Genomic DNA, 103206 nt, shown 5'->3' on the forward strand with positions numbered 1-103206 from the left:
GTCAGAACGTTTGGTTCTGAGTAGTACAGAAACTGAGTGAGCAATTTGACAGACTGTATTGTTATTGTTGTGAACTGTGCCTCTCCTACTTTCAGTAAAAGTGATGTGTTCAAGTCCTAACTGTTAGCACCTTGGAATGTCGCCCTATTTGAAGACAGGGTCTTCCCTGAGGTAATCAAGTTAAAATAAGGCCTTTAGGGTGGGCTCTGCTCCAGTAGGACCGATGTTCTTACACAAGAGGGAAATCTGGACACAGCCATCCACAGAGGGAACATGATGGGAAGGGATACAGGGAAAAGATGGCATCTACAAACCAAGGAAGGTTGGAAGCTACCAGAAACTGAGACAGAGAACAGAGCAGATCCTTCCCTACAGGCTTTGCGGGGAGCATGGCCCAGCTGACACTCAGCTTTCAGACTTTTGGCCCTCACCACTGTGAGAGGACACATCTCCATGGTCCTAACCTACAGTTTGTAGTACAGTTACAGCAGCCCCGAGAAACTAATAAACTATATGAAAGTATGTCTCTCCAAACATGCTAATTACTAAACATGGCTGTCCTATACTTTTTCCTGCCTACTGCCAACAGGTCATCAAAGCTCAGGACCTCCCCTTTGAAGTTGGTAGAAATTCTATGTAGAAGAAGCCCACACCACATCATGAAGATACAAGGGAGATAAACTGACAAGAATGCCATTTTAGTATTCTCAACTTTTTAAAAAGTTTATTTATTTTTGGGAAAGAGAGAGACAGAGAGAGAGACAGAGCATGAGCAAGGGAAGGGCAGAGAGAGAGGGAGACACAGAGTTTGAAGTAGGCTTCAAGCTCCGAGCTGTCAGCACAGAGCCTGACACGGGGCATGAACCCAGCAACTATGAGATCTTGACCTGAGCCAAAGTTTGGATGCTTAACCAACTGAGCCACCCAGGTGCCCCTCGATTTTTATTTCAAATGGTTAAGAGAGTATCTCTTTTACTGAAGGGGTCACAGGTATATTCTTCTGAGGTTGCCACATTTAAAAAGAAAACATTATTGTTAGAAACCAGCCATGTTACATGAAGAATACAGGCAAGCCTCAGAGTACTACAGGTTTGGTTCCAGACCACTGAAATAAAGCATGTATCACAAAAAAGAGAGTCAAATGCATTTTTGGTTTCCCAGTGCATATAAAAGTTATGTTTACACTATATCATAGTTTATTAAGTGTGCAAAGCATTATGTCTAAAAAGCAATGTACATACTATCAATTAGAAATTACTTTATTGCTGAAAAAAGCACACCATCATCTAAACTTTCAACCAGTCATAATCGCTAATCACAAATCATGATAACAAATACAATAATAATGAAAATTTTTTGAAATATTGCCAGAGATACCAAGATATGACACATAGACACGAAGCAAACAAATGCTGCTTTTAAAAAATGGCATTGATACACTTGCCCATCACAGAGTTGTCACAAACCTTCAATTTAAAAAAAAAAAAAGCAGTATCTGTGAAGCACAATAAAGTGGCACACAAAAAGACAAGGTGTGTCTCTAAATTTTGATTACAATGAATAAATCCAGGGATCCAAGCAGTGATAGCAAACCTGCAGCCTTTACTGGGTCTGATCCATTCCCGGTAACAAACAGGTGGAGAGCTGAGCCAGCTCAGCCCTGTGCATGCCAGCCCTCTGAGCCACCCTGGTGCCCTCACTACCAGGCTGAACTAGAGCAAAGCAGAGGGAAGAAGTAAGCTGCTTTCACAGGCTACCTGCCTCTGCATGACCTGACCCCTGGCTATCTGCTGAAAATGTCCTCCTAATAAAAAAGAAATGGCTGAAATTTTTGGTGGCTTAATTGTTGTAAGATTCCTGGTAAAGCACTTTCCTCAAAGCATACCTCAGAAAATTCTCACAGGGGTTCAAAACATTTTCCCTTTTTTTTCTATTGTTCTCTTCTCTTCGATCTTCCTGCAAAACATCCTACAGAGATCTTTACTTCTCAGGCCTGTAATCGGAGTAGGGGCGCATGTCAAGTCCAAAGTCTCCAGATAGAAAGATTAGACCAAAGAAAATAGGGCTGTAAATTTCATGGGATCTGACACTGGCAACAGTAGCTCTGGAGCTTTGCATGAGGACCTTCTCCATCTGGTTACAGAACCTCAGTTTCCTATGCATGAAAGGAGGAAATTGTACTGTATGGCTTCAAATGACCCTTGCACCTTGAAAATCTTATGACTTTGATTCTTTACTCACACAAAAAAGTAGGGTATGAAGTGCCCAGGTGGCTCAGTCCAGTAAGTGTTCCACTCGTGATTTCAGCTTGGGTCATGATCTCACGGTTGGTGAGCTAGAGCCTGCAATCAGGCTCCATGTTGACAGTGCAGAGCCTTTGGGATTCTCTGTCTCCCTCTCTCTGCCCCTCCCCACTCATGCTCTTGCTCTCTCTCTCTCTCTCTCTCTCTCTCTCAAAATAAATAAACTTTAAAAAAAAGTGTAAGATACGGATGCTGCAATGATCTCACACTTTAGGTTAATTTTAGAGAGAACAAAAAGAAGCAGCATCACTAAAAAGATGGAGACATTACCAAAGGAGAGTCGAGGGCTTTTGTGGTAGATTCCTGAGGAAAGTGTTACAATATTAAATGATCTTGTATGAAAATAGAGAAGTAAGACTTGCAAGTGCAAGAGACTAAGCCATTCCCAGGTAGTGGGTCCCACTGGACAAGCAGAGGCCTTGGTGTCTCTCGCTCTTTCTGGCTCACTTTCTGCACTTCATATTCCATCAGATTTGAGTCCACAGTCCTTCTATAATTAGTGGACTATCTCTCTGTCTCTCTCTCTCTCTCTCTCTCATTCTCAGATGAAACAAAACTCTTACTTCACCCTGAAGATACCCCTTATATTCTTGCATTAGATCAGATGAGGTATCAGGCTCCCAGGAGGAAAGAGATGGGTTGCCAAAATTACAGTAATTCAAAGGGGCTTAATAAAGATGGATAAAAAGGATAGTGCAGTAGCCCGAAATTGGTAACAGAGCTTGTATCTGTGTTCCAAAGGAAGCGGACGGGGAGAATTGTGAACCGGAAGGAAGAGTGGTTCAGCCTGGAGGCTGCCAGCCTGAAGCAACAGTGAAGACAGGGAGCCAAAGGAATAAATACGCTTGAAGCTAATACAGGCATGTTGGAAACACTTCAATCCTTGCCAGTTGAAGTACTTCCTGAAATAATTCTCTTAATGTCCCCAATCTGGTAAAAATGTATCCTTACTGAGGAAAAAGCCAGAGGTAGAAAATTTTTGTGCCAGAGCACACTCAAAGCAATGCAGAATTTTTGGTGTGGGATAGATATAAGTAGGAGAATCTGAAATGATTCCTTACTCCCAGAATAAGCTCCTCTACCTGAGATAAAAATTAGGGGTATATAGCATTCCTTCTCTGTCTTATGCTTTAAGATACATCAGATGAAATCCTGAAATACCTATGTTGGAGCTGGGGAGCTGAGGGCAGGGAGAAGCTTTCCTGATGTTGAAGATACAGGTAATTTTTAAGGTAATGTAAGATGCTTAAAAAACTTGTTATATACAATAAGTAGGTAACAAATATAAACCAAGATTAGCTTCAAGGGGGTGTAAACAATTACATGATGATTTACTTTATGGTCCATTCAATTGTTCAATAATTGTTAATCATTACCAAGCCAAACATTTGCCAGGCACTGCTATTGGCATTGTGTAGAGGCTCTTCCTAAACTTTAGAAGTTTCCAGAAGGACAACTACCAGATAACTTCACATACTACCTCTAGATCAGTCTGAAACAGGTGGGATAGGGATTAGCGTGGATAGATCATAGATCCAGCCCAATTTGACTTTTCCTATAATTTTGCAGCATTTTTATTGTAGATATTGATTTACTCAAACATATAACAATAATACTACCCAATCCAAACCCTTTGATCTGAGTGATGCTAAAGAATATGTATAAACAGACAAAAATAAACATTCCAACTGAAGTCCTGTCTGTTCATCTGATTAAAATTCTGTTTTTTGAAAGATGGATGCTTTGGTCAAATAGTTGACTTTTCACCCTGTGTAAAGGGCTAAATCGGTTTCTCTAATATCAAAGTTTCCTTTTCCACCAATTTTATTCACTATCCTGCTGCCCAAAGTCCCGTGTCTAAAGATACCAGTCTAATACCACGCAGTCCGATGATAACAATGCTGAGTGCTTGCCAACAAGAAAGAATGCTCATGGAATATGATGCCTACTGACTAAACTATTTTAAAATGCTACTGGTTTGCTTTGTTTCTAGAGGATAAACACCCAGGAACAATAATAAAAGTTCAAAAAAGCCAAATTACTTCTTCCCTCTTTGACCACATAAATTACCTCCTTCTTTATAAACAAGTGGTTATTACAAAGTGGGTTAAAAGGAGTTTAAATTTAGGTTTCATTTAGAATTTCTCGGCCACATATTTTGTTTTTCTGCTATTATTTAAACATTATTTTGTTGCACACATCATTCCAAGTACTTACACATTGTTGTGATTTTTTAAAATGTAGGTAGAAAGCAACGGCGGGGAAACATAGCACGGGTTACGAAAACGGTCACTGAAACCAAATTTATCTCAGGAAGAAAAGGAAACCAACAGTGCAGCTTAAGCAAAAAGATTTTTCTAATATTGTACTTGCTGACTCTGGGGTGACTGACAATTAGGAGAGTAAACACATCCACCCTTTTCTACTTTTGGAAATACCTTCCCTTTAAACTCATCATACAGAATCTTACCTTAGAGGGGACGATCACAGGCTACTATATCACTGCTCCTTTATTCAAACTAAAAACCATACCTTGGTGTTTATAAAAAGTTAAATCAAATCCAGAAAGCCAAATAAGAGACAAATAGCGGAAAAAGAAGGAAACCAGATGTATCTGAAGGCTTTTTTTTTTTTTTTTTTTAATCTCTTTGGCTTCAGCTAAGGTTGAGGTTAGCCTGAGCATTGCGTGCCATTCTTGAAGGGCCCTAAGGGCTGACTCATTTGCTTTATCATTTCTTGTGAAAACGAGAGGTGGCAACCATCACTGGAGAGCAAAGGGTGACTTGGTGACTGATCTCTTTACTAAAATGAGGAAAGCAATCACACGCGATGCTCAGAATCTCCCCGCTTCCAGAGAAACCCAGCAGCTTTATAGAAAGGAAGTTATTTCTATCTAAGAAGACAGGTGGCAACTGAAAATACAAATGAAGAAAAGAAAAATAAACATCTTTTTCAGATATGTATCAGCAGTCACAAATAATGAATATTATTCCACTTTTCTTAACTGCATATTGCAAATCAAAATAGACTGGATCGTTGTGTTTTTAAAGTTCTGTCTTTTTAAAGTTCCCTTTCTAAATACACCACTTCACTCTTAACTGTCCAAAGAACCCGTTAGAGTTTACTTCCTCTAAAACAGGTGCAACTTTAATAGAACAGTGGGGGCAAAGGCAACCCACTCACCCGAAGTGTTGAGGAATGAGCATGGGTGCAGTGAGCAGAGGAGGTAGGAAGTGATAAATGCCCTAAGAGAAGTCATGGGAAGGTCAAAGTTCCTTCTCTCCTGAGGCAGTGGGGCTGGACCTTTGATTGAGCTGAGCTGCAGAGACAGACACTGATGTCCTTCCCTGTGGATTTGGGAAGGAAACAGCAAGAACAACAACCTTGGTTGAGCACTTAACTGAAGTGGGAGAGACAGACACTGGTTGTTGTTTTTTTTTTTAAGTTTATTTATTTTGAAAGAAAGAGAGAGAGAGAGAGCACAAGCTGGAGAGGTCAGAGAGAAAGACAGGTTCCCAAGCAGGGTCTGCACCATCAGCACAGAGCCCAATGTGGGGCTTGAACTCATGAATGGTGAGATCATGACCCGAGCTGAGATCAAGAGTAGGACATTTAACTGGACTTTGCCACCCTGGCACCCCTGAGACAGACACTTTTCCAAACAACTTACAAGCATATCTATTTTAATCCTTAAAACAACCTGGAGAAGTAAATATTATTATCCCAGGTCTAGAAATGAGGAAGTTGAGACACCAAGCTGAAGGAGAGTAAAACTAATGATATCCAGGAAGACTCATCCCATTGCCATTCTGCAGTCCCCACGTTTCAAAAGCACACCTGTGTTCTATGTTCCTAATCAACATTTTTGTATTACTTCAACTAGTAAAACACATTCTCTTCTATTATCTCAATTTATCTTCATTAACACATTGATAGGGTGCTCTTGTTAGTAAGCTTGTTACTCAGGTGAGAAAAATGAGTCTCGAGATTGCTCATCCAGGAAATGGTAGAGCCTCAACCAGAACAAATTCTGTGCCCTCAATTCTTCTGTTCTTTCAGTTTGGCCTCTTGCCTTTCATCTCTGCTCCCCTCCTCTCCTTATGATTCATGGGAAGGCTGTGATGTCTGTAAATTCTCACATCCACCTGCAGCCCAAATTGAAGCTTTAGTCCATCAGCTTTCCAGCTTTGATTCCTGTTAACACATAGAGGCCCTTAGGAGAAAGGGCACTTTAACCTTTCATCGGCCATTTGCACTTCGGTGAGACCAAGGGTCTGAGATCAGGCTTTTTTTTTTTTTTTTTTAATTTTAACATTTATTAATTTTTGAGAGAAAGAGATAGCAGAAGCAGAGGGGCAGAGAGATAGGGAGACACAGAATCAGAAGCAGACTCCAGGCTCTAAGCCATCAGCACAGAGTTCAACGTGGGGCTCAAACTCACGATTCTTGAAACCATGACCTGAGCTGAAGTCAGCCGCTTAACCAATTGAGCCACCCAGGCATCCCTGAGATGGGGCTTTCTTAAACTCTACTTCTTAGAGCAGTCTTCGGTTCACAGCAAAACTGAAGGGAAGGTACAGAGATTTCCCATACACCCTTTGCCCCTACACAGGCACAGCCTCCCCCAGCAGCAATATCCGCCGCTAAAGCAGAACATTCGTTAGAATTGATGGATGTACAGAAACAGTTCATTATCACGCCAGATCCATAGTTCGTATCAGGAATCACTTTTGGTGTTGCGTATTTTATGGGTTGGATGAATGCATAATGACGTGTATCCACTACTACATTATCACACAGAGGAGTCTCACTGCCCTAAAAAACATTTGTCTTCTGCCTATTCATCCCTTCCTGCACCCTAACTCCTGGAAACCATTGATCTTATCTTATCTATCTCTCTAAAATCAGTTTTTCATTGGAGTAGATGAGCATAAAAACAACAAAGAAACGAAAAACATAAAAACGAGGGCATTTAATACTTAAGGTATATAGGGTGATGTGGGTTGGGAAATTAAAGATCTAAAGATAAACCCTAGCAACCTTATAAGTCAGGTAGAGACACACCTCTCTCTGCCTCACCCATGCCCACGTCTTTCTGAGACTCAGCTCATTCAAACCTTTTTAGCTCTGAAAACCTATGTTGAAACAAAATCTTACATTTATATACATAAAATATTAACTAAAAATGTGATTGAAAGAAGTTTCTTAGAATGGAAGTTTAACTATTTTAATGAAAGTTATATTTTTACATGCACTTCAGGATCAACGTCTGCTGGGAGGATCCGATCTATTCTTTTTAAATTTTTATTTATTGTATGGCATTAAAAAAAATCCGATATCTGCAAATGGTTCTTTGAGCATGAGCATGAGCAAGGGAGGGGCAGATAGAGCAGGACACACCGAATCCAAAGCAGACTCCAGGTTCGGGGCTGCATCAAACAGCTGATGCAGGGCCCCACCATGAGATCATGACCTGAGCTGAAGGCAATGCTTAACCAAGTGAGCCACCCAGGTGCCCCTGCCAGTGGCCCTTTAAAAGAACTCGCCTTGCAGTCTCGGACTATTTCCATTAAGCTGAATCAGAACTTTCGAAGGGCACTAATTTCTTGCATTCTTTAGTATAAATACAAAAGTCTGACACATATCTAAAATGTACAGTTGGCATTAACGCCATCTGTATAAAAATATCAAAATATGACCAACTTTTGTGCTCAATTGCTTCTATCTGGGTGCTGATGTATGAGAAAAACATTCACCAAAAGGCATTCCTGGGTCTTGCCAGGAACACAATCATGTAAGCATTATCATGGTGTACTTTTAGTGGCATGCATTTATGGGCTTAACTCTTACAAATGTGAAGCTATAAACCTTTTAAAATAAATCTCATATCTGCAAGAGTAATATATGAACAGAGCCAGGGTAAACTCCTGCAGAGAAGACCACTGAAGAGGACTAGCCTTGCCAGTTATTAGAAGATATTATAAAGCCCTAGTAATTAAACTGTGTGTTGGAATTGATAGACAATGAACAAGAACAGGGTACAGAAATAGACCCAAATATATATGAGACATGAATATGATAAAGTTGAGCACTTCAGTGTAAAAAAGATGACTTTACCATTTCTGGGGGAAAAAAGCCATATGGAAAACAACAAAAAAAGAACCTGGATCTCTCTCATCCCTTATGTCAAAATACATTTCTGGTGCAGGGATGTGCTAGACCTGGCATACGCTGGCAGGAGCCCATCGTGCACATCTCTTCCTAGCCAACTCTGTGTTCCGTTCACACTGATAGCTGATAATTGGGCGGGATGGGAGTGTTTACACTTCGGTAATTGGCAAATACTACAGATCAGGCCTTTGGTTGTTTTTTGAGACCCAATTTTCCAGTCACCACTGCTCTTGGAAACAAATCATACAAGACACGAACCAGAAGATAGCATGAAGATTTTTCTTTCAATAATCTTAGAGGTGGTAGAGAAAGGTTTTTATACAATCCAAAATATTTTTTAAAAGATACACTTAAAAAAAGTAAAAATCTTCTACTCTGAAAAAATTCTATAAGTAATATGAAAACTAAAATGTCAAAATAGGGAAAAATAAATATACATATAAAAAAGGGCTCATTTTCTTATACAAGGAGCTCTAACAAATTAATGGGGGAAAGCTGAGCAATTTAATATAAAGATGAAAGACAGCAATTGACAGTTTACAGAAACAAATATAAATGGCTAATAAATATATGAAAAACATGCTCAACCTCATGCATAACTAGGAAATGATATATATATACATATATATTTTTTTAAATCTATAAAGTGGTAAAAATCTAGTGTGGGCTGTGATGTTGAGGGTGGATGTGGGAGAGTCCATTCATTCAGTGTGCGACTTTGTTAAATTAAGCTTAACATTATTAAGTAAAATTTACAATTCACAGTCTTTCTAACTCAGTAATTTTACATCAGGAATTTGTTTTATAGACTTTCAGAGTCTCATAAAAATGAGGAGACATGGATGATTGTAACAATACTGTGTTTGTAGTAGTTACCTATTACTACATAAGAAATTACCCCAAGACTGAAAAAGCTTGAAGTCATATTAAACATTATTATCTTATACAATTTCTGTGTCTCAGGAGTTGGAAAGCCACTTAGCTGGGCAGGTATTTTTCAGGAGACTGTAGTCAAGGTGTGAGCGGAGGCACCTGAAGGTCTGACTGGGGCAGGAAAATCCAGTTCCAGTGTGACTCACTCATATGGCTGACAAGTTGAAGGAAGTCTCAGTTCCTCATCCCAAAGACCTCTCAGTCGGATTGATGGAGCGTCCCCATGACACGGTAACTGGCTTCCACCAGACTGAGTGACCCTTGAGAGAGCAAGGCCGAAGTCCCAATACATTTTATGATCTACTCCTGGAAGTAATCCATCACCATATCCATAATATCTTCTTGTTACACAAGTTAGCTCAATCCAGTGAGGGATGGGAATACACCAAGGGCATGAATACCAGTGGGGGAGACTCACTGGAGGCCATCTTTTGAGACTGATCGCAACATCCACTAGTCATGTGCAGGCTACATACAGTTCTTAACTTAATGAAATGTCGTAGAACCTTTGAAAAGAAGGAAGCGGGAGCAACCTAAATGTGCTGCTATGGGAAAAATGCCCTAATGTGAAGCACTCATTTATGTCTTTATAATAAGAATCTCTGAGTATTCTTATAAATAAAGGCCTATATGCATGGCTGCATAATTATATACATAAGGGTACACAATTTCTGCAACAGTTCATAAGGCGTTTTATTAGTGGGCAGTGGAGAGGTGGTAGTGGTAACTTTGTTTTATGCACTGGTAATGTTTGAAAAAAATGTTACTATGCACATATAGTACATTCATAATTTTAAAAGCTAGCTTAAACATATGCTTCACAGATATTTACAGGACAGATAAACAAAGGGGGATATCATTTTAGCCAAGCTCAGACAGGCTTCCTTCTTACTCTAGCTCCTGCTCAGAGGTGCTAAGAGATAAGCAGGAAAAACACAAGAGGGTTTTCTGAATTGAGGATTGAGTGCTATGAAGTCTCCCTAATCTCCAGGTCTCCAGACTCTGCAAAAAATGAGACAGGAATTATCCCAGAGTAAAACTCTGCTGTGGTAGATTTCTCCCTATTCTGAGGTCACAGAGTCCTATGGCAGTGAGAACATGCAGGAATGGCAAGGTTCGCAGTGGGTAGCAGTTACACAGGGTCACTCCACCATGAAAAGCCGCTCAGCACCTCTGTGTTAGTGAAACTCCGCTCCCATGGATTCCCAGAGCATCTGCTGCCGGGAAAGCAGGGCATGTGAACCTCTATCCTGGAAGATCCTCAGGGACCACAGCTCCAAGAGTGATCACTCTTGATGGATTATCACGATGGGAATGTGGATGCAGGAAAGCCTGTGCTGTTTATTACAAGGTCAAGCTTGTATTACAAACTTGTATTATAAGATCAAGAAGAGTTCTGCTGGGTTGAGGGAGAGGGCAGCTGAGAAGCGTCTGTAGCGAGCATGAGCAAGATAGAGTTACGGATTTTTAAGGAATCTTCCTAATAACTTGTATCAAAATGCCAAAACCACAGTGATAATAATTATAACAATGCAGTTGATGTTTATTGAATGCTGATTATTCATTTACTAATTGTGTCTATTTTACAGTTTAAAATGCTGAGAATAGGAAAAGACCAGCAATCTTCCCAGGGGTATTACATAACTTTTTTTTGAATTTCAGTTTTAACAAATAATTAAACACTTTTTTGAATCAAACATTTTAAAGTTTTTAAATTTATTTTGGGAGAGAGAGAGCAGGCACAGGGGGTAGAGTGGCTGGTGGAGGGGAGAGACGATTACAAGCAGGCTCCGCACTGTCAGTACAGACACCGACGAGGGCCTCAAACTCCCAAACCATGAGATCATGACCTGAGCAGAGATCAAGAGTCAGATGCTTAACCAACTGAGCCACCCAGTCTCCCCTGAATCAAACATTTTAAAGGTACTTCTGCTCAAGAAATCAGAAAACTACTGTTTTGCTGGTCTAACACTGAACCAGTGAGCAGAACTTACAGAAGGGCAAATTTCTGTTCAGTATAAAGTATAAACTTATTCATAATTGAAGTGTCAATTACGGAAGGACATTTCCTGAGACAGAAAGCTCCCCATCACTGGAAGTGTTCAGGCAGAATCGCAACTGCCACCTGTTAAGTATATTCTAGACAAATATGAGTAGCACCCCGTTGGTTCCTTTCATATCTAAGCTCTGATGTTGGCTTCACGTCTGTTACCCTTCAGGTTGAACTGAGCTGAGTCTGCCGATTACAGAAGACGTGATTAGATTTCCCAAGATTGAGGGGTTTTAGTAATAATAGTAAATATATACATAGCACTTAATTATGTGCCTGGCACTGTTTTAAGTGTATTACGTATATTAACATACACGATCCTTTCTATCACCCTAATGAGGTGTGTATTATTTATACAGAATTATCTAAGATCCTAACCTCAAAATCTGACTCCCAAATCCATGCTCTTCAACACTGTGATATTGCAGTGAGATAGCTGCAATTTATCCCTACAAGGGGAGAAGAGTTTAGCTCAAACACTGCAGATAAATGAATAAACAGACACAGGAAGTGGTTTTTTATGTAATAGGGAGTTTCTGTCCATGTTTCCAGTTCTGTCTCCAAATCACAGGTTGATAACTTTGAAAAAATCAGTGCCAGAAAAGTCTCGATATTATTAACATTCCTTATTTCTGAATTCAGTACAAGTCAGTTTAACCTAAACATTTTAACTTAATGGAGAAAAAAAGAGATAAGGAGAAAATCTTAAAAACAGGTTAGTAGAGTGTAAGTTCCCTAGCCTTTTTTTTTCTTTATTTTTTGCATAACAATAGGATTTGTTTTCACAGATCAACAACCTTGCACATTTACAGGTTCCTTACTGAATGCAAACCATGGTCAAGTGCTAAAGGTGGCCAACTGTATGTAAGGCAAAGTCACTCTGACTCAGGAGCTTTCCCACCTCAGTGATTCAGAGTCAGACTACTTGTGGCTCTACACTTGGCTCCCTCCTGTACGGCAAATACACCTACCGCACCCCACCCCACTACACCCACTACCCCCACCCCGCCACACCTCAGTTTTTCTCATACATGCAATGGGGATAATAGTACCTGTCTCATAGGAATATTTGTTTCTTCTTTTTTTTTTTTTTTAACGTTTATTCATTTTTGAGATACAGAGAAAGACAGAGTGTCATCAGGGGAGGTACGGAGAGAGGGAGACACAGAATCTGAAGCAGGTTCCAGGCTCTGAGCTAGCTGTCAGCCCAGAGCCCAACACAGGGCTCAAACCCACAAACTGTGAGATCATGACCTGAGCTGAAGTCAGACGCCCAAACAACTGAGCCACCCAGGTGCCCCCCTCATAGGAATACTTATAATACTGAGTAAGTTAACTCATATAATTTTAGAACAGTGCCTGATACCCAGTAAATCACCAATTAGGTTAGCTATTAATGTTAGCTAGTATGAGGAGAAATAGTGCATTTATTATTATTTTTAAATGTTTATTTTTTTATTTTTTAAGAGATTGTGAGCAGAGAAGGGGCAGAGAGAGAGGGAGACACAGAATCTGAAGCAGACTTCAGGCCTCTAAGCTGTCAGCACAGAGCACGACGCTGGGCTTAAACTCATAAACAATGAGGTTATGACCTGAGCCGAAGTTGGATGCTTAACTGACTGAGCCACCCAGGTGTCCCAGAAATAGAGCATTTAAATGGAAATCTAAACTTACAAAGACATAAATGATACTGCTGAGCAGTATGTGAGAATCACATGAATTACAGATACTAACTATGCTTGGGGTCAATGTGTGGTGAGATGGATAGAGAGAGAGCACTGGGGCTGACTGTCAGGGTGGGGAGGTTTCTGCACGTCCAGGAAACAAATTCTTTTGCCCACCTTTGATGTGGCATACTTTCGAATGCTGTCATGAGTCTGTGCTGTACACTTGACCATAAGGGAAAAAACAAAAAACAAAGAAGAGCATTGAAAAGTTAAACAATAGATGGGAAACAGTGCTAAATAAAAGAACTAAAACACACAGAGGGTAACATGTTATTTCCTTCTGTAGTAAATAAATACATATATGTGTATGTGTGTATATATTTGTATATATATGTGTGTGTGTGTGTGTGTATACATATACAAGAAAACCTTGGTTTGTGAGCATAATTCATTCAGAAAACATGCTTGTAATTCAGAGCACTTGTATTTTTTTAATAATTCTTTTTTTTACATTTTTTAAATGTTTTTTATTTATTTTTGAGAGAGAGAGAGAGAGAGAGACAGCGTGAACAGGGGAGGGTCAGAGAGAGAGGAAGACACAGAATCTGAAACAGGCTCCAGGCTCTGAGCTAGCTGTCAGCACAGAGCCTGACGCGGGGCTCAAACCCACAAACCGTGAGATCAAGACCTGAGCCAAAATTGGACACTTAACCGACTGAGCCACCCAGGTGTCCCTTAAAAAGGCTTTTAAACAAGCACTTCACGAAAGAGTCACACGGATGTTGACTACATTACAGTAATGAAAAACTCTTGTCCTATACTGTATTTAATTGAACTGGCAATAAGGCAGCAGAGGAAAGGGTCTCCATTCACTGGCAGCCTGACCTAGAATGAATCAAAGCATTCCAAAGCTTACTCTTGTAGGGAAAAGCAAAGGACTGTCCGTAGGTGCTTTCAAGTGACAAAAAATACACTAGTGCCAGTTGTGAGCCCCTTCCAACATTCTGAAAAATCACTGATTTCTACCAAACACCATGGATTGGGACTGAGCATCGAGCGTGGAAGATGATCACCCACAATCCCGCAGCGAGTGAGTGACAGAGAGAGAGAGAGAGAGAGAGAAAACCATTGGGTCAGTTGTGATCATGTGATGTTTGGCATCACGTACTACTCACTGCAAGACATCGCTCATTTTTTGCCAAGTTAAAATTTATTAGAAATGTTTGCTTGTCTTACAGAATACTTGCAGAACAAGTTACCCGGAAACCAAGGTTTTACTGTATATGTGTTTAATATTTCGATATATGTGTAAATATTTATTACTGAATTGTTTTCCACTTTTCCAGCTAAATTTCTCCTTCAGATGACTCAAATTTCTTAGCTTTAAAAATAAAGATTATTTTTGACATTGACCAGAAAAAGTGAAAAGCAATTTACTGCATCATCGCTGTGTAAGGTAAACACGTGTGGGCATTTACAGTTCCAGCTGGAAGGGAAACAAGTGTATGTTCTTCCAGACGAATCTCAACTACTCCTTCAAGTGTGAACTACTCATTTGTCTACTTTTCTATCGCATGACTTGTTTTAATGTGTTTGGTATGGTTTTCACTGATTTACTAGGTACCCAATGTTTGGACAACAACCAGGTTACTAAGCTCTTTCCCCCACATTATGTCACAGTAATGTCGAGAGGTGCACATTACTCATTCTGGTCTACAGAGGAGGTAACTTGAGAAGACAGTCTGTGTGACTTTCCCTAGATCACTAAGGGGTAACCGGTCTGTCTGGGGCTGGATAGTACAGGAATATTATGCAAGGTTTCAGAAATGATCAGTATGCATTTAAGGGTTCCCTGGCGTCTGGTTAAAAAAGGAAAAGTGGGGGGGAATAATACAGAGTCTCTGCTTATAATTTTTTTGGTGTTGCCATTTATTGGTCTTACTCTGATTTCATTTTTGTTCTTGTTTTCCTTCTGAAAGGAAGCTAAAGGGTTATTTTTTCCTCACAAGCTTCAGAACCCTGCCAGAGAGAGCAACTAATTCCCACAACCCCCTAACTGTGGTCTGGGGTCTCTATTCAGGGGAGTAGGAGGGGGGGTGATGGAACAAGAACCCCCTGCCAGCAGCAGGGGCACACGGGACTGCTGGGTCCTGGAGAACTTTTCCCAGAACTGCCCCATTGTCTCATCCTCATTAGGGATTAAAGTAAATTGTTAAAGCCAAACTGCTGCATTAGCACCTAGAAAATATGGCCTAGGTTAGCAGAACTACTTCCTACTATGAAGCACGTTAGCAGAAGTGGTGGTTCAAGACGGGCCTGTAACAACGTGAGGGATTTTTACAAGAGCCTGGAGGTTGAGGGGAGGGACGTTGGAGGAGAGGTTGGCTGGAAGCCCAAGGTACCCTCAGGGGCCTATTCATAAACAGTCCTTGGCCACCAAAAAGGTGAGGAGCTTCACCCAATCCTGGAAATATGAACTGTGGCCTGATGCACTCTTGGAATTCTGAGTCTCTTTAGTGTAAAATGGAAGACAATAAAGATTAAGAGAAGCTTTAAGGATTAGGGAAAGTGGAAAGGGGGCATGTACTGAGGAAAAGAAAGGCAGGTGGAGGATAAGGGCAAGGAGAAGGCGTTAGTGGTATGATGGTTAATTTTATGTGTCGACTTGGATGTGCCACAGTGCTCACATAGATGGCCAAAAATTATCCTGGATGTTTCTGTGAGGGTGTTTTCAGTGAGATTAACATTTAAATCAGTAAATTTTGAGCAAAGCAGATTATCCTCCATAATGTGGGTGGGCCTCCTACAATCCTCTTGATAATGGAGCATAAGGGAAACTGAGGGCAAAGCACAAGCTAGCACAACCCCCCACCCCAGGTGGGATATGTGTGCTATTCCTCAGGCGCCCCTGGCTGCCCAAGAACAAAGGAAAGGAAAGAAAACAAATGGTTAACTGATAGAGATCACAGTCATCCAGGACAGGAGTCTCCATCAGTTTACAAATGTCTTAGTAAATTACAAGAAAAAGACAATCTTATCAATAGCCTAATCTCCAGAAGCCTATAGACTCAGTTTCCTGGAGCCCCTAATATCACCTCCCCCTCCACCCCAAGAGTGATGTGGGGAACAAAGGCAAGAAGGAAATGACAGGTAAAATTAACTTTCTTTATAATTTAACAATAATTTATAATATAACAGTGCAGCCCATTGAGGCAAATACACAGTATAACATTTCTCCAGGAACCCCCTGCTATCATATCGTTAATGTCTTACAAGAGGGAAAACAACCTTAGCTTGGCAATAGCAAAGCCCCTGACATTTTAGGAGTCCTCTTTAGCATCTGAAAGTCCTTCTGGGGGCCTTCCTTTATCTTTACCTCCCCCAACTCCATAGTATACAATCAGTCACTCCTCACAATCCCAGTGCAGCTTTTTCTGCCCACGGGTCCTGTGCCTGTGCCTTAATAAAATCACCTATTTGCACCAAAGATGTCTCAAGAATTCTTTCTTGGCCGTTGGCTCCAGACCCCCACCACTCCAAAACCTCATCGCTCTGAAGGCCTGAAAAGAACAAAAGACCCAACCAGCTAACCCTGAGCAAGAAGAAATTCTGCAATACTTGGCCTTCATTTGGACTTGAACTGAGACAATCTGTCCTTTCTTAGGTCTCCAGTCTGTAGGCCTTAAGATGTGAACTACAGATTTTGGACTTGCCAGCCTCCATAATTGCATAATGTGATTGCTTAAAATAGATCTCTTTAATACATACATACATCTATGTATGTGTGTGTGTGTGTGTGTGTGTGTGTGTGTTTACCCATACCCATAGATATCCTACTAGTTTGATTACTCTGGAGAACCCTGATTAATACGAGTTGTCATCTTCAGGCTGGTGAAAATTGCAGCTGGTGAACAAAAACCAGGGATACAGCACCAAGAAGCCCAACTGTGGCTCTGTTTGGCAAGCATATGGGTATGGCTATACTCTTGGCTTCTTAATTTCTCAACATCAGTTTCTCTTTGTTAACCTTTCTTACTTTTAATTGAATTGATTCCATCATATCTTATGTGTTATTATAAATCACCTTAATTCTTTTTAGGATAAGTTAGAAGTATAAATAAATAAATAGATTCTTATCATTTGAAGCAATTTTATATGGCTAGATTTAGATTTCTACATATAAGGAAAGAACATATAAACTATTCAAATTGAAGGAAAAAATGATGAGGAGATATAACTGACAAATTCCCAGAATTTAAAAAGATATCCAATGAAGTCCAAGTGTGCATGCAAGGGAAAATATGTTAGTAACAGAAAATATTTTTTTAGGCTTATTTATTTTTGAGAGAGGGGGAGAGAGAGGGAAAGAGAGAGGGGCAGAGAGAGAGAAAAATAGAGAGAGAGAATCCCAAACAGACTCCGCTCTGTCAGCAGCAGAGCCCAACACGAGGCTCGAACTCACAAACCGTGACATCATGACCTGACCCAAAATCAGGAGTTGGATGATTAACTGACTGAGTCACCCAGGTGCTCCCAAAAAAGAAAGTACTGAAATTAATCCAGAGGACAAAACATCAAGCCACAGAGATGTGATAAAGAACCAAAAACCTCTACATTAAAAAAAATAAAGGACACTTTACAAAAGGGGGAAAATGAGTTTTTGTTAGTTTATCTGCCTAAAGTTTTATGAGATTTATGGAATTAAAAATATTTTATGGTGGGAGAAAATTAAAAGGTTCAAGGAAAAGACATATGACTAATGAAAACATTGTGCTATATTCTCTGTACATATGTTTTTCAAATGTGTATACTTCTAACTCTAAAATATTTTTCTTAACTAATAATAATTCAGGTACAATTTCATGCTATGCCAATAAGAGGAGTCTGAGGCATTCACGACTTTATGTAAGATTATAGCAGGGCACTGAAAAATTCTGAAGAACAAGCAACAGTGAGAGAATGTCCCACGACAAAAGTGTAATAAAAATAAGAGTGAGGACTCCACTCCACCTACCCACATAAGAACTTGGCCAGGGTGCAAACCCAACCCTGGAAAAACATTGCAGGGAAGCCCAAAGGTTTCAGAAAGAAGCATTCTTCAGATTGTAACTCATTCTTCCTAAACAGAAAGTAGCCTTCAATCTCATCTCTTTGCTCACTTGCATTGTATCTCATACCAATCCGATCATAAAGTGCTGATGTTTATGGTGGCTGCACACAGATTGTGTAACAGTCCAGAGAAGAGGCCAGATATTTTCTCTAAGACCTGGGTTGGCTCATTCCCTCCATACAGCTTCCTCTAATTTGGTGGGAATCAAGGGGGAGCATGAGGGCTTGTGGGTTTTTGGTCTTTAATTGGGTAACTTTCCTTTCATATCCCCATTCTAGTGATGGCCAAGGAAACCATGCTGATGTTTTTTAGACATTGGTAGCAGGCCCCTCAAGGATCATTAAAATATAATCTGAAGAAAACATAAATTAAAGCTATAAAAACTGAGTACGTGAGGTTTTTTAGGTTTCTTTCTTTACAAACACAAATATGCTCAAGTTCCTCTACAACCCATGACATGTCTTTGTGGTTAAGCCAGAAGGCTACTGCATTAAGAAAACATAACCCAGAAGCTATGGTCAAGTTGTTAGATGGTCATTGATTTCAATGTAACTTCTAAGCTCTCAAGCAAAAACTTTAAAGAGTTCACATATCTGGGGCATTGTCCAGCACTCACCCTCTGAAATACCACATATACCTTGATGTGTATGAAATCTGTGACTATACCATTTGAATTTTATGAACAATAATTTTACTTAAAATGTATTAGTATATATAGAAAAGATACTTGAGTGCCGCAAAGAAAGTTCTCTGAATCTCGAAGAATTATTAGAACCTGTTAAATAATTTTTTTCTAACCATATCTGATCTCTTAAAGTTAGAGCTAGTTAGAACATAACATGCATTTAATTAATCTTAACAGTGAGGTTAAAAACAGGAAGAGGTCTTTTGAAACACTGATAAAGTAATGGCAAAAAAATTAATGTATCACAATGGAAAGTTCTTTCTGATAAGAAAAACGTACATGATGGAAAAATCTACATAAATAAAATGTTGTTTTGAGACCTTAAAAAAATCCACGGCTTTTACTTTTTAATACTTGTATTAAACTAATAAACAAATGTCTGCAATTAAAAATATTAAATATAAATAAAGACCTATAATGAAAAACAGCCATTTTCTATTCCATTTCTATCCACCCCTGATCTTGCTCTCAAAAGCAACCACTTTTATTTTTATTTTTTTATTTAAAAAAATTGTTTTAATGTTTATTCAATCTTGAGAGACAAAGCATGAGGGGGACGGTGGGGTGGGGGGGGTAGACACAGACACTGAAGTAGGCTCCAGGCTCTGAGCTGTCAGCATAGAGCCCGACACAGGGCTCCAACCCATGAACCGTGAGATCATGACCCAAGCCAAAGTTGGATGCTTAACCGACTGAGCCACCCAGATGCCCCCCCAAAGCAACCACTTTTAAATCTTTTATGTCTATCTTCTGTTTGCCTCTACATTTCTAAATCATAAATTTAAGCTCTTATCTATCTGAGGGTATTAGTGCTACCGGTCTGTTTGTTGTCTCTGCTTATTTCTCTCTCTCTCTCTCTCTCTTTCTCGTATTTGGAGATTTCTCCCCAAATATCTGATGACCCATTCCTTTCAAGAGGCACTAAAAACTGGATTGGAAGCTCTGGGAGTAGAGGGTTGCAGGGGCGAGGTGGGGGGCACAAAGAGTAGAGATAATCATTTTGTGATGAAAATGCCAATGTTCCCAGTGGTAAAGTATTAGTTTTTTTTAGAACTGTACTAGGAAGTAGTTTTCTATAAAACAGTCCTTGAATCTTCTGCTGAGCTGGAAGCCAAATTCTCTTGGGGAAAGAAGGTGAGCATTGGCTTTGAGCCCCCTGCAAGTAACTCACTTTCAAGAAACCCATTTTCATTCCAGACTATCCCCTATCTTTGAAAGTCTAAAATAACAGGGAGAAATACTTAAGACATAAAGTCAAAGGGAAAATTCAGGATACAAAATGATATACACAGTATGATTTAACTATATTCAAATGTGCATGGGATAGCTACCAAGAAACACACCAGAATATTGAGTGGTTATGATTATTTCTGAGTAATGCTATATAAAATGTGATGGTCGTTCCCTCCTTGATATTTTTGCTTATTTTATAAAATTTCTACAAAGTATAGGGATTCATTTAAATGTTATTTGGTTTTTAAAGCAACACATATCAAGATGTCAACAATAAAACCCACAGAGGTGTATGTTGATACCAGAGTAAAAAAAAAGTTTCCTGTCTCCTAGCTTAAAAGATTTACAAGTAAATATTTAATATATATTAACGTTTAGAAATATGAGTAGGATGCTAAGAAATTTCCTATTGATATGCTGAAATATTGAAATGGCCACTTGAGAACTTGGAAGCCCTCCATAAACCCTGACTCAATCTTTCACCTGAATTTGTGTTTATCACCGGTTTTTCATTAGTTTTATCATCTAAAAACAGTCTATGTGAAAATTATAGCCTGGGGAATATAGTCCATAGTATTGTAATAATGTTATATGGTGGCAGATGGTGACTACACATACTGCAGTGAACAATGAGTAATGTATAAAACTGTTCAATCGAATCGCTATATTGTACACTTGAAACAAACACTGTATGTCAACTAAACTTCAATAATAAGAAAAAAGTCTATGATCTAGCTTTGTATCTTTTGAGTTTTATACAAATGAAATCATACTGTATGTCTTACTCTACAGGTTTTTTTTCACTCCAAGTTTGTGAGTTTTGTGGATAATTGTGGTATTTATATTTCTATTCTAGTGAATACCTCCATTATCACATTCTTATGGAACATCTTAGCTCTCCATTTCTTTATTTTTATTTCTTTATTTATTCTGAGAGAGAGAGAGAGTGAAGAGAGAGAGAGAATCTGCACTGCCAGCACAGACCCCCTGTGGGGGCTCGAACTCACCAACCCAAGGACCATGAAATCCTGACCTGAGCTGAAATTCAGAGTCAGCCGCTTAACTGACTGCCCCACCCAGGCGCCTCTCCATTTCTTTAGACAGTATCCATTAGTTCCTTCTAAAAATGAATAAGCAATTAGCATATTTACATTTCCTCCCCTGTAACTCCAGCCAGAAGTCAAGATGCATTGTTATTGTTTTCTTTCTTTGATTTTCAATATGTTCTGTTGATTTCTCCACTTTCACGTTTAGTGCTTAAAAGCGTAAAAATGTACACCATTTATATAGATAAGTGAATTTTGAAATTTTTTGATTCTGTGCCACTAATTTTATACCCCTAAAATCTTCTTGCTTATTTGTAAATTAAATATATGCATTAATGTACTAACTTATTATGGGCAAATCATTAAATCACACACAAAAATAGAACTTTTGAAGGGATAAAAAGCATGTTTTCTTACCTCTCTTCACTGAATTATGATGCACATCCCCTGGGGTATAGGCACTCTTCTGATTTAGATGAACCATCCTCAGTCATTTCAGGATCATGTATCCTTTTGAGGATCAAATTAACATTATGGACTCTAAGAAAAATGCACACATTTCACATGGTTCCAGGCAAATGACAGCTCAGGAGCTCCCTAGAAATTCAACATTGTTGGGATTATAGACACTGCCAACTCCAGAATCTCTCTGTAATAAAAAGAAAAATGAAACATAATGGAGCCATTTGACAAGATTCAAGCATCGTGGTCAAACTAACCCTGTGTGATTAAATATATAACACAACTTGTTTAAGATCATCTCTCCAACAGTTGCATGGTTGAATGGAGAGATCTCACAATTCTTATATTTATCTTCTCTACTGTCTCCCTCTCCTTTTCGGTCCTGTTCTCCCTCTCTCACCTTCTTCCTCTTCCTCTCTCCTTCTCTCTTTCTCCTTGTTCACTTCCCTTTACTTTGTCTTCCTTCTCCTCTCACCCCAAAATAAACTCTCCAAAACCCAGGATTAGATTCACTTCAACAAATGTGCTCCACCTACTGGTACTTTAAAGAATTTCATATTTGAATACAATTTGGGAAACTGGAAACACTATCAGATACCTTAATAGAAATTATTTTATCACCTAAATTTTAGTACCTCAGAAGATCTTGGTAATTTAGGGACTAAGATCATTTTTAAAAATCTAAACTTAATATGTGATTTATCAAACATATTTACATAGAACATGTATTATTTTAATGTCTTCTCATATGTAGAAACACAGTTCCTATACAATATTTTAAATCTTATTACAATCATATCCAACATGTCCCTTTTGATTTCCTTCTTCCCTGTTCCATTTGCCTCAGGAGCCGCTTCTCGCCATCCTTCCCTGACTCCTCTTCCCAAGCTCATTTCTCTGTCCCCAGATCAGTCTCTGACTTTCCTTTCTTATTACATACACTGTATGCACTTCCTTGGATGACTCCCCTTCTTTAACATTTTCAATTATCGCCTTTACACAAATAATTGGTAACTATTCGTTTCTAGACTGGACTTTCCTCCTGAACCTTAGACCGGCATCTCTAAAAACTGGCTTGCAGGCACGTCAAGATCATCAAAACTGCTCTCCTCTTTTGTTAATGGCATCTAACCTGTTCCAGTTATTCAACGTGTTTGAAGAACCCACCTCAAGTTTAATGACATAAAACAGCAACCATTTTACTATGTTCCCAGATTCTGTGAGTCAAGAGTTCTGACACAGCATGGTGGGCTTGTGTCTGCTCCACACGCTGGGGCGGCCTCTGAGAAGACCGTCTTGCCATTACAAGGAAGATACGTATTTCCTTCACATTTCTACAAAGGAGTGGGAGGTAAAGATGAAAAGTAGGCCCTTATTCTTTGTTTCTTAGAAATATTCACTTTCTTTTTAAATACTACACTCATGTTAAATAACAAAGAAGATCAAGTTCATAATAAGGAATAAAAACTACTTCCAGCAGAAGTTAATTTGTATTGATATAACTTAAAACATTCTTTGAGACTCTCTACTGAAATTTTTAAATAAAATGCAACTTTAACTACAAGAAAATGATAAGTGAGGTTGAAATTTTGCATATTAAACTTCTTAGAAAGATGTTGAACAGCAGGCATGGGACATTCTGAAAGCCTCAGGCTGCCTCAGCAAATCAGAAAAGGGAAGCAACTTTGATCCGACCTGCATTTTATCTACAGAGGTATTATTCCCTTGCTGTTAAATAGAGTCATCCAACAGGTGCAAATTTATTTATAAACTTGAATTCAATACCTCCCTAATCATTTCATAAGCAAACGCAGCCATGACGGAAGAGTCGATTTTGCAACTCTAAACAACTAGCAAAGCCTAAATGACTTTCCTAAATGACTCTATTTGTGTCAGCTCATTGAAACCATGGCGGATTGAACTGTGCCAACGTCTGTTCAAGCGTGTTTTGAAGTATGAACTGAATTAATAGGTGACACATTCTTTATAATACTGATTACTGATGAATGAGTTTAACTTCTAGAATCAAAACCAAGTACATTGACTGGAAGGTTGAGGGGCAGTTTACTCTGCTGGTAAGCTAATGTGTATCTGGTATGAAACGACCTATAGAAACAGGTCTGTGAGGTTTTGCATGTACAGCATATGACTTGGTTTCAGGCAACAATCCTAAATTTAGTCAGCTATTTGTAAATGTCCAAGCTCTATTTAAATGTGCTAATTTAGGTTAATTATGAGATTGGAATTTTACAGTACATGTGTGTTTCTTTAGGAAGAAGGATCACTTTTTTTAAGTGTGGGATTTCAAATACATAGTACTTGTGGCAAGAATAATAGAATACATCCCTGAGAAATATTTCTAAATGGGTTTTGAGAGATGCATACAGGAAAGTTCTGTTTTCAAAGACTAGGAGTAATTTATATAGAAAGCCAAGTGATACTAAGCCTGCAATATGTTGCAAAATAGTGTTGGATGGGTTAACAAGTCACTCACAAGGTAGCAGGCAGGCGTTATGAATTAAGGGATGAGCCACCTTAAATATTTTGTAGTAAGTGTAGTATACATTAAATGATTATGTGAATACAGACTGAGGTGAAAGCAATACTAAAGATAAAATGTGCTGAAGGGGTAGAGATGGATTCCAAGGAAAGTTCTTGGAAGTCTCAACTGGTTATGGAAGAATGGACAGAAGCATAAGAGATTCCAAGCAGGGGTTGCAGCAGCCTGACTAAAGGCCGGATGGGAGATTTAGGAAATGTTCAGAAAAATAATGAGTGGTGGGCATGAAGTCTGAGGCTAAAGGGCAGGGGAGGAATGTAGAAGAAAAGGTAGAAAGGAGGGGCTTGGGGTCAAATGGTGGATAGCTTTGAATGTCAGGTTGAGTTTAGCATCTTTTCTGTAGAACTGGGGGGGTGGTTAGAATATTTGAGAAAGGCAGTAGTCATAGAATTTGGGGAAGTTATTGTGAAGGGAGAGAGTGGAGGTCCAAGTGTCCAGAGACAGGGCACTGGAAAAAGTTCAAGTAAAAGGGAACAGGGCCCAAAGTAGAGTGCTGGCAGGGGAACGAAGATTGGAAAACCAAGAAATATGTCAAAGGGATACTCAACAGGATTTGATTAGATTAGTGCAATGATGGAGGGAAAGAGCCAAATCTACTTGGTGGTTTGGGGATCTAATTCCCTTCCCCTTGAATCTGGAGCTGGCCTTAGTGATACACTGGTAACCAATGCACTTTAAGGAAGTGACACCACCTAACCTCTGGGGCTAGATCAGAAACTGCCTCTGCCTTGTTCAGTGGAATGTGTTCTGAACCTGCGGTAGGTTACAAACCAAACCAACCTAGTCGTTGAGTTGGCCCAGCCTAGGCACAGACGTGTCAGAGGATTCCTGTCTGGATGAACTGTAACAGCAAAAGACACGTGGAAGGAGAGATTGTAAAGGAACATTGTTTGGCCTTCTAATATGATGCTCTTTAGCATGCAGAAGTTTTTCTCTCATTAAACATTCAGTTGAATAGGTGGGTAAGCAGAGTATAGTGATGGATGTAAAATAGTGGTTAGAAATTTGCTCCAAGGCATTTACATGCCATTCCTCAAATTTCCATCCCTTATGACCACTGATATGCATGTATATAAGACACCAGCAGTTAGGTGTTCACACCATTTGGAGGTACACTTTGGGCCTCTAGTAGACTCAGAATAAACAACAATATGGATTTAAAAGAGAAGTTCATTTTGAATAACAGCAGAATGATCTATTTTCCAATAGTTATGCAATTCTGTTTTTTTCCCATAGTCTCATCTGTAAGAGGAATACAAGGTAATTGAAGAGTATGAAAAACTGATACCCTGAAATTTTGAAATTTCATCTTAGTCAAATGCACAGACCCTGACAGCTCTAAATACAACTAAATAGGCTAGCAGATCTATATGATAAGGGTATTTTTATTGTACAAGGTGAACTGAGGTTTATTTGAACATTTGTTCCTATATGCCTATATATTTTTTTCATTTAATCAGCTTTATTGAAGTATAAAACACATACACAACAAAATTCCATGTTGTTCAGTGCCAAGGTCAATGAGTTTTGATAAACGTAAACAGTCTGGTAACCACTGCCACAATCAATATATAGAATGTTTCCATCCTCTCAAAATACTCCTTGGTTCCCTTTCACAGTCAATTGCCCAGCCCTAGCCCCGGCCACCACTGATGCGCTTTCTCTTGTACAAGTTTTGGCTTTTCTAGGTTTTCACATACTGTAGTCATATAATGAGTCTTCTTTTGTGTCTGGCTTCATCCCCTTGGCATAATGCTGTTTTGCTATTCACCCGAGCGGTTGTTCCTTTTCACCGATGAGTAGTATTTTCATATACTGATAAATCATCCTTTGTTTATCCAGTCGTCTGATGATGGGTATCTGTGTTGTTTCTAACTTTGGGCTATTGCGAATAAAGCTGCTACAGAAATCTGAATGCAAAACTTCTATTTTTCTTGGGTAAAATACCTAGGAATGAGGAATGATGGTTTTAGTACTAAAAAATATTTATCTTCCCTGTATCAATTACCCCTAAAAAATGAAAAATAGAAACATTTTAGTCATATTTCATAAAATTTATCAGCAGATCTGTTGGAAGACAGCTGAAGAGTCCACACATTTCCCAGCTCTAAAATCATACACAATCACGTACATTTAACATCTTCCAAGATAATTATTAATAATATGTAGGAAGACACTATTCCTTACAAACTTCAATATGAGTAAAATAAAATGCACTCATATTATATGAACAAAGAAGACACACCAAGAATTCTGTTGTGATTTTCTCGTAAGAACAAAGAGCTGCAAAATCTCTAATTTAAAAAGAGGACAACTTTAATCAGTCCCTCTTACAAAGAAATATGTTTATAAAATGCCTGCATGCTTCTCACACTAGTTACGTTGACTTTACTTAAGGAAGGAAAATATTTCTCACTTTCCAAATGAGAAACATTTCCTAACTAACAACATTCCCGGGGTTGTTTTTAGTCTAAATTTGCATATAGGAATGTCTGGAATAGAAAATTTTAAATATCAGACTCCAGGATTATAAGCTTTCACATTCAAAAGTGCAGAGAATTCAACATTAACAAAACAGTTCTACAAAAATCAGAGTTACATCTTAGATGTCCCTTATTTAAATAACAGTGACGTCACTTTAGAGTTAACAATTATAGGGAATTATTGAATTGTAACACATGCAGAGATTTAGAAAATTTCAAGTGTTCCTAAATATCATTATAAAAATAAACATTTTACAATATTATGATCTCCAGAGAAAGACATATAAAGGTTATGATCAATGAAACTTCAGTCATGACAAAGTAAACGTTTTACTTTCATCTCAAGTTGCTTTTCTAAAATTGTTATGAAGTCTCAACTCACTGAATTAATGAAAATAAAAGTTATCCCACCACAGATTTTTGGCGGCAGAAACTAAAACTTTAAAAAATACATAAAACAAAAATAGCATGAGAAGTTTCCTGACACACATTATATTTAGATTCCCTTAACTCAACACTTGGAAACTCAATTTTGTATTTTGTAAACTAGTCATACAAAATGATTCTAAGAGCATAAATGAGGTTTTTATCAACCCGTTGACTCTGACAAGCTGCCGTACCACCACCTGTCGCTGGCAGCATCCACGACAAACTTGTAGTACTTAACACACTTCAGCGCCTGCCAAGGAAGCCAACTGCAGAGAGGAGGCTGGAGCTTAACCCACAGGTTATTCACTGCCACACAGTGGCAATGGTGCGGGCCTATGGGATGGGGCACACTTTCTGTCCTAAGCTCCAGGCCGGGCACTCCACCTGCATTAATGCACCCAGTCTCTCGGATGGCGCAGGACTTCCAGAATTTCCGCTTCTTTGGAGTTCTCTGCGGGTGAATGCATGTACTCCCATCTGTACAGGTCCAAAACAAAAGCAAAACATGTGATAATAATAACAATAATAAACAACACACATACCTTTTTAAATAAGTGAACGCTAAAATTCTAAGAGTAAAACATTTCTTGCACCTCCTTGTCTCCAATGTACCAAACAGGCCTTTTACACACTAGGCTTTTTAAAAATATTTGCTGCTAGGGGTGCCTGGGTGGCTGAGTTGGTTAAGTGTCCGACTTCATCTCAGGTCATGATCTTGCTGTTTGTGAGTTCAAGCCCCGCGTCAGGCTCTGTGCTGACAGCTCGGAGCCTGAAGCCTGCTTCGGATTCTGTGCCTGCCTCTCTTTCTGCCCTTCCCTTGCTTGTGCTCTGATCTCTCTCTCAAAAATAAATAAATATTTTTAAAAATGTCTTAAAGAATATTTGTTGCTAAAAAATGAAATATTAATAATTCCTGAGCATTCTTTGGCTAATATTAACACCTCAAAATACACTTTTACTAGAAACCAAGTTTCATAAAATACAGAACCACAGATGATCCATGGGCAAACTTTTTTTAGCTTACTATTTATTCACTTATTTTAATGTGTTACTTTCTATTTATGGCAATAACATCGGTTTGCTTTTTTAAATAAATTCTCAGAAAAAATAAGAGTATAAAATGTAAGTGAATAATACCTCAGATAATATACAAGTATAGTCAAAATGGCTAAGTTGTCGTATCAAGTCTGGCAAACACTGGTTTAGACCAGGGGTTAGCAAATCTTTCCTACAAAAGGTCACATATTAAATACTCTATTTTTATTTTTTAAATTAAAAATAATTTTTAATTATTTTAAAATAATTTTTTTTAATGTTTATTTTTGAGAGACAGAAGACAAGCAGGGGAGGGGCAGAGGGAGAAGGAGACAGGATCCAAAGCAGGCTCCAGGCTCTGAGCTGTCAGCACAGAGCCTGATGAGGGGCTTGAACTCACGAATTACGAGATCATGACCTGAGCTGAAGGTGGATGCTTAGATGCCCCACATAAATACTTTAATTTAGGCTTTGTGGGGCCAGGTACAATTAAAAAAAAAAAAAAGAATACAATATTCTTCTTTGTTTTTAATAATCCTTTAAAAATGTGAAATTCATTCTTAGCTCAAGAGCTGTACAAAAACACATCACAAGTGGCCTTGGATTCACCTTGCCCTCAAGTTTGCACACCCTTGGTATAGACTAGAAGCTAAAAGTGACCTGTCAACTATTCAAATAGTGATTTATAATCTACCCAGATTGCACCTTAAGATGTACCTTATAATTAGGGGCCAGCAGTAATCAGGAGGACTACCTGAGGCCTTAAGAACTTATCTCTAGTTTTGGGGCACCTGGGTGGTTCAGTCAGTTCAGCTCCTGACTCTTGATTTTGGCTCAGGTCATGATCTCACCATTCGTGAGATCGAGCCCCGCACCAGGCTCCACACTGACAGCGCAGAGCCTGTTTGAGGTTCTCTCTCTCTCTGCCCCTCCCCTACTCATGCACATGCATGCATAGGCTCTCTCAAAAATAAACATTTAAAAAAAATAAAAAGAACTTATCTCTACTTTTTATTCACATCTCATGTCTAGGGTGGCAGGAACACCTAACAGTGATATGCATGAGCTTTCAGCTAAGGACATGAGATCCTAAGAGCAGTTACACAAGGACAGAGCCAATGTCACTGAAGACAGTGACAACTATACCGGGTACTAATCTCACCAGGCTGGATCTGGATGGCAGAATGCGGCAAGGCAGACCTTTAGTGCCATCCAGGAACCCATTCTTTTTGGACATTTATACCCATAGAGAAAAGATTCTAGTTCCTATAAAACAAGCAATGGTAATTTTCTTTTTATCTTTTCTATTTAGTCTAGACACACATCATTCTTACTTTCTCATACACAAAATGTCAACTGTAGATCTTTATTAACCTAATAGCACCAACATAAATATATGTCTTTACTTATTTATTTTTTGATGTATCTGTCTTTAACCCCCCCACCCCCACTCACATTCTCAAGTAACCTTTCTGGAAGCTCACCACAGCAGCATGTAAAGCACAGAGAGAACACAGAGCACTTGCAACAATCCCTCATACTTTCACACAAGCTTGTTACTTCATAGTGGAGAGTAAGACTCCTCACGGGTGTAATAACTTCTGACAAAATTAAGTTGAAAAACATGACATACTCAAATAAATTTGCTTTGCCCATAGCTCTTCCTAGAAAATTACCAAGTGGGTAAGGTTATTCTGGGCCCCTAGATACCATCATTGACCTTATCTTCTCACTCCTTCTATACTTTCCCAGCCCTCACCCACAGAACCGTATCATTCATCTTGCCATTCATTCTTTAAAAAAAAAAAATTTTTTTTCTTGGTGCCTGTTTGGCTTAGTTGGTTAAGTGTCCAACTCTTTATCTCAGCTCAGGTCATGAACTTATGGTTTGTGAGATAGAGCCCCTCGTCAGGCTCTGTGATGGCAGCACAGAGCCTGCTTGGGATTCTCTCTTTCCCTTTCTCTCTCTGCCACTCCCCAGCTCTCTCGCTCTCTCTCAAAATACATAAACAAACATGAAAAAAATTTTTAATAAAATTAATCTTCCTTAATTATTTGACTGTGATATAATTATAAAATCAGCAATATCAAAACAAATGAAGTCTTTAGGTAAGACGCTTGCAGTATTAATGTTTGTGTTTTGTAGGGGTTAGCAGATTGGGAGTGGAGGAATACTTATTATGATGAGGCATTCTTACCGAGCTGTTAGAGGTAAAGACATCAAGATGCTTTCGATCCTGGATCCTGGAGTGAAGAGGCCAAACTTCGTACCTCGATCATACACAAGGTTAAATTCTACATACCTGACATAAAGACAACAAATAACATTAAGGGCCAGTTGAGTAAAATCTTTCTTAAGATTACCCTATAACAAATACCTCAAGGGGACCGGGGGCGGGGGTAGGTGTGACTTCTTCCTGCCCCTCCCCCTCCTAATTGGCTGAACTGGCACAGGGACCACCAGTCTACAGCCAGTTGAGTCTTCTCCATCTGGCCAGGCATAAATAAAAGCGCATTCTATCCAACAAACAATAGGATATAGATTTGGCCCTAACATGACACAGTTACAAAACAAGAAGGTTATGTTTTCCAATAAATAAACAGAACAGAACAAAGCTGACAGCTTTTAAGGCACAAAAACAATTAAGAAAAAGAAACAGCACCCTTTATTAGAATAGAACAGCTCTTTCTGGCCTTCCCCCATGATCTGAGATGTTTCAGAAGACCTCATTTTACCACCTATAGCTTCTATATACTAAGATGGTGCAAAACTTTCATAACTTAAAGGCCAAGCACAGCCAACAATCTATTAGTAATTACTAATATATTCTAGATATTCCCTTTTCTTAAAGTAATTGATAGAACAGATAAGTAGTCATATGATTCAGTCTTCCTGCAGATTAATGGCAATCAAAATAAAAAGCAATGGTTGGGTTGCAGGGCTCAATTTTATTTTTCTTTATTTTTAGAAAAAAAATTTTTTAATGTTTTATTCATTTCTGAGAGAGGGAGAGACAGAGAAAGCATGAGCAGGGGAGGGTCAGAGAGAGAGAGACACAGAATCTGAAACAGGCTCCAGGCTCTGAGCTAGCTGTCAGCACAGAGCCCAACCCAGGGCTCGAAGCCACAAACTGAGAGATCATGACCTGAGCCGAACTCGGACGCTTAACCGACTGAGCCACCCAGGCGCCCCTCAATTTTATTTTATTTATTTTATTTTTTATTTTTCTAAGATGTTCCTTAACATCAACTAAAACTTGGTTTGGTAAATTTGTTTTCCATTAACTGCCAAGGTGTCAGATCTAAACTCTGTCTAGCTGAAAAAAATCTGTGATTGGCTTTAACATCATGGGATCTCTTGTAAAAGGTCATTTAAACTTCAAAGAGAATTTTTACTACTCATAAGAATTTAGAATGATCCATACAACTGAAAATTCAGTGAATAGACCCCTTTTCAGATCATTTTTCAATTCATTCAGAAACCATTTTCTTGGTCTAAACTTCCCTCAGGGGGCACCTAGGGGGCTCAGTCAGTTAAGCGTCTGACTTGGCTCTTGACAGCTCAGGTCATGACCTCGAGGTCTATGAGTTCAAGGTCCCCATTGGGCTCTTTGCTGACAGTTCAGAGCCTGGAGCCTGCTCATTTGTTTACCCACTGGTTAGTCTTTAATCACACCTGTAGGAAGATATTCTCTAGAATTCCACAGCACTTAAATTTTTAGAAAACACTCTTCTGTGTGCAAACTTGCCAAAGGCCTTGAGAAAATTTAAATGCATTTTATCAATGGACCCCTTTTTATTCCTCAGCATTTATTTATCATGGATTGAACTGTGTGCATTTATAACTGTTTAATACCTTCTTATATATCTGTTTCAAAAGATAATTTAAGTGAAACTTCTTAATTTCCTCCTTGCTAAGAACATGGAAAAGAACTGGTCTCTCAGACACCTTTTTCATCCCAATGCTGACTTTCTGAAACATGATCTTTAATGGGTGGCTGGGATTCTCTAGTTTGTACTGATGTCTCTTTCAAAGATTCCTGTATGGAACTCCCGAAATGAATTTTCTGTAAGGATCCTTGAACTGCTTTCCTTTTTTGAGTGAAGGATGCCCCTTTCCTGACATTAGCTTCTCTGACTCCTACCAGGTTTCACGTAGTTCAGATCTTGTTGATCCTTCCCATACATTTATCCTCCCTGAGGTGCCTGTAAACCATTCCCTTTAACTTAACAAATGCCTAAACTTTATCTTGTTTCCCTTTCCTAAAATACAACAAAACAACAGTAAGTTAAAGATTTTTTTGTTTCCTGGGTACCTAGCTGGCTCAGTCGGAAGAGCACTGACCTTGGGGTTGTGAGTCTGTTGGTGAGTCCGTTGGGTATAGAGATTATATACATACACTTTTTAAAAATAATTAAAATTTAAAAAAAGACCTTTAGTTTCTGTTCTCTCATGAAAAAGAAGGCTTTAAGAGTCAAGTTCAATGTCTGGGGAGAGAACAGTATAAGTGGGGAAGAGACTAAAGGAAACTGCCAGTAAGTGGTTAAAGTCAAAAAGGAAGCAGCCTGACCAGAGCAAGGGGAACTCCTCCTTGCAGTGGAAGGAAGAGGAGCAGGTATAACGTGTGAAGGATGCAGATAGGGCTCTGAGTGCAGTGTGTAAGAAGAGGAACACAATGCTGACAACTGCAGTGAGGGGTTGGGCTTATCTGAAGACCCAGAGTTTACTGCCATCTTAAGGCCCAGAGATACGGGGGTGGAAGGAGGTTCTCAGTGAGAAACACTCACATGCCGCATCACACAGAAAATTCATCTAACACCCCACACTCAGAGCTAACTCAAAAAATACCCGATGCGCAAGGATTCGCACAAATGAAACTCTCAAAATGTCCTGTCATTACATAATGAAGAAACAAAAAACAAAAGAACACAAAACATTATTCCTATGTCTAAGAAGTTGTAAGTCTTCACCTCATTAGTATTCACAAAACCTGCCAGCTTTGCACATCAAATCCTAAGCAAAAGTAGAATATTGTACTTTCTGGGGGGGTGGGGGTTGCAAATTTTCATTAGCTATTTATTTATTTAATATATAATTAACAGTGCTATATTGGTTTCGGGTGTGCAACATGATTTAACAATTCTATACTTTACTCAGTACTCACTACCACGAGTCTACTCTTAATCCCCTTTCCCTATTTCAGCCATCCCCCCCATGACCTCCCTGATGGTAACTACAGAGACTTGTCACTCTCTGTACGTGAGTCTGTTTTTCTTGTTTGTTCCTTTTTGACTTTGTTCATGTGTTTTGTTCCTTAAATTGCACATATTATTCAGTCATAAAAAAAGAATGATTAGCTTAGAGCCACATGCAACAACATGGAGAGAGTTGGCGTGTATCATACTAAGTGAATTAAGTCAGTCGGAGAAGTGCAAATACCATAGGATTTCACTCATATGTGGAAGTTAAGAAATCAAATGGCATAGAGTTTTAAATTATCCACTTAGGTATGCCTTTCCCACTAAACCGTGAACTTTTCTTTTCACAGCTGTTCTTTTCACTATATTCACATTTGTAGCTAGAATAGTGCCTAGCCATAAGAGTTGCATAATAAATATCAAGGAAATGAAAACAGGAAGGAATAGTAAAAGTATATTTGAGAAATCATGGGATCAAAAAAAGAGTCCCAAAACAGACACATTAAGAAACTTATAAAAGAAAACTTAATTAACTTCCATTTCCCCAAATTTCTAAATAAGGACCAGATAATACAGGTCTATAAGAAAAAATAAACACAAATATTTCTCTTTAAACTTGAAACATTATTTAGTTGATCTTTTCAGGGACTAGCTTTACCTCCTCAAGCACTGAAAGTTTTATTTGCCTGAGACAGAATTAACATAAACGAGAAAATCCATGATACAGCCACAGACCAGTACTATACATGCAGTTAAGATGGCAGTCAGAAATTGATGTGAGTGGGCAGGGTGGATCATTTGGAGTTGATCCGAAGTATACCTCAGGTGAAGATGACCTCAGTGTGGTCACCCAATTAAGCTCACCACATTCGATGCACAGAACAGAGTGGCTGAGGTTGAGTATCTAGTAAGAAATACAAACCTGCTTCAACTACTTAACTTCCTTCACGTATGAGAAAGGTTACCAGTCTTGAGGTCATGATGACCTGCTTCCACGTCTGGGATCTTTTATTTACTAGCTGTGTAATCTTGGGCAAGAGACTTACATTTCAGGGAGTAAGTTTTATCATCTATAAAATGAGGATTATTACACCAGTCTCACAGGTTTGTAAAGAAAATCAGATGCAATCTGTCTAACCTATTGGCTGGCACACAGTAAGAACTCCATAATTAATAAATATTACCATTAAGTATAAAAACTTTCTGAAATGGTTATTTCCATTATAACAACTTCCATGAAACCTTAAAATGGATGGAAAAGTGTGGGGTTCCAAATCTACAAAGCAGCAAAAACATTAAATGATGCCCATATCTTGGCATAAGGCTGGAAGGCACTGCCAGAAGACTAAAAGAAACCAGCTGGGGGCGCCTGGGTGGCTCAGTCGGTTAATGTTCGACTTCGGCTCAGATCATGATCTCATGGTTCGCAGGTTTGAGCCCTCCATCAGGCTCTGCTGACAGCTAGCTCAGAGCCTAGAACCTGTTTTGCATTCTGTGTCTTCCTCTCTCTCTGACCTTCCCCTGTTCATGCTGTCTCTTGCTCAGAAATAAATAAAACATTAAAAAAGAAAATCAGCTGGATTAAATTCAACAGGTACCAATACATGGCTCCTGTGAATCTAACGTACAGACGAATGAAATAAACCTTGCTGTTTTTATAATACTATTTCACACAAGTCTTAATATTCATTTAATATTCACCTAGTTATAAAAAGAAGTTCGAGTTAGTGTTACTACAACTCTTAACAAAGGAACTGCCCAAGACAACACACCACCGCCCATTCATTCACCCACCACGGCTACTCTACCCTCCTCCACCCCACGTCATGCAATAAGACAGTCTACTCTCCTGTAGACTGTCACTCACCGTCCTCTCCGCAGCTGCTGCCACAGCTTCTCCTGGGGGGTGAATGAGTCATCACAGTGTTTCTTCACAAGAGGAATATATGAAGGAACCACAGCCTGGGCGCAGCTCTGCACGAAGCGAAACACTTCTTCTTTGGATGGTGAGTCAAGGTCATCAAAAAAGATGCCCCCGATGCCTCTCCGCTCCCCACGATGGACAATAAAAAAGTAATCATCACACCTGGAAAACACAGCAAGGCTATGTCAGGGATCAAAGGGAGGAAAAAGAGGCACAAAAATCAATGTGAGGATTTCAGCTTATCCTTGTCTAATGCCAAAGCAGCATCCTTACTTTTATGCCCAACTGTGAAAATGAAACTAGGGCTTCAGACAGAAGAAACATTTGTAGAAAATGCTTACGCTTTCATCTGCAAAGCGAGGACTATAACACATATCTAAAGGAGGTGGAACTCTAAGAACTTCAATGAAAAAGAAACAAGAGTCCAGTATTAATAGTGTATTTTTTATTTACTTACTTTGAGAGAGAGTGCATGCATGCTCTCTTGAGCACGAGCAGGGGAGGGGCAGAGAGAGAGGGAGAAAGAGAATCTTAAGCAGGCTCCATGCTCACCATGGAGCTGGATGCAAGGCTCGACCCCATGGCCCTGGGATCATGACCTGAGCTAGAATCAAGAGTTGGACGCTTAACTGACTGAGCCACCCAGGCGCCCCAATAGTGTATTTCTTAAAACAAATGATGCTGGGGCGCCTGGGTGGCTTAGTCGGTTAAGTGTCCGACTTTCGCTTAGGTCATGATCTCGCGGTTCGTAGGTTCGAGCCCCACATCGGGCTCTGTGCTGACTGCCAGCTCAGAGCCTGGAGCCTGTTTCAGTCTGTGACTCCCTCTCTCTCTGACCCTCCCCTGCTCACGTTGTCTCTCTCTCTCTCTCTCTCTCCTAGAAATAAATAAAACATTAAAAAAAAATTAAAAAAAAAACAAAAAACAAATGATGCTGCTGCCTTCAGCAGCACTGGAGCCTTTGCAAGAGGCAGGACAGGAATCCTCTACCAATACCAGCAACCAGGTCTGACTGGGCGCCAACCCTTCAGCTCTCAAGTCGGGTCCTTATTCGCCAAAGGAAGCACAGCAAATAATCTCTAAGGTTCCTTTCAGCAACACAGTGTGGAGGCTTCATAGTCTGCACGACTGAGGGAGGGGCCAGTGAAAGGAGACGTTCAGAGAACGATCACGGACATGTGAAAGGTGCCCCTGGGAGCCTGCACATGCAACTATCAATCTGTCCCGAGTCTTTCGCTCTTCTGTGCCCACTAAAGCAGGTGTCCCAAATGTCATTTCCTAAATGCTCAATTTGTAGAACAGTTTACTTTGTGGAAACAGCTTTCTAGATGAGCTCTATAAATAGAAAAACCTGTACAAAAACTAAATGCTATTTAAAAGGTTCCATTAAAAATAGACTTAATAGCTTAAACCAACAAAACTAAACAAAACAAAACAGACAAAAAACAAAATCGGCAGCAGATGCAAATCGCTAGAACAGATGCAGTGGTATAATTCACCTTGACTGTTATTTGTTGACTTCCTTCACAAGCACATTTTATTAACATAGTTGAAGCCCATCTTGGCAAGGCTGTGAAGTCAGCTTTAACCACTCACACTATTTCAAAATCATCAAGAAATTAAGAAATTTGCTAAATACTTATATTAAAAACTTCTTTCTTTTTAATTAGCTGCATCCTAGATGTCTTAGTAACTAATTTCACTCAGATAAAGTTATCTCAATAATGGCAATAAAAGAAAACCAAAAAAAGAGAATGTCATCCAAACCAGTCCTCTTCCCGGAAGGATGCTGATTTGTGAGAGAAAAAAAAATCCCTCCATCTTAATTTCATGCTTCCATGGTGTGCAATTTTCATTGGTAATATCAATCAAAAGGAGAATATATCTTTTCTGAGGATTTTGAAGCTGAACTCCCTACTCTTCATAAATAATATCAAGATTTCACAATTATTAGCTCTAAAAGGAATGCAAACAACAACAGAAAACAAAAAACACCAAAATATCTTCTGTTCTTCCTTTTTCAAGAATGTCAATTAGCTGTAGGCAGAGCTTTTATTCCAAACAGTTAATGCCTAGACTCCATTTCAAATCTGCTAAATATCCTGGATCTCCTCACAACTTACTTGTTTCCCTTTTCTTTATAGTTAGAGTTTCCTTAACAAAGTTTCCAATCCCAGTCTTCTCCTTGTCCAAATCTCTGGTATATCTGCATCTTTCCCTAGTCATTCTCCGACCCTTCCCATGTCCTAGTATTTCCATAGCAACAACAGTTCTCATCTAGGATGAGACATTAAAAGTCTATCCCAGGATTAAAAAGACTCTAATTTATATTCTAAATCATTTGGGATCAAACAATATGCTGCTACCCAATTATTCAAACATTCCTAAGTAAATAACATAATAAAACCACTTCAAATTGGTATCCTACTTCTGGTGGACAAAGAAAACAGATCAACCTTCATAAGCTGAAAAACGTATTCAGTGACATAATATTGCCTTCAGGATCCACAGAAGGAAGGAACAGAATATATTTTAGGTGTTATGATACCCTTACCTACCATTTTTTAAATTTAGGGTAGAGATCAGGACCATGCTGGTCACAAGCCTCCTTTAGAGTTCTGTGAAAATGGACAGCATCCTCATGGTTCAAGTACGTTGGAGTAAGGTCACATCCACCACCAAACCACCACAGCTTGTTACCTACAAAATCAAGACATGTGATTATCATGCAGACTTTGGACTTTGAGATGTTGCACACTACTCAATGTATTAGAAAACTTAATTTATCAGCTTAGTTTATTAAATATAAAGTGGGTGACAATCAAAACATATTTAGGGGCACCTGGGTGGCTCAGTAGGTTAAGCATCCAACTTTGGCTCTGGTCATGATCTTACGGTTCATGGGTTCAAGCCCTGCATCAGGCTCCATGCAGACAGTTCAGAGCCTGGAGCCTGCTTCAGATTCTGTGTCTCCCTCTCTCTCTCTGTCCCTCTCCTACTCATACTCTGTCTCTCTCAAAAATAAACAAACAATAAAATATATACATAAATATATATATCTAAATTTATCTCTGAATGGCCAATAAAGCCTAAGAGGAAGAAAAGGGAAAAGAGGTAGGAAATCAAAAAGTGAGAGAGTAGATCCAGGCAGGAAAATGTTAGGCACAGCAGTGATGATGAAACACCACATGGGTGGACCAGGAATGGCTGCATATTAAATCACATAAGGAGCATAAAATGCCTCTGCTGGGTCACAATTTAAACAACAATAACAACAATAAAAAACAAAAACAAACCACAAGCAAATCTCTGGCCCAGGTATCTGCGTTTACAAAAATTCCCCAGGAGATTCTGATGTCCCCTGTATTAAAAACCACTGCCCACACTGCCTTAACCCCAGCAAAGGGCAAAAACACTTACAGAGGGACACAACTAACCATTTGAGAATAACTATTACATGTGTTTAGTTGGGTCTATAGGTTGTCAGTACCAGTTACCAACTTCTAACATTGAAAGGTTGAACCAAACTAAATGTCTTCAAAATCAAAGTTAAATACATCAACTTTAAATACCACCAGCTGCAGAGAAACCACCACCTGTAGAGCGGCCCTGCACAGACACTCCGCCAGGTGGTAACAGTACATCCGGCTAATTTGGAGACATGGGCTGGAACTACATGTCCTTAATGAGGCATGATCAACTCCACTGTATCTTAAACCCACTGATAACACATGCTGGTGACTAGCAGAGCAATACACGTGGAAGATGTTTTCACATTTTCACAAAAGCAAGTTCTCCATTTCCATTTAACCTTGTATATGAGGTTTTCCTTTGCATTTCCTTTCCTGTGCAAAGAACCCGGTATGCACTTTGAAGCTGAGGTTCATTAAATCATTTCTTCTGCATTGGAAGGAATATGGGGAACTTAGTTCAGAGCCCAGCCAATGCTATTTTCACTTTACCCTCTCGTGCATAATAAATTGCAGCTGCCAAGGAATAAGGCTTCATATGCCTCCTGAAAAACTCGTTAAGATTTATATATCCTTTCTCACATTTAGATTATGCCCCCTGGCTTTTTTTAAAATACACAGTATTTGCACAATAATATTTTGCACAGCTCCAGGGATGCTTACCATCAGCTTCTTCTACCTCAAAGTATCTGTAGTTGAAATGGATAGTAGGAGCATGAGGATTCTTGGGGTGAATGACAGAGCTCACACCCATAGCAGAAAATGGCAATTTACCTGGAAAGCAAAACATGTAGTGAGCTCCACTCAGTCACCGGGCTTGAATAACTCCAACATGGTTTCAGGACCAATTTTGAAAAGCTGTTTTTTGTCTCTTAAAATAGAATTTTTACAAAGTAAATGTGAACATGCTTCTCTGACATGTGCACCAAATGATATATGTGTTTGTTTGTTTTTACAGAAGCAATATTTGTTGTACAAATAGAACTCATGGGGGAAAACAGTTTGCGGGACTTTTAAATGCTGTTGAGACTGCCCGATTTACCATCTTTCGTCTTCAGAATTTTCCCTCTGCTTCTCATTTGTTTCGCTGCTTCCTCAGAAAGATTTCCATGAACAACAGAAACGCTCACCCCAGCCTTTTCAAAAACACGCCCATCCTGAAGTACGCAGCTGATGCCACCACCTCCTGTTTATAGAGATACAAAACAAAGAGAGAAGGTAAGGGTACATGCAAAATAAAAAACAACCCTTGTGTGAAGGTGGTGGGATTAGGAGTGATTTTCCTCCTCTAAACTGAGTATTTCTTCTACATCTAAAATAAATCACTGGAGAGGAGCCTGGGTGGCTCAGTCAGTTAAGTGCCTGACTCTTGATTTCTGCTCAGGTCATGATCTCAAAGTTTGTGAGATCAAGCTCCCACCCACAGGGCTCCAAGCTAGCTCCAAAACCTGCTTGGGACGCTCTCTCTCTCTCCCTCTTTCTCTGCTCCTCTACCAGGCAAACTCACCCTGTCTCTCTCTCAAAATAAATAAACTTTAAAAATAAAATAAAAATCACTGGAATATTTCCCCTTTAAATACTACTGTTCACAATGGCATCCATTGGTTATGATATAGGAAAGAAGTCCGAAGTTAAACACAGGTATGGGTATGTTTTAGGAATATTCTATCATTACCAAGTTTAAGAGCTCCATATTATTTCAGTTGTTTCTTCTCAGTGTGTTGTGTACCATTTAATTTTGTTTAAAGGCAATTAAAAAACAGTAGACATTCGAACTCTTCAGGGATTTGGGACCTTAAGCAGAATAAGATACACATTAATATTTAGGTATATGAGATTTACTATTAATAGTTTGTCTTTAAGACATTACAGTTACCACAAAGGCAGCTGTTCATGGAGGTACTTGTTTGTCTTTGTTTTATTTCTAAGAATTTTTAGAGCTGGATGGGACATAAGATTATCCAGTGCAACCCATGTACATTTCAAATGAGAAAATGAAGCCCAGGAAGACAAAACACGTTGTCCAACATCACACAGCTGGCAAGCGGTCCAATTTGCCTCAGTGCTTTCTATGTATCAGACAATACTTTAAGCACTTCTTATGTAACCATTCCTACATCCCCTCACATATTATCTAATCTCATTTCATAAATGAGGACACAGAGGCACATAAAAAACTAACTTCTGAAGACCACACAGCTACTCTAGTACTTGTGGTGGAGTCCTGGTTCAACGGTCTTCACGTGAAAACATTATAAGACGGAAAACTACAAAAGACCTGCTACAAAAGACCAGTTTTAACGTCACTTAATAGAGATGTGACAGCATCACAGCTCAAAATCTGCTGAGAAGGATGCTGAAGTATTCCTAGCTAAGAAGTCAGGAATTTTTCAAGTTTATGACCAAAATGTGGGGTTTCCCTACACAGGCAATAACATGGTCATAAATATATGATTCTATAAACACTGGATTATTCTCTGTTGAAGTATAATTGACATATAACATGATATTAGTTTCGGGTATACAACACAATGATTCAATATTTGTATACATTGCAAAATAAGTCTAGTTACCATCCATCACCACAGAGTTACAAATTTTTTTTCGTATGATGAGAACTGTCAAGATCAACTCTCTCAGCAGTATATGCAATACAATACTTTTGACTGTAATCACCATGCTGTACATTACATCATTATGACTTATTTATTTTATAACTGGAAGTTTGTACCTTCACCCATTTTGTCCATTCCCTTAGTCCCCTCCTAACTGCCAACTACCAATCTGAAGACGTGGGTTTTGCCATTGGAAGGAAAGACTGTCCTGGCAGGAAATCTGAGGGGTGCGTTTGGTAGAACTACTGACAAGCAGCAGTTGTGCAAACATTTCTTGTGCAACCTGGGGAAAAGATCTACTGACACAATGACACCCCCAACTGGAGGAGTCTGGCCAACACTTAGCAAATAGGAGGCAAGTTAATCTTTCCATCTCTAAAGGAGAATGGGAAACGCACCCAGAGAAGCGGATGAAATGTGAGGAAAATCGATGCTCAATTACAACTTTGGACATCCACGCCTGTTGCCTAAAAATAACCCTAAAACTATTATGAAAAATGCCATTAAAAAATCGCCTGGACTCTGTAACCTACAGTATTAGAGTGACAGCAGATCTGGATCCAGAGGTCTGCAAGCAGAGGTCTAATGACCCGTACAGGGTCAATCTCCCTAAAGGTGTCACTTCTAACCTAGCAGCTGCTCTGTGGGTACCCATTTCCTAGTCCCAGCCCCTATTCTCCGTCATCTGCTGCCAGCAGCCTAAATCCCGACCTCTAACCTCCGTCTCCACCTCCTGCTAAGCGCCGGTCTCCTCACCTTCCTTCCTCTCCCACCGGTCCACGGAGAAGCTGGCGCCCCCGTCTACCTGTGCCAGAGCCTGGCACACCTGGGCCTGGGTCTCCAGGATCAGCAGCTCCATCTTGGTCTTCATGTCGCTCGGTCTCCCCCGCAGCTCGCGCAGGTCGGTCACAGGCAAGGCCATGAAGCAGCTGCAGCGGCGGGCCAGATCGTCCTCTTCCTCAGGCTTCCCCGACGCAGAGGTCCGCGCCCCCGAGCTCTTGGGCACCATCTCAGCCCGCCGTACGTGCCCGAAGGCGGCGGCGGCTAGCCCCGCCAGCCCGGCCAGCCCCGCCAGCGCCGTGGTCAGCCCGGTCCCGAGCCGGGGGGCTGCTCCCGGCGTCCGGCTGTGTCCCAGCCCGCGGCACTGCTCTGTGCCCGCGGAGCCCGGGCGCCGGCAGGTGCGTCCGGCGGCGCAGCGCCCCGGCCAGGCGCACAGCTCTCCGCGGCCGCCGCGCGCAGCTCGCCAGCAGGAGCCCGCGCTCAGCCTGCCCAAGTGCAAGGCCATATTCCCGCGCTGTCACCCCTAGCAATGCCCACGTCCCGGAGATCGGTCCCTGAGCTCCTTGGAGGCCCCAAGCTGGGGAGCCGCTCTGGGAGTGGAAACCTTGGCAGAGAAGAGCTACTACCGGGTCGGTCCCCGGGCGGCCGGCGGGATTGCGGGGGATTCTGGGAGCTGTAGTCCAGCTCCTATCGTCGCCTGCAGGGGCGCGCCAGGGAGATAAAGAATCCACAGTCTCCAGAAGGGCGGGTCCAAAGACAAGGGAGCTCAATGCCGGAGGTGCGAGAGGGCTGTGTAAGTGAAGGCAGAGATAAGAGGCTTTCTAGTCACGTACAACCTCTGGTCGGCTGTCCAATCAGCTACAGTGTGTAGACAAAGTAGGGCTGGACCCTGAGACCCAGTAGGGCAGAAATATGGCCGGGGTCTCTCCTCAATTTACATTCACATTTTACATTTACAGTTTACAAATTACATTTTCAAACTGTTGCAAATCCTGTCTCTGAGTCTATACAGAACGCCCCTTCGTGTCCCGTTCCAGTCCAGGAGACCTTCTAGAACCTGCAGGATTGCCTGGGGGCAGAACCTGAGAGACTCCTTTTGTAACAGCTATTTTTAAAGGGAGTTGGTAAGGTAGTGAAGGGCTGCTAAGAAAATCCTAGTAAAAGACTTTAAGGGAGTTCATCATTACAATCTTTCCAGGTATTGATCCTGCACTAACCACTTGATTATTTTAGAAATAGGAAAAGCAAAGTGATCGTTTTACTAAACAAGCATAAAACTGGTGTGTTTGGGTGATCAAGAAATTAGATTAGACTTAAAAATACATATCACCCTACAGTTGCGGGGTGCTGCCAAGCATTTCTCACCTTTAGTACTTTCGACACTTGTGTAAGCTAGGTGTGGCAAACAAACATCTGCCCTGCTTCTTCCCTGCTACCACCATCAACACACACACACACACACACACACACACACTTTTCAAAAAAGATGAAAGAAGCTAACATAGATTTGACAGATTTTTGTTCTTATTGTTCCTGTAATATACCACAGTTCTATGTTGTCTGGACATAAAAGTGTTAGAAAGACTGTCATGGAATGATTTTAATTTCTAGTAGTAGATAATAATTTAAGCCACTTATAGTGGTCTCTAAAATTTTTTAGTGGCCAGATGCAGTGATGGAACTTCATCGCTATGGGTCAGACCAGTTGTTCAAACCAGTGTATCTTATTCATCCACAATTGCGTCTGGCAACTCTCCCACTGGGAAACAATGTCAGCTGGGTAGGCATGCTTGACTCCCTATCAGATTCAATAAAAGGTAAAGGTTTGGATTGAGAAGTGAATAGACTACGTCAGAGGAAGAAAACCATAGGATTTTAGCTATAGTGTAACTTGGTGGGAGACTGAGTTGCAGGAGGAAAGGGAAGATAAGAACTATCACTGCAGGAAGAGTTGTTTGCCTCTCCTAGGCGCCTGTGATAGGGTTTGGCTGGGCCTGGGGATAGCAACTGAAGCTCATTAATGGAATGTCTTTCTTAGTGCATTTTTCTATAAGAACCCCCCGTTCATTATCGCTCTGATTCTGAGAATACTCATAAAGCTAGGAAAAGATAAGCAGGCACAGGCTGGTTTGAACATATGCCCAGTCAGATAGTCTGGTCTTGAGCCAACTGTATACTAGTTTGCAGGTTTCCATCCCTCCCCACTCTTACCTCTCTATGCAAAGAGCTTGCTCTCCTTTCCTCTGGTTTCCAGAGCCCTCCCTACCCTTACCTTATTATTCTATGCTAAAGAAAGGCCTTTATAACTCTCAACCTTAAAAATAAAACAGCTAGCTATTTAATCAGCAAAAATGAGTTTATCTGGGCATAGCAGAGGAATTGCACTCCAGACATGCAAACTCCAGCACACCATAGGCAAGAACAATACAGAAGAACAAAAGAGAGGAGTTTCCGTATATAGAGGAAAGGAAAGGGGTTGTTTGGAAGGAAATTTCATAGGAGGAGAAAGAGAGTTCAGAGTTGTGGTGGCTTCTCATTGTTGCTGGGTGGGGAGAAAATCCTTCCTAAAGTGGTATGCAAAGTAAGCTGTAACTGATACTGAGTGAGAACATCCCTTAATTATTTCCTGACCTTATTTTGAATAGGGGTTCCTTTATTCATTTTCACACAGTCTGGTTAATGTGAATTTAAACTACCTTCCTGTGGGTGCAAATTGTCTCCAAGGGATTTAAGCCCTATTTTTCAGCATTGAATAAAAAAATGTCCCCTATTCAAGCAATTCCAAGAATCTGAAAGCTAGTGAGGACAAATAATAAGTTTATAATAAGTTATAAAACATAAGATGTAAGGTAGGGCTTCTCATCCTTTTTTGAGCCAGTTTCCTGCACTGCTTTATGATCCTACAAAGCAAAAAGATTTTGAATAGCCTTGTACAAAATCATGAGCCATATATATATATGTATGTATACATATATATATAGAATAAGATATGGACTTTTTGAAGAAGTGGACTTTTTGATATTTTTACTCTATTTTTTGGAATTTATCTTTTAACTGTTTAGGTCTTTATATATATTGTTTTATTTTAGAGAGAGAGAGAGAGAGAGAGAGAGAGAGAGAGAGTCTGTGAGTCAGGGAGAGGGGCAGAGGTAGAGAAAGAAAGAGAATCTTAAGCAGGCTTTATGCTCAGTGTGGAGCCCAATGCAGGGCTCAATCTCACAAACCATGAGATCATGACCTGAGCTGAATTCAAGAGTTGAATGCTTAACCAACCGAGCCACCCAGATGCCCAAAAATGTCTAGGTCTTTAGATACAAGTATTTACATATTTCATTAAAATAATAGGTTCTTAAGGTTAAATTGCTAACTTGCTTTTTCTTTAACTGAAGTAATTTTAAAATTAGTTTCTCATAGAGGTGTAGATCCCACCCAAAAATTCAAGAAAAGTTTTATGAAAGGGAGGAATTGTGGTGCCTGATCCTTAGTCCTTCACCTTTTGCCTTTTGCCCCTATATATTTTTTCTCTATAGTAATATGCATGTGGTATCTGGAGTTGCAGCAACCATTTTTTAAAATGTTTTTTTAAATTTATTTCTGAGCGAGAGAGTGAGAGGCAGCATGAGCAGGGGAGGGTCAGAGAGAGAGGGAGACCAAGAATCTGAAGCAGGCTTCAGGCTCTGAGCTAGCTGTCAGCACAGAGCTCGACGCGGGGCCCAAACCCATGACCATGAGATCATGACCTGAGCTGAAGTCGGACACTTAACCGACTGAGCCACCCAAGAGCCCCTTGCAGCAACCATTTGTAACAAATATTATAAAAATCACGTGAAAAATTTTGCAGAGCAGTAAGATAGAAGGAGCCTGGATCCTGATAACTTCCTTGAGTAGATGTAGTAGCCTTGGACTGGAGTTATTGTTATATGAGGAAAAATAAATAAATTAAGGTACTGTTTGTCAGATTTTCAGCACCTTCAGCTTAAGTCTTTCTAACATCCTAATTATTGCATCTCGATTCAATGTCTACACTGGAGCCAACCAAGAATGGCCAGAGGTATAGAGGATGGAATCATGTCAGAACATGATGACCTCCAGGGGTGTATGGTGGCTCAGTTGGTTGCTTAAGTGTCCAACTCTTCATTACTGCTCCAGTCATGATTTCATTGTTCATGGGTTTGAGCCCAGCATGGAGCTTCATACGGCAATGTGGAACCTGCTTGGGATTCTCTGTCTCTCTTTCTCTCTCTCTCTCTCTCTCTCAAAATAAATAAACAAACATTTAAAAAAAAAAAGTACATGATGACCTCCCACTATAATTGAGGGTAATGGTAAGTCTGGGATATCATTTTCGGAAAATAAGGGAAATATGGTAAGCAGACAATACCATTGATGCCCAATATAGAGACAGATTTTTGAAGATAATTCTGGGGTATTGAGCTTATGAATCTAAGATGAACAAAAATATGGAATTCAGAAAGAACTAGCACATTTAGGTGTGACAGAAGGTAATAGGTTTAATCTAGACAGTTATTAACAGTTATTTCTACCAGTCCAGCCAAAGCTATCCAGCTGTTCCATTTGCCTTAGGTACAGAAGCTTCCTGACCACCCCACCCTTTCACCATACAATGCTCTTAACAACCATTCTAGGAGGCTTAAGAACACTATGGGTCAACTGAAAGTGAGAGTTGTTTGGGAATATGTTGGGGACAACATGTTTGGGTATATGAAAGTATCTCTTCTGTTTAGGCAAGCTAGGGACAATGGGCATGGGGCAATAGGACATCAGACAGCAATAAGAAAGACATTTAACCGATGTCATGTGGCACTTTCAACTAATGTTATTTGCTCAAGAGATGCAGAGCTGCTTTCACTCACGTCATGGCAAATTCATCTCATCTGGTGAACTAGAAGCTTTTCTTGGAAAACACACATCAAGATTTTTAACTTAAGCCCATATCAACATCTTTTTAAACTTAGGTATCAAGAATCAGTTCCCTTTGTTCTCTGCATCTATCTAAACACTTTCTTCCATGTCTAACAGTTTAGCGAAGGCCGGAACCTGCTTCTAGAGATTGAATGAATACAGAGGGAGAAAAAGGCACATTTGAAATATTTTCTTTTGCTGCAAGACATGCTGAGATGCTGGTGGGTTACAAATGGAAATATGAATTCTGAGGAGTGAGGGCTGGAAGAGTAAAGATTTGTGAGATACCCATGGTGCTGGAATGATGGAAAGTTCATGGAGGAACTTTTAGAAGAAAAGGATAAAGGGTTCAAAGTCAGAACACAGGGAATAAGAGACATTTAGGGACAAGGGAAACAAGAAATCATAGGGTCTTTGGTGCCATGTCACAAAAGTATGAAGGGGAGAAGGCATCAAGGAGGAGAGTGGGGTCTGTGGGCAGAATCTGCACCCTCTGCTCAGAGAACACCTACACCTTACCAGGAACCAGGGTCCATAAAGAAGTTACTGCCCTTCTCCTGTCCTCCTAGAAACGGATATTCCATTTGAGCCACCAGACAGATAATCTCTCCCAGTGAAATACTATATAGAGGCAGTCCCCACTTTGCCTTGTACTTCAGGACCATAAAAATCACCATACTCACAGAAGCCAAACAGATCAATCTTAATGATCAATGTGAAAAAATTACGATTGTTCTGTGACCTTTAAAACTTTCTGCCAAAACACTAAGAACTCAGTTACTGTAGGTTAAAAATGAAAAAATATCAAAATTAATATTTATTTGGTACACTACAATTTAAAGGCTTAGAAACATTCAGAATTAAAGTGCCTTATTTCTCTGTGCTTATCAAGAATAGGTTGAAAAGTGCTGGTCTTCTTTTCTTATTCTATAACTTCTGACATGGAGTGACCATCTTTTCTATACCTTATTAGTGAACTGTCCGCTTTTCCTAAGTTTAAATCAGCTTCCAACATTTTGTCCTTTGTGCCTTGAAAGTTGTGGAATATCCCAAGACTTCCTTTCAGTTTTTATTTATTTAAGTAATGTCTACAGCCAACGTGGGGCTTGAGCTAATGACCTTGAGATCAAGAGTCACATGCTCTTCTGACTGAGCCAGCCAGGTGCCCTTCCCGCACCCCCAAGAGTTCCTTTAATGTGAAATTGTAGTTGTTTTATCAGCATCACTTCTGGCTTGCCATAACCACTTTATTCCTTTATTTTAACATGTTTTCATTCACCAAGTTCCTCTGATACTTAATTTTATGTCTGAACTTGGTTGTGGGCACGGTGCCCAGATGTTTGGTCAACATCAGCTTTTCCCTGGGTTTCCAGGCTGCTGGCTCACTGTGCAGATTTTTGACTTGCCAGCCTCCATAATCATGTGAGCCAGTTCCTTAAAATAAATCTCTTTACACACACACACACACATACACACACACACACACACACACACACACACCTTATTGACTATTTCTCTGGAGAACCCTCACTAATACAGTTCCTATGGCTGAATATCCAATTGTCTCAAAAGGTGGCAGTAACGAAATTTCCATGGCCAGCTGTTTCTTCTATAATTTCATGTACATTCAATTAGGATTTCACTTCCAGTGTTACCACTTTTTATTTCTTTACTACACTTTCATCTTTGATGGCCAATTACTGCTTTCCTTAATCCATTTTTGTTAACTGTCTTGTGGGCTTATCACTGAGAGACAAGGAAGCAACATAGCTACACACTTTGCTCTCTGTGCATAAACTGAATAATATATTCAGTGACCAATCACTAACAGACTTTCAGAAAAATAATATGATTGGTCAGCGAACATTGTGTGCCCCTGTTATTTATTATTTATTATTTATTATTATTGTTATTTGTGGACTGAAGAGCTAGCACAAATTTTGTACTTCGTGCAATTACCCATAGTTACATAATATGGTAACTGAAATTTGAACTTGTTTTGTTGGAAAACTGGTGGTATTTTACTAAGCCACAGTAACTAACTGTAATTTGTGCATATTGAAACCATGCAATGCAAGGACTGTCTGTATTTACCTTTAAACCAGTTGTCTAGATCTATAATTTAGAAACCTCTACCATGAAGGACCATAAAGCAAGGAAAGAAAGGTTCCCAACTGAATCAGCAGCATCTCTATAAAAATGCTATCATTTTATTAACTGGCATTCTTGAAATACCTGATACTTATTTTCTTGACTATTTTTCTGTGAGTAAGTGGGCTGCTTAGAGAATCACATAAGAAATGTCCAAATATAGGAAGTGGTTTGCCATAGAGACAACTACTAGGAATCCATTTTCCCTTTCTTCCTTTAATGATGGTACTTCAGGTTTAGTGGGGCATGTAGCTGCCTCACTAAGGACCGCATTCCTATCTTTTCTTATAGCTTTTAACCAGATTCTGGCCAGTGGGTTATGAGCAAAGCTGTTGTATGCCACTTCTGGGTTTGTCCTTTAAGGGAATGTATGTTCTCTTCCCTGGCCTTTTCTTCACTGGCTGGTATACAGAGGCAAGAGCAGGAAGTGGAACAGACCCTTTGAACCCAGAAATGGAATCTGTGTGTGGAGTGTGGGGTGTCAGAACTCCACTATGTAAATTACTATCTCTGGACAGTTATATCAGAGAGAATAAATGTCAGTCTTGTTTTGGCCATTACAGTTTAGGGTCTTTTGTTACAAATATTTAACTCTAACCTAAAAAACTACATGGATGGCTTCCTGTTTGGGAATAAGCAATAGCCTATCACAGAAATACAGGGGATTTACACACATCATACTAAACAGTTAATGGATTATCCTCCCATCTAACTTTAAGGAGGACAAGAGAAAACAGATGGGCCTTAGTCTAATCCCCTTCTGACATAACAAATTGAGTGGGACTTACTGAGGACAATTAATGATGTGATGAAGCCACCACAGATAAGATGAATAAAATCAGCCTCTTGCACAGAGAGGTTTTGGTTTTCCATTTAGCACTTACTGTGTGCACTAAGGATATGAGCCTAACAACCAGACTTGTTGGATTGGAGCCTTCCAATATTTAAATTGAATTCCCAGGAGCTATTGAGGTATGATGAGAGAGACAGTTATCTGACAATATTTATATAATACTTTTGTGACAAAAATCAGTTTAAGATAGCATTAATAAGACTCTGACATGTAAGTTATTTATCCTAATACAGCCCTTAAAATTTGTACATGATGAAATTTGGCTATTTTGTACAAAATGATAAAAGATCAGATTCAACACCAATAAATGTGTAATGCTCAGATGAATACACTAGAGGGCACTCATCTACTATTTTCTATTTGAACAAAATTTACAGTAATGGTTTTCAAATCAGTGCGTTAAGAAGAATCTTAGATTCTTGCTTAAAATGTATACCTTTGGGCTGTGGAGAGGCCTGTGAATCTGCATTTTTAATGAGAAGCTATAGGAGAGCATGGTAAAGAGGATGACTTGTGGAGCCTGCCAGGGTTTGAAACCTGGTTATGATACTTGTGAATGTGAATAATTAGTAAACAAACCTCTGCGCTCAGTTTCCCATCCATCAGATGAAGTTAGAAATAGCACTTATCTCTTAGGGTTGTTGTAATGATTAAATGAGCCAACTTAAAACATACAACCTAGTGCCTGGCCATCAATATTCATTCTATTTTACAAGCATTATTTTTAATAAAGACGTTCACTGATTTTGTTGTGGGAAGATTTGAAAAATATGTGACTACATCTAAAAGGAAAAAAGATATACTCTTGATACTCTATGCCGCTAGGCTAAGACTTCAGGTTCTGCCCCTCGCTGAGTGATAATGGAATGGCAGGAACCAAAGGTGCAGGATGAATGAGGCAAAAGAAAGCTCACCTTTGCATGTTCTGCCAAAGAACTGATACTGTATTCAGAAGTCAGTGGAAATCCTTTGCAGGCACTGAGGCAGAAGGTGGCATGATCAGATTTATGTTTGAGATAAATCATTCTGTAAGCAGAGTAGGGGGTAGAACATGAGGGGTGAGGCTGGATAGAAGAAGCTCAGGAAGATGTAATGCTGTTCCCTTTTCTTCCCAAAGAAGAGTCTCTATAAAGCATTGGGATTATTCACATTAGTGACTCTAATAATAACAATTTGAACCTTATAAATCCTTTCTTTTTAGGATTCTCCCCACTCCCCCGATGACTTACATGCACAATATAGTATACAGTACCCGGTAGGCATGCTGTCTAGGTTTTGAGGCAGCAGATCCTGCAAATAGGACTATAGAAGCTGCTGTCACCAAGGAAAAACCAGACTACTCACCACAGCACCAGAAGCTCAGAAGAGAGGTACTTCTGCATCTCACTTGGCGATCCTATAGATGGGGGCGGGGAGGGGGGTAGATTTCCAGGAACCATGGCAACTTTGAAGTGTTTGACTTAACAGGAATAAACTTCAGTTCTGAACTCTCATATTCCCTGCCAATGTGGGAGGAGCCGCTGGAGGAGTGGGAGAGGCAGGGGAGGATTGGAGAGCTAAGGTCACAGTCTCCTCCTTGGCTCTGCCTGGAATTCACCAGCAAAGTTCTGCTACCAGTCAAATTACAAGGGTCAACTGTGCCAGGGAAAATAGCTACCTGAGGAGTGGCTGTATGACTTCATGAGAAAGGAATTTATCCCTGGGGGCTGCTCTGCTGTATCAGTTCCTGCTTGTGCACTCACCCAAGCATTGTATCTAGTCTCTGAGTCTCTTAGAAACATATCTGTTTTTAAGTCTCTGAAAACATGCAAAATGTAAATAGATAAAAGAGCTCTTCCCTCTGTTACAGTTTTTAAGACTGCAGAATCATAAGCTATTATCTTAGATTGAGATAGAACCTAATCCAATGGCTTTCAAATTTGTTTTGGTATCAGATCCCTTGAAATGAAATCCTATGAAAAAGTCTAATTAATATGTGAACAAAAAGAGTTGCTTCTATTGAAGGTCGTTTCTGGCTGGCAGTGCCTCTCCTGGTTGTCATACTTCCAACAGCCTATCATGTGACTTCATTCTTTAAATCCTTAGAACCTAGGGAAGCAAAGGTTATGATTAAACAATTCTTCCATTTTACAAAGGACAAAAATGAGTCCCAGCGAGGTACTGATTATTTGGGTAGAGTGTAAAGGTAATGAGGGCATGCATAGAAATAAAACTGAAGTTACTATTCAAATTCATGGTGGAGAATAGAATTTGGAAAGGATTTTCTTCATGGTTTCTTTGGAGTTGGATCAGTGCATCAAGAAGAACAAGACAAATTGGAATGTGTGAGGAGTGAGGACAAGATTTGACTTAGACCCAGAGAAGGATTTCCAATAGGAAGAGATATAAACTTTGGAAGTTTGGTGTCTCCTGCCTGGAATTTGTTTAATGTAGCAAAGCTGTTTATCTGTCTAGACAGAATCAAAGCAAGCGAGCTTTGAATTATAGTCCTGCATTGAAGTGGAGACCTTCAGCCCTGCCATTAGCCACCATCATCCTTGGCATTATCAAACATGCATTAAAGGTCCTTACCAGTTAAATACAGAGGCACTTTTCCCATTGGACACTGTTTGTGAAGGTCAGTAGTTTAGACAGAAGACAACGGGGCAATTTCCTAATAATTCATGGGAGAAACTTCACCTAGTTCCAACCTGTAGAGGCTGCTTTAAGGCAGCAGGCTTGAGCAATGGAAACCTGAGCAAGGCATAAGGGCCCATGACAACCACTTGCTGAGTACAAACAGGCTCCTTAAGAGACACACCTCGAAATAGCCATAGGCCCTAACTGACCGATGACAACCAGGCACAGTTCCTAAAATTAACAAAAAAAGGAAAATTCCATACATCCCCATACTCCTTCACTCCATCTTTTAACTATAGCCGCTCTTCACCGCCTCGGGATAGACAGTCTCTCCTTTGCTGTTCTGTCCACCATTCCCTTACAGTGTATTCAATAAACTTCTCTCTCTTTTGTTCTGCCTTGGGTGAATTCTATCACTGGCCCATGCCACTGCCCCCCACCCAGCTGGGACGCTCCACATTTGGTGCCCCCCCCCATGCAAGTGGAGCACTCCACACAATCTTTCTCACTTTCTTTTCTATGTTCAAAATCAGACTCAAAACTTACCTGGTCCAGGAAATGTGTACCCACCTGATTCAGTTCATTATTGTGTTGAGCAACTTATATTCTTTTTTTATTTTTTTATTCCAGGGTGCTATTTTATTATTTATTTATTTATTTATTTATTCTCAAGTTAGTTAACGTACAATGTTGTCTTGGCTTCAGGAGTAGAATCCAGTGATTCATCACACACATATAACACCCATTGCTCATCCCAACAAGTGCCCTCCTTAATGCCCATCACCCATTTATCCCTCCTCTACCCCCCTCCATCAACCCTCAATTTGTTCTCTGTATGTAAGAGTCTCTTATGGTTTGCCTCCCTCTCTGTTTTTATCTTATTTTTCCTTCCCTTCCCCTATGTTCATCTGTTGTTTCTCAAATTCCACATAGTGAGTAAAATCATATGATATCTGTCTTTCTCTGACTGACTTAGTTTGGTTAGCATAATACTCTCCAGTTCTATCCACGTTGTTGAAAAAGGCAAGATTTCATTCTTTTTTATTGCCAAGCAACTTCTATTCTTAACTTACCTCACTGAGGTAATCTTTCAATAAGAAAGATTTCTCAGTGTTTTTATATGAATAAAAGGAAGTAAGACATGCTAGCTGTTTAGCACAGTGCCTGATAGAAGTTATTTAAAAATGATTAGTTTCTTCTCTGGGATGAGTCTCTGATAGACCAACTTAATAAAAATTTGAAAGAGGTTACATTTTTCCATAGGTATCTTCCCATCTTTTCTTTTAGAATCCACTCTAATTCTGGGCTGTCTTAGTCTTTATTTCTTCCCTTCTCCTCTGCCTTTCTTTTTATTCTGGAATAACTATGATAAATTTTCATTAATGTGGAAATTAACTGATTTGTTAAGGACAAAGTGGAGAATGAATCAGACACCAATATTCAGTACTCTAATTTGCCTTTAGTTACAAAATTTTTAGAATTGCTTTCCCTTAGACATTCACAGCAGAAGTGTTTGTTTCTCATGACTGTTACACCTCTAGATGATTAAATAACATTTTTTATCTGTAAATAATTAATTCTATAGCCCTGACCAAGGCTAAGTGTCTCTGTAGATCAACATTTGGTCAATCCAGACCAGCTTAAATTAACCCAGGTTAGTGAAGTGGAAATGCTAGAACTGGAAATTTTAACACCTGAAATGAAAAATTCAATGAATGGGCTTCACAACTGATTGCAGACTTTATAGAAAAGAAATTGATAACTCAAAGACAAATAGAAATTATCATTCAAATTCAATAGAACTGAACAACAGGACAAAAACGAAATAAGGATGAACAGAGCCTCAGTGAGACTCAGTTTTGTGAGACAATATCAAGAAGTTTATATATCTTTGTAGTCAGAGGAAGAGAAAGTAGGGGTGTGGGGGAGAAGGGAGGAAATGGGCAGAAAAAATATTTGAGGAAATAATGGACCCCAAATTCCCCAAATTTGGTGAAAACATCAGTTCACATATATAAGAAACTCAGCAAACATTAAGTAGGATACATACAAAGAAAACCACACCCGGAACATTGTAGTCAAACTAATGATCACCAAATAAAGAGAAAATCTCCAATGAAACTAAAGATAAAAGGCATATTTCATACAAAAATAAAAATAATATGAAACAATGGCTGAGTTCTAATGGAGACTATAAAACAATGAAATTACATACTAGAGTTCCAATAGAAAAATATCAGTCAATCCCAAAGTTTACATCCAGTGAAAATCTTCCTCAAAAATGAATATAAAATACATTTGCAACTAAATAAGAGCTGAAAAAAATTAATCACTATTAGCCAATCAAAGACTACTTTTTTTAATACTTTTTTTTGAGGTGGGGGGAGACGGAGAAAGGAGACAGAGGATGCAAAGCATGGGCTCTGTACTGACATCTGGACTGATGTGGGGCTGAAGTAAGGAACCGTGAGATCATGACCTAAGCTGGTCAGACACTTAACAGACTGAGACACCCAGGGGCCCCTTAAAGACTGCTTTTATTTCTTTTTTTTAATGTTTTATTTATTTCTGAGAAAGAGACAGGCAGCGTGAGCAGGGGAGGGTCAGAGAGAGAGGGAGACACAGAATCGGAAGCAGGCTCCAGGCTCTGAGCTAGCTGTCAGCACAGAGCCCGATGTGGGGCTCAAACCCACGAACCGTGAGATCATGACCTGAGCCGAAGTAGGACACTTAACTGACTGAGCCACCCAGGTGCCCCTACTTTTATTTCTTAATTTAAAAAAGAAACTACCTGTTTAAAGCAAAAATAACATTGTATTATTGGTTTATATATATATATGTTTATATATATAAAACATATGATAACATTAGCATAAAAGGTGAGGGAGGGAATATATTGGATTATTCTATTGCAATGTTCTTAACTTTACCTGAAGTGTTATAATATTAATTCAGTGTAGATTGTGATAATTGAAGGATGAATAATGTGATTTCTAGAATACCACTTAAAAAAACAAAGAGAGCTGCAAATAATAGTAGAGAAATAGATAAGATAGAATGCCAGTTTTTGTTTATTAATTCAAGAGAAGGGAACAAAGGAGGAACAGAGAAACAAAAACAAATGAGAGAAATATAAAATGAACTACAAGATGGATTTACCTGTTCATCTCGGATAGAAAAGAAATGCTCCATTTTGTGAACATCCTAATCATTCTCACAGAATTTGTTCATATACCTTGCACCATAGTTATTTGTATACAATTTGTTCCCTCTTACTAGACCACAAGCTCTTTGAGAATGAGAACCATGGCCAAATGGAAGAAGAGAATAAAAACTATGCAGACCTTCAAGTTCACTAAAGATTCCGTTGAAGTGTCTTCCATGTGACTAACTTGCTTCCATGTGAATTAAACAAAAACCCAAATGAGTAGCAAAGGGTAAGTTTGAGCTATCTTTACATACACACTTGTCATATTTCAAATGAACTTTTTGCCCCACTGGCCAATTGACTTAATGATTTCTACATGGTGCCAACTGATCAAAAGTTCACAAAAACTACCTCCAAACAAGATGGTAAAGAAGCTTCTTGTTGATTAAGGCCAATTCCAACTAACTGGTTGTGTGGCCACATCACACTCAACAGTGAAGAACATCACAATTGCCTCTTGTCAGCCATGCGTACAGACGGGAGAAGTAACAGCACACCTGGTATGTAGCATGATCCTGACTTAGTGTCATAACGCTAATGTTTGCTGTGACTACAGTCCCTGGATTTTCCAGAACTGTTGCATAAATACACTCTAATTTATCAGATAATGTGTTCAAGTTTAAGGTTTAGAGAATATGATCATCATATTTATCACAATATTATTCACGAGAATTGACATGGAGTTTCCTAAGACGCTCTTTAAAAGCTCATCAATTCTTATTGTTCCCATAGTCACCCTGCAAAAGATGAGATAAACTGGCTAATTTTGGTCCAAGAGTAAATGAACTCACTTTGTTATTACTAGTGTTCTTTTGAGGGCTCCCCAGAGTAGTAGTTTGCAAATAAACACCTTTGGATAAAGTGTTTTTATATGTGAACCTTGATGATCTAGGTATAGGTGTGCTGAATGCGCCTTCAACATTTGCTAGTGGACATTCCTTTTTAGACCCTTAATTTTCACATCGTATTTGAAAAGACGAAGTGTATTTGCCATTAACTACATGACCTTTTTTTTGAAATGAATTGATTTTCCGTAAAACTTACTAAAGGAAAAGCTAACCCTAAAGTCATAACCACATGTTTTACAGTATGAGAAAGCAGAATACTAAAAAACAAACCCAGGAAACAAGCATTTATTCAAATACTCTTTAACTTGGTGTCTAGTCCCATTACATATTTTTAAATTATTCCACAGAAGCAGCCAGTAACTTTATTATCGTTCATCAGTAGACTTCTGGTCAGAAAAGTGTCAAGGAGTCATTTGGCTAACATTTCATAAGCAAAATTTACAGCAAATATCTTTCCTTGAAATTTAATTTTCTCTTGAGGGGGAGTCTATTCATGGACATTTTTTTTTTTACAAATAGTTTATTGTCAAATTAGTTTCCACATAACACCCAGTGCTCATCCCCAAAAGTGCCCTCCTCCATGCCCATCCCCCCTCCCTCCCACATCCATCAGTCCTCAGTTTTTGTCAGCATTCAAGAGTCTCTCATGGTTTGCCTCTCTCCCTTTCCCCCACCATTTCCCCCCTTCTTCTCCCCCTTGTTCCTCGGTTAAGTTCCTCCTAATCCTCCTATATGTGCAAACATATGATATTTGTCCTTCTCTGCCTGACTTATTTCGCTCAGCATAACACCCTCAAGGTCCATCCATGTTGCTACACATGGCCAGATTTCATTGTTTCTCATTGCCATGTAGTATTCCATGGTATAGATAAACCACATCTTTTTAATTATTCATGGACATTTTCAAATGATATTTAAAATCTTACAAACAAATGTGTCAGTGTTAAAATCTGAAATCATCCAAATCACTTTACCCATAAAGTATAAAATAGATGGATACCCATATGAAAAACAACTCATTTTCACCAAAAGAAGAGAGATTATTGAATGCAGCATGGATTTTAACTTTGTTTTTTCTTTTAACACCACAGATCTCATACTTTCTGAATTTGGAGTCAATAGCACATTTTATAACTTATTTGTGTTTTTTATATATAACAAATGTACTGAGATATAATTCACATACTATATAATTCACCCATATAAAGGGTAAATTTTTTTGTTTCAATATATTCAGAATTGTACAATCATTATTATAATTAATTTTAGAATATTTTCATGATCCTAAGGAGAAACTCTACCTCAATCCCCTCAGACCTAGGTAACCAATAATCTCATTTCTGTTTCTAAAGATTTTTCTTGGCCTGACCATTTCAGATAAATGGAATCATAAAATTTTGTGGTCCCTTATGACTAGTTTTTTTCACTCAGTGTAATATTTTCCAGATTCATCCATGTTGTAGTATGTATCAGTACTTTATTGTATTTTATCATTGAATAATATTCTCTTGTGTAGATATACCACATTTTATGTATTCATTCATCAGTTGATGGATATTTGTGTTGTTTCCACTGTTAGGCCATTACCTAAATAATACAATTTTGAACATCCATGTATAAGGTTTTTTATGGACATAAATTTTCATTTATCTTAGGTATATAGCTAGGATTAGAATTGCTGGGTCCTATGGTAGCCCTGTATTTAACCTTTTAAGGAATTGCCAGACTCTTTTGGCTGCATTCCCACGGGCAGTGTATAAGGATTTCAATTTCTCCACATCCTTGTTGACACACTATTATTTGTCTTTTTTATTATATAGATCCTAATGGGATGATGCAATACCTGTATAGAAATTACTTTTTGTTCCCTGTTTCTTAGACACTTAGCAACATAAAATTAGTTTTATACTTCTCTTATTTCCAATAAGGCATAGCCTAGATGACACATATAGTAAGTGACCAATGAATTCTTGTTTAAAATTGGATTAACAATGATTTAATGTTTGTTAAAACATCTAAGGATCCAACACACTTTCTGGGAACTGATTTAAGAACGAGTAGCCAACAATAGGAACCATGGTTAACTGAAAGACAGCTAGAGAGGGATATGTTTCTTACAATCCATAATGAACTTTCAACTTCTGGTAATGGCTGACAGAATAATTTTGACCAATTGCTCCCACAGAGAATGATCAGAACGCCTAGACAAGCTTTTTTCACTTGATCTTAGCCAAAAGGCCAAGAAGCGATTGGACAAGCTGTTTTCAAACAACAACAATGACAACAACAACAACAACAAAAACAAAAAACAAACACACTTCCTTGTAGGTATTGAAGAACTAACAAGGCAGTGAAGATCATTAGGACCAAGATTGAGGAAAGGAAGGAAAAGAATAAGGGTGGAATAATAGAGATGAACCTGCCAGTTTCTTTTGTCCTAAAGGTATATATACCAACTATGGGAGAGATGAGTAAAAACTTGACCAGAGTTTTTGATACCCTTATCTGGATGGGGACAAAAATTGGATAACAAGGCTAATCAAAGAGTGGGGTGGCAGCAAAGGGGGCCCTAGTAAATACCCTGAAGTCTAAACCATACGAATTTAGAGATTAAGATTTAATCTGGTTTTATAATATCTCCATTCATGATACCATATCAAATGAACTTGTATTGCTAGTAGTTCTAGAAACTCCCAGATAAATGTAAACCCACTTAAGAAAATTCAAAAGCCCTAAGAGACCTCCATAGGTTTTAAAAAAAGAATCTAAGCACAACATAATAAATTGATGAAAAGGAAAGAGAATATCTTAAAAAAGAGCAAGAACATGTGAGATTATCTTTAAAAAAGCAATAATTCAACTGAAAGCTGGCTTCGTAACATAATAGATGGCATCCAAAGCACATTGGAATGATTTACAGAGTTCTGAAAAAAAATATTGCCAATCTAAAAATCTTCACCCAGCAAAATATCCTTCAAGGAGAATGCATTCATTTCTATATTGCTATAAATTGTCACAAATTTGATGGCTTAAAATGACACCATTTATTTTATGGTTTCTATAGGTCAAAAATCTGGGTGTAGCTTAACTACTAGAACATTAAATGGAATAGTAGTGATGATGTTAAAATCAATCCAAGAGAAGGCAAGAAAGGGAGAAAAGAAACAGGTATGACAAATAAAAAATGAATACTAACATAGGATATATAAACTCAAATATATTGGTACTCACATTAAATATAAATGCCACAAAGAAAAAATTATTTTCAGACTGGGTTTTAAAAATAAAACAAAACAACTATAGCCTGCTTAAAGTGAGGAGATCTCGGGGTGCCTGGGTGGCTTAGTCGGGTAAGCGTCCGACTTTGGCTCAGGTCATGATCTCAAGCTCATGGGTTCAAGCCCTGAAATGGGCTCTGTGCTGTCAGCCAGCTTAGAGCCTGAAGCTTGCTTCAGATTCTGTGTCTTCCTCTTTCTCTATCCCTCCCCTGCTCATACTGTCTCTCTCTCTCTCAGAAATAAATAAAGGCATTAAAAAAATTTTTTTTAAGTAAGGAGGTCTTAATTATAAACATATAGAAAAGTTAAAAGATGGACAAAATCATAATGTACAAATACTTACGTAGCTAAATTGATATTAGACAAAATGATTTTAAGCAAAGAGTATTGTTAGAGATAAAAAGGGATACTTCATAATGAAACAATTTACCATGAAGATATAGCAGTATGAACATACTAATATATCATCATATCTGATGAAACAAAAATAGACCCTCAAAAGAAAATAACGTATCTATAGAAAGGGAGCAATTGATATACCTCTCCCGGTTACTGATAGAACAAACATAAAAATTAGTAAAGTTAAAGAATATTTGAACAATCCAACTAATACACGAGAATTAATTCACACATAAAAAACATGGCGGTTAATAACAGAAAAGCAAGTGGACAGTTACTATTTATAAAAATTGACCTTTTGCTGGGTCATAAAAGCAAGTCTCAACAAGCTTTTAAATGATACAGAGAACACCGCCCAAAGAAATTGATCTGGAGATCCATAATAAGCAACGACTAGAAAATCCTCACAGATTTGAAAACTATGTAATTCATTTTTAAATAACCCAATGATTAAATATAAGGCAGTCAGGAATAGATTGAATTAAAAGAACATGAAAATATGTTATTTCAAAATCTGTGGGATTCACGAAAAGGATGCTTAGAGTGAACTTTTTTTAATGTTTTACTTATGTTTGAGAGAGAGAGAGAGAGAGACAGAGTGAGCAGGTGAGGGTTGGAGAGAGAAGGAGATACAGAATCTGAAGCAGGCTCCAGGCTCTGAGCTAGCTGTCAGCACAGAGCCCAATGCGAGGCTCGAACCCACAAACTGTGAGATCATGACCTGAGCCGAAGTCAGACACTTAACCAACTGCGCCACCCAGGCACCCTAAGTGTGAACTTTTTATCCTTGGATGCAAGTATGAGAAAAAGGAAAACAGCCTGAAAATTAATGATCTAAGCATTCTTCTCTACAAGCGAAAAAAAAGCAACTTATTCCTAAAGAAAACAGAAGGAATGAAATCATAATGAGCATAGAAAATTATGAAATAGAGAAAAACAAAATTCAACTGAAAAGATTTACAAAGCCAAAGTTGTTTCTCTGAAAAAATAATTTGAAAATTAATTTCCACTCTCCAGTTGACATTATAGCATTTAAAAGACTTGTTATGTTTCAAAATAACTCTTTTTACTTTTCTTAAAAATATTTTCTATTCTTCTTAAATGTAATTTTTATTTTGCTTCCAGTTCCTTTTGAATCATAGCTAATGGGTATATTAGTACTGTGACACTAGGTTTTAAAATTAATATTATAGTTATTGCACCCCTGAGAACAATATTTTCAAATTATTTGGAGTGTTCTATGACATAGTTAATTTGCTGGATTTTGTTTGGTTTTACATGTATACTAGACCAATTTTTATATTTTTCCCATGTGTCTGTTATGGTAAGACTGATAAGAAAAAATAGGAGAGAAAGCACAAAGAGATAATAAAAGGAATAAAAAATGGATAAACTAAACAGACAATAAAGATAGGGTTCTATGAAATTTTGAACACTTTTATGCCAATGGATTTGAACATTTACATGGAATTGATAATGTCAAAATCAACGCAACTTTCCAAATATGACAAAAGAATAAAAAGTATGAGTAAATCTATAATTACTTAATCTAAAATATAAAACTTTTCCATAAAATATTCTGGGCCCAGTAGACTTCAGCAGTGAATATTATCAAATAGTTGAAAAGAAGTAACACCGATCTCACACAAATTCACTCATACAGCATTTTAAAAAGTGGAACTATTTCCTAACTCATTCTGTGGAGCAACATAACCCTAATACTTACTAAAAGGACCTCATGAGAAAGAAAAGTTTCAAGACAATTGCACTAATCAACACAGGGAAAAAATTCTGGGCAACACATTAACAAAGTCCAAAAATATATAGAAAGGATGATCCATCCTGAACAAGATGGATCATCTTGTTCAACATTTAGCTGAGAATGTAAAGTTCTTTTAAATTCAAAGATCAAGCAACATAATTCAGCACAGTAACAGAATAAAGGAGAAAAATCTTAAGAACATCTAAACAAGAGAAGATAAAAGCACTTGACAAACTTCAGCATTTATTCCTGATTAAAAAATAATAAAACAAAACCAACAGGGGTGCCTGGTGGCTCAGTCAGTTAAGCTTCCGACTCTTGATTTTGGTTCAGGTCATGATCTCACTGTTAGTGAGTTCCAGCCCCGTGTTAGGCTCTGTCTGTACTGACAGCTCAGGGCCTGGAGCCTGCTTCAGATACTGTGTCTTCCTCTTTCTGTGGTCCTCCCCTGCTTGCACTCTATATCTTCTGTCTCTCAAAAATAAATAAACATTAAAAAAATAAATAAAAACAAAAAATACCTCTTTGGTACTGCTACACTGGAAAATATTTTGGTAGTTTCTTATAAAACTAAATATAAAGGCACCATATGACCCAGCGATTGCACTCATGGCCATTTATCCCAGAGATATGAAAACTTAGGTTTGCACAAAAATCTATACATAAATGTTCATAGCAGTTTTACTTATGGTAATCAAAAACAGAAACAATCCAGATCTCCTTCAACGTGTGAATGTCAAACAAAATGTGATGTATCTGGACTATGGAATACTACTCAGCAATAAAAAGAAATGAACTACCATATTTATATATGAAACAACTTGGATGAATCTCCAAGGAATTACTCTGAATGAAAAAAGCCAGTCCCCAAAGGGTACATACTGTATGACTTATTTGATTTATACAAAAAATTTTTAATGCTTATTTATTTTATTTTTGAAAGGGAGAGAGTGTGAGCAGGGGAGAGGCAGAGAGAGAGGGAGACAGAAAATCCCAAGCAGGCTCCAAACAGTGCAAAGCCTGATGCAGGGCTCAAACACACAAATCATGATCTGAAACAAAAATCAAGAGTTGGAAGCTTAACCAATTGAGCCAACCAGGTACCCCTGATTTACATAAAAATTTTAAAACTAACAATTTTAGAAATAGGGAACAGATTAGTGCTTACTAGAAGTTAGTGACAGTAAGCAGATGGAGAATGGAAGTGAAAAAATTTTGCGCATAAAAGGGGACAAGAAGCAATCTTCGTGGTGATGCTGCTGTTCCGTATTTTGAGTATAGTGGTAGATACAGGAACTACATATGAGATAAAATTATATAGAACTAAATACACTTAAGTACAAGTAAAACTGGGGAAATGTGAATAAGATGGGTAACTGAAGTGTCAACTGACTGGAATATTATGATATAGCTCTGCAAGATGTTACCATTGAAAGGAACTCGGTAAACGGTATATAATCTCTCTGTGTTATTTTCTACAACTGCAGGCTAATCTACAAATTACCGCAAAATTAAAAGTGTCATTAAGAAATAACTCGTAACAAACTAGTAATAGATGAGAATTTCCAAAACTAATCAAAAGTAGTTCTAAAAAACATATAACAAACATCATATTCCTTGGGGAAATATTGAACTTTTCTTTAATATCAAGAACAAAACAAATACCTGCTCTCCTCACTTTTATGCATCACTGTATTAGAGATTTTAGCTTTGGAATAAAGCAAACAAAAAATAAAAGTTATAAGGACAGGAAGAGAAAACTGGCAATTCACAGATCATGTGGTTGTATATGTAAATTCCAAAAGGATATACAGATAAATTTTAATTTTAGTAAATGTTTTATTAGCAAAGATACTGGAAAAGTCCATATATGAAAACTATATATAGTATACAAAAATAAATTATATACATTAGCAAAAAATAGAAAAAGTTTAAAATGTTTACAATAAAATAAGATTAAACACTTTAGAATAAATCTAACAAAAATTGTGCAAGTCCTCTACATAGAGCACTACAAGCATTATTAAGAAAAATTAAGGTAGATCAAATAATGAAATGTGCTATAATTGGATTTTTCAAAACCAGTATTTTGAAGACATCAACTTCTCAAATTGATCTATGGAGCAAATGCAATACCAATCAAAATCCTGGTAAGTTTTTGTTACTGTTGTTGAGATTGACAAGGCAGTTATATCACTTATATTGAAATATAAAGAGGTAAGGAGAGCCAAATCACTGTTTAAAGACCACCATGGGAAACTTTACCCTACTGGGAATTGGTTAGGGGAATTATTAAATGCTTGTTAAAATCTTTTTTATTTATTTTTTTTAAATGTTTTATTTATTTCTAGGAGAGAGAGAGACAGCGTGAGCAGGGGAGGGTCAGAGAGAGAGGGAGTGACAGACTCTGAAACAGTCTCCAGGTTCTGAGCTGGCAGTCAGCACAGAGCCCGACGTGGGGCTCGAACCCACGAACCGCGAGATCATGACCTGAGCGAAAATCGGACGCTTAACCGACTAAGCCATCCGGGCGCCCCTTAAAATCTTTTTTAATATTTTATTTATTTTTGAGAGAGAGAGAGAGAGAGAGAGCACAAGCAGGGGAGGGACAGAGAGAGAGTGGGAGACAGAGAACCAAAAGCAGGCTCCAAGCTCTGAGATGTCAGAGCAGCTGCGTGTTCAAACTGTGAGATCATGACCTGAGCCAAAGTCGGTCACCCAACCAACTGAGCCACCCTGAAAATAGCCTTTAAATCTCAGAAGAAATACAAACACACACACACACACATACACACACCCACCACATATATAGGTTACCAATTATGCTTAAGCTAGGAAAAGCCGTGCAGTTTCTGTTCAAGAAAAGGGAATTTAAGAAGAAATTTATTTATTTATTTATACCAGCAGCTTCTCTGGGTGAAGCTCTAATAACTGAATCCTCTGGTGAGTAAGGCCTAGAAATATCAAATAAACTTGCAACTACAGCTCCCCCCAAAAAATTAGGAAGTCTTGGGTAGAAGATCAAGAAGATAACATACCTTAAAGACTTTTGAGAATATTTTTTGTTTGTTTATTTTTGAGAGAGAGACAGAGTGTAAGCAGGGAAGGGCAGAGAGAGAGGGAGACACAGAATCCGAAGCAGGTTCCAGCCTCTGAGCTGATAGCAGGGCTCGAACTCACAAACTACGAGATCATGACCTGAGCCAAAGTCAGTCACCTAAATGAGTCAGTCACCCATGTGAGCCACTCAGGCAACCCTTAAATTATTCTTAAAATATTAAAAAGCTATCCAAGGTAAAGGAGTGCAGTACTGACACAAAAATGAACAAAAAGACAACTGGAACATAATAAAAAATTCAGAAATAGGTAAAGCTTAAATGGATACACAATTATGACAAAAGTAGTGCTGTGGAAAAGTAGGTAAAAGATGATCTTTTCAATAAATAGTGCTGGGTCAATGCATTAATCTCCTGTAGCTATCATAACAATCACAAACTTATCTTAAAACAACACAAATTTATTTTCTCATGGCTCTTTATGTCAGATGTCCAACACAGGTCACAATGAGATAAAGTATTGACAAGGCTATGTTATTCTCTGGAGATTCTAAAGGAAAATCCATTCCCTTTCCATGCCCTGTTTCTAGAAGCCACCTGTGTTTCCCAATCATTGCTCCACATTGATTCGTGGCCCGTTTCCTCCATCTTCAAAGCCAGCCATGTTGCATTTCTCTGATAATTCTTCGCTAGTTACATCTCTTTCTGACCACAGCCTGGAAAGGTTCTCTTGTTTTAGGGACTCATTTGATTAAATAGGGCCCACTGATAAAACCCAAGGTAATCTCCCCATCTCAAACTCACATCTGCAAAATCCCCTTTGACATGGAAATTTCCATGATTGGGACACAGATGTCTTTGCGAGGCCATCACTCTGCCTACACCAGTCAACTAGGGGCATCCCTATGTAAAAAATAAGAAACTTCTTTTACCTCTTACCATGCATAAAATTAATTCCAGATGGGCTGTAACTAAAAATAAATAAATTTTTGGAGGAAAATATAGAACATCTTTATGATATTAGGGTAGTAAAGGATTTCATAACTAGGACACAAAAAAACATTTAATATAAGATTGAGAAATTGGTGTCCATTAAAATTAAGGACTTCTTTTCATTAAAAGACCCTATTTTAAAAGAAGTGAAATGCATGCGACAGAGTAGGAGAAAATATGGGGAACCACACACCATCAGTGAAGGGTTGTATCAATGTTTGGGCTCTCCTGAAAGCAGAGCCTGAGAAGAGGACCAGGATATAAGAGCTTGTATGACACTTTATGAAGTACAAGTTAACAACAATATCCCCCTTAAAAAGGTCTTAAATGTTAATAGATTACGTCTATTAAGTGCTTTCTGCGTGCTAAACTCTGGTCTAAGCATTTTGTGTATATTAACTCAGCTAAGGCTTAAAACATACCCAAGAAGTAGGTTCCTTTATAGATCCCATTGAGGAGGAAGCTGAGTTACAGAGTAGTTCATGTCCTAAAGCTACTAAATATTGTTTGTGAGAGTGAGGATTTTTGTCTCTTGTTTACTGCCACATTCCCAATGTCTACAAAAGTGTCTCTTAATTGACTCAAGTGGCAAAGACAGGATTCAAACTCACAATGTCTCTGGTAAAGACTGCATTATTAACCATGGCATGATACAACTCATGATGTTTCTCATTAATTTAAAATCCCCTATTCAGGTCCAGCCTATGAGAATTATAATAAAAGTACAGGAAAATGAAAATTAATTTAAAAATTTCATCCATTAATCTTGATGTCTTAGAGAAAAGGCAGATGAGAGAAATGAAAGACATAAAGAATGCTGTTAGAACACTTCTCTTCCCCACTTGGTTTAAGATTGTGTTCCTGCCATTGCTAGTCACCATGTTAGTCCTTACCAATGAACTTCACGAATTATAGAAACTTACCTTCATAACCCTTGTCTCAACATCCCAGCCTAATCCTTCATGACCCTCTCTCAGCTGAAAGACATGTTGGTGTTGGCTGTTGGTTCAGCAGTTGTGCTATAGCCACTAAGTCATAGTTAGCTGACATCAAAACCAAGTACACGTTCCTCTAAGAAACAGACAGCTGGAGCTTTGACACTAAATACTGAGCATTTTCCTCCATAGTCCAGGAGCCCTAGCAGTTCAGGAATGTTGATCGAGAAATGCATTGTTCAGACTACAGATCACTGTTTAGAATTTATTATTGCTGTTTGATGGTGGGGTGTTGGTGTTGGTGATAGTGTGTGTGTGCGTGTGTACATGTGCATGCATGTGAAACCTATGTGGAAAAGTTCATTCAATAGTGTGCTCTCATTTTAAGAAAAGTGATTACAGTACAATTTCATATAATAAAGACATTAAACCAAACTCCACACCTGAAAAACAAACAACCCAGTGAAGAAATGGGCAGAAGATATGAACAGACACTTCTCCAAAGAGGACATCCAGATGGCCAACAGACACATGAAACGATGCTCAGCATCCCTCCTCATCAGGGAAATACAAATCAAAACCACACTGAGATACCACCTCACGCCAGTCAGAGTGGCTAAAATGAGCAAATCAGAGAACTCTAGATGCTGACAAGGATGTGGAGAAACAGGCACCCTCCTACACTGTTGGTGGGAATGTAAACTGGTGCAGCCCCTCTGGAGAACAGTGTGGAGGTTTCTCAAAAAATTAACAATAGAACTTCCTTATGACCCAGCAATAGTACTGCTAGGAATTTACCCAAGGGATATAGGAGTGCTGATGCATAGAAGCACATGTACCCCAATGTTAATAGCAGCACTCTCAACAATAGCCAAAACATGGAAAGAGCCTAAGTGTCCATCAACGGACGAATGGATCAAGAAGATGTGGTTTATCTATACCATGGAATACTACATGGCAATGAGAAAGAATGAAATCTGGCCATGTGTAGCAACATGGATGGACCTTGAGGGTGTTATGCTGAGTGAAATAAGTCAGGCAGAAAAGGACAAATAAAATATGTTTGAACGTATAGGAGGATTAGGAGGAACTTAACGGTGGACTGTGGGGGAGAAGAAGGGGGGAAACAGTGGGGGAGGGGGAGAGAGACAAACCATGAGAGACTCTTGAATGCTGAGAACAAACTGAGGACTCATGGGTGTGGGGGGGAGATGGGCATGGAGGAGGGCACTTGTGGGGATGAGCACTGGGTGTTGTATGGAAACCAACTTGACAAACTATTTGTAAAAAAAAAAAAAAGACATTAAAGTCTTTTCTGAGAGATCACAATTTTGAGGACAAATAAATATGATGAAAAATATGCAACAGAAGTGTCATGTTAGTAAACTATTAAAGAAAATAATTCTCTTAAATACAGGTTCTTCTGTCATCACTTTAATTATTCACACAGTAGAGTACTTGACATTTGATTTAATCAAAATGTGTGAAATTATACTCTTATTATATCTAAGTACTTTAGAAACCAATGCTACCAAAAACTTCGTGGATTCTTTAGACAATTCCATCATTATTTAGTAGTCCTATACATTTACATGTTTTTCATCTTTGTTATGATGCTCAGAACTTCATATATGAAATCTTTTCTAACTTCTTGAGGTGTACTTGTAAGAAACTTTTATTCGTAATCAACTACCTTGGGTACCTTGTTGAAAATAAACTGACCATAGCAGTATAGACTTATTTCTAAACTCTCTGTTCTGTTCTCTTGATCTGTATGTCCATCTTCACACCATTTTAATTACGTTAGCTTTAAAGTAGGTCTTGAAATCGGATTGTTTTCCTCTGCAAAACTATTTTGACTATGCTAGTGTAAAGGAACTAGCATATAAATGTTTTTATTTGTTTGTTTTTTTGTTTATTACCTTTAACCCCTTCTTCCATTTCTCCCATCCTCCACCCCCTACCTTCGGCAACCACCACTCTGTTCTCTTTATCTATGGGTTTGATTTATTTTTTAAGGTTCCATGTATAAGAGAGATCCTATGCTATTTGTCTTTCTCTGACATTTTTCACTTAGCATTCACTCCCTCAAGGTTCATCCATGTTGTCACAAACAGCAAAATTTTCTTCTTTTTTTAATGGCTCAATAGTATTTCAATGTATGTATATACCACAATTTCTTTATTCAATCATCTCTTGGTGGACACTTAGGTTGTTTCCATATCTTGGCTATTGTAAATTGTGCTGAAATGAAGATAAAGGGTGCATGTATCTTTTCAAATTAGTGTTTTCACTTTCTTTAAATAAATGCCCCAAAATGGAATTGCTGGATCATATGGGAGCTCTATTTTTAAGTTTTTGAGGAACCTCCATTCTCTTCTCCACAGTGGCTGCACCAATTTACATTCCCACCAACAGTGCACACAAGTTCCATTTTCTCCACATCCTTGCCAACATTTCTTATTTCTTATCTCTCTGATAATAGCCATTCTGACAGGTGTGAAATGGTATCTCATTGTTGTTTTGAATTGCATTTTCCTGACAATTAGTGATGCTGAGTATCTTTTCATGTACCTGTTGACAATCTGTATGTCTTCTTTAGAAAACTATTCAGATCCTCTGCCCATTTTTTCATCAATTTTTATTTTGCTATTGAGTTATATGCATTCTTTATATATTTTGGATATCAACCCTTTATCAAATATATGATTTGCAAATATTTTCTTACATTTGGTACTTGCCTTTTTATTTTGCTGATGGTTTTCTTTGCTGTGCAAGAGCTCTTTAGTTAATGTAGTTCCGTTTGTCTTTTTTTTTGCTTTTGTTACTATTAATTTTGCTGTCAGATTAAAAACTCATCATTAAGACCATTGTCAAGGAACTTCCTGACTGTTTTTATTTAAGAGTTTTATGGTTTCAGATCTGATGTTCAAGTCTCTAATCCATTTTTAGTTAATTACTGTGTATGGTGTCAGAGAGGAGTCTAGCTTTACTTTTTTTCATGTAGCTGTTCAGTTTTCCCAACAGAGTTTGTTGAAGAGACTATCCTTTTCCCATTGTATATTCATGGCTCCTTTGTTGTAAATTAATTGACCATATATTTATTTCTAGTTCTAGGTTTGTAAGTCTTTTCATATTCTTACATTAATAAACTAGAAAAAGAAAGCATATGTTTGAATACAATGAGATGAATAGCACATTAGGAAAAAGCTGGATTTTTGGAGTCAGAGATGAGGTCAAACCCAGAATCTGCTACTAGTTAACTAGGTGGGTTACTTGACCTCTCTGTTTTTCACTTTCATAAGAAGGAATAAAACACCCGCTTAGCAGGTTTGTTGTCAAGAATTTTTATCCATCAATTTCATCAACATTTAAACATTTATAAATCCTACTATTGTATAAAGCAAATATTGAAATAAATAAACTCTCTTACATCTAGTTATGCTATAGTTCATCAATATCTCAAAACTGTGGCACCAGAATTAAACACAAATATGATAAAATGTTAGGCAAAATGCTCAAGTCCTTGATTATCTTTATTACTATGCAGCACTGACCAACTAGCCACTTCTGGGAGGTGCTAGGTAAGTGTGTGTTGGGTGGGTAGACACTGCAACCATTACATTAATCACTAAGTCATTACATAGTGAGAGCAGGACTGGTCATCATCTGTGATTTGTTTACTAGAATTGCGTATTGAAAACTGAACAGCAACCATGAGGATTCAGAAAAGGCTCATCTCTAGTATGCTTCACTGTGGCAAAAAGAAGTTCTTGTTAGAGCCCAGTGGGACAAATGAAATTGCCAATGCCAACTCCTATAGTGGATGTGGAAGCTAATCAAGTTGGACTGATCACTCAGAGCCTGTGACTGCCCATTCCCATGCTCGGTGCTATAGAAACACCTGCCTTGCTGTGAAGGCAACTATATTGGGCACAGGTATACAAAGGGAACTGTCAAATGCCTGAGAATGCAATTGGATAAGTATTCAGAGCTGGCCGCTCAGAAGATTCAGTGAATATCAGAAGACTGACCACTGCACATATCATAGCCTATACCTGATGGAGAAGGGGAGTGTGTTTAAAAACAAGCTGATTCTTCTCTTTTTTAAAATGTTTATTTATTTATTTGGAAAGAGAGATAGAGAGCGAGCAGGGGAGGGGCAGAGAGAGAAGGAGACAAAATCCCAAGCAGGTTCCATGCTGTCAGTGCAGAGCCTGATGCAGGGCTTGAACCCATGAACTGTGAGATCATGACCCGAGGCAAAATGAAGACTCAGATGCTTAACCTACTAAGCCACCCAGGTGCCCCAAAAACCTGCTTAAGGAACACATCCACAAGCTGAAGGCTGACCAGGCTGAGGCTCACAGGAAGAACCTAAGTGCTACGAGGAACAATTCGAGGCCAAGAGATCAAGACTGAGACAAGAATCGAAGCCCTCCTCTTTTGTCTGTACACAGTGGCCTCAGCAATTCTATAGCTTCATTATTAGCTAATAAAATAAGCCTTTATCTGTCTGAGGGGTCAAAGTGAACTGCATTTGTTTTTCTGCCAACTCTGGTCATGGTGAGGATTCAACTAATTAAAAATCCAAGTCTTACAATAAGCTCTCCCTCTTCCTGATTATGAATTATTAAATTACTGAACTGAAATACAGGATTTTACATTCATCTTTAGTTATATTTTATCATATTAACTTCAGCCAATTTGATTTTACCTGTTGACTTCTGTTGGCCTTTAATCTGTCATTATGCATGCTAATTGATTAAAGTGTCAAACTCTATTCATCCAAAATGTTGACTTAAGAAAAATAAAAGGAAAAGAAGATGGAGTATTAATGCCTTGTAATATGTCACCAGAGCCTTATGCTAAGTGGTTCCCAACCCAATAAACAGCTGTCTTTCATTTTTAGATGCTGATGGGGGTAATCATATCATATCTAGTGCAAATTCTTGCATCTTTCCACCAAGATATAAAAGCCTTTAGTTGTATTTTGGCATTTCTCTCCATTATTCTTTAAATACTACCAATAGTGGTTTTCTTAAGTCAGTTCCAGAAATCATTATTTCACCCAAAGAGTAAAGGTCACCTAGAATTGGACATGTGCCCTGATTGAAATTATCTAGGTGCTCTTTTATTCCCTCCTACACTACTTAGACTTTCCTTCTACTTCTTACGTCCCTACAGTGACACTTGTATTTCTCTATTAATATATGAGATTTGTTGGTGTTAGCTTTAAAAATATATATATTCCTAAGCCCTAACACACATGAATGTTTATATTTCCTAATACTTCTCTTACATTTTCATTCCCCTCATATATTTGTCTTCCATCTTTTTGTGTTTCCCCTTTAAACATTTGACCCATTTACTTACTGTTTCATAGTGAATGGATATCTATCAACAATCTGCTATGTCCTAGTCTTTGCTAGATGATGGCAATACCAAGTCATGACACGAGCAACTACTTTGAAGGAGCTCATACACTAACTAGTAGAGAAGACATACAGGTCAGCAAGCAGTTACAAAGGTGTGAAAAGAATTACTATAACCAAGGTGCATGAAGGGGGGATGCTAAACATAGACTGTCAAAGTTAGAAAACACGTTTTGGAGGATATGACAGCCATGTTAAGTCTGGAGGTAGAGGCTGCAGGATGTGTGCAGGTACAAGGATTTCTGTAAATGCCATCCCTTTCTTTCTCACCAGACTCATGCGTGAATCTTAGCGTCAAGGCTTACTATTGAACTATTTTAATAAATTACCTCACTCATTTACTCTTTCACCCATAAACCCTTTTTAAAAACCCACTCAGTGCCTGGGATTGTTTAAATATTGTCTTTTCTTTCAAAGATGACAGAATTCCCTGCTATCTCCCTCCCACATGATTTTTGGGAACTTTTGAAATCTGCTTTCCCAAAGTGCAAAGTATTTATTTTGCTCTGCCCATTGTTCCTTTCTTGATAGGCAACAACTTTAAACTTTTAGGTCCCTTTTTACTTTCAAATTGTTCAGTCACTATAATTCACTGAGTGCTTTCTACTGTATTACAGGCTCTGGGAGATACAAAGGTGATTGAAATGTAGGCTCTCTCCTCATGAGGCTTACAAAAACAAATAGGGACAACATGTGCACAAAGAACATAATAAAGAGAATAATAAATGCTCCACTAAAGATATTTTACTTTTAAAGATAAAAATTTCTTGCTTGGAATCAAGTCCAGAAGAGAGCCCCTTGCTTCCTTAATCATCAGGAAGATGATAAGGTGAACTAACAGGACAAAAAGTGTGGATTAGGTTTAAAAAAACTTTAAGAAGGGATGCCCAGGTGACTCAGTTGGTTAAGCATCTGGCTCTTGACTTCAGCTCAGGTCATGATCTCACAGTTCATGAGTTCAAGCCCCAAGTCCGGCTCTGTGCTGACAACTCAGAGCCTGAAGCTCAGATCTGTGTTTCCCTCTGTCTCTGCCCTTCCCACCCCCCCCCCCCCGCCTCATGCTCTGTCTCTATCAAAAATAAATATTTTAAAAAACCCAAAAAACTTTAAGAGGAATTATATAATTTTTTTAAAAAAGTCTTTGTATTTCTAGCACATTCCAGGGGAAAGGGTGCATAGACCAGTCTAATAATTTTCCATAATTCAAAAGTCAATTCATTAGGTTATCAAAATGTAATAGTGGCATTATGGGTGAAATTAGATTTAAATATATGTATAGGAACTACAGTGTTACCATTGGCCTTTCACTTCTACATTGTATATTGTAATTTTGGGATACTTTATAGTGATCATACACTACATTTATAATTAGAAAACAAATACTATGTTCATAAATATGTGTGTGGAGCTTCCATTAGAGAAAAGCATTATGTTAATTCTCTAGAGAGGTTTTCTTAGGTTCTTTTTCAAAATGAAAAATACATATATAGATTATAAAGCTTGAAAAAATATGAAAAATAGAAAAAAAAATCACCTGTAAGGTTCCCATACTCACACAACTGTTACTGATATATTGATGATGTGTTTCTTTCCTCTCTTTTTTTCTATATATTGTTTTTAAGTGATTAGATAGTAATGTTTCTTAATAATATTTAGCCCACAAGAACAGGAACATTTTCTTCATACATATTTAGTTCTGTGTTTTGGAATGGTAGAATTATGGAATGTTTACATGAGAAGATCTTATATATAATCTGGAAATTATCTAACGCTCATAATATCTCCCTGTAAGTAAGAACTTTATCTTCCAAATTTACTGTTTTGTAGATGGGTTCATATTAAAGTAATAGTCCAGATTTTATTGTCACTTTTCCCCATCTGTTCACACAGGACTCTAATCTCCTGACAAGTTTCCTTAAATTCTTTTGGGAGTTCAGGTAATGTTTTACACATACCGTGAGCACAACCAGTTAATCATCTGGTTAACTATCATTTTCCTCTTGTTGCTGAGTGCCCTGGCTCTGCTGCCTTCCCAGGCTGCTGCCATGGAAGCTCTTGACTCCCTGGCAGGCCTGAGCCCTGTGGGTGTGTGGAGAAGCCGTGTGGAAGGCCCGCTTCTCCTCTCCTGGTAGAGGGCTCCTCGGCAGTGCTATATATATTCCATGTCTTGGCACCTTTGCTACTCAAAATATGGTTCATAGACCAGTAGCATTTGGCAGACTTTTTAGAAATGCAGAATCTCAGGGTGGCTGGGTGGCTCAAACGTTTGAGCATCCAACTCTTGTTTTCTGCTAGGGTGATGATCCCAGAGTCATGGGATTGAGCTCTGTGTCAGGCTCCTAAGGTTTTCTCTCCCTCTGCCCTTCTCCCCTCCTTGCATACACTCTCTCTGAAAGAGAGAGTGAGAAAGAGAAAGAGAGAAAGAAAGAAAGAAAGAAAGAAAGAAAGAAAGAAAGAAAGAAAGAAAGAAAGAAAGAAAGAAAGAAAGAAAGAAAAGAGGAAGGAAGGAAGAAAGAAAGGGAGGGAGGAAGGAAGAAAGAAAGGGAGGGAGGAAGAAGGAAAGAAATGCAGAATCTCAGTTTCCTAAATCTGAATGTGCATTTTAACAAGAACCCCAGGTGATTCATATTCAAACAACAGTTTGAGAAGCACCTAAAAGTACTTCCCTGGGATTAAGGCATGAATTCAAGTGGGGACAAAGGCAATGTTGGGTCAGGGAACAAAAGTGACAATGTTAGGACCTTTTATAATGATTCCTTCCCTTTGATGACCTTATCTTTGTGACTGGGCCAAACTTGGAATGCTTGGGTACTTCTCTTAGGAAAAGCTCTCCCTTGGGAGCTGCTCTCGCTCCTTACTGCCTCATAGACTTTTGATGATTTGTCTCTTCTATTTCAATTCAACTAAACATAGCTTAGGCTCAAACTAAGAATCCACCAGACTATGGGAAATTTTACAGGGCTGTGCATATAAAATATATTTTTATTTAATAAATGTTGACTTAATACCTATTATTTACAAAATACTCCATTATGGGCTATGGGAATACCAAAATAAGTAAAACAGTCTCTGCCCTGAAAGGAGGCAAATAAAGAAGGTATATGATGAGACAGATAGGGACTTTGGGGACAGTTTGAGGAAGGAGCCAAAAGGTTGCTAAATGAAGCAGTCTTCTGCAGTTTGGAGAACCCACTATATATCTTGTCCCTACAGCCTCTGTGTTCCTGTTCTCCAGGTGGAATGCCCTGCTTCCATTTCCATTTCTCTACATTTCACCCACCCTCCAAGGCCAATTTCAAATGCCAATTTATGAATAAAATCTGTCCCAATCCTCTCAGCTAAATGTGCTTTTGACACTTTAGAACTCCCATCATATCCTACCTTAAGATCAATTTGTGTGTTGAGAACTTATGAGGTGGGAGATATGTCACCTATTAGGCAAAGAATGCATTTTAGTCAGTCTTCCTTGATTCCCCACAGGACCTAGCATGATATGCCACAAAGAGTTTTTGAAAAAAGAAGAACATGAAATGTAATGCAGCTACTCTGTTAATGTTTCCCTATTCAGGAAATGTATTAACTTTCTCATATTCAGAGTGAAAATGAGGGAGAAAACTGAACACTGCTAGGAGAGTTAGGAGGATTAGGGGCCTCCTCCTATTTTTCTTAGGTCAGATTGGTTTTTTCATGCAGAAACAACATCCTCATTGGTAGATTAGTAGCTGTTAATCTCAGCTGGATGGAATTTCATCTGATTTTCAGCTGGATGGAAGTGGGCTGGCTATATGCCTGTTAGTATTTAAGAAGTCTTCTACGTTAATCGGTAGCGCTTTTTATGCCTGGTGTTCTCTAAAGCTAAGATGGGATCCCAGCCTCCAAGAGTCCTCTCTGAGGCCTGTAGGGTTGCTGTTAATTATATAGCATCTTATGAGTTGAATGTCAGTGACGCTTACTTAAGTATGGTTAGTATGAGTTCTTGAGGTGCTGTAAGGGAGGTTTCAGCTCTGATTTGGGTGATGACATATCCTCTGTATCTTTAGTAATGGTAGCTATGGCCATGTTTGTAGTTTGATACTAGATGAGACAGTAACTTGGTGGCTAGGGTTTTGCTGCACTGTGGCCCAATGATTTGGAGCTTCAAGTGCAAGCTCTGGGAGATGATAGGGAGAATCACAGTTCTTTCTTGTGGTTGCCCAATGCTATATGAGCATTATGTATGTGGGAAGACTAAATAATTTTTCACCCATATGATCTTTTAGATATATTAGGATTGATGAAATAGATTGACATTTAAAATGTCAATTTATATTGGCCTTCTCCCAGCATTTCTACATGTTTACTGGATATAAGTGCCAGCATGTCAGATTCACAAATCTGACTCTTAAAATGTCCCTAATGGCCAAAGATTAGACACCCACATATTAGAATCTGGGGGACTTCTCATTGAGGTAGCCTGGGTTCAGAAAGACAGCCAAGGCCTTCTGAAAATCAAAGAACGAACTAGGGAAAGAATAAAGAAGGCCCCTTTTGGGCAACCACAGAAATAATGAAGTTAGCTTGTATAAGATTTTCAGTCTTCAAATTCAGTTTCTCACCTCCATTCTGATCCCATTCTCATTCCTGTTCCAGTCCTATTACTACGATGAAGAGACGGAAGCTCCTCTTTATCTCACCTTCTTTGAAGACCAAATTGAAGTGAAGAAAGAACATGCAAAGCAGTTCATAACATTTTTAAGAGAGCATCAGAGTAAAATCTGCCTTCCGGTGATTAAGGTGACTATGTAAATTTGTTACTTTGTTATGACGATCTCCATGGGCCCAGAGAGCCAAATGATTAGTTGCTACCTAACTTGTAAGGTTACTCATGTTCTCACATGGGATTATAGCAACAGACTTTGAGGGCAAGCATGTGTTTTAATCTCTTCATATTGTAAGTAAATCTTAGTCACCAAATGCTTGTTTGGTTTTTCTTTATGTATATATTTTTAACTTATATAATCTTTACACCTAACATGGGGCTCAAACTCCTGACCCTGGGACTAAAAGTCGGATGTTCTTCCCACTGAGCCAGCCAGGGGCTCCTTGTTGTTTGTTTTAATAGACCAGCAGCATCAGCATCACCTGGGAACTTAATAAAACTGCAAATTTATGAACCCAACAGGACAAACTGATTCAGATTCTCTAGGGGTAGGGCCCAAGGAGTGGTAACTTAACAAGCTTTCCAGGTGATTCTAATGCTCTGCATAATTTGAGAAGCACTCCTCTAACGACTTCTTCCTAAATGTGTTAACATCTTACATTAGATTTTTAGTCTAATTCAGATGCACATTTGGGTATCTAATATGGCTGTCCTCAATGTAGTAAAACATTGTTTTTTCACTGGGATATACACTCCAACAGACCATCTAAATCTTAACTGGGTGTATTAAATGCAGAAATATTCCTACTAATTGACAGATTCTTTTAACTCCAGCTTCACAAAGAGAACGAAATGTCTAGTAGTAACAGAACTGAACCACCATCATGGAATTCCAAAGTGCATGTAACTGTACTAGTAGTAATCAAGATTTGTAATATATTAAAATTATATGGGGAGCCTTTAAATATCTTGATACCATGTTACCTTCCATGCCAATTAATCCAGAACTTCTGCATGAATAATTAAGACGTTCTGCTGATTCCATTGTGGCACAAAGTTTGGAAACTATTAGCCTATGTAAACCTAATCATAAGGGAACCCAAGGTGTAGAGTTTAACAAAGGTTCTGAGGTAGAAAAATGACTTTCTTGTTCTTCAACAGAGGCCTGACATAGAAAACTGGGGAACTGGCATTCAAGCTATAGAGTCTGCTCTGCAGTTGGAAAACACATTAAGCAAACTCCTGCAAGACCTGATGAGCTTGGCTTCTCAGAATAGTGAAATTGATGTAAGTAGTTAACTCTGAAAGCAAGGACGTCTTTAACTTCTAATTATAACTTACTTCTAAGAAATGGGTTAAAAAAAATCATCCAATACATGCTTGTTTTCCCCCAAGGATGTATATGAACTTATTTCTGGGAGTACGTTGGTGTGGGAAGAGTAGGTGTACTGGCAAGGAGTGCAACTCAACACAAGATAGAGAAGACTTGCTAGGAATGGTACACTCTGGATAATGTTGCTGGCTTGTAAATCTTAGACCAAATGTGCTTACATTTTAATAGATAACAGAATCACCTGGAGGACTTACTGAAATAAACTGCTGGGTTTTACCCCCAGAATTTCTATTTCAATTGGTTTTATGTGGTATCCAAGAATTTGCATTTCTAACAAGTTTCCAGGTGATGTTGCTGACCAGGGGCTATACTTTGAGAACTATCCTTGAGTGTCCCTGCAAAACTGAATATTAACAGTGACTCTTAGACCTCTTACCCTATAGACTTTTCTGAAGTCTTCTTGGTTAATGGTGAACACTCAACCTTGTAGCAGTAACTTTGTTACCAACTCCCTTGCTTCTAAAAGTCCATGGAAAAAAACTGTTCTAATATAAAAGTTATCAACCTTAGAAGATATTGGACTCACAAGTTCTGAAGAGCTACAGATGACTGGGTCTTATGCTATACCACTTAAATCTTCAGGATTGGGGTATGGGATGCCTACTCAGAACCTCCATATGATCCAAATAGACAGGGTAGAATACCATTGCAGTAGGAGCTCCTTACTTAAATTAACTATGCTTTTGAGGAGATGCCCTAACACTTAAATTCATTGAAAGTGGATATTTGTAATCATCTGGAGGTCTTGAATGTTTTAAACCTCTTGGAATTTCAACATGCATATGAATAGCCTAGTCTCTTCTTAAAATCTGATTTCTTAGGTCTGGGTGAGATTCTGCACTTCTGACAAGCTCCCAGAACTGCTGGTCCATGCAGTAGAAGTTGGGTAGCAAGATTTACATCATCTCCCATTGCAGACAAAGGTCTTCAATGAGTCCTTTGCTGTTTTATTTTTGTAGCTCCTAAACTTCCTGAAAAAGTTCCCGGATAAACAGAAAAGGAACATAAACTATCTGGAATACCAACGTAGCTATCAAAAGGAATTAGATAGGCTGACTGAGAAGGAAGTCACACCTGAAAGCCTTGGTGAACCATCAGGTAAACAGGCTTAACATCTTAAGGCAACAAAGCAAGTCTTCCACTGTAATAGGTTTCAAAAAGCTACTTAAGAATCTTGATCTCTATTTGACAGAAGACTGCTTTCCTTTTTATCTAGTATCTCAATCTTCATTGTTGTACATGGAAATAAATTGGTCTTGCATTATAACTGTGTTAAAGAAATTGCTATTGGAGTACAAGAAGGGTTATTTCCATCAGTGTGAGTTTGGTGAAAGCTTCTTGGAACAGTGGGTACATTACACTTAAAGCCTTCCCTCATAGTCCCAACAACCCCCAGATGCACAGTCAGGATTCGATAAATTCAACCAGTCCAAGTGGATATAATAGAAATTAAATAGTAATTTCTGTAGGTCTTACTAAAGCTCACCTCCCCTCTAGCTTGTATACATATTTTAAGTCTACGAAATAGTAGGGTTTTCTCCTAAATGCAAAGCTAAACTTGAAAACGAGCTTTTGGCCTAGAAATGGTGACTCACTTGAAAGTGCACAATGGACAGGCAGCTGCAACCCAAGTGTCCTTTCATAGTTGAAGGTAGGCATAGGGAATAGGAGGGTACACAGGCAAGGAAGGCATTGAAGACAAGTATGTGGCTGTCCTTACCCACTCCACTGTTGGCCACCTGGCAGCCACCAGCCTAATTGCTTTAGGAGCAAATAATGAGCATGCAAACTTGGGTCAGACAGACCCAAGGGCCTCATGTGACTCCTATACAACCTGGGAAGAAAGATTGCTCTATAGGATTATGTTGTCATCCCAAAACTTACTAGCTCCAATGCTTTGAATAAACTTTTTACCTCATTGACTCACTGTAGTTGTCTATGGAGTGGGGTTAATAGTATTTAGTTTATAGTTAACAAGAGGATTAAGTAATATGTAAAATATGTAGAACAATACCTACTCAGGTTATGTATTCTGTTAGTTTGTAAAATAGTGTCAATTATTACACTTGAGGAAAACCAATACATGATAAAAGCAATTACAAGAAAACAGGTAACTGAAAGTAAGATAGAATCTTGGGCAAAAAAAGGGATATTTTTTTTTTTGAAGCAATAAGTGATCATAAAGAGCCAATTAAATGATATCTTAGGGTAAAAAGAAATCAAGTTAACAAATGGACTGAATATTCAAACACAGCTAATTAAACAAATGATTTAAATGTAAGCTAAGAAATTCTCCACCAAAGAAACAAAGAAATGGTATTTAAGATATTAAATCATGTAGTTCCAACAAAAGATCTAATTAGAGCTCCAAGAGGAAAGAGAAAGTGAGGGAAAAGATTGATCGTAGTGAAATTTTACTGCATCAAGAATAAAAAAGGTCGGGGCGCCTGGGTGGCTTAGTCGGTTAAGCGTCCGACTTTCGCTTAGGTCATGATCTCACGGTTCGTGGGTTCCAGCCCCGCTTCGGGCTCTGTGCTGACTGCCAGCTCATAGCCTGGAGCCTGTTTCAGTCTGTGACTCCCTCTCTCTCTGACTCTCCCCTGCTCACGCTGTCTCTCTCCCCTAGAAATAAAAACATTAAAAAAAAATTTAAAAATAAAAAAATAAAAGAATAAAAAAGGTCCCCATAAGATATAAGGAATGAAAACTGAACCATTAATAACAGCTTTCTCATCAATATTAGATGAAAAGAAGAATTTGAAAAATGTCTTCAAAATGCTAATTAGGAAAAATAAGAGTTGAGGCTGAATAGACCTATTCAGACATAAAAACATGGAGTTCAGATAAGTTTCTAACCTAAAGAAGACCTTCACTGTGAGTGATATCATTGTTTTAATGGCAAAATTGAAAGGTGTGCAGGTCCAATGTAATCTAGCTGATATTAACTAATTTTGCATAGTACTTTATACTGTAGTAATTCCAGTGAGGAAGGGAATGTTCCCTGGCAATCATCAACCACATAATGGATTTCTTTACCTACCTTCTCACACCATTTCTACAACTTCTTCTTTTTGAGAGGCCCTTCCATGATTAGCTTGTCACCACTGGAGAATTACTAGTTCACAAAGCATTCTTGAATAAATTCCTTCTTTTATAATTCTAATTAACTTAAATCAAATTTTATATCAATGATAGACATTCACATTAAAATCAAGAATAAGGCAAGATTGCTTTAACTTCAACACTAATTAGTATATCACTAGAGGTTCTGGAGCAGGGTTTCTCAATCTCAGCAGTATTGACATTTGAACCAAATGACTCTTTCCTACACATTGTAAACTGTCTAGCAGCATCCTTGGCCTTAACTTACCAGAGAGTTGTGACAATCAAAACTGTTTCCAGACATTGCTAAATGTCTGAGGGGCAAAATCTTTCTGCTTAAGAACCACTATTCCAGACAATGCAATAGAAAAACTAAAGGAAAAGAAACTATATCTGCTTAAAAACACTTCATTAATGTGACACGATTATAACTAGAACTGAAAAACTATTATAACTTACAAGAAAGCTTAATAATGTTGCTGGATATAGGAAAAATATCTACAAGCCAATCTTTCCTATGTATAATCAATAAACAGAGAAACATTAAAAAATATAATATCCACAAATACATAAAATATCTAGGTCTAAGAATAATCCTTAAAAAAAGTAACTTGAAGACTATATGAAATAAAAATGCTACCTGAAAGAGTTAAAAGCTTTGAAGAGTGGAAAGAGGAAAGATTAAGTTTGTGACCTCTTCCAAATCAATGTATAGGACTAAACAATTTGGGTCATAATCCCAAAGGGATTTTGAGGGTTTAGACAATTGAGTACTAAGAAATAGACTTCATCACAGGGAAAAACATGGGAACATACATAAAAGTTGCTTAACATCATTAAGAAATACAAAGACCACAAAGAAATACTAATTTACTACCTACTCATCACACTAGCTAAAATTAAAATAACTGTCAACACCCATAGGCTGGCAAGATGATAAAACAACTTAAGCTCTCAACATTGTTGGTGATGATGAGAAGTAGTGCAACCACTTTGGAAAAAGGTAGGACATTTCCTTGCAAAAGTAGCATACATCTATCCCATGAAGTTTTGGAGAACACAATTTATTCCAAAACAAATGATATTGACTAAAACTGGGTACAGCAAGTTACAGAGAAAAGACAGGAGGAAGAAGTTACAAGTTAACTCACTTGATGTTCATAATAGGAATCAATAGCTATTGTCTGAATAAAGAACATTCTAAGGGTATTATATAAAAGCCTAATTATAAAGGCAGGCACTAGGGGTACCTGGGTGGCTCAGTCGGTTGAGCATCTGACTTCAGCTCAGGTCATGATCTTGTGGCTCATGGGTTCAAGCCCCATGTCAGGCTCTGTGCTGACAGCTAGCTCAGAGCCTGGAGCCTGTCTTCAGATTTTGTATCTCCCTCTCTCTCTGACCATCTCCTGCTCACACTCTCTCTAACTCTCAAAAAATAAATAAAAAACATTTTAAAAAACGTAAAAACAAAGGCAGGCACTAGAATAAAAATATATTGAGAACGATAATTTTTAAAATAATAGCCTCCACATTGAAGATTTATATAAATGTTTGTATGTGTATTTTATTTTGTACCCCTTAAGTTAGCTCTTGTTTTAGTCCTAGTTCTAATGTTCACCCCTAGTCTTTTTGGTGAAGTTTCCCTGATCATCTTTTGGATGAATAAATTTTGTTCTTTGGGAGATGCTTCAGTAAGACCTAATATAGAGTGTATTCCCCGAGTTCTTGAATTTGCACAAATTGTTGCCTGTAGTGTTGACACTTGAAGGACAGCTTGAATGGATTTAAAATTGTTGGTTCAAACTTCCTTTCCTTAGATATCTGATAAATATTGTTTCATTTCTGTTAGAATTGACAATAGCTGTGCCAATTTGACTTTCTTTCAATTAGAAATGAGAGGTGCCTGGGGCACCTGGGTGGCTCAGTCAGTTGAGCATCCGACTTTGGCTCAGGTCATAATCTCAGGTTCATGAGTTCAAGCCCCACAGTGGGCTCTATGCTGACAGACCAGAACCTGGAGCCTCCTCTGGATTCTGCGTCTCCCTCTCTCTCTGCCCCTTTCCCACTCGTGTGCTCTTGGTCTCTCTCACTCTATTTCTCTCAAAAATAAATAAACATTAAAAATTTTTAAAAAGAAATGAGAGGTGACTGGGTGGCTCAGTTGGTTAAGCATCTGACTCTTGGTTTGGGCTCAGGTCATGATCTCCTGACTTCATGGACTCCACTCTGACAACATGGAGCCTGCTTGAGATTCTCTCTTATGGAAGAAATTGAAGAGGACACAAAGAAATGGAAAAGCATTCCATGCTCATAAATTGGAGGAACAGACACTGTTAAAATGTCTATACAGCCCAAATAAATCTACACATTTAATGCAATCCCTATCAAAAGACTACCAGTAATTTTTCACAGAGCTAGAACAAACAAGACTAAAATTTGTATGGAACCACAAAGGATCCCAAATAGTCAAAGCAATCCTGAAAAAAGAAAAACAAAATTGGAGACATCGCAATTCCAGACATCAAGCTATATTACAAAGCTGTAGTCATTAAGACAGGTACTGGCACAAAAACACAGATCAATGGAACAGAACAGAGAACCCAGAAATGGACCCACAACCATACGGTCAACTAATCTTTGACAAAGCAGGGAAGAATATCCAATGGAAAAAAGATAGTCCCATCAACAAATGGTGTTGGGAAAACTGGACAGCATTAAGCAGAAAAATTAAACTAATCACTTTCTTACAGCATACACAAAAATAAATTCAAACTGGATGAAAGACCTAAATGTGAGACAGGAAACTATCAAAATCCTAGAGGGGAACATAGGAAGGAAAGTCTTTGGCCTCGGCCACAGCAACTTCTTACTAGATACATCTCAGGAGGCAAAGGAAACAAAAGTAAACATGAACTATTGCGACCTCATCAACATAAAAGTCTTCTGCACAGCAGAGGAAACAATTAACCAAACTAAAAGTGGTGTATGGAATGGGAGAAGATATTTGCAAATGACATCTCTGATAAAGGATTAGTATCCAAAATCTATAAAGAACTTATCAAACCCAACACCCAAGAAAGAAATAAGCCAGTGAAGAAATGGGCAGAAGACATGAATAGACACTTTTCCAAAGAAATCCCTATGATCTAGCAATGGCACTAGCAGGTACTTACTAAAAGGATACAAAAACACAGATTTGAAGGGTTATGTGCACCCCAATGTTTATAGCAGCATTATCAACAATAACCAAACTATGGAGAGAGCTCAAATGCCCACCAACTGATGACTGGAAAAAGAAGATGTGGAATATCTACATATGGCGGAATATTACTAAGCCACCAAAAAGAATGAAATCTTGGCATTTGCAATGATGTGGATGGAGCTAGAATGTATTATGTTAAGTAAAATAAGTCAATAAGAGAACAAATACCATATGATTTCATTCATTTGTGGAATTTAAGAAACAAAACAGATGAACATATGGAAAGGGGGAGAAAAAGAGAAGAGAGGGAAACAAACCACAAAAGACTCTTAATGATAGAGAACAAACTGAAGGTTGATGGAGGGAGTGGGTGGGAGATGGGGAGATGGGTGATGGGTATTATGGAAGCCATTTTTTGTGATGAGCAGTGGGTGTTATATGTAAGTGATGAATCACTGAAATCTACTCCTGAAACCAATACTGCACTGTGTGTTAAGTAACTAAAATGTAAGTAAAAAAATATTTTTACTTATTTCTTTCACTTTCTTCACTTCTCACATGTGTATATGTTTTCTGTCTTGTGTTACACTTTATATAGTATCCGTTTCCCCTTATACTCCTTGTAATTGAGTCTTTATTTATAAAATGATTTTGGGGGCGCCTGGGTGGCTCAGTCAGTTAAGCATCCGACTTTGGCTCAGGTCATGATCTCACCGTTTGTGGGTTCTCTTGCCCCTGTCACGCTCTGTGCTGACAGCTCAGAGCCTGGAATCTGCTTTGGATTCTTTGCCTCCCTCTCTTTCTGCCCCTTCCCTGCTTATGGTCTGTCTCTCAAACATAAATAACATTAAAAATATTTTTTTTCAAAATTATTTTTTCTGTGTCTTCTATTTCTTTCCTAATTTTACTAGTTAATCATTTCACATACTTCTTTGACTGACCATCACCTTCTCTTTGTTGGCTCTGTCTTCCCTGACTTCTTGTATGTATGTATGTATTTTTCTTTTTTTGAGACAGAGAAAAAGAGAGAGCAAGCAGGAGAGGGGAAAAGAGAGGGACTCACAGAATCCAAAGCAGGCTCTAAGCTCCAAGCTGTCAGCACAGAGCCTGACACAGGGCTTGAACTCACCAACTGTGGGATCATGACCTAAGCAGAAGTCAGACATTTAACCGACTGAGCCACCCACGTGCCCCTTGTATTTATTTTTTTTTATTATTACCTTCTTTCCTGGTTGCGAGTACATCATAACTTTTTCTCCCTTTATTCATGTTGGGATGTTGTGTTGCAGTATTTCTCGGCTTTGGAGCAATATTTTTCTAATGAGTGTTTATAGTCTACACAAAAGTTTTGTATTTATTTTCAGTTCTTTTTTGTTCTTTTGTTTTCCTAGAGTAGTTTTCTCTGGATCTAGTTCTAGCTGCACAAGCACTTTGCTGATCATGTTTGAATGAGCTGGATTTTCTCAATTAGAAAGGAGAATCTTTTGAAGCAAGGGAAAGGGTAGCTTTCCCAGTTTCTCAGCTAAAGAGCTCCTTCCTCTCTTACTATGATAAATGCCACTTCTGGGACCTAACTTCATTAAATTTCACATCTTAACGTGGTTCAAAAAGGCTCCTATCACCAGCCTCAAGCTTCTATGGTATCTTCACTACCTCTTGTGAAGAGGCCACCTTCACCAGGGGATCCTGCCTCTCACTGCCACTTTCTACCTCCCCTTTCTTTTAGAAGTGCTATTTTCTTGAATTTTCCACCTCTGTGTGAGTCCTCACCCAAATAGATTCTAAACCCACTGTCTTCAATTCTCCTGTTACACCTGCCCTCTTTGATCACAGCAGTTGTCACTGATGAGAGGCCTCATCCTTTAGGGAGTAAATATTTACTGTTGATTTCTAACATCTGGTGCTTCTAAAACTCTTCTGCACACCCTGTTCTCAGAAACACTTGGAGCACTGTTGTGGTTTCCTGAACTAAACCTGCTGACTTCAGATGATAAAACTAGTGATCATCCAGGATACATAAAGGGAGACAGTGGAAGACAGAGAATCCAGTACTAATATACATCATAAGCACACATACTAAAATGTCTACTGCCCAAATGTGAGCAGTACTCCTGAGTGCAAAAACCACATCCTTTTTCTGCTAGAGATGGTTCAGGAATAGGACTGGGCTGGTAGAAAGGCCATTCTGAACTATTAGGTACATAGATAGAAAAAGGCAAGCCTTCATAAAGACAAATTAGGCTGGAGGAAGGCAATTGATTTTGTGACTAACAAAAAGAGAGTCACTTAGCCTAGATCGCTAATCTGGCAACTTCTCACCTACAAGAAACTCTGGAAAATAGATGACCCAGAAATTTCCAACTCAAACAACAATGAGAAATAAGAAAGAGGGTAGGGAGAGAGCAGAAGTGGCCTGGCATCTATATAGATGCTGTTAGAGAAAAAGAAGGGGAAATAAAAGACAATTTATTAACATATGAAGAATGTTTTTACATGGAAAAGTTGAAAACTGAATTAACTTTTCAATGTTAGCTACTCTAGTGGGTGTACAGTGCATACTATTGTAGATTATTATTGAAGTATAATTAACATTCAATGTTATATTAGTTTCAGGTGTACAACATTTTGATTCAACAATTCTATACATACTAATGCTCACCACGATAAGAGTAATCACCATCTGCACCATATCACATTATCACAATATTATTGATTATGTTCCCCATGCTGCACCCCATCTCTGTGACTTATTTATTCCACAGCGGGGAATTTATACCTCGTAATCCCCTCCATCCTATTGTAGTTTTAACTTCATTTCCCTGATGACTGTGAAAAGCAAATGCTTAAAGCTGTTAAAAAAGAATATCAGAGAATAAATTTACTGTCTGCCTTGGTTCTCTGTGGGGGCAGAACTGAGCCTGATCAAGAGTGATAACACAAATACAATCTATTTAATGGGCAAAACGCAGACACTGAAAACTGTCTAGTATCCTGCCTGTTAGCATTAGGGATATGACTACTGGGTCATTGACTAGAGGTTTGCTGATGCTCACAGATATTAATGTTACTATTATCATTGCATTTACCATAAGACTGAACGATACAAGAATAATTATGACGTTGTGAATAATGTCCTTGTGCCTCTTTTTAATTCCTAGCAATATGTTATTGCTAGCAGAAAAGAAAATTTCTTAAAAACACGACAGACAGTTCCTTAAACATCAGAAAACAAAACTGCTAGATGTTGTAACTCTTCAGTCATACTAAATCAGATCAATTAAACAAGTATTAATTGAGCATCTTCTATTTATCATGGACTTACCTTAGATCCTGGGAATACAAAATTAAATGGGCTCTTGCCATTGAAACATGCACAATCTAATAGAGAACACACTTATAATGTAAATAATGAGAATTCAGTTTGGTAAAAGCATGAATAAAAGTCTGTAGGAGGCACGGAATAACAGAGAAAGAGCGACCATTTATACTAGAGGAATACAAAAGCTTCCGATCTGTACTTAGATGGATGACTCAGAGTTCAACAGGAGGGAGGAGGAACAGAGAACTTCAGGCCAAACCAATGGTACAGGGTCAGATCATGAAGTATCTGTTATGGAGTGTTAACATGCTCGGGTTTTGTTCTTCAGGGAATGGGAAAGAAATGAGGAGTTTAGAGATAGATGTGATGTGATGTGATCAGATTTACAATTTAAAGCAATGACCTTTCAGTACAGTAGCTGATAGTGGTGTTCTTGACACTGCTGTCTGTGCCTATCACATGACAAAACAAATAAGTAATTATATTGGTGTTTTTGAGAACTTGGATTTCTTGTATGGAATAAAGGAGAAATAAATGTAGGATCAATGAGGTTATGCAAAAATCCTGTAGATACTTAATTATGAACATCAGAATGAGCTCATGATGTATTTACCTTTTTAAAAAAGTCCTAACTCCTGTCCAATGAAAACACCTGGAAATAAGTGCTATGAGCTCCCTGATACCTTCAGCTTGATCTCTAAATATGATTTGTCACTAAATAGAACTAAGGCTACTTTGAGAAATGGCTGCTTGTAGTTCTGAGTCAGGAAATAAACTAACAATCCTGAAACTGTTATCATATTAGAAAGCAAGGTTGTCAGAAAGAATTCAGAACCAACTTGAAGAGGCCTCCTTTCAGTAAGGATAGCCAATTTCATGAGAAAAATAACCACAGTGGACTGAAACATACCAAATATGCTTAAATTTATTAGTAAAATATTAAATAAAAAATAAGTACTTAATAACAATAGGTAATTATTAAATAATTATAATATACTAATTATAATAAATAATACTAAAAATAAAGTGGTCACCTTTCAAGGATAATACCTAATTCATACTCAAACTCTGAAAACTGGTAACAAGGATTTAACTTATCTTTCCTATAGGAACTACCTTAGACTAACCAAATAGTTAATAAGAGAAATTTATCTTTGTACCAAATAATACAGTGTGCATAACACTTCTTTTTGCCAAATCTTAAAAATAACTAGGCAAAGAGCACCTGAGGGGCTCAGTAAGTGAAGCATCTGACTTTGGCTCAGGTCATGATCTCACAGTTCATGGATTCAAGCCCTGTATCAGGCTCTGTGCTAACAGCTTAGAGTCTGTAGGTTGCTTCAGATTCTGTGTCTCCCTCTCTCTCTGGCCCTCCCCTGCTTACACTCTGTCTCTCAGAAATAAACATTTAAAAAAATATTTAAAAGCAAACAAACAAAAAAACCTAGGCAATGGCGTGCCTGGGTAGCTCAGTTGGTTAAGCAACCGACTTGGTTACAGCTCAGTTCATGATCTTATGGTCCATGAGATCGAGCTCAGCAATGGACTCTGTGCTGACAATGCAGAGCCTGCTTGGGATTCTCTCCCTCCCTCTCTCTCAAAATAAATAAATAAATGAATATTTTAAGAAATAACTAGGCAGTGATCACCAATGGCTGATATTAACAGAAAAATAAAGCCAGTCACACATTTTATATCTCCTGATGAAATTACCCACTACAACTGATGAAATAATTTTGAAAAGAAAAAAAAAGGATGGAGTTAAACCATATCATAACAAGTCTCAAGATTTAACTACCCTCTATAGGATACACAGAAGAGAAAAATCTATTGAACAACACAACAGGAATGTACTCAACAAAATCCAGAATAAGGGAAACTACAGGACAAATGTCCCAGAGTCTTCAACAAATAAATCACATGGGAAAAAAAAGAGGGGAAGAGAAGTGTGGCCTTTGTTTGATCCTAATTGAAACAAATTTTTTAAATGTGAATATTTAATGATATTAAGAAATTATTATCAATTATTTTTCAATGTGATGATTATATTATCATTATGTATAAAATAATCATTTTTTAGAGATACAGACTGAAATATTTATTAGTGGAATGATAAAATTATGAAGGGGAATAGAGAATGGGATAAAGATGAAATTAGCTTGATTATTAATAAAACTGGGTGTTAGAGTCCTTGGGAGTTTATTACACTGTTCTGTCCATGTTCCAATAATAACTTTTTAAAACATCATTGCTTTTAAAGGGTAATTTTATTTCCCTAATATCTGGATTGGGGGGAGGCCAATTTACTACAACCTCCAAATGCTGATGTTAGCACCCTTGGTTTATTGATAAGGTCTCATTGTAATAGTCATCACACCAATGTCCACCCCATTGTGCTTACAGATGTGTCAGAGTTTGGAAACTAGTCATAAGCCCTTTTCAAGTTGCTACAGTTATCACTGCAAGGATGTCTGGTTTCTTATTGCCCCCCCCTTTTTTTTTAATATTCAATTTAGTTAACCTACAGTGTAATCTTGCTTTCAGTAGAAACCACTGATTCATCTCTTACATATGGTACGCAGGGCTCATCCCAACAACTGTCCTCCTTAATGCCCATCACCCATTTAACCCAGCCCCGCTTCACACCTTCCCTCCAGCAACCCTCAGTTTGTTCTCTGTATTTGAGAGTCTCTTATGGTTTGCCTCCCTCTCAGTTTTTTTTTTTTTTTCCTTCCCTTCCCCAATGTTCGTCTGTCGAGTATCTCAAATTCCACATGAGTGAAATCATGGTATCTGTCTTTCTCTGACTGACTTATTTTGCTTAGCATAACACCCTCTAGTTCCAACCACATTGTTGCAAATGGCGAAATTTCATTCTTCTTAATCTCTGAGTAGTATTCCTTAAGTAAAGCACAAGCAGATTGCCCCTAGTAAATGTGCTACTAGATTATTTAACAACCCAAGTAGTTGTGTTCTGCCTAGTTTCTCTAAAAAGATTAACAAATTTCTAAAGAAGCTCTTAAAAAAACAGCTGACACACAGAGTCCCCTGACGTCTCTGGTATTTACATCACAATGAGAGGCTCCTGTATACCTTTTGTGTCAAGATGACTTCCTGTGTAGCCCATGTGGCTCCTATGTCTGTTTGGCTCTAAATAGCTCTGTCTTGTGCCTGAATACTAGTGCATAACAGTTGGTACTGAAGATTTGGGGCTGATGAAATGGAATTACAGCAAAGCACAAAAAAGTAACCAATTTTCAAGAGTAACAGCTATCTCTGCCCCAAAACCTCTCTGCTGTACTGCCACCTCTAGCAGATTCCCTTTGGGGCTAACCAGGGTATTGTGGGGCCAGGCCTCTCTGTTCCAGGATTCCTCCAACATCTGAGAATTTGGATCTCCAAGACTCACTCAGGAAGAAACTAAAAATTGTTGTTTCAGTAATAGGCAAATTACTAAACTCTTCGTTGTCTGAACCTGACCTAGAAGGCCAAAATCTGTTCATGTATTTTCCTAAACAGATGTACAACTGCCTCTCTAATAGGAATTCTGCTACCCTCCTAAGCTAGCAAGCTGAAACTAATTGCTTACCTCCCTGGATAACAAGTGCTTGATCTCATGAACCATGAGCCGAGATCAGGAGTCAGACATTTAACCCACTGAGCCACCCAGATGACCCTTCTAATACAATGTTTTTGTTTAAACCAGAGTAGGCACTGTGACTTGCTTTACACACTGATGTAATAAAATAAGACTGTGCCAATTATGCACATTGAAAGAGAATCAGTAGGTGTAAACAAACATACCCACAATAAATATACCCAGAAACTAAGTTGCTTTTTACTATTTTATTTGTGTTATAGGATGTTTATTGACTTAAAATGCTGTCAGAGAGGGAAAAAATAAACTTCCTGTGCTGTGACTAATTTTTAGTCTTTGTTACGGTAATTTAATGTACTGCAAAACTAAAAGTATAAACGTATATAGAAAAGCCAGTTAAATGTGCTACTTACCAATAAGCATAAAATGATAGAAGAAGCATGAGATGATTTAAAAGCTATTTTGGGTGATAAGGTAATAATAATAACAGCCAACATCTCCTGCATACATGTGATGTACACTTCTAAGTGTTTCATATTAATGCACTTAATTTACCTTAACTCATCCTAAGTGTTTCTTACATTTAATCCAAGGAACTGTTTCATGGAGGTATTGTTATTAGTCCCAACTACAGTGAGGAAATCAAGAGGGTCAAGTAACTCACCCAAATCCATCTGGCATCAGAGCCCCCCAAGTCTTATACACCATCCCCTAACTGCCTCTCAGTGGTGATCAATCTGTTATGAAGATCCTCTTGGTCCCTTGTTCTCTAGGGCTATTATTGTTTATGTTCTCTTTGGTTTTACTTTGTTTTGTTTTTAGGGAGAGAGAGGGGAAAAGAGCAAGTGGGAAGGGGAAGAGGGAGAAGGAGAGAAATCTCAAGTAGGCTCCGTATCCAGAACAGAGCCCAACACAGGGCTCAATCCTATGACCATGAGATCATGATATGAACCAAAATCAAGAGTTGGACACAACCCACTAAACCATCCAGGTGCCCTTAGATAGTCTTTTATCCAGTCTGTATCTGTATGTCTGCTTCTTTCTTTTTCTCTTTGCAGTTTTTCCATGTTGTTGGCTCATGGTCACCTGAGCCCTCTCAACTTGATGTGTCCTTCATTTGAAAGCCAGTAAAAACCAACCAATAGTTTTGAACTCTAATTACAAAGTACTAGGGAAAAGATTTTGTTTAGCCTAAGAAGCCAGGAATCCCTTGCCCCTGGGGACAAACAGCTGCAGTTACAAAAGAAAGGCAAGTTCATACATCGTAACAATGGCTGCCAGGGTTCAAGGAAAGTAGTTTTCAGAGAAGTGTATGGGTTGGCAAAGAAAAAAAAGCTTATATTTTTAGACTGGTATATGTTTTCACTGTATTGATATTCTTTGCATATACAGATCTGTTTGGGTTAAGATCATAAGAATATTTGCAGTTTACCTTCTAGAATAAAACTTGTTTGTATTCTTCCACTACCTAACAAATGCAGAATTTGCAGACTTAAGACAGAAATCTGCATTAGTTTTCTGTGATGCCACCACAACAAACTCCTGCAAACTGGGGTTCTTAAAACAACAGAAATTGATTCTCTCATAAATCTGTAGGCCAAGGATCTAAATTCAAAGTATCATCAGGGTTGGTCCTTTCTGGAAGCTCTGAGGCAGAAACCATTTTATGCCTCTTCCCCAGCACCTGGTGGCTGCCTGCAATTCTTGGGATTCCTTGGATTGTAGATGTGTCACTGTAATCTCTGCCCCCATCTTCACATTCCTTCTTCCCTGTATTTCTCTTCTATCTCTTATAATTTTCACTGGGTTTAGAGTCCACCCTAATCCATATGACATCATCAGTCTTTATCCTAATTACAGCTATAACCACTTATTCCAAATAAGGTTATATTTTGAGACTCTGGGTAGACATGAATTTGGGTGTACACTATCCAACCCACTCCAGCATCCATAAGGCCTCTTTGTGACTAAGACCCTAGGAGTCACACTTGTCCCCTCTAAACTGATTTGTTTTACTTTTACTGAACACTCAATATGTGGTGAGCACTGTTCTAAGTATATCACAAATAAGAACTCATTTTACAGTTGGTATTAATTGGCATTGTTTTTCTTCTGGGTTATCTCTCTCATGAGTGAAAGGCAGACAGCCCAGTCCTCAGCAGCTGGTGCAGTGCCCTGTGTATGGTCACCTTGATAACGACTGTCATATGACCCAGCTGCTGCCGCCTGACACTGACAGTCCATGTGTTCTCTCACTTAAAAATAAAGTATCATCTCCTAGAGAAAGCTAAGTAAGAGAGTCAGGAATCTGACAGATAAGATTTAAGATTCCTTATGTAAATATCTCCATGGAAAATAAACAGTAGGATAGCTCCCTAAGGAAAGAAAGAAAGGGATCAAAATGAAGCTGGATGAGCAGCCATGGCAGGAAACAGAATGGGCTGTGCCTTGCCACGCGGTCGCTGTTCCCCTCACTTAGGTAACAGAGAGCTATCTGGAACATGGGGCCCACCAGGTTTTTCTAGATTGCCTTTTTTTTTTCTCAGCTCTTCTACCCAGACCCAGAGAGCCAACTCCTAACTGAGGTGTTCAGTTGGACTGAACACTTTTTAATATTTGTTCCTTGTTTTGTTTTAAAATACCATGAAGATCTACGACAAAGTAATCTGGAAGCCAAATAAAAATTCAGCAAATTAAATGTTCTTTCCTTTTAGTGGAATAACCAATGTAAGAGTTTATGTAAGACTGGAGCTACCGATTTACCTAGAAGTGATTGTTATCAGCTCTGGGGGTTCCATGCTATGTCTTCATTGTGTTTGTGTTTTCATAGTGTTTATATCTTCGCAAAGGCACAGGTGAGCTGAAGTCTCTATTCTGCAGCCACTCCATAAAACATGGTGCTTTGTGGTTTGCCAGAAGGATTAACTGCCAACAGACGACAAAAGTAAATTTCATAGAACAGTGAACGGATAAAAATGACACATGTGGTAGGATCAAGCACTTACACATGGTAAGAATATTGCCCACAATGGGAAGAACCAAAAGCTGGAATAAATTAGGATGCCCTCTGTTCCAAAAACAAAGAAATAGAAAACTGCAACAATCCAGTGCATGCAGGACTACAAAGGAGGCCTACATCCTTCAGTAACAAAGGTTTGGGTCACCATACAGGTGAAGAATCATGACCAGTTTCAGTGTTTGCTGAAGGCAAAGGGAACACAGAATGCGTGGTAGTAGAAGGTATTTACCTTATGCTACAACCAGAATTACCAGTCAAAAACAAAGAATATAATGGTCATGAGTATTTATTCCTTATTATTAAAGAGTATTAATATGGAGCACTTCCTCCTTGTTGTTTATCATGAATACAGCTATATACATGTGTTGTGTATCTTTGGCTTTTTTCCTCTGTTAATTGCCTATAATGTAACATAAGATATATTAACTTTGTATCACCACTTTTAATTGATGTATATAAATATTCATTTTACATATAATATTTAAATTGCAGGATATCAAGGTAAAGAATAAACATCACTCAAGTACTATAGCTCCTCTTCTGGGGAAAAGGTTAGTGCATTTTTGGTTGTATGAAGGATAGTTGTATCACGTTAAGTAGAATTATGACATTGCCATTGCCTTTATTTTGAGATTAAGTATAATTTAAGGAGATGTGTATAGGTGCCAAGTTCGAGAGGAGTGGATTTGTGATGGTTACTTTTATGCGTCAATTTGACTGGGTCATGCAGTACCCATACTATGTATCTATACCCACAATGTATCTGTGAGAGTGTTTATAGATTAGATTAGCATTTGAGTTGGTGGACTCAGTAAGGTAGATTGCTCTCCCCAATGTGGGTAGGCATCAGTCGATCCATTGAAGGCCAAAATAAAACAAAAAAAAAATTTTTAAAAATGGGGAATCGAAAATTTGCCCCTTCTATCCAACTGAATGAACTAGACATTGGTCTTCTGCCCTCAGAGGGACTTAGGCCACCAGTTCCATGGAATTCAGACCTTTGGATTTGAACTCAACTATACCACCAGTTTTCCTGGGTCTCCAGTTTGCAGACAGCAGATTGTGGGACATCTCAGACTCCATAATCAAGTGAGATAATTTCTCATAATAAACCTTATCATATACATTGGTTCTGTTTTCCTGGGGAGCCCTGACTAATATAAAATATCCCTTTCTTCCTTTCTCCTACTTAATGTTACATATAGATACCCCACATAATATCTGATCATAAGAATTGGCATAACCTATAAACTCCTGATTGGAATAAAATCAACCCATACCTAAATTTTTACTTACCTTTTGGATTGGAACAACACTAATAACAAAAAACATAATGGCTATTTTGTTTTCAAATAATACCAAAGCGAAGTTATAGTTGAATAGACAAACGTATACCATACTGACAGCATTTTAAAATATATTCTATCTTTTTGAAAATAACTTTGGTATCATGTATTTTTGCAATATTTCCAATTATTTTATTTGGCTTTAGAAGGCACCTTTTTGTTGGAATTAACCAGACACTTACTAATGGGGCATGATTTTTGTTCCAAGATGTTATCAGTTAGTTGGTAGATAATGTATCTTACCATTTTATAAAAATCAAGCAATTTAGTTTTGCAAACTTTCAGCAGATCTAACCCTAATAGAGTCTTATTAAATTTACTCATGAACTTTTCAACTCCTAATTCTCTTATTTAAAATTTACAAAATGATTGCAAGAAAAAAAAAAAGGCCAAATCTTACTTAACATATCTCTTCCGCAGTAACTGAATTAGAAACCTAGTAGAAATAAAATATAAGATTTCATGATACTATATACCTGTGTTTTTTTTTTTTTTTCAAATTAGCCATGGTGCTAGAAGAAAGCATTTGCTTCCACTTTTTGCCATTAACTACATTATATGCCCACCCTTGATTATATTCAGGCGCTTGAGAGCAAGCTGCAATCTTGCTGGAAATAAGAAAAAGAGAAGTAGGAATTTGTAGTTTAGTACTAGCCGTTCTAAAATTTCTGTGTGTTTGCCTCCAAGCAGCATGTTTTCTTAAAAGATGCTCATATGCTTGCTTCCTCTGAGAACTTAAATGTGTTAATGATGCTGTAGGTTGGCTTGGGTGAAAGCCTCCATAAAAGGATAGAAAAGGACCACATGGAACAAAAGTCCCAGTGAAAAGTCCAGCTTTGTCAATGATTTTAGCAAGTCCTGTTACCTTTCTAGGGTCAGAGTTCTTAACTATAAAATAAGGAGGGGATATGGCTTATCCATTCTGTTCCCCTTTCATACCATGACACACATAATAGATGATCATCTCATGATCTCATTGAGAAAAAAAATGGCTTAGCTCACAGACATATCCAGCTGAAAACTGAGTATGTCCACATAAGAAAATGGCTTTATTAGGAATGTTTATATAGTAGGTATTATTATTATTATTAAAAAATCAAGCTTTTTATATATTTAAAAAAAACAATGAGGAAAATCCAAAATACTCCCAGAGACATACAGCAATGAGCAAGCAGATTTATTTATTTATTATCTGTTTGTTGTTGGTTTTGTTTTAACATAGCATGAGGGGCCATAATATAGTCCACTGAGAGTCAAATAAGAGGTCAGAAAATGAACTTTATTTCCACCTAGCAGAGTAACTAATACAGTAGCCCATCCTTACCCACACTTTCACTTTCCCTAGTTTCTGTTACCTGCGGTCACACAGGATCCTGAATCAAATGATGCTCCTGATGTGTGGTAGGATCCATCGGACCTCTATGCTAGGTCACCGTGCCTATGTCGTCCTTCACCTCACTCATCGCATCACCTAGGCATTTTATCATCTCACATTAATACAAGAGGAAGGGTGAGTAAAATATTTTTAGAAAGAGAGAGACCACATTCATGTTAGTTTTATTACAGTATATTGTTATAATTGTTCTATTTTATTATTAGTTATTGTTGTTAGTCTCTTATTGTACCTAATTGATAAGTTAAACTTAATCATAGGTATGTATGTAAAGGAAAATACCAAATATATTTGGGTTAGGTACTACTTCCAGTATCAGACATTCACTGGGAGCCTTGAAACATATCTTTTGTGGATAGGGGGTGGTAACTGTATAATGGTGTATGTAGGCCTGTTTTTGACATGACATTCCTATAAGTATTTACAAGCTTGTTGGGTAAAGTAATTGCCATTTATCTCACAAGGAAAAATAGAAACAATTCTTAAATTTTTCTTTTAAAAAATAAATTTTGATGTTTAAGTCCTTTACTCCAAGGTATACTAAACTGAACTGATTTCTTTATGTCTTGGTATAGAGAGTCTTCTAATGTGACTTTCTAAAAGGGTAATAGTGCAAATAGTATGTTCTCCTTGAAGCAGTGTTTCCTGGGAGAGTGGTTGAAAATAAGCTTGTATAATAATGAGAATCTGAGATTTGGAGCTGGAGACATGGAGTTTAGTCCTAATTCTGCAGCTCACTGTGTGACCTTAGCTAAGCAAGACACCTGACTTCTGAAGTTTCAGCTTCATTTTATGATAATCATGAGTAATCAGCTGTATGTCTCAGAAATATAGTAGATACAAAAAAAGCTAGTGACTTTTTAAAATTATTTATTTTTAAAATTTATATACAAGTTAGTTAGCATATAGTACAATATGATTTCAGGAACAGACTCCTTAATTCCCCTTACCCACTTAGCCCATCCCCCCTCCCACAACCCCTCCAGCAACCTCCTGTTTATTCTCTATATTTAAGAGTGTCTTATGTTTTGTCCCCCATCCCTGTTTTTATATTAATTTTGCTTCCCTTCCCTTATTTTCATCTATTTTGTATCTTAAAGTCCTCATATAAGAGAGGTCATATGATATTTGCCTTTCTCTGACTAATTTCACTTAGCATAATACCCTCTAGTTCCATCCACGTAGCTGCAAATGGGAAGATTTTGTTCTTTTTGGTTGCTGAGTAATAATCCATTGTGTATGTGTATGTATACATATATATGTATTACATATATATATATATACACATACACACACACACACACACCCCACATCTATTTTATCCATTCATCCATCGATGGACATTTGGACTCTTTCCATACTTTGGCTATTGTCCATAGTGCTGCTATAAACATTGGGGTGCATTTGCCTTGAAACAGCACACCTGTATCCCTCAGATAAATACCTAGTGGTGCAATTGCTGGGTCATAGGGTAGTTCTATTTTTAATTTTTTGAGGAACTTCCATATTGTTTTCCAGAGTGGCTGCACTCCTACCAGCATGTATACCTGACCATGTATAGCCATTTAGAATTGCAATGTAGATTACTCAGTTTACCAATATATGTCAACAATTAAAACATTTTTTCCTGCTTAAAAAAAACTCATCTGTTTAAAGTGTACAGTGGTTTTTGGTGCATTTATAGAGTGCTTTTTTAAATATAATCATTGAAACTTTTCCTATTTTTCTTTTAAGATGAGGCAAGAAATCAGTGGATCTAATTTCTTGAGACCAATACCAAAAAAAAGGAGTCACATTCTAATTTGTTAAGAACAATATTTCATATTGTTGCCACTCTACCTATGCAATGAATATAATTTCTACCTAATATCCAAATAGATGTCCAGTCCATACAACAATATTTTTTAAAAATTCAAATGCAAGTGCATGTGGGTGGCTCAGTCAGTTAAGCATCCAAATCTTGATCTCCATGCAGGTCATGACCCTGTGGTTTGTGAGTTCAAGCCCCACATCAGGCTCTGCACTGACAGCACAGAGCCGGCTTGGGATTCTGTCTCCTTCTCTCTGCCCCTCCCCTGCTCACTCTCTTTCTATCTCTCAAAATAAGTAAATAAATGTAAAAAAAATCAAATCCAGAGAGAAGTGGGTGGGTGGATGGGAAAATGGATTTAGGGAAATAGGAGATATAGGCTTCTAATTATGGAATAAAAGATATATCATTAGGGAATATAGTCAATGATATTGTAATAGCATCATATGGTGACAGATGTTAGTTACATTTGTGAGGATAGTATACCATAGAAACTTGTTAAATGACTATGTTGTACACCTGAAACTAAATATACCATTATGTGTCAAATATATAACTAAAAAGAAAAAAGAATACTACTAATCTGAAAAAAACAAAATTCAGATTCATTGCTGGCAGTCACTTACTTCTTTATTTCCCAGCTCACATAAGGTTTGTATTCTCTCCCACCTGAGCCTAGCAGTTCAAATACACCATGTCTACTATCAGTTTGGGGGCCCAGAGCTTTGGCAAGAAGAAGGGAATAACATCATATACATTGGATTTATTCTCAAGAATAAGTGTGGAATAATGGTAAACACAGAGCCTTTGGATCTAGACTTTGGATTTGAATCCCAACTCTGCTATCTATTAATTCATTGGAAGCTCACTTGACCCTGTGAAATGGGGCTAATGGTACTCTCAGGGTGGTAACCAACATAATGGATCTAAAGCACTTAGCACAGTAGCTGGAATGTTGGTGAGGCTCATTCACCACTGTAATTATTATAATTATTAATCCTATTATGGTAGCATAGACCAACATACACTCAAGCCTTGTTTTTCAGACCACACCAACCCTGAGAACACCAATTAAGGGCGTGAGTTATTCCTAAGGAATTATTTCAATGCCCCCTCCCCAATTTTCCAAGGACCTTCTTTGTACCACCACTCAGGCTGTATGACATTCTAGAAAGGAGGGGTGCCCCACCACCTCCTCCTTCTGCACATGCATGCATACATGCACACCATTGGAGCTGTTCTCCATCTACAGAGTCTCCACCACTAGTCTTCCTCTACCGCTGATGACTTGCCTAACAAAGTGCCATCCTCATCCTAAGTATGTGGTTTTGCTTTTCCCAAACCATACCTTTTGGGAAATTCTAAAGGCTGGTCTTGTTCCTTGGGGGAATACCCAGGCATACCAGTCTGTGACTATAGAATGATGTTAAACTTCTACTGCTTTGGCAGAAGACTATCAATATTTTTTTCTGGAAATTTCCACACACACACGTGCTTACACTGTATCCCAGACATTTTCTGAGATGTTTCCAAAGTGATGCTCAAGGCATTTTTGCTATAGATCCATAGTTTTCCTAGAATGGAGTCTGGGCTGAATTACCTGAAAAGGTCAGAGTTCTCAAAGCAGAAAGAGAACAAAGTGCCTGGACTTGAGAGAAGGGTGACAGAAAATAATTTACAAGTGGGAGGGGCTTCCCAGTTGTCCCATAGGGGACCTGCATGAGCAAGCAATAGTGAGATATGAGGCATCTGGGTGGCTCAGTCGGTTAAGCATCTGACTTTGGCTCAGGTCAAGATCTCACGGTTTGTGGGTTTGAGCCCCACGTCAGGCTCTGTGCCGATAGCTCAGAGCCTGGAGCCTGCTTCAGATTCTGTGTCTCCCTCTCTCTCTGACCCTCCTCTGCTCACACGGTCTCTCTCTCTCTCTCAAAAATAAAAAAAAAAAAACATTAAAACATTTTTTTAAGAAAAGCAATAGTGAGATTCCTAACTCTGAGGTTCGGTGTGGAATGCATTGTTCAACTTGGACAGAGAACATTTGACAGTGAGAGCAAAGTCAGACGGCCATCTCAAATTTCCAATAGGCCTCGAGATTCCATAAGGAATCCTGAAATAGAAAAGGGGTCCCACCCACTCACTCCATGAATAAAATTAGATTTTCTGTCAGACTAAAATTGGATTTTCTTCTAAACTTGATGGATGTGTGGGAGAACAGATTGATTTAATTTTGAAAAAATGTTTAAAAGTTACATTTCTTTCACTTTGAATGAATGGAGTAAATCATGGTTACTTTCCTATTTCAGCTACATTTAACTTGCAAGACTCTAGTGACTATTTTAGGCTAATTACTGAGAGGTTCTGCTAACTTCTCTGTTACCTTGAAAAATTACATTCTCAAGGGAATTCTCAAGGGAAATCAAATCCATAGATTTGATTTATACTACCCAAAGCAATCTACACACTTAATGCAATCCCTATCAAAATACCACCAGTAATTTTCACAGAGCTAAAACAAACAATCCTAAATTCTGTTTTGAACCAGAAAAGGCCCCAAATTGCTAAAGCAACTTTGATAAGCAAAGCTGGAGGGAGGCATCATAATTCCAGACTTCAAGTTATATTACAAAGCTATGGTAATTAAGACAGTATGGGACTGGCACAAAAATAGACAAGTAGATCAATAGAACAGAATAGGAAACCCAGAAATGAACCCACAACTACAAGGTCAATTAATTTTTGACAAAGCAAAATACATATTTTTATATATCTAATGGAAAAAAGACAAATGGTGTTGGGAAAACTGGATAGCAACATGCAGAAGAATAAAACTGGACCACTTTTTACATCATACACAAAAATAAATTCAAAATGGGTGAAGGATCTAACATGAGACAGGAAACAAAACCCCTTTAACATCTGCTGTAACAACTTCTTACTAGATATATTTCTTAAGGCAAGAAAAAACAAAAGTCTCTATTGAGACTTCATCAAAATAAAAAGCTTCTGCACAGCAAAGGAAACAATCAACAAAACTAAAAGGCAACCTTTGGAATGGGAGAAGATATTTTCAAATGACATATCTGATAAAGAGTTAGTATCCAAACTGTATAAAGAACTTCTAAAATTCAACACCCAAAATACAAATTATCCAGTTTAAAAATAGGCAGAAGACATTTTTCCAAAGAAGACATCCAGATGGCTAACAGATGCATGAAAAGATGCTCAACATCACTCATCATCAGGGAAATGCAAATCAAAGCTACAACGAGGGGCACCTGGCTAGCTCAATTGGTGACGTGTACAACTCTTGATATTGGGATTATGAGTTTGAGGCCCATATTGGGTATAGAGATCACTTAAAAATAAAATCTTAAAAAAAAAAAAACCCTACAGTGAATGCTACATCATCTCACACCTGTCAGAATAGCTAAAATTAACAACACAGGAAACAACAGGTGTCGGCAAGGATGCAGAGAAAGGGGAACCTTCTTACACTGTTGGTGAGAATACAAACAGGTGCAGCTACTCAAAAACAGTATGGCGCTTCCTCAGAAAGCTAAAAATAGAACTACCCTATGACCCAGCAATTGCATTACTAGGTATTTGCCCAAAGAATACAAAAATACTGATTCAAAGTGATATATGCACTCTGATGTTTATACCAGCATTATCAACAATAGCCAAATTATGGAAAGAGCCCAAATATACATCAACTGATGAGTGGATAAAGAACAGGTGATATATATATATATATATATATATATATATAT

The 103206-nt window shown here is 38.3% G+C and overlaps 2 protein-coding genes across 4 annotated transcripts; one reads left to right on the forward strand and one right to left on the reverse strand.

Annotated features, from left to right (window-relative positions):
* Positions 1 to 25585: 25585 nt before the first annotated feature.
* Positions 25586 to 51582, reverse strand: CPOX (coproporphyrinogen oxidase). 3 transcript variants are annotated; one of them, XM_039221238.1, is made up of 10 exons: positions 51427 to 51582; positions 50997 to 51108; positions 42132 to 42944; positions 39803 to 39946; positions 39424 to 39534; positions 37849 to 37990; positions 35234 to 35452; positions 30366 to 30470; positions 27517 to 27609; positions 25586 to 26167 (listed from the first exon to the last, which is right to left on the reverse strand). In XM_039221238.1, the coding sequence occupies exons 3-9, from the start codon at positions 42658 to 42660 to the stop codon at positions 27522 to 27524; spliced, it is 1338 nt and encodes a 445-aa protein (XP_039077169.1). In that variant the 5' UTR covers positions 42661 to 42944; positions 50997 to 51108; positions 51427 to 51582; the 3' UTR covers positions 25586 to 26167; positions 27517 to 27521. The 3 variants fall into 3 exon arrangements, with proteins under 3 accessions (XP_039077169.1, XP_039077167.1, XP_039077168.1); XM_039221236.1 differs by having other exon boundaries at positions 25586 to 27609; positions 51427 to 51581; XM_039221237.1 differs by lacking the exon at positions 50997 to 51108 and having other exon boundaries at positions 25586 to 27609; positions 51427 to 51581.
* Positions 42925 to 88642, forward strand: LOC120223195 (soma ferritin-like). Its single transcript, XM_039221230.1, has 7 exons — positions 42925 to 42996; positions 43816 to 43935; positions 51284 to 51337; positions 77245 to 77388; positions 78416 to 78541; positions 79607 to 79745; positions 88599 to 88642. Exons 1-7 carry the CDS (start codon positions 42925 to 42927, stop codon positions 88640 to 88642), a joined length of 699 nt encoding a protein of 232 aa, XP_039077161.1.
* The last annotated feature ends 14564 nt before the right edge of the window (positions 88643 to 103206 follow it).

This window comes from Hyaena hyaena, unplaced genomic scaffold, assembly GCF_003009895.1.
Source record: "Hyaena hyaena isolate Hyena2069 unplaced genomic scaffold, ASM300989v1 scaffold_969, whole genome shotgun sequence".
NCBI classification, from domain to species: domain Eukaryota; kingdom Metazoa; phylum Chordata; class Mammalia; order Carnivora; family Hyaenidae; genus Hyaena; species Hyaena hyaena.

Bases quoted from the DNA above. Each gene is read 5' to 3' on its own strand.
- CPOX (XM_039221238.1), bottom strand. From the start codon at position 42,660: ATGGCCTTGCACTTGGGCAGGCTGAGCGCGGGCTCCTGCTGGCGAGCT. The intron at 37,991-39,423 runs GTAAGCATCCCT...TTGATTTTGTAG, and splicing joins TGAGGTAGAAGAAGCTGATG to GTAACAAGCTGTGGTGGTTT. The intron at 30,471-35,233 runs GTGAGTGACAGT...TCTTTATGTCAG, and splicing joins CAGCAGCTGCGGAGAGGACG to GTATGTAGAATTTAACCTTG.
- LOC120223195 (XM_039221230.1), top strand. From the start codon at position 42,925: ATGCCGGAGGTGCGAGAGGGCTGTGTAAGTGAAGGCAGAGATAAGAGG. The intron at 51,338-77,244 runs GTAGGCATGCTG...TTCCTGTTCCAG, and splicing joins AATATAGTATACAGTACCCG to TCCTATTACTACGATGAAGA. The intron at 79,746-88,598 runs GTAAACAGGCTT...TTTGTTCTTCAG, and splicing joins AAGCCTTGGTGAACCATCAG to GGAATGGGAAAGAAATGAGG.